The 117,004-nt window shown below is 44.4% G+C and overlaps 4 protein-coding genes across 11 annotated transcripts in view; 2 read left to right on the forward strand and 2 right to left on the reverse strand.

Annotated features, from left to right (window-relative positions):
- LOC119452746 (protein sidekick) overlaps positions 1-22,582 on the reverse strand; it is an 83,641-nt gene extending 61,059 nt beyond the window's left edge. For 2 of the 7 annotated variants that reach the window (XM_049667342.1, XM_049667337.1), the window contains exons 1-8: positions 22,454-22,582; positions 21,613-21,833; positions 19,188-19,463; positions 16,627-16,746; positions 14,473-14,628; positions 12,669-12,772; positions 8,445-8,616; positions 5,036-5,176 (exon numbers count right to left, since the gene is read on the reverse strand). In XM_049667342.1, the coding sequence (XP_049523299.1) occupies positions 5,036-5,176; positions 8,445-8,616; positions 12,669-12,772; positions 14,473-14,628; positions 16,627-16,746; positions 19,188-19,463; positions 21,613-21,833; positions 22,454-22,521 (1,258 nt within the window). In that variant the 5' untranslated portion in view covers positions 22,522-22,582. The remainder of the gene's footprint in view (positions 1-5,035; positions 5,177-8,444; positions 8,617-12,668; positions 12,773-14,472; positions 14,629-16,626; positions 16,747-19,187; positions 19,464-21,612; positions 21,834-22,453) is intronic. The other 5 variants (XM_049667343.1, XM_049667338.1, XM_049667341.1 and 2 more) reach the window with 4 other exon arrangements.
- A 13,022-nt stretch (positions 22,583-35,604) lies between these two features.
- Positions 35,605-95,662, reverse strand: LOC119452861 (uncharacterized). 2 transcript variants are annotated; one of them, XM_037714810.2, is made up of 29 exons: positions 95,377-95,662; positions 90,711-90,772; positions 89,381-89,458; positions 88,117-88,224; positions 87,271-87,401; positions 84,290-84,516; positions 82,817-82,914; positions 81,245-81,328; positions 79,224-79,305; positions 79,055-79,156; positions 76,409-76,440; positions 74,981-75,166; positions 72,232-72,312; positions 70,550-70,765; positions 68,676-68,867; positions 66,923-67,012; positions 64,523-64,637; positions 62,440-62,596; positions 60,265-60,329; positions 57,793-57,930; positions 56,270-56,418; positions 55,371-55,483; positions 53,616-53,738; positions 51,199-51,374; positions 50,687-50,772; positions 49,317-49,410; positions 47,345-47,438; positions 45,870-46,020; positions 35,605-43,599 (listed from the first exon to the last, which is right to left on the reverse strand). In XM_037714810.2, exons 2-29 carry the CDS (start codon positions 90,729-90,731, stop codon positions 43,429-43,431), a joined length of 3,360 nt encoding a protein of 1,119 aa, XP_037570738.1. In that variant the 5' UTR covers positions 90,732-90,772; positions 95,377-95,662; the 3' UTR covers positions 35,605-43,428. The 2 variants fall into 2 exon arrangements, with proteins under 2 accessions (XP_037570738.1, XP_049523306.1); XM_049667349.1 differs by lacking the exons at positions 84,290-84,516; positions 90,711-90,772; positions 95,377-95,662.
- Positions 95,663-96,631: 969 nt separating this feature from the next.
- Positions 96,632-99,565, forward strand: LOC119452862 (40S ribosomal protein S2). Its single transcript, XM_037714813.2, has 3 exons — positions 96,632-97,161; positions 98,165-98,324; positions 99,341-99,565. The coding sequence occupies exons 1-3, from the start codon at positions 96,649-96,651 to the stop codon at positions 99,502-99,504; spliced, it is 837 nt and encodes a 278-aa protein (XP_037570741.1). The 5' UTR covers positions 96,632-96,648; the 3' UTR covers positions 99,505-99,565.
- A 629-nt stretch (positions 99,566-100,194) lies between these two features.
- On the forward strand, positions 100,195-114,474 carry LOC119452863 (N-alpha-acetyltransferase 60). Its single transcript, XM_037714815.2, has 5 exons — positions 100,195-100,369; positions 104,407-104,597; positions 106,340-106,496; positions 109,201-109,475; positions 110,971-114,474. Exons 2-5 carry the CDS (start codon positions 104,446-104,448, stop codon positions 111,098-111,100), a joined length of 714 nt encoding a protein of 237 aa, XP_037570743.1. The 5' UTR covers positions 100,195-100,369; positions 104,407-104,445; the 3' UTR covers positions 111,101-114,474.
- The last annotated feature ends 2,530 nt before the right edge of the window (positions 114,475-117,004 follow it).

Raw genomic sequence — 117,004 nt, forward strand, 5'->3', positions numbered from 1 at the left:
CCTGTGCCAGCCCAAGTGGCCTAGTGAACAGAGCTCATGATGAGGTTCTCTTTATGAAGGGTGGTATGATAGGTATTATTACTAGATATCGTGGCATTACGATAACAGAGTCGGCGCGCGATGTGCTAAGTCGCGGGTCGATCCGAGGTGCCGATGTGCGAAATGCCTGGTCGCGGGTCCGCGGAATAGACGCTCGACGAGCTTAGTCGCGCAGTCCGAGGTGCCGATGCGCGAAATTCCTGGTCGCGGGTCCAAACGCTCGGTAAGCTCAATCGGTCAGTCCGAGGTGCCGACGCGCGAAATGCCTAGCCGCGGGTCCGAGGAATAGACGCTCGAGGTGTCGACACTCCATGAGCGATGTGCCGACACGCGAAATGCCTAGCCGCGGGCTCGAGGAGTCGACGCTCGAGGTGCCGACGCGCGAAGTGCCTAGTCGCGGGTCCGAGTCGACACTCGATGAGCGATGTGCCGACGCGCGAAATGCCTAGCCGCGGGCTCGAGGAGTCGATCCTCGATTAGCTTAGTCGCACAGTCCGAGGTGCCGACGCGCGAAATGCCTAGCCGCGGCCTCGAGGAGTCGACGCTCGCGGTGCCGACGCGCGAAGTGCGTAGCCGCGGGTCCGAGAAGTCGACACTTGTTGAGCGATGTGCCGACGCGCGAAATGCGTAGCCGCGGGCTCGAGAAGTCGACGCTCGATTTCCTTAGTAGCGCAGTCGGAGGCGCCAACGCACGAAATGCTTAGGCAAGGATCCGAGAAGTCCGCGCGCGATGTGCTTCATCGCCGAGTCGGAGACGCCTACGCGCGAGAGGCTTAGCCGCGTGTCCGAGCATTCCGTGCCCGAAGCTCGGTCGCGAACTTCGCGTCACCGATGCTCGGAATGCTTAGCCGCGGGTCTGAGACGTCCACAAAAAGCGGGATCGGCCACACTACTGCTATTTCCACGTAGCGCCCGCTTTAACACTCGTCGAAATTAAGGAAACTGTCCGGAGCTCGCGAGGACACCGCAACAAGCGGAGCAGACGACGCCATCACGGAGCGAGCACCGAACCAATGGCGAACCGCGCTGGAGTCACGTGGCGGGCGCGGCCAATCGGTGGCTCCGGCACGACCTTCAATCATTTGCTTTTTGTGTGCTTGTTTCTGTATGGAGGAGATAGCTGAAGCGGCAGATTTGAAGACGGAGAAATGCGCTTTCCAACGAGACCAAGATGGCGGCGCTCGGCTGCGCCGTTCCGAAGATATCGTGGCTTGAAAAACGCCGTTTTTTCGCGATTTCCGCGGAATTTTTCGACACCTTGGCTGATACAACAATTTTTTTAGAGCACTTCTACTTGGTTTTCAGTGATGATATTTCGGAATCAGATAGAATAAGAGTTACAGAAACTGAAAATGTGATTTTCAAAAAATCGATTTTTTTGCCATTTTTCGCGATGCGAAAGCCGCGTCCCCCCTTAACCCTCTCAATGTACTTGGTGTCCATGTCAGCATGCGTGCCCGCATTTCCATACTACGAATCTCTACCAACTTGCTCAACTTTCAGTTGTTCTATGAAACTAATGACATGGAGTGCAAAATTCCTGGACCATCGTCGTGAGAAGTCTTAGTGCAAACTGCCAGCGGAGCTGCTACTGCGGCACCAAATGAGGACCTGGTTAGATTGCATCACACTGATCAAGCCGACTAGCGAGGATACCCATAACAAGAGTTGTCAGCAAATCTGGACATAAAACTCCCAGTGACAGTGACAAGAACATTTATTGGTCCTGAGAAACTGGCCAGGGGGAGCCGAAGGCTCCCTCAGGTCAAGTCAGTTGCTCCGCCCACGATGGCACCGGGAGGCGAAATCCCGTTGCGATGTCGTGGGCCCTCTGGACTGCCTGGAGTTGGATGTGGTGGTGGTCGCTTCTTAGGAATTCCTCCCACTGGTCCTTTGTGGCAAGTATAAAGTTTTCTATGGCTGGGCACAGCCAGAGCATGTGATCGAAAGAGCATGAGTCGGCTCCACATTTGGGGCACGACTGCGGAAAGTGCCAGTAAAACTCCCAGTAACAAGTTTTTTTTACCAGGAACAGTGCAGGATCGGCTGAGGCCTAAACTGGCCAAGGAATTGCATGAAACCACGACTAAGTATTATGGTGAGATAACCCACCTACAGAATCAACTGACACTGACAGTGGAATGCCAAGTCATTGCTTCAGATCACTGCCCCAAACCAAGTACCAAAGAATCCATTTTTCTAGCAGTGTGCAAACATTAGATTCGATTCGAGGTACATTTGTACTATTCGGAATAGTCGAGCCCCGAAAAATTGATGTCAGTTCTTCCAAGTCAGCTTCATCGCAGTACCGCGGTGTTATGCTGCGAAGCATACAGACTTTATTGCGGTGAAGCTTATTTATCCGTGCAGTGAAGCATGTCAAAACTAAAGAGGAGGCATTGCCACAGGGCACGTTTTGGCGCTTATGGTTACCACAACACTGCCATCTCAATGTAGCCAGACTGTGCTGCCTCTTCATACATCTGGACAACAGTTGCCAGGTGGAAACTTGCATGTCTGCTACTAATCTGGCTACGTGCCTAAAAATACGGCTTCGAAACGACACATTTGACCAAGTAACAAGCTTGGCAATGTTTTTATACCCTCATTCTCAAGTAGTCGAGTACCACCAGGATGCTTCAATCGCAAACTGGATCAAAAACCTGGCTTTGGAAGAAGCAAGGAAAATTTAAACACCAAGGAACCCAGATATGTCCTCAACAACGAAATCTTCAGGAGAGGCTCCTTCATGTCAACACTGTAGAAAGACTTAAATACGTTCATCAACCAGCAGCAATTTTCCCTGCCACCAGTAGAGGTTTAAAGATATGTGCATGATGAAATTTTGGGCCAAGAAGAATATCCATGTAAATGGTGGTGTAGCATGGTGCCCACTGTTGGCTTGGCTTGTGGAGAGATTCCTGCCGATACCAGACACTAGTGTGTCCAATGAGTAGCTCTTTTCACTATCTGACGGAATGGAGACATGCAGGATGCTGTTGCTGCTCCTGAACATGTTCAGCAGCTATCCTTCCTTCATGGCAACATTGGTTATGATAATGTGGTTATGATAATTTCAAGCAAAAGTGTTGTACTAGAGAATTTTGCTGACCACAAAGCATAACTTTCCTGTAGGTTACTTGCTGTGCAACAAATTTTTGCAATACCAATAGTATTCGTATGCGAAAAGTGTCACAGTTTCGCCTAAAAGGGAAAGCATCGACTGCGATAGAAAATTAGTAGAGAGCTATACGAAATAAGGATACTAGTTTTATCAGCCGTATAAACTTGTAACTAAATTAACAAGCACGGTGTCACGTGCGCACAGGTAAACATTAACACACCTCGCTCGATGACCGCGGAAACTCGCTGTCAAAATGCTGGAGTAAGAAGGCGCGGCAGCAGCAGCGAGCAAATTGACCTACATGCTCTCTCTCGCTTCCACGCGAACTAAACGTCGAAAGCACAACGCATACGAAGCTACCAGCACTGGTTGCACTTTGTCCACATGGCAGAACGCTTTAAAGATACGGCACCCGCGGGCCATGCCATAAGCAGCAGCCACCAGGGTAGAACGCTCTCATCGGGGTAGAATGCGAGTGCTCTCATCAAAGATGACAGTCCCAGCATCATTCGACCTCAATTGTGTGGTAGTACAGAAGACTTCCATTAATTCAACTCCGGTTAACTTGATTTTTCGGCTAATTCAATCTCGACCAAAGGTCCGAGTCGGTGCTCATGCATTTCTATGGGCCCAAACGTTCACTATTTCGATCCTAAAATTGGCCTTCATTGAATAATTAAACTTGACCAGTCAGCGTGCACATGCCTGACCCCTATGGTGGTGACCCCAATAGTGACGCCTTTAGTGTCAGAGTATGCCTCAGCAGAGCTTAGGGAGCAGTGAATGTATTGGACACATGTCAAAAAAAAAATTTTTTTTTGATCTCCCCTTGAAAACAGTTATTTTTTGGATGCCCTAGGAGGATTTTCAAGCAATAACAGTAGCTCACAATGTCCGATTACAGTATTTACCCGATCTTAAAACACTGTTATCTTTTTTTTCATGGAAAATGGGCTGGAAATTAGCTGCGTGGAGCGAACACGAAACAAAAATTCCCTTCATGAAGTTCAGTAAGCTTCACCACATAACCCGAATGTATAGCAGCGAAGCTGACTTAGGAAACCGACTACTATTGGCAACTTATGTTAGACACTTGCCCATTTTTCTTGCTAAAATTGGGTGCACGTTAGATTTCTACTCTGTTTAGGTGCTTTAATGTCATTACTGCGTTAGTTTTCTACTTCAGACACATAGAATGTGGGCGTGCGCTTGGTTCAGGGGCATGCTATAATAGGGCAAATGGTTCCAAATGAATCAGCTGTGTTCTGGCGTTTTTTTTTTTTTCTGCATCTTTTTAAATTCAACCCACCTGATAATTCGATAAATTTCGCTGGTCCCATCAGGGTCGAATTAACGGAAGTATACTGTAGTAACTACCACTTTAAAATGCTTCCACATCTGCACAGATGTGTTTCAGATCACGTGTTTCTCATTCAAAATACATGGCAACATTGGTCAGGAAGGATATTTCTCTTTGCCATGTAGAGAGGAGTGTCTCCCAATCCCCTCCGAAAGGGCAAGGTACCTTCGCTGCAGCATTCCAAGTGGGAAGGATCCCAGGAGTGGCACACTGCACACAACCGTCATTTTGGTTTGTGCTTCATCACTTGACAATCACATGGAGCCTCATTGGGATTCACACACAGTCCTACGCAGCATACAACTCAATCTGACATTTCTCGGCTCTCACATCCCTTGCTGTGAACAGTAATGAGTGCACCGAAATGCTACAGAATAACAACAGAAATTCTACAGTGCAACTGAATGAGTAGTGCATGATGTTCCTAACTGCGAACAATGCTTGATGGTCACCATAATTGGAAGGCTGTGGCATTACTACATCTCCCAGTGGGCAAATACAACTGTACTGACCAGTAGGCAGGGCACGCATTTGCAGCACGTAGTGGGTGATGGGGCTGTGGCCATCGAAGGCAGGTGACCAGGTCACGTTCACCGTCTTGGGCATAGTGTCCGTCACTGACGCCTTCACATGGCCTGGCGGGTGAGGCAGCTCTGCGAGACATCACACAGTAGTCACAACACTCACAATTTACTGGCACATGCAGCAAATGATTCACAGCAAAGTACAGCCTTTCTCTTTTTGTACGGCGGCAGCGCTACTGACACAAAGGATAGATAGAAGCATAAACAGGACTTGCACTGTCCTGTTTTTACTTCCTTCTGTTTTCTGCTGCCTTCCGTACAATGAATGTTCATTAATTCACCGTTTTATATTCTGATGCTTTCTCCCTCGCTTATGCCTTTGTTTTATAACAGATCAGCATTGGTAACTCTATGTTTCTTTTTTTTTTTTTTTTTGACCGAAATGCTACAGAATAACAACTGTACCAGCCCACAGCGCTATAAAATAAAACCTCGTTAATTCGGAAAAACAAATAATTCAGACTCGTCCTCTGGTCCCGGCAGGCTTATGCAACATTTAGTGGCCTCAAACGCTTGCTAATTAGAACTTATGTGGCCACACACCTGTTAATTCGGACAAACCTCGGAGCACAGCAAGCGCGTAGCACTGCAAAGGTGCAACGTTAAAGAGCAACAGCTGCAGTAGCGTTGAATCGAAACGAAGAAGTGGGGCCCGCATCAACATTCATTAGCAGAAAGCAACAAGAACGCCGGAACACCTCATGTTTTGTTTGTCTTTATTGCACTCATTCTTGTGTCTTCCGCTACGCATGACACTGCGTTGCGCGCGTGCCATGAGAACTGCATAGTCGCCCTCCACGATCGTGTCGATAGCAACCACGGCTCCGTCTGCAGTAGTTGCGCCTAATCGGTAGTTTCATTCTGACTGGGTGCGTGCGCTGGCCGCGTGCCATTCAAAACCGCGTAGTCACCATCCGTGATTGTACTGATCGCGACCGTGGTTTCGTCTGCAGCGGTTGCAGCAAGCAGTAGTTTCGTTATGGTTGGCAGTGCGCCTTCAGAATTGCGTGGTCGTCGTCCATCCATGACTGCATCGACATCTACCACTGTTTCATTCGCAGAAGTTGCAGTAAGCAATAGTTTCGTTTTGACTCAGTGCAATGTGTAGGCAATGCCGCACGCTGCCATCAAATTCACCGGCTACATCACGACAGACGGACAATCTGCTGCCAACCAGGTCTTTGGCGAAAAAAATTTTCCCTCGCCTTCCCGGCCCTGTGAAAGTGGATGTCTACTGAAGCTGTGGAAAAACCATTACAGCTGCTGATGGGTGTATGAAATCTTTTACTAATTTAGAGTAATGGTAATGATAATCACTTCGTGGTCGCTGTGGTTCCTCGGGAGCCCTAACGTTGCATGGCCTACCCATAGCAGTGCAGAAAATGGAAGCTGCAATCGCAACAGTTCAGCCAGCATGCGAATTATGGGAAGTACACGGATTTGCCTAAACCTTGTCCTTCTGGTTTCAAACGGCTTCGTGACTTTGTAAACTCATCATTTTCAACAAAGTACTGCGTAATAAATAAATAACCATTATTAAAAATGTTCGCCGGGAGGATTCGAACACAAGACCTCAAGTACAGAAGCCCGATATGAAACCATCACGCCACAGACGCACGCATCAAGAAGCAGCATGGAACACCCCTACGAATTTCTCGCAAGCATGTGGTTCGGGTGCTTGTTTTGTGCTCGTTTTTTTATTGAACGGAATGCTGTTCTGTATGTTGCATGCGTGATTCCAAAGAATGGATGCACTCTGTGTTTCACTTTCCTGAGTGCTTGAAGCCTGCTTCACCTCCGCTGCGGGTCGGCCCGGCATTGCACTACCTCCGGGATCGCCCCACATTTTTGGAAACGGATGCGGACACAAAAAATGACGACCAACTTTAGGCTAATAGCTTCGCTGTAAAATAATTGAGATGTGCGCGTGGTAGCGAAGAGCATGTCGCGGATGAAGACACGGGTTATTCGCCACAGTCACAATGCAAAAGAAGCCGCAAGGCCTTCGCCGTGTCGACTGCTAATTAGTCACGAGATGACGAGAACTGTAGCTTCCGAACTGCTTTATGCAAAGTAAAAACAAAATTTGCTGATACATTCGGTAAATAAAATTGTGTTGACGTATTATGCATTTGTTTATTGTTCTCTTGGTACTCTCAATAATTCGACATTCAGTTAATTCGGACATTTTTTTTTTTTCGGTCCCGTGAAATCTGAATGAGATTTTATTGTATTCAGCGAAAAGTGGCTAAGTGATGATGATGATAACCTGCTCAGAATTTTGTCTCTTTTTTAGTTTAATTGTCTGTAGATGTCTTTATTATTTTTCAACTACAGCCTTGAATTACATCCTGTAGTGGCAAGTCAACGGTCAGAATGTGGAATGGGAACACAATCCGATTTGCTAAAATGAAATTGATCCCAAGATTGTGCTTTGCTTAGAAAAACAGCTTTGATGCACCCAGATGGCTCATTAATAAACTAAAGTATCAAAAAAAGTAGGGGGATATACCCTCTTTGGGATAAAACAGGGGCAAGGCATTAACCTCAACTAAAGTCCCTTGAGGAATTTTATCATGAAAACTGACTGGCTATTAAATTAATGTCACTATAAAAAAAAAGGAAACTCCATAGTACTTTGGAAAGGCAAAATTGTCATTAGGGAGACTAAATACTCTTTAAATTTAGCAGCTTTCTCGCTAAGCTACCATCACTGACACAAATTAGTAAAGGTTTGGCAACCCCCCCCCCCCCGCAGAGTACTATCGACCAGAAAAGTTTACGGACCGCGGATCTCAGAAAACGCTAAATATCCGAGCAGCCTTTAAAAGTACCCAGTAAAACCGTACATCACAATGGTGTTCACATATACCAATAGAGGCTGGAAATGGGAATACCAGGCTGCATTTTCTGGCTGCGGAGATATTCAGCTTTTTGTCAGATCTCTTGGTCCGTGAACTTTTTTGGTCGATAGTACATGTCCACCTCTCGTACAAGCAGGAGCGGTTTAATGGAAGGGGTGAAGAATGACTTGATAGATCCTCCCTTGCAACTTACGTTTATTGGAAAGTTGTTCACGAAAGCAGTGATTCGTGCATCTGCAGTCAAACACATCACAAGGTGTAGTCCTGCCAAGTCTTTCTTCATCCCTGCCGTTAAAACTCTCAACCTTTAATGATTATGTGACAACTGGCCCAGCAGACTACTATTATGTACATGTCCACAAAGCACAATGCCTGATTGCACATGACCTACATCGCAGAACAGCAACCACCACAAACAAGCGGTCTGGGTGGACACTTTAATGAGGTCACAGATGACTTTGCCAATGACTCACCGATGACCTCGAGCTTTGCCGAGCGGGTATCATTTCCACCGGGTGATGTGACAACGCAGGTGTAGGTGCCAATGTCAGTGTTGCGCGCCTGGTCGATCTTCAAGGTGCCATCCGGTGCCAGATGAGTTCTACTTGAGGACGTCAATGGTTTCTCCTCAAAAAACCACGTCACCTGCAAAAACCGCTTGCTCAATCCCAGGTTGCGAGCAGTGTGCAAAACCGAGGTTAATTTTACCACAGGTGGCAATCACTAGTTAATCAGAAACCCGGCCATGCCTTGCCAAGACCTAAATGAGCATGCATGGCAACTTTGGGGAGAGTCAGAAAACTTTGTTGTAATGGGTGTGCAAATGTACTGAACATTTCGAGTACAAACTGAACATCTTCTTTTGAGTGACAATGACCCCGTCTGAAAAAGCGGTCCCTTTCATCCTTTTTCATTCTGCGCTTCTCCACATTCAGTCTGGTCCTCTGCTGTCACTTCTCTGAACACGCACTTTCACCTTCTCTCTCGTCTCATCCCAATAGCCTCTGGATTCAATGGCACATGATGTCGCTGGTGCAAACTGCAGCGGGGTGTAGTACCACCCCGGTTTCCTTCAACATAGTCAGCCTACTGCATCACATCTGAAGTATTGCCCCACGCACATGTTTTCAACTTATTGCATTAAATGGACAATAAAAAAGATAAGTTGAGCTGTATTAGTAAATTGCGCTTATACAGTAGCAAAAAAAGAACCATCTTACCATGGAGGAAGCTTAAGGGGGGACGTGGCTTTGAAAATCAACTTCCTGATTTCTTCATGGATTTTGATGAAAATTGGCACAAATGTTTAGAATGTCTCCCTGATACTTCCATAAAAGTTTCAGAGTGATACCTTGAGAACATTTTATTGAGCAGAATTTTTCTCTCTTGAACTTTCTGGAGGGCCTAGGGAGCTTAAAAAACATGATGGAAGGCTCGTTGAGTATTGACTGTATAGCTCAATGCGTGCTGAAGGTCGTGACAGTCTTACTTTTTTTTTTTTTGCAACACAAATTTTTTAGATAGTCATTTTTCAAGTTACCTTCGCACCAAGCACACTTTCGGGGTGAACGAATAGCCATGCCATAAATTTATGAAAAGTCAAGATAAAAATGCGAGACTGTCTCGACCTGCACTGTAGTCCAAGGAACGTGACAAAAAAAACAGAATCAAAATAGGCTAAACGGTAACGAAGAAATCAGCTCCAGAAACTGAGCAGAAAGGCGAAAAAACAGTTTTGAGAAAACGGCTCTCAAAGTTTCACCTTCTCTTCAGTTCTCTAAAACGCACCAAAGTTGTAATCTTTGATGTGTTTTGTGACGTGGGGCTTCTTGGACATGTGGCCTCTGGTCTGCTGAGCCTTTGTTCTGCCTTTTTCATATTTGTATGGCATTCTTTACTGCTGCTCTAAAAAGAGCATGGTGCCTGGGTTTCAAACCAAGTGAGGTGCAGAACTATGTGGGCATAAATATACAGTAGTTCTAGCGTTGTATCTGCAGACTGCCTCATTGATAGCAGCCTCTAGTGCAGTCAGTGAGGCATTGTTTTCTTTTGGTAGAATCGACCATGTTACTGAATGAAGGCTCTCAGCAGGCTTCTGAATCATCTTCCATTGACAATGGCTATGGAGGTTAGGAGAGCCACTGATAGATAGGCAGCAATGCAGCTGCTAGGTGCTTTCCAGCCTGTACTTTTGTATCATGCCTCACTTCTGCAGCCAGGTGTCTGTGCCAGCCCAAGTGGCCTAGTGAATAGAGCTCATGATGAGGTTCTCTTTATGAATTAAAAGGGTGGTATGATAGGTATTGTTACGAGATATCGTGGCATTACGATAATAGAGTCGGCGCGCGATATGCCAAGTCGCGGGTCCGAGGTGCCGATGTGCGAAATGCCTCGTCGCGGGTCCGCGGAATAGACGCTCGACGAGCTTAGTCGCGCAGTCCGAGGTGCCGATGCGCGAAATGCCTGGTCGCGGGTCCAAACGTTCGGTAAGCTCAATCGCACAGTCCGAGGTGCCGACGCGCGAAATGCCTAGCCGCGGGTCCGAGGAATAGACGCTCGAGGCGTCGACACTCGATGAGCGATGTACCGACACGCGAATTGCCTAGCCGCGGGCTCGAGGAGTCGACGCTCGAGGTGCCGACGCGCGAAGTGCCTAGCCGCGGGTCCGAGGAGTCGACACTCGATGAGCGATGTGCCGACGCGCGAAATGCCTAGCCGCAGGCTCGACGAGTCGATGCTCGATTAGCTTAGTCACACAGTCCGAGGTGCCGACGCGCGAAATGCTTAGGCAAGGATCCGATAAGTCCGCGCGCGATGTGCTTCATCGCCGAGTCGGAGACGCCTACGCGCGAAAGGCTTAGCCGCGTGTCCGAGCATTCCGTGCCCGAAGCTCGGTCGCGAAGTCCGCGTCACGGATGCTCGGAATGCTTAGCCGCGGGTCTGAGCCGTCCACAAAAAGCGGAATCGGCCACGCTACTGCGATGTCCGCGTAGCGCCCGCTTTAACACTCGTCGAGATTATGGAAACTGTCCGGAGCTCGCGAGGAGACCGCAACAAGCGGAGCAGACGACGCCATCACGGAGCGAGCACCGGACCAATGGCGAACCGCGCTGGAGTCACGTGGCGGGCGCGGCCAATCGGTGGCTCCGGCACGACCTTCAATCATTTGCTTTTTGTGTGCTTGTTTCTGTATGGAGGAGATAGCTGAAGCGGCAGATTTGAAGACGGAGAAATGCGCTTTCCAACGAGACCAAGATGGCGGCGCTCGGCTGCGCCGTTCCGGAGATATCGTGGCTTGAAAAACGCCGTTTTTTTCGCGATTTCCGCGCAATTTTTCGGCACCTTGGCTGATATAACAATTTTTTTAGAGCACTTCTACTTGGTTTTCAGTGATGATATTTCGGAACCAGATAGAATAAGAGTTACAGAAACTGAAAATGTGATTTTCAAAAAATCGATTTTTTTGCCATTTTTCGCGATGCGAAAGCCGCGTCCCCCCTTAATAAGCCAGAAAAGGCACAAAAACAAAAACAGCGGTGACGCTGTACTAAAGTTGCCACACCAGCTTGCTCGGATACCATGGATTTTGACAGCATCTACTTAGGTCCAGTTATTTTTTAATCAGTAAATATAAACAACATTTGACAAATTTCTTCAAGGCACAAAAGAAACACAGCACCTGTCCTCTGTTTGACCTTTCTTTTGTGCTGCGTCTTTTTTGTGCCTTGAAAAAATTTGTCAAGTATGTACGAACTAGGCCCACAGAAAGTTCTTATAAACAAAATTGCATTCTAAATGAATACAAGACAGAACTTGGCAAGTTTCAAGAACTCTTGCTTAATCACGACTTAAATGGTAGACTACAGTGGAATCTCGTTGATACGGTCTCCACGGGAACGAGAAAATAAAGCATATCATCCAAAAATCATATCAATTAACGTATTATCCAACCAAATTGTATTATCGGGGAAAAAAAAAACATATTCCAAAAAACGTATTATGCAGAATCGTATCAACGAGGTTCCACTGTATACTGAAATATAGCCGTAGCACTGACGTAATGGCTTTGGGCTTTCAGCACATAATTATAAAAGAGACGTTTCGCCTTTATTTTCTGTTTCAGTAATAAACTTCTTACCAATACATTAACGAAAATATATTTTTGAAGGAATACTTCATCAATTAACTGATTTAGTGTCCCTCATTAATGTCCCTTTAAGAGGTGACATAAATAATAATTTGTTGCACTCTTGTAACTTGCGTGCATGCTCAGTCATGAAGTATATTATATGATAAGCGAAAAAAAAGTGTCAGTAGTTATTTACTCCGAATTATTTTTAACCACCCGGTGATCCTTAATGCACACCTAAATCTAAGTACACGAGTTTATTTGCATTTGGCATGGCCGCCGTGCCGGTATCGAGCTCACGACCTAGAGCTCAGCAAAGCAACACCGTAGCCACTAAGTTATCACAGCGGGTATTGAAACTCTGTGTATTGAATGCATTCAATGCATTCAATGTATTTTATTCTATAGCAATCTCAAATTCCAGTCACTTCAAGAAATTTAGTTGGATCAGGAAACATGCACCAGATACTCATGTGGTCATAACATCAAATGAAACACTTCACATCCGTGTAGTTTACATAGGTCCCCATAAAATGCCAAGGATGACTTCGTGAGTTCCTAAGCTCACCTGGTAAGGAACGCTCAGGTCGTGCGAGATCCGACACTGCAGTTCAGCCGTCGACCCTAGGATGACCCGTGTGTCAACTGGGGGCTTCACGATCTGGGTGCGAACTGCACAGTGAGGTGACAAACTCTGTTTTCAGTTGATTGTGGTTGAAGGATAAACTGTAGCAGTTAGAAGAGTAAGTTCACATACAAGTTTCGAGGTGATGTTCCCCCAACAAAAAATTAGATATGCCAATTCATTACCACGCCAAATCACATGTGATGAATCAGTGAATGCCGACCCATAAATACAGCAAATGAAGCCCCACCTATGCATCTGGTGGTCATAAGACATATTGGGCTCAACAGCTTCCACCTTGCTTGCAAAAAGTGAGACATTTATATGTAGATTTGATACAAAAAGGAGACTCTCATCAAGCACTCTCCCACTAGCAGTTTTGCTGAAGGTGCACGAAATGTTGCTCACCCATGGTTCAACGGAGGTCACAATAAACACCATCAGTTGCAAAAACTTGGGCCTATTCGCTTTGGCCTACTGTAGTCATGACCGAACACGAACAACAAGTCAGACATCAGAGCTCTCACTTGTGGGGCTGCTGCGAATGCGCTAACATGTGACTGCTGCTCCGCTGACATTGTGTAGTACAGAGAAGGGACCAATAGCATACACAGGATAAGGCCAGAAGTGAGCAGGATAATTTTTAGGGCACACATGAGCAACCACCATTATACCCAATTGTACTGAAGCAACCAAACCTTCAAAATGATGCCCAAGTTCCACTTCTAGCAAACCTTGTTATCTGCCTTAGTATGGCACCCTAGCATGTAACAAGTGATGCTGGCTTAGTAATGAACATAATATTTTCTTAAATGCGTAAGCATTTCTATGCCTACCCAATGGGGAAACCTGTCCGTCCCTCATGTAAGACAAATGCAATGGCTCATACCCCACTAAACAATGGCTCATATCCCCATAAGCCCCCAGTAAGCAAGCAAAAAAGGCAATGGCTCATACCCACTTAGGGCAGAGAATACAAGCGCTCAGCAAAGTGAATCGAACAGTGCATACATTCATTGAAATCCCCCATATAACACACTGAACAGCATATGTTTCAATAAAGAACAAGCTCAAAACGAGCATCCGTACCATCAATAAAGCATTTCATACCCCGCTCAGCAATTGTAATGGCGGTTTAGCAACAGCTTCCCTGGACATCCAGGTTGATAAGGACCGATAAGAGTTGATAAGGGTCGGATCATGTTCGAAAAGGTTGATAATGACCGATGAGGGTTGATAAGGGTTTATACTGGTCGGCTCAAGTTTCATAACATTGGTAATGACACCAAGCTGCCTGGAGATGAGCAAGTGGCACAATGCTTACGCATACTTAGAGGACTCCCAAAGGAGTTTCTGTGTGATCTTTTTTTTTTGACACACAATGCAAATCAAAAAATTTGCTGATAATTTATTCGGCAGTCCTTCACCAAGTTTGGCCATGACAAACAGACAAATGCAGTCCATAGTTCATGGAGTTCAAGCTGTTCAGGGTCCATTTGAGAATCACTAGCATAACCATTTACTGTTAAAAAGAGTAAACGGAATATTGCCACCCACTGCACGCAATAATACTCATTATGCCCACATGGAGCAACGGCAGCGAAACAGTATGGCTTTTCCGACATCCACAGTTGGGAGCAGTAGTTGTTGCTCAATTAGTCCGATTTTTTTTTTTTCTCTACAGTCACTGCATCCAACACCCGATTCCAGCTCGCTTATTAAGAGTGTTGCCCCAGGGAAAACATACCGAGCACTGTAAGGTAGGCCTCTGCACTGGCTGAACCAGCAGAGTTGGCCCGGGTGCAAGTGTACTTCCCGCTGTCGGCCAGCACCACCGAGGCGATCACCAGCGTGCCACTCTCGAGGATCTGCATGCGGCCCTCGCTGTGCACCGGCACCACATCTGGATGGACAAATAGGAAGCATGTTCAATGCAGTGACCCCACGTCATAAGAGGGCCAGCCAACATAGTCACCAGTGAACGTCCTTTTCATAAGTTTGGCAAAACGGTTCTGCAAAAGCCCACAAGGTGGAGGAAGGCTCATGAGAAGGAGAAATTGTCATTCACCCGATAGTAGCCCGAAGCTACAGAGAAAACTTACACGTTTTTGTTTGTTTTTTTTTCAGAAAGAAAGCCACCTTGTTGAAGAAAAGTTCATCCTGGTCCGGGATTTGAACTCGGGACCAACTCCTTTCAGGATGGCTGCTTTATCATCTAGGCTAACCAGGAGGCTAGCAGATCACAGCACGAGAACGCGATAATAAACAACTTGAAGCACTGTACACAAGTTTCTTTTATAGCTTTGTGCTACAGTTGGGTAGATGACTACTTCTCCCTTTCATTTCTTAATTTTTAGTCATTATTTAGCAACAATTCACTTGAACATTTAGCCAAAAGGTCGCAATGTTCTCCCCAACAAAAGTAAAGGATAAATTGCTCTTCCTGGTGGTGAAGTAACAGCAATGAGGAGCGCGTGAAAAACCTTCCTACTATTTGTGGGGGAAAAAAAAAACAGTGACTGTCAACAGAATTATTACTCTGAGAGAGCGGCCATGATCATTTGAAACACGCTCACATATCTGCCAAACTGTGAATTTTAAAATTCATAAAAAACCTGCAGACACAGCACCGAGGGAGGAAAAAGAGGGAATAGCATGCATTTTTTTATTAAAGCTCGTCTTTCCTTGTCCCTGATGCTATTTCACCACGCTCTGTCAGCATATTAAGTGAGAGTGGGCCACACACTCTGAAGAGCATAGGGCTTTACCACAGTCACCCTGTTCATTGCAAGCGATATTTACTGCAAAAGAATGTGCACTACTTTCTGTAGCACCCTGTGAGGAGGAATGTCCATTAGCGGACCTCTATGTAGTTAGGGGGGACCACCGAGAGATGGCGCAAGTGTTGTGCGAGAGCCAGTAATGTGGACTACCCGCTGCAGTGGCTTAGCGGCAATGGCGTTGCGCTACTAAGCCCAAGGGCGCGGGATTAAATTCCGGCCACGGCAGCTGCCTTTCGATGGGGGAAAAATGCAAAAACGCCCATGTCCCATGCATTGGGGGCACGTTAAAGATCCCCTGGTGGTCAAAATTAATCAGCAGTCCCCCAACTACGGCATGCCTCATAATCAAATCATGGTTTTGGAACGTAATACACCAGAATCCAATCCAGGCATGTAGACTGTAGTTGCTGCATGAAGCATGAGGTGGTGGGACTCGGACTGGCATTTGGGAGGTGTGTTGTACAGTGGGGACAGAGTGTGTGTCTCAAAACGATGCACAAGCATCGAGCTCATTAATAAAGTGAGCAGTAAAGACGATTGTAGGTTCACCCATCAATCCTAAGAAACTTTATCTGCAAATAAGTCTGCTCTGACATAAAGAAACGCTGCAAGGTTTGCCTTTCATTGAGTCAGTGAAAGTTATCTGAGTAACTAATTGTAAACTTTGTTCCCACTTAAGGGCATATTTGTGAAGTTTTCTACACTTTCTGCTGCCCAATGCAAACTAAGCCACATTCTTCAAAATACTGGTACAGCAAAATACAAAAAGTTCAAAAAAAATTATGCGGCTTTACGTGCCAAATTTGGAATCTGATTATGAGGCATGCAGTAGTAATAATTTGGACCACCTGGGGTTCTTTGCCCTAAATTTAAGTACACGGATGTTTTCACATTTCTCCCCATCGAAATGAAGCCGCCGTGGCCGGCATTTGATCTCGCGGCCTCATGCTTAGCAGACCAACACCATAGCCACTAAGCAACCACGGCGGGTATACGAAAAGTTTAAACAGATATGAAGCCAACCATTCTGAAATATGGGCAACAAAATTTTTAGTCAGAAAAAGCCCATGCGCAAATCTGGACTCGCTAGACAAACTAGATGCAAAAAGAAGACGTACCACTGTATGCCCAGCTCGTGTTGGGCAGTGGAGCCCCCACAACCGAGCATGACAGTTGCGCGTCCATTCCATCCAGGACGGTCACATTCTCAGGGGCTCGCAGGAAGGCCGGTGGAGAAACTGCACGTGATCAAAGAGTGCATTGCAATGCTAGCGTACAATCCTCTAAATGACAGAGCTACCACAGCACTCAAGTGAAAAAAAAAAAGGAAAAGCATGTTGAGGGCAAAGGAGAATGCAGCCTTCCACAGCTCCATCCTCTGCCTTGTCCTTCATCCAGAAATTGCACCAGGAGGCATTATCCATTAAGATATTTATTTATTAGAGTATCTACAGCAGCCTTAGGGAATTATTGTAAGTGGGAAGAAAATGACAACATGACATCTTTCTAACGGCATATAAAGCAATGCAGACAAGCACTTCACTTAATTTTCCGCTCAGTGATAATTGAAAAAAACATAAGGAAGCCACAAAAAGCAAGAAAATGTCAATTGGACACACCCAGTGAATACATCCAAAAGATCATCTACTATAAAAGGAAGTCCTGCAGTTCGGTGAGAGAAGAGGAGAAAGGCACGAGAACATTGTGCGGCAGGGTCTTGCATGATGCATAGAAAGAAGTGCATGCTTTAAGAATGCTGACTCAGGAAGTACATTCATGCGCTTTTAAGGGATGATCTGTGCAACGGTACATATAACTTGGTTCTATATTATGTACTTTTCTTTCCATATTTCAGTTTCCGAGCGATACACCTTGTGAAGTGAAGAAAGACATAAATAATTTCATCTGATAGCAAGGGGAGGGGGGGCAATATAATCTTCATAAATCTTTTTTGAAAAATCATAATCATCATAGGTGTATCGTGCTCATTTCAGCTGTATCAGCTCAAGCTTGTCAGTATAGCAGACTTCTGTTAATTCAATTTGTCGGTTGATTCGTTCCCAACCGAACATTTCTATGGGCCCAAACTTCCGTTATTTCAATCTCAACGTTGGCCTTCGCCGAATAATTTGCACTTGACTGGTCAGATTCACCGCAATACAGCCATGTTATGTGGTGAAGCATATGCAATTTATTGCGGTGAAGCATACTAAGAACAGAAAGAGGCCACTGTCATGGGACACAGTACTCATTTTGTTAATTATACAGGCGCGCACACAGCGTCACCAGTCCCAGTACAAGCACCTAAATGCCTAATTAGCATACTGGCAGCTATTCAGAGCTGTTTCTGACATTGCTGTGGTGATTTGAGCCCTCGTTCCACCCGCCATGCGTGTCTCGTATATGAGACCATTAACGGGGCCTAGTACACGTTTCTTAATTATGCGCGCTCAAGCACTGTGCACCGAAAAGCAAAGAAAAATCATCTGCATTTTGGGAAAGCTAGCGAAAAGGAAGGTGGTAAGATGAAAAAACTTTGAAAACTTCACCAACAAAATAGCGAGGGTCTATCTAAAACTCTGAAAGCCTGCCGGTAAACATATTAGGTGTCTCAGTGCTCGTACTGCGACCGGAGACGGTGCATGTGTGCATGTAAATTAAGGAATATGTGCCAAGTTCCATAGGAACCTGTCCTCGCTAGGTATGCTTCACCGCGTAACATCACTGTATTGCAGCAAAGCAAACTTTAAAGGTAAATACTGTTAAGTGAATTAACAGCGCGTTTTGGCATTTTTTCTGTCTTTTGTTTGATTCAACCAGTTTCGTTGGTCCTGTCAGGCTCAAATTAACAGAAGTCGACTGTACTAGACTTGGTGAAAGGGTCCTAAGTACCATATGCATACTCTAATGTGCATACTCTCCATTGCAGTTTGATTACACCCCCCTCAACCCCCAAAAAAAGCGCCAAACATTGTCAGTTTCATGTAAGGCTCACATAGCGGAGTGCCTGCTGGTCTGCATGCACAAGTGGAACACCTTGTAATTATTGCAATGTAGCACACAGCAACTCCCAACTTCGTGCCCGCAACCTTGCCCATGTAATATGCAAAAAAAAAAAAGAAAGAAACAAGCCATTTTAGACATAGCAGGCAACACTACGAAGGCTAGAGAGAGAGAAGAGAGAAACATGCTTTAATGAGATGCTGGAGATGTTGGCTAGAGAGAGTTTCCTCACTATTTGTATTTGAAATAAATTGAAACAAAGGTGTGCATACACATCATGTAATTAAATGTAACATAAAGTCTCATACTTTTTTGTCACAAAATGACATATTTATTATGTGGAAGGTGTCGCAGATCTGAACCTATTTACCATCAAACAAGCGGAGTGGCATGTTTCTTAGACCAGAAGCCACAGTGCTAAGGTCAAAATGTAGTATGTCACGTACTGGAAGCACAAAGGCGCACAAATACTAGGTCATTTGACATAACTTCATGTCCCCAAGTTGCAGTTGTAATAAATGAAGCAGTTATTCTACAGAAAGCATTGTAAACCAAAACAAACTGCGGAGTGACACTTCAAGGACTACACTACTTGAGTAGCTACCTCGGCGCTGCCTGCATAAGTATAAAATGGACTATAGAGAGTCCCAACAGGTAAAAAAAAGGAGGCTCTCACTTTTGACGTGCAGCCAGGTGGCGGCCCGCGCCTCGCCCAGCTGGTTCTCGGCCACGCACTGGTAGACGCCTGCGTCCTCCATGGCCAGTGCCCTGATCTCCAGGGTGCCTCCTTCGTGCAGGTGGAAGCGGCCACTGGTCAGGTCCAGCGGCTGGGCGTCCAGCAGCCAGTGCACCTCGGGCAGCGGGTGGCCCTCGGCCGCGCAGGGCAGCTGCACCTGCTGGCCCAGCTCCACTGCAGTCTCCTCGTCCACCTTGCGGCTCAACGAGGGCGGCACTACAGTCGCAGCAACGAAACCATGTGAACGACCGTCCCCTTATGTCCACAGAGTGAGTTAGGTCAGACAGATGCACACTTGTAGCACACACATAACATTTATTACTTGGCCTTATGGAGATAATAGCATATGCAATTCACCATACAAATAACAAATGAGGCATGCACTAAGAGTCACCAGGTGATTTGGTTAACCCCTTACGTGCCTTGGACGAGATGGGTGTCCATGGGTTACTGGTAAAAACGGTCAAGGAGGAGCTCATCTCATCAGTGGTACTTCGCATTTTCTAGCAATTCCATGGATGAGCCGTTGCTTAGTTGTGCTTTTGGTAGATGGCAGCACACCATTTATGGACCGGCACAAGCAGAAGCAAATTAATTCGTTCTGAGGAGGTAAAACCTGTTTACAACCAGATTTTTTTTTAATAATTTGTCCACTTTTGGGCAGAATTCGGGATACGGCGTGGCACGAAAGGGGTTAAGAATTTAAGTTCAACCTGCTATGTCTTAAAATGCACACCGCTGTTTAGCTAAACAAGAGAGTAAATTTATACTTGAGAACAGTTGGGAGTCGTCGGGACATTTCAGCTGGGGCCTTCGAAGCATGGACAAAGGAATGACTTGTCACAGTGTGTGCAGTATGGCCAGGGAGTGTTGTGCCAAAGAGGGAAGTCCTTACTGCGTTCTCCCCATACCACTGCGAATGCCGTTCTCTATCCAAACTTTCCCATCGTTTCTCAGCCGCCACATCGACGACATGCCATCCCCCCGTCAGCTCGCCAAGCACAGTGCGCAGTATATCTTCGTGTGCCAGTGAGGGCACGTTACTTTGTCAGCCCCAAACCACTCGGGCTGTTCGACGGTCATGTCTGCTCTTTTTGACAAACACTTTTGGGCTCAAGACACCGCCCCTTTCTGCTACACATGCACCCGATTCACATACCACACTTGTCTCTCGAGACACTGTGCAGCCCCGGCTTCATAGTTCTTTGGCGGTGGCATACACCACTCAAATGCGACACCACCAGTGTGCTAATTTAATTAAGCCAGTTGGTACATACTTGAGTGAAGAAACAGCACAGTTGAATGGGACAAGAGAAGATGACATACACACGCACTGACAAGCAACAGTAATGTTTAATTGTAGTGAAAGGTCACTACATTCAATATCCGATCTTTTGGACTCCTCAGGAGCAGAAGAACATTAAAAAATTGGGTAATTCGAAAAATTCAATGCATGCCTTTTGCTGCCCCAGGGGGCTCAAATCGCCACAGGCACGTCCGGAAGGCCTGCGGCGATTTATCAAGGCCTGCCAGTACACTTATTAAGTGTACTGATGCTCACACTGTGACAGTAGATGGCGTATACACAGGTTTACAGTTAATGAATGCATACTGTGTCCCATGACAGTGGCCCGCCCCATTCCACTCTCTTGGTATGCTTCCATGCAATACATTGTGTATGCTTGAGCACATAACACCACTGTATTGCAGTGCAGCTGACTTTGGGAACTAGCATGATGCAATGAATGTCCCTCGCTGTGCTTTTCGCGCTTTGAAGAAATTGGAGAGGATGACAAAGGCAGAGCCGGCACCACTGCTGACAGTGCCCCCCCCCCCTCTGTGTTTTCAGCAAGCGACCCCAACATCAACAGAAAAGATCATTAGTGCCACCAAGGCACCCGATTTGAATGCCATGCTAAACGCCACGCACAGTGCTCTGCACAAGTCAGAACCTGCCAGACCTGCCATTGGTCCCAAGAAGTTTGACCAACGAGCACCAACAAGCTTAGAGTTGACCCCCACACAATGATGTCCCACTGCCCTGAGAGAATGAAGCAAGTCCTCCCCATGCACAAGTTATCCACACCATCAGATGGCACAAGTACTGGAATACTTGAGCCATCTGTTGCCATAGCTGCAAAAATTTTAAACCAACTTCGACCTTTTTGAGTGTGTGTGTTAAGCAGAAAAACTGAATGTTGGGATTCGCGGACGTCATGTGCAAAGACAAACACCACAAGAGGGTCAGGAGGTGGCCCCACACCTAGTACAAGCCATCATAGCAAAATGGAGTTTTTACAACATTGAATATGCCTGTGAGTACTCCCTAAAATGAAAACATGCCATAATACAAAAGGACACACACCTGACACAGTGACATTGGCATGGGCGACAATTGGGGTCGCTGACTCTGCGACAGAGCCATCAGAGTGTCGAAGCAGGCTAGCCTGGCAGGTGTAGCGGCCCGCATGTTGGGGTCCCAAGTGCAAAAGGGTCAGGGTGCGGTTCCAGTGGGTCAGCACATGAGGCAGCTCACCCAAAGGACGCTCATCCTTGAGCCACACTATTTGCACCTGTTCCAGGGGGCTGTGCAAAAAAGAAAAGAAACATCATCACCACAACAGCAGGCATGAATAGCATACTCGCCAACCTAGGAACATTAAATTTTGTAAAACCCAGCAAACATGACACCAAGTAAAGGAGAAGTGGGGGAGTGTAATAGCAAGAATTTTTTTTTAACTTTGCCCTGAGCACCTGCCTTTCGAGGGACACATGTGAACTTTATAACAATTACCTTCAGTATGCAGCATACAAGCAACAGTACACTTCGAAAAGCAGACTGACAAGATTGGCGGACTTTTCGGCAATCCTCGTCGAGTCCAAATTACTGGTCGGCAACTGCATACAGTGGAACCTCGTTGATACGATTCTGCATAATAAGTTTTTCGGGATGATACAGTTTTTTTTTTCCTTTTCCCGATAATACCAAGTGGTTGGATAATACATCGGATAATACGATTTTCCAGATGATAACCTTTATTTTCCGGTTCCCGTGAAGATCGCATCAACGGGGTTCCACCGCATATTAATTAAAGTGAGGGTATATTAATTACAGTCAACATTAACATTGAAAGTAATTAATATGCCTCCTCTCTTTAAGCTGTGAAGTCAGTGCTTTTTTTAAACATGTGCCCCAAGGTTCTTACCTGCCAGCAGCAACGCACTCAAGATAGCTGTCATAACCATTTTCCAGATTGTTGAACTCTCGGTCCATTGGTGGCACAACAATAGAAAGTTCTGCCTTGTATTCTCCATCTGGAAGCAAGAAAACGAAAATGAACGCACATGCACACAGTTGCTTACTAATTTATCATAGCGGCTCGATTATTTGGACATCCCAGCGGCAGTGTCCATATAATTAATAAAAATGTCACACAGAGTGTTAACAGGGATACATCTGCTTTCTACACTGACTGCTTCATTGAAAGGTCATTATGTTCTTGCTGAAAGATTAGCAGAAATAATTCACAAAGCTTCTGGCCTGTTTACATGCACACAAAAAATATGGCGGCTACTGTGACAAAATCCCTCTTTGCATGACTACAGGATGAACTTTGGTGTTGTGTCACCATAATATGAAAGAAAGGGAGAGCGAGGATTTTGGAAAGCACACAGGTGAAGTCAGCTCCTTTCACTTACCGCTATCAGTCAACACTGAGCTCTACCGGTGGCCCAAAAATGGTGTCGCCAGTGTGAGGATTTGTCAGCTCCACCTGATACCGACCTCCAAGCTCTGGAGTTGCTTCCAGGATGACCAGACGGTTGTCCTGGCAAGGAGGACATCAGCTTAATTACACGATAAACTGCCTCCTCCCGTTCACTATATTGCACAATTGTGCTACACGGAACGCACATCACCAGATTAGACTCATCTCGCTGGTTACATACAAGTTCGTATACCGCAGATGCATACTTCCACAGTTATGTCTCCACATCATGCCCTTAATCACGGAGCAAGAATGTTTCAGGAAGTGAAACAGCACTTTACCGCACATCTCAATAAAGACACGGCACAGGCCACAGTGCTGAGTGGGGCACGAGAACCGCACGCCACTCTTGAGCAAGGTGCGGTGCTTTCTTAATACGAAACGCAAAACAGCAAAAGGCCTGATTTCTTTTTTTTATTGTGAACCATAGTATTGGTCAAAGCACATTTAACTTTCTTATTTTCCCAGAAATATCTTACAGCTGAAGAAAGCTAATATGTTTGGCACCTTTCACGACTTTTTGCAGACACTATGCATGGTTGGGCAAGACAATATCTTGTTCCCTAACAAACTTATCTAACAAGTCCATGTGGAGTGATGAATCAAACGTCCATGGCCCAATTTGTGCATGTTTGTTCACGACAGCAGTGTTACTGGTGCCATAGCGTCTCACATTATGGTCTGAAACATCACAGGTAGCGGCACTTGCACTAGAACAGTTCAAAGCAATGATAAAAGGACTACTGTTCGCGAACTTTAAGCAAATGTCAAAGTCTACAGGAGGCACTGTTAAATCTTTACACATCTTTCCGGCTTGCATCGGCTACAAGCTCGCCATTCTACCATTTCCTCTGTACGTCGCTCTCTATAAAGTGATTCTTATTCTTACAAACATAGCCATGAGATGTGAGCTCCCGATGGGATCACGTCAACGAGGTTCTGTTGGAATTAATGTTGCTGGCTTTTTGATGTCTCAGGTTAATCTTGACTTTTCTTATTTTCTGTGTTGGATATTCATGCAAAGCATTATGATTTTTCGAGAAATCATCGGGCCAGAAAAGTTTCCAGTTTAGGCCACATATTGCAATTTCAAAACTGAAGACAATAAGTAGTGAAGTCACGTTTGCTTAACAGAAATCCTAGGACTAGCACTGCTTACAAGAAATTTGACATTAAAATCAGCTAAAAAGAGCAATGACTTTGCATCTGATATACAGTCGATCCCAGGTATGTCAAACTCAAATATGTAGAATTATTTTCTTATAGAACAGTTGTAAAATCCCCTTAAAAATCTCATGCGAAAGTATAGCGATGTACTACGCCTACATTGAGTTCCCATTCACCACCCCATTCGATTTATCGAATGCTGCGCCCCTGCAAGTACGCTTCTTTTGACACGCAATCACCTATCTCTTTGGAAGAAATAGTTAATGCCGACAAATTTAAAATGGCACTGTTTTGGCAAGTACTGTGAAACAAGAGATTGAATCTGAAGGGCAGTACATGCCACGGAGTAAAAATGAGCAGGGCCCCTGTCGCTTAAAAAGGGCAGCGTAACTTAATTTTTATTTTACAAACAACTTATTTTACAAACAACTCTTACCAAATGCAAATTTGCAGAAAAATTCAACTGCAAGTTCATACCTGTGTAGTTGCAAACTGTCTGCTGTCCAAAGACACACTACCAAAGGCCCATGTCGCAGTGGCTGGTGGAACGCTGTCAACCACTGGTGGCTCCAGAATGACATGACCACCCTTGCGCACAGACACTTGCACCGTCTCAGAAATCTCCTCAGTCGGTGTCAAGTCTGCACAAGAAATCACAACAGCATCACAATGCTGTCGCTACTTAAAAGTCCATGGGTGAAAAGTCCTTCAGCCCACGAGCAGGCATGAAAATCCCAATCCCAAGCAAAGTGGGGAAGCCTCCATGCCTGCTTTGAGAAAGTCTCGGAAGCTGGCACCCACGCAGGGTTCAATCAGCTGCCTCCTGCCAGTCATGTAGGTACCTTGAATGTTGCAATTCTCACCCAATCAACCACCCTCTTCTGGTGGTGGGGAACACAATCTGCATGTGTTGACCCAAAGTAAACAGCGTTACCGCAAGGTAACACAGTACTCACCCCTGCAGAACAGGTACTATATTGCAACGTTGTAGTGACACTGAAGAACCAGGGCTGGGATAAAGTCAAACTATTCCAATCTGATGTTATTCCAAATCTGCTATTAGCCCTCTGTGATAGGTCAAAACATCTGGGGCCACGCCTATGCTATTAGCCCTCTGTGATAGGTCAAAACATCTGGGGCCACGCCTATATAGGCACAGCCCAAGCCATTTTTACCTATCACGGAGGGCTAATGGCGGATTTGAAATAAAAACATATTGGAATAGTTTGATGTCATGCCGACCCGGATGGTGCCAGAACTTGTCGTAAATGCACCGTATTTACTCGATTGTAACGGGAGGGGTGACTTTTCATCGCGTCAATCAAGAAAAAATAAAACCGCAAAAGTAACGCCAGGGGTGACTTTTTGTTGCGTCCAGCAAAAAAAAATGAAGAAGAAAACCGCTGAAGTAACGCTAGACCACCGGATGCGTGAAAAAGTCGCAGTTTCACCTGAAAGGCGAAGCATCAATTGTAATGATAGCAAATTAGTAGAGAGCTATACGGAGTAAGGATAGTAGTTTTATCGGCTCCATAAAGTTGGGAATATTCGCTTACTAACTGAATTAACAAGCATGGTGTCAGCGCGCACAAGCAAACATGAATAGACCACACTCGATGAGCGCAGACGACTATCAGAACGCTGGTTGTGAGCAAGCACGGAAACAGCAGCGAGCGAAGGTTCGTGCGGTCTATCGCTTCAACGGAAACTGAGCGGCGAAAGCACAGCGCATACAAAGGTCAAAGCCCATGGGGAGATAGTTTTCAAGGTACGGTGCGCGCGACAGCCTGCAGACGCGCAAAGTACGCAGAGTACAAGCCGCACCCCCTCTTTCCCGCGCTGCCTTCCTGCTTTCTTCCTTTCGCGTGGGAGATTGAGTAGCCAGTTCCCCTTGCAACCTGGTCGCAAGATACGCATTTGGTGCCGCAGCTTAACTTTGCCTCCACTCCCTCCCTCCCATTCCCCCATGGCCTTTCGCGCGATGGAGACGTCGTGCTTGCTCTCCGCCGTGCGTTCGCTCTCCGTGAAAGCGCGTCCCTCACGCGCTTTCACTCACACATTTCACTTGTTTATTAGAATTGGGTACATCATTGCACTTTTTAGAAAACTTGAATTTCGGTATTCGATTGTAATGCGAGGATCGACTTCAGGTAGCAAAAATCTGGAAAAGAACTCGCGTTACAATCGAGTAAATACGGTAACTCTTTATTGGGCAGACTTGTGCCCAGAAATACAAGTAACACTCAAAGCACAACGACGGCAACAAGCACAGTCGTTGGTTGTCAAAATCTGATCTATAAGTCGAGTGCATCGGCTTGTTATACATGACTCATCATACATTCCAGCACAATCGCTAGTACTCGCGTGCATTCCAGAATGTACACCACTATTGCAGCGCGCACGCCGATCTGACCTAGACAAGATTCTTTCGCTAGAGAAACGGCGACATCTGAGAAAGTTCTCACACATTTAGGTGCTGTCTTGCGCCGAGCGATAACATTGTTACGGTGTTTAGGCAGTGAAAAACGATCACCAGAAAAAGATGAACAATAAACGCGTGTAAGCGGCAGTATAACCAAACAAGAAATGTATGAATATGAAGCACAACGCAATTTTCAATGGGCACAACATAGACAAAAGCCAAGGCAAAGCATACGTCCAAGAAGAGTGTTTTCTTAAGTTATGTATATAACTGCCAAAGTGAAAACTGTGAAGTTGCCTTAATTCACACTGCTAAAAAAGTCAGCTTCAGTATTCGCTCTACCTTTTATATATTGCAGACCACCACATATAAGGCTTCTTGAATATTTTGGCCCGCACTTGTCATACTCAGGGTCCCTGATCATGACCATATCAAGCCAGCACGAAATGAAGCCAAGGAAAGCATAGGGGTAATTAGCTGTGGTTGTAACTCAAATGTAGAAAATAATGAAGAAAAGGAGAAATGAAAGTGGACGGAAAGATAACTTGTTCCTGGTGGGGACTGAGCCCACAACCGTCGCATTACGCATGCGATGCACTGCCAACTACGCTACAGCAACAGCCATCAATTCGTCCACTCGGCACGGCAAGACTAACTTAGGTATTTATGTGTACTAGATCTAGCCCTGGATGTGTTAGCCAGCACCATTCAGAGCCATGGTTTTTCTATTGGACTTTTATTGCTAGGGTTATTATTCAGCTGGAATTAAACTTATCAAGAAGAGCATAGAAAAATTATGCTTAAGAAACACATTGACAAAGTCCTGTGCCCCCCCCCCCCCCCCCTGCACTTTATCTTCAACACAGCAAGCACTGTGTCACGCTGAAGCAGGTTAATAGTGCTTTTATCTGTGGTACAAACAGTTCTTAGGCAAACTAGATCAAAAAGGGCAACATCATATAGAACACAGATGCAAAATGAGACAGAAAGACTGTTTCTGTAATTCTATACATCCACACAGTATCATACCTATTCTGAAGAGATTGCACAGAGCACAGCAGTCGACGATATGTTACATTAAATTATGTCTAGCCCCATGTAAGGCTTCTCACAAGATAATGGTATCTGCTGTAACACACGTTTGATGTCAAAATAGCAAAGCTTTCACATATGGTGTATCATGATTGTGTGCCTAGTACCGCAGTAAGCAGTTTGATTAATAGCCTGATGTAGCACTTCAACTTCCAACATAAGCACATAAAACAGGCCAGTTTCTCATGCATGCATAGCAGTGAGGTGCTCATACATTATTATTAGTAGTAGCAGTAGTAGTATCACCACCAGCAAATGCTGCATGGTTTAATGGCCACAAAAGAGCTACAAGCAGAAATGTCTCTTGACCATCGTTGACAGGTTCTGAAATGGTGAGCTCTGCCCTTAAGTGAGGCAATGATGCAGCCAAAGCATGTGCCAGTTTAGTACACTACATTATTATTATTATTAATGCAAATAGCATTCTTAGCCTACTTCAGCCACTTTGGGTCCATCTATCTATCTAGCCTCGTTACACGGCTCTTCAATGAAAAAAATACTTAAAAACTTATCCGGTGCTGGGCGGAAATGAACCCACGTCACACAGATTCCTCAAGCAGAGCAGCGCAACGCTTTAGCACTGCACCACGAATGCCCACAGGCAGCGAGGAATTAATTCTCAGTGTAAGCACACACTGTCGCACCACAAATCCCTGAGACCACTCAAAAAGAGGGGGAATTGGTGGACGCGCCACAAGATGATGCAGCGTGTCCAGAGGGAAGGAAGTGCAAGAGCTGTACACAGCTCATAAGCACTGGCACGCCACCGGCGCAATCTCAGAGGCCATGCTAAAGGAGGGGGACGGCCAGACTGTGGTACAAGGCTCGCCGCTGGCACATTTCGCCGCTGGCAACATCGTTTGTCACTACATTGCTTGACTGCTAATCACATCGATGTCAACAGACATTGTGCAATGGGTTCTGCCAGAATTTTTACTATTCGGTATGAAAGCACATATGCATGCATACACCCAAGAGGAGAGGGCACAGCACTCACGTGCAACCTGCAGCTTGGCCTTGGCACTGAGCACTGCCCCAGCAGCATTCTTGGCCAAGCACTGGTAGGCGCCAGCTTGAGACAGGCCAATGCTGCTCAGCACATGCACCAGGCGCAGGGAAGTCCAGTTGGTCAGGGGATGGTCATCCTTCAGCAGCTGCAAACGAGGTGCGGGTGCCCCGACTGCCTCGCACCGCAGCGCTCGCCTCTCGCCCAGCCCCACGTACCCGCCCGAGGGCTGGGTCAGGAAGCGTGGGGACAGCAGCTGCTGGTGATCTGCAAACATGCAACAATGGCTAAGAAAACGTATGCACCACAGTCTATGCTTAATTTTCTTGGTACCTGCTTTAAAATTAACAATTACAACAGAGAAAGCTTGCCAAGAAGCTCGCAAGTAAGCCGACGGGCCTTCTTGCTCCCTACAGGCTACCCAGCAAGGCAGTCATTTTTCTCAAGTAGCTCCAGAGGCTCACCCAAAGTGTGCGCTTTTGACATGCATTCTTTTTTTTTTTTTTTTAGGATTGGACGACTTCGAGCCTCCCCGTAGACTCCAAGACCCGATAGGACATTTTTTACTGGAACGACCTCATGGAATAGGCCACTATTCAATTCGTTGTTCGAAAGTTTTGAATATTTGTACACCCCTGCTGGTGATTCTGGTAATCAGGTATTTGGTTTCCTTTCATCTTTCTCAAACTTCTTGCTTAAGAAATTTTCATAGTTTCCAAACTAGAATATTCCAGTGTTGTACTTTATCCTTGCCAAGCTAATCCAGCTAACACTCTAGGATCAATATGAATGTGTGCCGCTGGATTCATTCTAAGCAACTACTCTCATAAAACAAGCATTTTGACCATAAAGACACCACTTCAACTTCCTATTTCTGCCTCGCACTACAGGATTGCACATATCTTCCTTTACATTTTCACACCTCCACTGCTCGCAACCCCATTCATCCAGTTCATTGCATTTTGCACCATTGCCATACCCCTCAACAAGCTCAAAACACAATTTATGCGCTGTGCCTTTCTACAAGCAATGATTGCAATAGTCTTCCCCCTCCTGTTGCCCTGATGACTTACTTCAAAGCCTCCATCACTTTAGACCATCCTTCATGCCCCATAACCCCTAGCACCATTCTACACTCCCACCGCCCGTGTAATACCCTATCGCCCCCCCCCCCCCCCCCCATGGGGTATATATTAAATAAATAAATTTCAAATTCTCTAGTGCTGAGTAGCAGGCTCCGGCCGCACTAGTGGTCCAACTTCTTCCTAAATAGTTATCCCTCTTGTGCCTCTCTCAAGGCAATATACTGCGCTTTGGTTTAGCGCACGTGTCTTCGTTCGCTCGCACATGACCTTACACTCGTACAGTGGAACTCGACGGAATTTATTAACGCTCATCTCTACAACTCGGATCCGAACCTACAGCTACCTACATCTTCCGTCCGGAATATCTAAAGCTGAGGAGACTCTTCTGTGCCGCTCGTGGCTTGATGTGGCCTTCACAAATGCTTACTCATTTCGGATCGGAATGGCCAACAGCCCTACATGCGATAACTGTAGCTGCGAAAAAACAATCGCCCACCTTCTCTGTGAGTGCCCAGCTTCAGTGCGCCCAGGAAAGAACTTTCTAGAGTGTTAGGTAGACTTGACAAACGCCCTTTGTCGGAGGAAAGGGTCCTGGGACACTGGCCGAGATCATCCTCAGCACATAAGGCTTTGAAAGCGCTGTTGCGCTTCTTGCGGAGAACTGGTCTTAGAGACAGACTTTTAGCAGTGCTGTATTCTCTTCCCTTTTTTTTTTGTAACATCTCTTTTCTGTTATCTTTTATTCCCCTTACCCCAGCACAGGCTGGCCAACCAGTCTGAGAACTCACTAACCTTCCTGTCTTTCCGTCTATTCCTGCTTCTTTCCTTCCTTCCTACACACGATTATCACGAATATGAATGTTTTACCTACGTGTAGTAGGTCGGCAGTCCAGGGAACCAGTTTTCACCTGCCTTTGTCGGTAGTAATTGCGATTCTTATTTTGCAGACAGTGTATCCACTATTTAGTTTCGCCTATTATGTTTTACCGCACATGTCTCACAAGAAATCAGTCCCCCATGTACTGCAGCGACTTACTCAAGTGCACTATGCATAGATAAACAATGCGTTCCCAACGAAGATTAAACAATCATAACAAGAGTCACGAAACAAGTAAGCGCAAAATTGGGAAGCTCTTTACCATTTTCTGCGATGCCAATTCCCAACGCGCACAGCAACGTGCAAAGGAAAAGGCAGAGACCGCGGCAAATCATTGTCGACGTTCCGTTGCCGTTACGGCGTGATTCACTCCGGGTTTTCACAATACAGTGCAAGCGTGGTGCGTCCTCCGACATGCGCGCACTTTTCAGCACAATCACACACACGTAGTACAGGCCGATGTACGGCAACTCGCGCGCGGAACATCACAGAGGTCCTGTGGACGAGTGCTCGACGATTGGCCTCCAGTAGTCACACCGACGTTTCGCGTACCTGGCCGTCGTTCAGCGAGCGACGGTTTCCATTCCTCCGAGAACTACAATGTCCACGAGAAGAGCCGTACGTCGGGTGTATCATTGTTGTTACAGGACAGAGCGTCGCCATATTGCAAAACTCTTCCCAAACTTCGTAAACTCGATAAAGTTGCCCATCCCACTCACGGCTGCCATTGCGGTCGCAAGACGCATACGCAAGCTGCAGATCCAGATAGCGTCTGTAAGTTTAGGGCTGTCGTACGTTCTCTCCTTAGCATTGTGGTCCTATACTTTATGCCTTGACAACGGTCGTAGCGTAGACAACAAAACTGTCGCCGCCGTCGGGCCGTAGCGCTCGGATCACGTGACCCTAACAACTCGCTCCGATTCGCATTCCGTGCGTGAACGCCATCGTCGCGAAAAACTTTTATGACGTCACGCCCGTAGCGTTTCGGGACGGCTATGGCACGCGTCCAGCAAAAGTCGCACAGCCGAAACGCCTAAATCGAACGCACCACGTATGCAGTCACGTCCGACCGGAGCGCCGACCAACAACCTGTAGCGCCAGTAGCAGACGGAAACGGGAGACCGGCCTAAACATTAGAAGATAACAAAAGGAGAGGCCCCTTTAAATTCCAGCTCGGCTAACCAGTCGGGCTGCGCGAAGGTTCAATCGGACAGCGTGTATCGCGACCGGAACACGCTCTTTTTTGGGACACGGTCGCCAGTTTACGCGCTTCCACAAAGAGGACGGTCGCACGCGTCTTTAACGCACCGATGGCTTCGGGCGATGCCGTAATCTCGCTTGCACGCGTGGACTCCCGGACATTTGTATGCGTGGCCGCATCGAACAGTCGATGACGCTGATAAATAAAACGTGCAGGTACATCGTACGCTGCCATGGGCTCACCGGAGTGAATTAACTAAATATATACGAATAAGTAAGCATGGATCAAAACATTAAAGATATAATAAAAAAAAGAACATGCTGCAATGGAAAGGAATTCCTCTCTGTACGTGCGTGACACGTATACAAAATGCATTTTTTTTTTAATTGGCGCCTAAGTTCCCAAATTGACTATAATATGACAGCTATGGGAACGTGTGCCGTCAACAACATCCCTGTGAACTTCAGCAAAATGACTCTACTGTCAGACTCTATTGTCTTTAAAACCAGTGCGGTGAAGCTGACTTTAGGAAACAGGCCGCCAATGTACAAACATATTAGACCCTTGGTCCCTTGCCCATTTTTCTTGCTAAAAGATGGGGTGAGCGTTAGATTTCTACTTTTAGAAGCTTTATTATCGTTTCTACGTTCTACTTCGAACACATAGAAAGTGGGCGCGCGTTTGACTCGGGGACGTGCTGGAATTTGGCAAATACTGCCAATTGAATTACCGGTGTGTTATGTCGTTTTTTCTGCGTCTTGTTTATTTCGACCCGCCAGATAATTCAATCAATTTCATTGGTCCTGTCTGGGTCGGATTAACGGAAGTCGACTGGATATAGGTATCTCTAAAGCACACACCTCTTCGTGGAATACTGCACGATATTAAACAGCTTCTTTAATTTCCTTAAATTTCTCACATGACTATATTTGGGCTACCTCGTTCTAGGTATGTGCCCACATTCTTGGCTAATGTTGCAGAATGGTATATGTGCCAATGTGGCACGAGAGGTACAGAATCCTTAAGTGTAATTACTTACGTGTTATGCTCTGTGCATACATCTCTCATTTCATAATCTGAGGTTCTACGAAAACTCGTCTGGTGAGGGTTGAACATTGTCGCAATAAAAAAAATGGGCACTCGCCCAAGTACAAGGAAAGAAAAAGGTTAAGTTTCTTATTTCTCGATGCCGCTATGGACCACTTGTTCACAGTGAGGAGCAGGGCTCTTAGGTGAACTATATCACCTCTTCTTCATTCTTTCCTCATCAAGCATCGCACATCCCTTGTCCTCGTTACATTGCTGTGTCGACGCCTAACAGTATGCATCCACCTGATTTGGTGTCTGGATTCTGCCACACAACTTGTGAACAATGTAGTGCGTAAACATAAACATTACATATGAGATTAAAATTGGGACATGTTCAGTGCATATACTCCAAAACACTGCAAGAGTTTACACATTGCATTTAGAGTTTCAATTCACATAGATTCCAAGATGTGCGTTGGATCCGCATTTCTTAAATTAATACCAGCTCTGCAGCTCAACCATTCACAATATCTTGCGTGACTATTTTCAGTCGACGTCACAAACTTTGATCTAGAAAGTATGTATTGCCTATTCCTAAAACTTCAACTATTCAAGAAAAAGAAGATGTATAGTTGCAGTTCTTACAATTAGGACGTACAGTCAACAAAAAAGTTAACGGACCACTTTATCTCAGAAAACGTCCAATATCCGAGCAGCCTCACCAACGCAGCCTAGTATTCGCATTTACAGCTTCTACCAGTATATGTGAACAGCATTGGGATGTTTGGTTTTACCGACTACTATTGCAGGCTGCTTGGAAATTGGACATTTTCTGAGATCCGGTAGTCCGTAATCTTTCTGGGTTGACTGTACATATGCCTAAAGGCATGTATCACAACTAGCATAATTCACAGTACATGTACCATGCAAAAAATAGAGAGTTTTAGCTTGTCCGCCAACGTATTACCCTCTATGGAATGCCGGGTTACCAGAGCCATGGATGGCAGTAGGAACATCTTGTGACATCTAACCCCAATAGGCTAGAAACGTTCTTGTTGCACGGGCATTCTCGTTGAAGAAAAAGAAAGAAGGACTGCATGGTTATGTCACTGTCGATACTTTAAAAAAGCGGCTAAGTAGGTATGGTTGTGCAACCCCCAATACCAGCTCTGTATCCTCTCTGGTTAAGCTCTGCGCCAGAAGTAGGTGGCACCAACACGTTCACTCAATAGGTTTACGGACGCACTAAAACTCCCTATGTTTAGTGCATGCTCACATTAGAACTGAATGCCTGTCAAAGTGGAATGTCTATGAACAATCCTTTTCTTTAAGTGATAACTTTTTTCAGACAATGATACTTTAATGCATGGTCAGTCATGTGTCAGTCTATCAACAATCCTTTTCTTTAAGTGTTCATTTTTGCGACAATGATACTTTGATGGTTCTAACTGTAGAGCTGAAGAGGGTGCATGCAGTGTGAAGGAGTATGAAAGGAGAATGTAGTCAGTGGCTTGCGAAGAAATGTTAGAGTGAATGTGGTAGAATTCTTTTTTCCTTACAAGCTGTTGGTCAGATTGAACCAATCCCGGAATTTATGTTGGATGATGCTTGGCATAATGTTGGCCAGTGGTTGGCACGACATAGTAGCCAGCTGAAATCAATCCCCAAGCTAAGCCCAAGCTATTTTGCCATCTTGGCCCAGTTTATGTTTGGTTGGCCGCCATACATCTGGCCAAGGTTGGGCTATAGAAGGGTTATTGGACAGGACACTCTCGGGCACCACTAACCTACAGTATGAGGAGGGGAGCCAAATGCATGAAAGAAGGAGTTTATTTCCTTCTTTCAATCATGCCCTCATAATACCACCTGCAAACATTCGCACGGTGATTGCCTGAAGCAAGCGACGATGGCTCTCGTTCCCAATCAAATTTCGGCCAGGTCAGAGTCCGGAAACAGCGGCTCCATTCAAAGGTCAATGGCGGCATGGGTCAAATACCTCAGCTCCATTCTTGTCTGCCCTGCTCTTGCCTGCATTAGCCGCTATTAAGATCCTAAACTATGCCACAGGCCAGAACAGTTTTTGGAAAGAGACAATAAGTTATGCTCATTTTGTATATCCTTGGGGGGGGGGGGGTGTATCATGGTCTGCACCCGCAATTGCCTTATGGACAATTTATGTTTGATCACATTGCACATTTCAAATGAAGGTGCAATGTTGAATATCACTTTGTTTTCTTGTTTCAGGCTCACACAGATTGACCATCACCTGTTTACCCCTCCCTTACCAACCATTCCCACGCCTGAAGTCCACTAGCCCCCCCAAGATAGGCCAAAGCGTCAGCCTTTCCAATAAGATGTCATTCATTCATTCTTGCTTAAGTTGTTCTGTACCGCACCTGCTCCTGCAATGTCCACATGCATTATGTGTATATAAGTGAATAAATATGTGTATTGGTGCCCATGTGCTAGTACCACCTTCAATCGAATCGCTAGAGAAAGTGTGATCGTGCATAGTAGTTGGTACTAAGCTGAATATCATGCAGTATTTTTTTTTTTACTTTTGTTCTACCCATTTCACTTGCTCAAAAGTCATGTCAGTTACCGTCAAAGTCTGCATGCGTGCACTTGCTAACTGCAGCAGACTACCAACTCACCCAAACATTCATTCATTAGTGCGGTCTCTATCAACATGAAACTGTCACATGGGCACATACTAGCAAATATGTTGTTTATTCAAAATTTTATGTACACACACATAAGCACTGTCACAAAGCCATATATGTACACACACAGTGTCATTCATGTGCAATGGTACAGCAACTCCCACCCTGTATGCTGAGAGCGCTTGCACCAGTATTGCTTGTAAAAACCTGGCGTGATGTACATACCGCCACTTCCCAAGACAACTGTGCACAATGTACTCGTTTGATCAAGTTCATTACGCCACTAGCTAAGCACTGTACATTTCTAACGTGCAATGGAAAAATTAAATAAAATATGAAACAAAAAGCAGCACCCGTTTTGATGTGTTACACTGAATGCTGATCAAAAGCAGCTATAGGTTCAGTTCTGTTTTTCACGGACACACATACACGCACAAACACACAGACAAAATGGCATAGCCAACAGGTCTTGTGCAGCACAGTCTGATATGGCAGAGAACATTCAATCGATAATTGGTTCCAAACATCACTCGTTGACTCACAATGCAATTTTCTTGATGCGGAATTAGCAAAATGTGGCTTTTTTGAATTTGGTACATGTCTGGTTACCCCAACTCATGAATAAAGACAATGTTTCCTGCCATATATGACAGCACTGCACCATATTGCACAACAGAAAAATTCCAGGTTTTTCAATTCAAAGAATTCAATTCAAGAATTCAATTCAAAGGTTACTGGGATGCAGTATGGCCACAGCTCGTGTTCCAATTACTTGTGTCCGCACCTGTACGGCCATGTCACCTTCAAATGCCAAAGTGCAGAGCAATGCAAACGCTGCGGACATACTCAAGTCCTCCAAAAGCAGGAACACAATGCAAAAAATGGGAACATATCAGTGATCCTGGCTGTTTTAGGTCACAAAGTAAACCTTTATGTATAACCTTTAATAAAGTAATGTTATAGAGGTTATAAAGGTTAAAATAATTCTAATGGTCCCTATATAATTCCATAGTAAGACATAAAAAATAAGGAAGGTTAGTCATATTGGAGAAACTGTAAAAATGAGCCTCAGTTACACAAAAATGGTCTGCAGCAGTTAAAAGAAGGAAAGTTTGTGCAACAAGGTGTAACAATGGGCTGGTCGGCAGTCAAATAAAGGAAGTGTGAGACCTAAAAGACACATAGAACCAGCTGCCTGTCTCTTCAGTCTTCTATTTCTTGTTTTTTGTTTTGTTTAGTTTTTTATTGTGTGCTAAATAAATTGAAAATCCTTCTGCAGGCAAAAGAGACTGCACCAAGCTTTAAGGGAACAATTTACAGCAAATGCATTACCCTAAACATGGGGGAATGATAAAGTAGTAAGCTCACATAAGACCTGGAACATTTCAATGAGGAAGTTCATTATAGTGATGTACAGTAGCAATACTTTTATTTTGTCCCCTTTTAGTTTATTAGAGTTTGTCAAAAATCAAGACATTTCATGTTAATGTAGTTGCGTGATAAGAAGGTCCTCCACATTTTTTCATATAAACAGAGGCAAGAACTTACGCAAAACTATACCTGATACAGCACATGGAGGGACAAAATATCTGTCTCACGAACACCATAGGAAATTTTCAAATGTTCACACATTTTATTACGCCTGTTCCACTCTGAAAACATCAACAGACATTTTAACAGGTCTTTCTCAACTCTCAAGATATGGGCAGAGGTCCCTTTGCCATGATTGAAACAAGCTTTAAGGAGATTTTGATCTCGTGAATCCTGTGATCAAGCTTTTCTCAAACTGTGGTCCCAAATCCAGTGCCTAGTTTCACAAAATCTCGCGAATGTGAAGCCATCTCCGAAACTGATCGCCCAAGAATACTGCCCCATGGCGGATAGTGGACTTCACTTGGGAGTAACACAACCACATGTAACGGAGATTGTAGTCTATGTGCAACATAATGGCAGATCGATATGTGTGGCTGTTTTCATGACTGCAGTGGGACAACTGCGCATATACTTTTCTATTTCAAAATTTGGCACACTGCAGTCAATAATGGCTCCAGGTATACATGACTTTTTCCGTTAAACCAATGACCAATCTTCGCTCAAATTTTGCACAGAGGTACCATTTTGCATAAAATTTTGGTTAATACCACATTTGCAGGCATTGCTTATCAGTTCCATAACAATAAATCTGATGTTCGCGTTGTTTGAAAAGACGCCACTGTTAATGATGCTGCAACGAAATGGTGGCACCATCTGTCATCGCTTCGGCGAAACACAGTACACGCAACGCGCCGCTGGATGGGTAGAGGCAGGGAAGAAGAGTTTTTTATTGAGATAAAACTATATGCAAAGAAAACATTTTAAAAGCATCCACACAATAAATTATCCTTCCTCAATCCCATCCAGTGGCATATCATGTGTGCGTTTTGCCATAGCGGTGATAGATGGAGCCACTGTTACATTGCAGCAAAATCACCATGTTTTGAGTGGCGTTGTTTCAGACAATATGAGCATCAAATTTCCTGTGGACAAAACTGGCATGTAATGCCCATAAATGTGGTATCAAACTAGACTTCATACAAAATGGAACTTCTGTATGAAATTCGAGTGGCGATCAGCCAGCTATTGAGCCGAAACAGTCATGCATATCTGGCGCTGTTACTGATGCAATAGTCTATATATATGCCAGGACATATGGTGGTCCCTTCCCTTCTGCAATTTAACATCTTTTCCCATCTGTTTTGTGCTGCCCGTAGCCCTGCACTGCAAAATTATAATTAAAAAAAAGAGCAGTGGTATACAACAGCCAATTTTAAAATATATTTCGAAGCAAATAATGCAGGGGGTTGGCTGATGAGAGCTCTTATTTCTCTGTGCATTTGGATGAGAGATTTGTCCACAGTAAATAAAGCATCCTTTTAAGTGAGGGCCAGAAAATGCTTTCTTGAAACAAATGAACAGCTCTCAAGAATGTTTAAGAATGTTTAGCATCACCAAAGGCCAGCATCTGTGTATTAAGTGCTGCAAGTCTCTTTCTCCTTCTGCACGATTAATCATTTTTAAAGTATAATGTCTTTTCCTTATAAAAAAGAGCAAAACAAAAAACTTACAGAAGAGCGTTTAATACTGAGTTAACTGTTGATGGTCCAACAAACAATTTTGCCACAGGATGTGAGGAATGACGAGAAGATAGCAATTTATGTCATATTTGAAGGTGGAATCACATTACTTCAGCAAAGGCAAAATCACGTAACCAACAGTGCAAAATATTCCTGGTCTGCAGCAGGGTCTAGCTTTATTCCTGCCTGACCACACGAAGATGGGTGGCTGAGACATAGGCACAAGAAACACTTCCCAGGGACAAATCCAATTGCCAAATAAATGCTGTAAAGCAGCTTCAAAGCTCCAAACAAGAAGCAGAAGACGCTTTTCCAGTGCCATGTACTTTCATTTCAGGTCCAACACTACCAGGTAAGCCACCACTTCCAGACCTTCTAATTGCAGACAAATTCATGCACATGGACATGAAAGTGCCACTTCTCAGAACTATCGCAGTTTCCGATCAGTAGGCCCCATCATTGTTTTGCTCTTAATCAATGAACCCAGAATCGCTGCACACGAGAAAAAAAGAGCCCATTCAAAACTCATGCGCCACACGCAAGCATGCACACACACAGCATTCGGGAAATGTCACCAACCTATCCGCTTTTTTCACTGAAGACGCCCAGTAAGCAGCACCCAGCACTTTGCTACAAGCAGTCAGGGTCAAGCTCATGGTAAACAATAGCCCAACTTTGCTTTTAGTGCAAAATGCTGGAAATGGCAGTGACAAGCAGGCCTACCTGGACAGGCAGCACCGAAGATCTGACAAGCACTTCCTTCAACTAGGCACCTGTTCCTTTATCGTACGAACGAAACACATTCAGTTACCAGTCATCCACACATCAATGTTGCTATAATGAGTGCAAAATTACAGTTACGGTTAGTCCACTTCAACAGCACGAAGCACAGCCAGAAACAAACTTCTAGGTGCTAAGCTGGCTTGTGCACATACACATAAAATATACTATGCAGTAAGAACCAAACTACCTCAGTGCAGCATTCGGGAACAGTGTGTCCAGGCAGCTAGAAATAGTTTCACCAGCACAAAAAAAAGTGTTGGACGAGTGATGCTCTCAAACACAAGTGGCAATGGACCTGCACACACCGCTACAACTTCTCAAGTGTACCGCCCCTTCCGCATATCTTGATAATTTTTAGTAATGGCCTCCGAGGATGACTAACTAGACAAACAGTGGCCAAATCTTGTTATTTCCCAGGACAAAAATGTACAATCTTTTTTGGATAGACAAGTTGTCAAGCTGCACAGTATCTAAGAAGGACTCCATTCACTATACTAAAATTAGTGGTCAACTCACTCGGACAAAAATAAAGAGCTCGTGCAGTTCACATTGACGGATAAAGCGAGACCACCTCACAATGTTGTTAATACTGAGAAAAATGGCACAGTGCCTGCTGAAACATGCTTCACCTGCCAAGGTGCGACAGTTTGAGGCAAAAGTTATAAAGCAACAAAGTAGGCATCTGATTCCACAAGAGACTCTGGCTCAATGCAATAAGCATTGCAACAACAAAAAAGTAATCTCGATGCTGGACTTGGACAAGATATGGAAGAAACACATGCGAGTACAAGTGCTTATTTTAACCACAAACGGTGCACCCTCAAACATTGTGCTGTTGGTGCCTGAGATATGCCTAAACGTCCTTATTAAAACTCATGTTGTGTGTTCTTCAGTGTGGAACATTGCAGAGCTTTAACTCTGTGTGATATGCAACATGTTACTGTGATATGTTAGGCCCAGTGCACATGTTTGTCCTAGACCGTGGACAACTATCATGACTAGAACTGAGGTCTAAACAAGCGCGAATAAAACAAGGACACGAGGAAACAAATACTACAGACAAGCACTGACTGCCAACTGGAAGTTTATTTGAAATTCTTCAGCCATTTATACTTTTTACAGCATAGGCATGCGTACACCAGTCACATAAACAAATGGAGACAAATGTGACGAAGGAGACAAATGTGTAAGCTTTACCTCTCTCGCTTCGTCGGAGAAAGAAATAGCTTTTTTGCATGAAAGATTAGGATGTTGCTGATTTTGCTGATATTTATGTGACTGGTGTATGCATGCCTATGCTGGAAAAAGTATAAATGGCTGAAGAACTTCAAATAAACTTCTAGTTGGCAGTCAGCGCTTGTCTGTGGTATTTGTTTCTTCGTGTCCTTGTTTTATTCGCGCTGTTTAAACCTCAGTTCTAAATATGAACCAACTAGCCCTCATTCAAGACCTTACTTATCATGGCTACCACCGATTACTCTGATTGCATAACAACACAGCAGTTCCCAGATAGCTGAGACCACCCACTTCGATCCAAATTTGCCCTTGCTACTTGCTCTCTGTCACGAAAACAAGAAATAAATGGCAAAATCAGCCATTTCTTAGCCTCATGTCACGCTGATGACAAAGCAATGTTTTGGCCGTATTATTGAGATTAGTTCTTTGTTTTCAGAAAGCTAGGAATACGTATAGAGGTTGAATGGAGTCTGGAAAGTCTATTTAGACCTAGCAGGTAGCAGCACAGCATTAGTGTTGCTGATGTGTCACCAATCAGGAAAACGCTAAAAGTGTACTTCTTCACTACATCATTAATTATTATCTGGTCTAGCATGGTACGCAATGACGGTATGCTGGAATATTAATCTCTTGGCTAGTCTACAGTGCTACCATGAAGAGGTGACACATGTGCTGTAGCCCTAATGTATCACGGTAACACATCGCACATTATGCAAAGTTAAAACTCTGTTCTAGCGCCAGCATCCTGTGAACACTGTCTTGATGGCAGAAACTACAACCACTGGTGTCAGGTGGCATGCAATGCATTTCAGACAGACTGTTGGTGCACCCATTTCATCTTGTGAGAAAAAAATAACTGCAGTTACTAATCACATGGACCACATTTTGGCTGGCACTAGGGTGGGGCCATTGCGCATCGTGATTCCAGGTGACACCATGCCAAAAATACACCGGAAGCGCTTTCCCTGCGGTTGTTGCTATACACGGCATGTTTTGTAGCCAGACGGTGCCAGCAACTTCATTTTTATTTGCACTAACTAGAATCTGCATGCACGGCTCATCATGCAGACATAGGCAGAACAAAAATAAGCAGACGGGTATTCTTCAACTACCTACTCACACATGAAGACACATCATTTGAAAGTGTGTGCCGACTGTGATTACAAACTCAAATAAAAGTGTGGGAGAGAAAGAAATGCTTGACTTGGTGCAAGCTGTCTTAACAGCCCAAAGTAGTGAACACCAGCCTGTGTCAACACCATACAGACAGTATGCATCCTTTCGTCTGTTGCATGTTCTTTGCATTTCACAAAGCTCTGTACAACGAGAGCCTGGCCGAACACACCACCAACTTGACAAAGGTGAAAATGTTCTATCACACATTCACTAGTACAAACGCTGCCTCTTAAGTTGACATGGATCTCTTGTTTTGTTTGCCATCATGCAAGAGCACATGTGAAATGAGCTATATTCAGAGGCAATGCCTTCAGACTATTTACCTGTTGCCACATGCAGTACAGTGAACTTCAAATGTGACGAGACATGAAAAATTGGTTTGGATTATCGTACGAACCGATGTTAAAATTGAAAGCACGTAAAGAACATGGTTTCCTCCTGAGACATTAGTACAGGGTGAAATTAAAATGCAGATCAGATTAACTGATCTTGAATTAAAGGAAACAACTGTATCAGCAGCAATACGTGCCCCCTTCAACAAGGCAGCATACCCAGCCGTGCTTTCATCCACATATATGACACAGTTACTTATTTCAGTGCATACTGTGATGATGGTGAGATTCAGGTCTTGCTTTACATGCGCCACACCATGCAGCTTCAGCCAGCACATGCGCTGACATGAATCTGGAATGGCTCATCACTTTAGCTTTACTATTTCGTGGATCGCTGATTTCAGAAGCAGAACAGTCTGATGTGCGTGCTGATATTAAGTCCAGCACAGCTCCACAAGAAGGGGCACATTCTTGAGAAAACATACTGGTCTGCGTATGCACTCGATGCAGTGCACTTCGTGTCACATTTGGAAGCTTTCGACATTCTATCTGGTAGCTGTCGAGAGACCAATTCTGGAGGGATTCAAACAATGCTCTCACTCGGCAATTACTGCTTTTCATGAAGAGCTGTTTTCATTGCAATGATTCACAAACCTACTTTTAAAAGGACAATGCCCCACTTTTGTACATGTTGTAAATAAACATGATCCTCTAGCGATCAACAGTCGTTGAACACAGGACGTTTCTGGAGCCAATGCTTCTGACAGGTGGACTTGTCTTCATCAGGACTACAGCTTGTACAAGCTGTTACCCTGACGAAGTTCACTTGCTGTGACACTGACTCCAGCAACAACCCTTGTTCAAGCACTGTTGATCACTTCTTCAATTCTATATCTTCCTTCTATCCTCTGTCTTGGCATGACCTGCTAGGGACATGTTCACAACACATTATACCTTAACTAGCTGCTAATGCTAGCTGCTTGTGGAACTTGTTCAACGCTAAAATTAGCTGTCAATTTGGTGTTCAGGCAGGTAAGTGCCATTCCTGTGGTTGCCCAAGTGGCTGCAGAAGAATCCCACTGGGCCTTCTAAGCGGACTGGGCGAAAGCCGTTTCAAGTACGCGTAACTCGCCACAGCTCGTATGCATGCAAAGATGCAGGTCGCAACAGCGTCATGCAGCTGGAGATGACAAACCGCGTCATGCCCGACCAAAGTCGCCAGGGGCTGCCTGTCATACGCAAGTGCTGTTGTGCGGGCCCCCGTGGGTGTACGTCGCCCTCTGCCCCTGCGGCTCGAGGCTGACGTCTTCGGCCGACGGCGTCATCTGGATGCTAGGCGTGCCGCTGCTGCTGGCTCCACTGCTCCCCACGGGCTGTGCAGTGCTGCTTCCACTGTAGACAGCCTGGATACGCAAGAAGCATGTACCTCAGCACAAATGCAGGCACTACTTTAAAAAATTGCACCACTAGTCCATCTGTGCGGACCAGGCAAACTGTACTCAAGCAAGCATTAATTTGCTGCACTAACTACCGTATTCAGCAGACGAAAACTATTATCTCACGTGGCACCCTGTCTAACACTGCGCCAAAGATGGAAGTTACAAGCTGACTGTATATTAAATACCTTGGAATAGTCATTGGTAATTATTGCACCTCAAGCCCACACATTAGAAACACAACTTCACCCCAGTGGCATTCCTCGTTCGACCACTGCTTATCACTTCAAGTCTTCTCAAAAACTTCTGTCTTGAACGGTAGGCAAGGAAACAAAAACAGTACTTTGCAATAATTCAGGATTCCCAACACTACAGTCCCGCTGTAAGTTGCCACTACTAAAAATGCTACACAACATAAAACAATAAACTTTAGTGCTGGCATGACAATTAACAGTGCACGGCCAACTTGAGAAGAACATGACAGACCCACATCAGCACCTTTCAGTAGAAAAGAAGCCTATAAAGATTTTTTTTCCAAGGTCGATCTCAGACTAGAATAACCTCCTTAGTGGCGCTGCGTGCTTATCGTAAATGAAATCTCCTGTAGTCGCTGCAGTGCCATCACTTTAACGCACCGACATTGTTGCTTTATAATGCGCACTGCACTTACCCTTACATATAACCTTTCCTGGTGTTAGTGTAGCATTTTTATTCTCTCCCCCCTTACCTGACATTTTCGCCCACATGTCTGTCTTTCTGTCTTGCGTTTGAGGAGTGTACAAGATGGATACAAGTGGCATATAAGATTGTTGCCCAGTGACTTTTATCGTTTTCTTTGTGCGTGTTATATTTAGTCCCTTCTTTTTGTAGTGCATAAGATAGAGGCTAAATGCAAGATGAATTGTCTCAAAATAGCTCGTGGGGACACTCGACTCTCTCACATCCCTTGACGCTCATTTTCTCTGCATGACTCTCACACCCCTTGACAACTGTCTTTCCCACACGACTCTCGCATCTGGGATTCAGCTTCCCTGCATGACATGTGACAATAGGGAGTAGGGATCGGTAGTTCCCAGCTGCGAAGAGATATGGCATGAATGTTTGCTACATGGGTGTCACCTGACGGTGTGAACATTCCAGTGAGAGGAACTCGTTTAATTCTTTCCCTTCTTTCTCTTCTATGTGCTTGATGGTGCATTTTGCAGGATTTTTTGACGGCTGCCATGGGCGAACGCAATCACTCGAATGCAACTCCATTCGCAGGACTACACTCATGAGCATCAGTGTCCGGCAAGGGCAAACAGCATTCGCTTAGTATCCTTGTGTGATGAGTTGAACGTCTTAGATTCTGAATGTATTTTGAATGGATGTCAGCATGGAACAAAAAGGGACAAGACACATTAACTGTACTTCCAACTGATCTTTTGTACACATGACGGCACAATTGATACAAAGATTTGTGAAAAAGAAAAAAAGATAAAAAATTACCTTACCCGAAATTTTACCAAGAACCCCAACATAGAAAACTCACACGGGTAACAGGAGATCACCAGGTGCCATATGCACAAACGATCAAGTCAAACAAGCTACCAGTAAGTGTGAAAAATCAAAAGTAGAAATGCAACATCACACAATCGCCTTAAGGACAACGTTGCTTTATGCTAGCAAGATAGGAATGCTCCTTCTCAGACAAAAGTAGTGATGGCTTTCCAGTTTTACGCTGACTAACATTCAAAATGCAGTACCAGATTGCCCCAATTACCACCTCGCTGCTCCTAGATTCCTCAGTGTGTTCCGTCAGCATGTTCCATTCGTGGCATTTTGCTAGCTGGCTTATTGCATGGAAGGTGCAATAAATATCTTTTCTTTTTTCGCTTCTTTCGGCTGTGTCCTCTGTTGACACGAGCAAGTCAGACACCACAAGCACTCTTTTTTGTCGATTGCCTTGTGTGCAGCTTAAGAATGGGAAGCAAGTTCCTCTCACACACAAGTTAACCATGCTGCAAATTGACAGCACTCATGCCGTCTCTCAATGCAGCTGCGTCATTACGATACCAAGTCTCCATCATCGCATGTGTGATGCAGGAAAGCTAAGTGCCAGGCATATGCAAGAGCCTTGCGGGGAAGACAAACATCAGGACACATGAGAGAGTTGAGTGTCCTCAAAAGGTTTCAAGCCTGCCCACACAGTTCCAGCTGGCTTTGGCCCAGACACCCTTGGTTCAGATAAGACCCACCTTGAGGACCTGCTGGCAGGCATCCGAGTCCAATGGTATCGGGTCTTCGTTCTCACGGTTGAAGATGATCAGCGCAATCTTGGCTGGGTGGGGAACAGCCGGGGGAAGACTTGGCCGCTCGCTGCCGCCTTCCTGCCGCTTCCATGGGGCCCTGCCACCAAAGGATTGTCCTTCGTTTCAATGGCACCCTGCCACTATGCATTTCCTGCCAACTGTGAACTCCGTATTCATATTTGTAAAAATCTCACAGACACAACAATGCAGGGCAGGGGCAAAGGAGACAATAGCACGCATTACCATCAAACAACAGTAAACTTGGAACAGCAGAGATATTGTTTTTAGAGCATAGCAACTTGTTCAGCGACATTGCTGTTGTTGATCTTGCCTGCTTGGGGAACCTGTTTGAATAAGCTTTCTCGGAGCAAGAACCCTCTTAACGTCCTTTCAATGACTTCCAAAAGTATGGTCGGAGAACCGACGAGCAAAACTTTCACGTGAACAGAATTTATTTTTCGTAAAGTCTGACATAACATTCATGAAATCGTAGAGCAAGCCCAACTTCATAAGCTTCACAGAAAATTCAGAAGAGTTGGCAGGTATGCATTTCAAACAATAATACTACCCACATGACCACAGGGACAGCAGCTTAAATAACCAGACCTGCCAGCCTTAAAATTTGAAAAATGCTACAGTTAGGCCCAAGAAATACAAAATTTTAGGGGAAAACACGAAAAATTATTTCATTAAGTACTTGAGATGCTGACTATTCATTAAACTTTCAAGTACTTTGTTGCGTACGGGCACTCTGAAGAGCCACTGAGCTCTGATTTCATGGCAGGAATATTCAGTGCTACAAAAACAGAAATGTTCATATGTTTATCTAATATACCCGTACCAGTGGCCAAACTTTCAATTGCCATTATACAACAATTCTATGAGAATTCTACGAGTTGGTGGCGCTGCTGCGTGCAGGTCCAAATAACAGAGCAAATTTAAAATACAACATTCTGAACTTTCGGGTATTTTTATTGTTTTGAAATTAGTTGTGGTACAGACTGAATGCAAATGAAAATCCTAAGATTATTGATGTCAGTATGACTATCATAAAGCAACTTGAATACATTGGCAGGTATGCATGGCCTAAAACTATAAACAGATACCACTTATGCAACATAAAAGCAGTTTTTCTAACTGTATTACAGCGGAAGATCGTTGATACGATTCTGCATAATACGTATTTCGGATTAATACAGTGGTTTTCTTATATAACATTTCCTTCTCTTATATACGATTAATCTCGGATAATACGATTTTCGGATGATACGTTTTATTTTCCGGTTCCCGTGAAGATCGTATCAACGAGATTCTACTGTATACAATTGTGTATGTCATAACTACTTCTTTAAGTAACATGAACAAAGAAGGTAAGAAACAAATTTTCACAATAAATTCACCATCCAACTAACAGTTGTCACCTTTTTGTTTTGGATGTGGTTGTGTGGGAAGCTGTCGATGACTGTGGGTTGAATGCAGATGGATCCAGGTAAGGAGTGTGTATGTGGATTTTTCCTGCGCAACAAGAATTGGCAGTACAACTGCTATAGTACTGCAGCACATAAAACGCCATGAACTAGAAAAAATAGAGAGCAGATAATGGCCCAAATATGAAATTGGATGTTCATAAGACATGCCCACAGTGGCAGTACAGGCATAAACAAAGCCGCACTGCAAAAAAAAAAAAGTGTCGGGATAAAAAATACTGTTATCTTCACGGAAGAACAACATTCTTTCACAGCAAATACTTGGGCGCAGACATCTGATGCTTGCCCACAGTCCACTGTACTTTACATTTTAAGCACAGACACAATGCGCATGACAAGCAGGTTAAGTCAGTTTACGGAATTCTGCTAATTGGCATTCTAGTATTACACATACTGCTGACACTCTTCTACTCTGCAGAGAAGCACTTTAAATTTTTAATAGTTTTTTAACCACTGGTCTGAATTGGGGTGGGTTGACATTTCTAAAAGATTTCATCAGAACATCTTCTTGTTTTACTGTTGGAACTACATGAATTCAACCTGAGCTGCACATCACTTCAGTCTGTCGAACAGGCTAGAGCATGCTCACTTTTGCATAATGGCTGAATTTTCTGCGTCACTTGTTCACCAGTTCAAGGTGGATCAACAAAACCAGTAGCAACACTGTAATGACTCTATATACCTTGTTAGAAATGAAAACAAAGTCGGAAGGGGTATTTTCAGAATTAGCTGAATGTCACTGCAAGCACGAAATGTGCGTTGAACAATGGCATGTAAAAAAGCAGATTTCATGTGCCGTTTACAGCCACGTTCCTGCTCACTGAGAAGGTGACGGGATTCATTAGCGAACACAGCATTATGGTTACACAAAGTCATGCAGCTGAACTCATTGATATCCCTCCCCAAGGACATGGTCTTTTCCACTCTCCGTGTTTACATAGTTTACAGTAGAACAACGCTGATACGTTTTTTACGGGACCGTAAAAAAAACAAAAACATAAGAGCCGGGAAACGCAAGAGCCAAGAAACAGGAAAAATTGAGAAATGAGAGTAGTGGTGAACTGCACACAATTTAATTTTAATTCTTACGTTTGAAAAAAAAAGTTGCAGTTTCACCCGAAATTCGCAGCATTGATTGCGATAGCAAATTAGTAGACAGCTATACAAAGTAAGGATAGTAGTTTTATCATCCACATAAACTTGCAAACATTCGCTTATTAACTATATTAACAAGCATGGCGTCAGCGTGCACAGGCAAACATGAACACATCATACTCAATCGCGCGCACACTCGCTGTCATAAAATGCTGGCGTGAGCAAGTCAGGTGCACCGATTGAATAAGCAGCTATTCGAACAATCGTGCAAACTATTGAGCAGCCGTTGTCACATAACATGCTTGAACCGTTTTGCGCTGAACTGGCAACCACCATTATTTTTTTCTGTTTAGATTCGGCTCAGGTTCAGGGATGTTCCAAAAATATTGGTTCGAGTTCAGGTTCTGTTTCGCAACTTTCGCCCAAAACTGCAGTCACCCCAAAAGTTACCCCTAAAGAGAGAGTTCAAATGAAATAGATTTTTGTTCATAATGCCACACTACAATGTGACAAGGGTTGCTTGTGGCATTGTTGTATTGATATTCATGGCAGCTGAAATGGCAGTGTTGCATCTCACTCGTCGGTATGACAACTCGGAAGCCTGAAAGTGCCCCAAACCATGTTTTCCAGATTTTTTCAGCTGTTTTCCCATGTTCTTTAAGACCACTTTCTTTCACGTTGCCGTAACAATCAGAGATCACAAGTAAATAGGTAACTAGTGCAATACAAGTCGTGGCTGACAGAGCACAAAGCACGAGTTTTGCAAGGAAGCTCTGCAGAGCAAGCCGTGATATTGGTGCAGAAGACTGACCTTTGGGAAGGTGGACGACCCTGGAGGTGTCTAGGTCCACAGCTCCGTGTGTCTGTGCGAGCTCTCTGTACTTTGTCAGATCCACATCCACCACCTGTTCGGACAAAGGAGATACATAGTCGGGCACTCTAACATGCATGTACGCAAGGCTGCCGTTTATGGTCACATGGAACATTCGGAACTGAAACAAAGTACAAGGCACGCAACACCAGACCAGCCGAACTTATTATTTTTGTAAAGAACTACAGTTGAAGCCAAGAAATATAACTGAATGAAAAATAGTAAAATCATTTTAATACTCAAGATGCTGACTGTTTACTTAAAAAAATCACACACTTTATTTAAAAACTCTGATTGGCACTGGCTCTATAGTCGCAGCTAGAACAATCAGCTTCGTACCGACCCTCGTTAAATCATAAAATCGGATAATTCAGACTCGTTCTCTAGTCCTGGCAGGCCGTATGCAAAATTAAATGGCATCAAACTCACATTAATAAGGATGCATTTGGCCGCACGCCGGTTAATTTGGACAAATGACGGAGTGCAGAGTGGTGCAAATGCACGTTGTAAAAGATCAAAAGAGGCACTGGTGTTCAACCAAAATAAAGCAGCGGAGTTCGCATTGCCATTCATCAGCGAAAAATGACAGGAACACCAGAACACTCCATGTTTATTTGTCATTATGACCCTTATTCTTGCATTTGATGCTGTTCATGCCACTGCATTGGGCAGTGCCTTTAGAATGACGTAGTCGCCTTCAGTGATTACGTCAATAGTGACCATGGTTTTGACCACAGCTGTTGCGCCTAACAACAGTTTTGTTCTCGGTGCGCGCGCTGGCTGCATGCCTTTCAGAACCACGTAGTCAACATCCGTGATCGCGCCGACAGCGACCCTGTTTCTTCTGCAGTGCAAGTCAGACACTCGCTGAAGCTTGCTCTGTCCTCTGCTATGCTGCTACATTGAGCTGTGCAATGACGTTCAAAGACGACTGAGTAATAAATAGTGTCTTGCATGCAGCGCCACTCCCCCCCCCCCCCTCTCAAGACGTTAACGGTTCTTCAGCTTACCTTGTCCCAGTGTTGTGGGCGAAGGCAAAACATTATCTGCGATCTTTCATATGAGCCCTTTGCACTATTCAGAGTCTACCACCATTTAGCTTCAAGAAAAGCAGCCTAATGACACATGCATTGCAGTCTGGGTTACAATAAACAAAGCAACTTGGTGTTAATATACTTTGAAGCAATTTATGCGTATTAATATTTGACGAAACGGGTTAAAGAACACTTTCTATGGTTGCACTGCTTTTGTTTAATGCCGGACTGTCTTGCATGGGGTTGCTACAGATGATAGCCAGTCAAATGACAAACCTGAAGTGCAAATGCCACATCATCCTCCAGCAGGGGCACCAAGAACTCAGGCGAGAATGTTTCAGAGTAGAGCTGGGCTGCCAGGCCTGCAATAAAAGCAGTCCCCTTCTTCAGAACATAAAACACCCAGACCATCTGATAGCATCCCCAACTGAAGCACCAAATGAGCCCAGCATCTAGTACAAAGACTACCAACATTTCGATATTGTGTGGTGCCCGAGAAAGTTCGCAAAAGGCACCAATGGAGAGCAAGATGCATCATGCAACATGTTCAGCTGCTCTGCTGTCTTATGTTTTACCTTCTGCTTTTAGCATGTCCGGTGCCACATGGCAACAGCTCTGCTCCCTCAACAGCAAATCCCCTGACATTTAGAAATGCAGAGGGCAGAACTGCGCTGCACAAGGACCACCAATGAACTACGGTGCCGCAATCCAGATCCTGAGTGGGGCATTAACAACTGCTTGCTGCGAACTGCCCCTCAGAGAGTCTAACATGCAAGGAGGTCACTGACCAAGCCAGTCCTTCTCCTCGAGGCCCCGGTCCTGCCAGTGGGCTGAGGGTAGCTGGGGCAGCAGATGTTGGGCCAAACTGGACCCTGCGACCAGCGCAGAGTGCAGGCCCGCAGCCGTCATGCGTGTCCGCTGGCGGCAGCCCACGCCCAGGCCCAGTTGCAGTTCACGCTTGCGCCTGCGTCACCCGAGCAACCACAGCTTTTTATAGTAGGCGTGTGCGAATAGTCCAAAGTTTAGAATTACAAATCGAATGGTCACTATTCGTAAATATGAACATTCTCCTAATATTTTTTTAATATTTCAAAATGTCACCTCTGCTCAATGAAACATAAAATTGGAGCAAAAGTACAATAAATGTAATCTCTGTGGGCACAGCGTAGGCATAAAACATAAGAACTCGTGTAGTGGAGCAGGCTACGTCGCTCAGGGAGCTAAACTTGACTGGCTTTACAGCGATTATTCAAACTATCTGAGGAGCCCTGTGTATGTGAACAAACTGCTTATTTGCTCCTGATGTTCCATTTGTGCTATTTAATAAACAACACTTCATAACGTGCAATATAATGACAGAAACTTGCTAACATTATGAAATATTAGGATGTGAACATCTTTTAATATCAGTTGTAAATATGGCTGCTCGTTATAGAAAGTTATTTCAAGGGTATTCAATATTAAATTCAATTCACTTCTTGCACTATTCACTTCGTATTTGATTTGATCTCAAATATTGCAATTCATGCACACCTACAGTTTAAGCCTCACTCCGTGTTACTTGTTTTCTGTTGCATTGCAGCAGTGGCACCATTCCACAATTTACAAAACAGCATTCGGCAAAAAAACAATGTTTTCACTAAAACAACAAACTGTACGTGCCATCTATACAGAAGTTGGCTCAATTAAAATTGTATGGTAGGTTTAGTTTTTATACGACAGATAGTGTGACACAGTCACTCACGTCTCTTGGTTTTCCACATGACAGACCAACGCAAGAAGCCCAAGCATATTTTTTTTTTTTTCAATAATGCAGAAATTCACGAAAATATTATTATGAACTCTGATTCAGAGGACTTCAGTGTTGATTACAAGATGTCTTAAAGTGGCAATGACAGTGACGAAGAGGACATGTCGTCTTATAATGCTAATTACCTTAATTAAAATTGTTCGTTAGCACTAGTTCCATAAAAAAATAATTCAGATTAAAATCTTTGCAAAAAGCTCAGTAACGCTTTCTAAATGATTGGCACTTGAATATAAAGCCTGCTAATCAGCTGCTTGGACAAATTGAATTACATTCTGGAAAAACCTTCAGCACAGAGTGGGCAAAAGCGCCTGAAACACCCAGTACCTTAAAGGTAAATGAAATGAGTGTCTTAGATTACACCTGGACCAGAAAGTTTTGTACCCTATTTGCTCCTGAGTAACAGCTCTGACAACACGGGCAGTTCATTGTACCCAAGTGTGCAAGAAATATGGCGAATACGAGATCCCTCCAGTATATATCAATTACAGCAGAGTCTCGTTGATACAATCCCATTTCTTATGATTTCTTGGCGATAATGGTCACGATCGAGAATACAAAAAATAACCTAATACAGTTACGCTTCTTTTTTACCGAATACGTTCCTGGAAAACACAATCTTTCGGCACCAACATTCAGTACATCGCCAAACTGCGATTGTATGATACGTTTTCCGGCAACTAGATCCCAAATGAACAAGAAAAGGCGTGAAGCACACGCTATCGAGAGCAGTAGCCGCCCACCACAGCAGCTCCCCCGCTGTACTCGCTTGCCTGTGTGACATGAAAGTGCCTCAGATATTGCCACCAACCCTATTGTGATAAGCATCTTCACCTATTTGTTTCACAGCGCGTGTGGTGTAGTGCCTTTAGAAGAGTACTGCACACTTTTAATAGCTGATAACCCAAATGCACTGCCGTTCCATGCTGCAGGCAGCACGCAGTAAGTGAGCGTCATTTTCGCTCTGGTGGCATCGTATTCTGTCATCGTCCACCAGCTCAATTTTGTTTCGGTTTCACCCGCGAGCTTCACCCCGAGCCACCTATGGCTTCGTGTGGAACTTGTACAGACCATTCTCGTCAGATGTGAAACAGATGTGCACATTGCATTTGCTCTGCATAAGTTGTCTGATATCACTGCAGCCAGAGATCTTGCATTGGTCTTCCTCCTCTGACCATGCTTTCAAAAGAAAGCGAGTCACGCTCCAAGCTTCGTCCTTAAACACTGCTCCGGCTCTAACTCGGCAAATGACGCTTGCTGCCTGTCATTCAGTGTTGGCTGAAGCCATTAGCCAGAAACATTGTACATACAACATCACACTCGGCAAGAAAAAAATATTTTCCTGGCGTGTCGCCTGTAGGCAAGACTCGTCCATAAAGGGTTAAAAAAGACGCTCACTTGTCCACTTCTGCCTTGAGCGCTGACACCATGTTGTTCAGCTCGGCCTCTAGGTCCCGGTAGGGACTCTTGTCTCGTGCTAGGGTGGACGCAAAGGGACTGAAGCACTGCTCCACAAAGTGGCTGCCAAGAAAAAGAGACAAGGTTTAATTCTACCAAGCGCTCAGCACATTCAAGATCACATGCATATCAGATGAACAAAACACAGGGTTTGTTATCCATGTCAGGGCTTTGTGTCAACCTACAGTAAGTATTTCACACTGCGCTAAAATAAACCAATACTAATTTGCTCAACATTCCATTTCTTCTGCAGCATTTGTCAAATTTTGCCGTACCCTTAGCTTAGCTTTCTACGGGTGTGTTATTTTAGACCATACAGAATTTCTAAAAATAGGCACAATTATAGTCCTTCAGCTGGACTACTTGATGAGAAATCCTTGCATCAGAAATCAAAATGAGTAAATGACTAAACAACTAAATTTTACTACCGTATTTTCCGGTCTATAAGTCGCACCTTTGTATATAAGATGCACCCCTCTCAAACCGGCAGCTTTTCCGAAAAAAAAAAAAATGTATATAAGTCGCACCGGTGTATAAGACACACCTCTTCATTCGGTAAGCGATTTTAAAAATCGTGACGTTTCTTTCCGTGAACGCAGGTCACGCGCAAGCGTATGGGTGCCATCTATTTCCGCTCCAGGCGCATTTCTGCTGTCGTGGTTGCCACGATGTTCCGTTTAAAGTCCAAGGGCGATAACATCGTCCCCGCGCGCCATACGCTGTATGTGCGAGTGAAAGCGTCCGACGGTGAGCCGAATCGCGCACGAGGGAGGAAAGCGGGAAGGCAGCGCGGGAGGGAGGGGGGGGGGGGGTGGTAGAAACTGCCTAGTTTGTGCAGCAGCACACGCCGTATCTTGACAGCGATCTGCAGATGTGACGAATTCGGGGTCGGCGGAATCACGGTCGGCCTGCCGCCGCTTGTGTTGCTGCTCCGTCCTTCTCGCACGGCGCTCGGGTACTCGATCACGAGAAGAACCCGGCACCTCGATAGCGCGCACAGAACACATAGCAATTACATCAACCAGCGCGCTTCGCGTGGCCATAACATCGAATTTTACTGAAGTTTCTAACAAATTACTTTACAGCACATATTGCAATTTAAGAATTGCAGCTGGTGAGTTTGCATGATGTGTGCACTTGAATCTCCAGGATGCCAACAGTTTAGAGCGTTTCATTCCCAAAGTGTGCAACGAAATACACTGGCGTTCCAGTTACATTTGGGCTTTGATGCATAAAACAGTGCTTTGTTAAAAATTAAGTTGAACAACAGTTCATTTTAACTGCAAGTTTGATGGCTGTTAGTGCATATCTTGAAACCAGCGCCATCTTCAGAATTCATTTCAACTAGATATGCCTCATAAACTCACTGGCTGCAATTTGTAAATCACAATATGTGCCATAGAGTAATTAGTTAAACTTTATATTAAAATTCTGTAAATTATATCGCTATGCACTTTGATTCTCGTGCTAGTAATGTCCGCCTCTTCAAGAAATCTAGCTCGGGGACTAGAATTGTGCTATTTGCCACAGGTGATTTTTAAAACTTATGTATGGTCAAAAAAAAAAAAAAAGAGAGAGACAAATGGTATAGCTTTTTGCAGTTACAGCAGGCAAATGAGGACTCGTAACTGTAACAAAATCCAACTAAAAAAAATTAAAAAAAGAGCACAATACATCATCACCAGCATAACTCACTCATAGGCCTTGAGAGGCTCCAATATTTGCTGTTCTGTCTGTTGCCCGTAGATGGAGAGCTGTTCCAATTCAACTTTGGCCAAGAACGCTGCTAGGGCTTGATCTGGGCTTATCTGCATGAATGTACGAGGGAGTCAGTTGACGCAAGCATAACCTATCAAACGGCTGCATCTCAAATCCACGCTGACATACCGGTAAGTGCAAAGGTGCCAGGAATATTCTCAATGCTATGATTTCACGTGCGTGCAAAACTGGGCAACAAATAACCTCCATAATTATGACAAGCTTTTCATAGCCACATAAGGTGCAGAAGATCAGAGTAGTAAGCTACCAGTGCAAGCAATATAGGGTGCATTTCATATGGCAACAGATGCACAAGACAGACCCCCAAGTCTTAAAAACATTTAAATACTACAATCAAATGCAAAAAAAAATATTAAAATTTCGTAAAACATACTAAAAAGTGTTTCATTACTTATATGTTGACAGTTAATTAAAAAAAAAGGTCACAGATTTTGTTCTGCATGGAAGATGTGAACAGGCACTTTTTTCTGCAGCAAGAATGAATAAGCTGCACCACAGGCAACCAGAAATGTTCATCATGAAGTTTTATTCACTGAGCATCCAAATAATGGTGACCAAAGTTTCGGCTACCGTTGCACATTTATTGTGAATGAGTGGCACTGCTGCTGCTAGGTCCGAGCAATTGAGCAGCTCCGAAAAATCAGGTTCTGAAAGTCGGCCAGGTACTTAATTTGTATTCTTATCAAATCAGATTTGCCCTAATCTAGACGTAAAACAAAAATAATAAAATTATTGGTGCTGATACAATACTCTTAAAGAAGGTTGGCCATTAAAAAAAAAAAAGTTGCGAAGGTTGGCAGCTATGAAAAGGGCACCTGGTAAAGGTGGTCCTGTGAAAGTCCAGGTCCTGCCACACGGGTCACCATCCAGCTGTCACCCACAGGCACGCGCGCTCGGCGCTTGATCACACCATGAAACAGCAGCGCATCCCAACATCGCACCGCTCCCCATCGAAGCACCGCAACTGCACCGCAGCACCCACAACAACCTAGTTGTACAGCAAAGCACTCGCAGCTGTCATTCAGGGACACCGAGTACCAAAATACGCAAAGACAAAACACCAACTGAGTGCTAAATTTGACTTATTTCTCTGCTTTTCTTTTTAGCATATGAGTGAATAAGAAGCTGTCCCACATGGAAGCTAGATTCAGTATCTGTTCTCAGAAATCGAAAGCGCTTTGCCGGACTGCTTGGTGCCCTACCACGCACGCAGAATCCTAAGCTCCTGTGTAGCTTTACCTTCACTGCCCCAGCCTGCGAGTATAGAAAAGATATAATTATGATGACAAATTGACTAAGCCTGGGACACTGAAACCTGGTTGAAACCTGAGATAACAAAAAAAAAGGGTAAAGCAGTACAAGTGCTACTCACTGATAAAATATCACAGCTACAGCCTCTTGCATACGCATGTTTGATTCATACAGTGGCTAGGCTTTACCTATGGGCACCTTTTAGCATGCTGTTTGTTTCAAAATTGGTGTTGTCTAACACGAGAGCGAAAATGCAACTTACTGTCACTGTGGTACATATATAGCCACCACTCATCTTTTCTGCATGCTATATGTGCAAGTCACATTCACCTCCAATGACATGCTGGGAGACTGTCACATAATGCAACTCTGCATCGCTAAAAATTGTTATTCTCAGTTACTCTATTGACACAGCTTATTCGTACCCTCTATGACCAATATTTGAAACTGATAGGGCAAGCTTTATTTGTCTGAAACACGAAAAAGTAGCCATAATCATAGTGAACAAGCGGTGAAATTGACAGTTTGACAATATCTCAGCTTGTCATGGCAAATAATGGTAAAAAAAAAAAATAGCAACGCTTAACACACAAAAGGCAACAAAAACGGACACTTCAGCTCCCCTATCAAAGCCTTGTTCATTGACAATAGAGAGCTTTAGCTTGCCCATAAAGTAGTACTTGTTACAAAATACCGGGTTGCGGGCCATGGATAGCAGAAGCAATGCTGGTAGTGACATGTTGCGATACTCTGTCCAACTACACAATGCGCTTGAAACGTTTGTGTTACATGTCAGTGTCCTCGTGAAACAAAATTTTTAAAAGAATGAATGTAATCGATTACGTCACTATCGAATGCTTTACAACAGCAACTAAGCAGCATATGGAAGGTCACTGCAATATTAGCTCCGTGTCGTCCATAAATAAAGACTGCACCACAAAATGTCACCGCCGATAAGGCTGCCTGCGTAAATGTCTCCGGTGACCTGGTATTCTGTAAAGCGTATACGCACAAGCTAAAGCTCTGTCACGTTTGAGGAGAGGATGACATGAAGCACAACAGAGTCGCAACATGTAACGGGGCTCACCCAAAAGAATGAAGCCAGCTGCTATGGGACACAGCACCAGGGCTATGACGGCCGCTGCGATTGGCTGAAGGAGACCCAGCACCAGCCCTTGCCAGAGGATGGCCTCACCCAGCACACAGATGCGGTTGCGCTCAGGGCCTGCACCATCACCAATGGTGAGTTGCTCTCTTACTGCATTCAGTGGGTGCAGTTCATTGCACTGAGGCACACACACTGAGGCAAGCCCAAAGGTGATAACATCTCGTGCTTTACGTGGCAGTCAAGTTCGGGGGGCCTCACAGGCAGCACATTGTGGGCTGTGCGTCTGAGACCTCTGCTCTATGTGTATGTCAGTACAGCATTGCAATCAGTGTGAGCAGCTAAAACAGCATTGCTCAACCAATAATAAGAGTTTGCACAAATATCAAGATGGAATTTCCCTTTTGTTTTACAAACCAGATACGAAGTGCACTGTACACAAAATTTTTATGCGTTTATTTGTTAAGGTCACTATAGGTGCCCAGAGGGCATTATTGGAATAGAGGTACATTACAAGATAAACTAAAAATACAACGAAAACTATACAAACTAAAATTGAACGGCGGTGCCAGTAACAATCACACAAGTCAGTCAACGTAGTATGGCGCAAGATAAGAGGTGTACTAGACAAAACATTTACCCACAAAAATGTAAATGCTATTTCAGGTGACAGAAGGAGGCAATTGCTGGAAGTCAGTGTGCACACCTTCATCGAGGGGCAGAAAGAAAAACCTGAGCTTTTTATGGAATTCACGGTGCTTGAATGGTAATTCTGTGAACCCGTGAACACTGTACTGAAGTGGCCCAAAATGTGTGCAGGTGTTTGCTTTGAGACACGGCTACTGCTGTATGGCAGTTGGCTCCTCATGGACGTTCATATATGGGGTCCTTCAAAAAAATGTGTTCAGAATTTCCCCCAAAAAATAAAATAAATAAAAATTTGCAATAATTAAACAATTTCCTTGGTGCTTTTACCATAGAGGCATACATTTTAAAACGACTCAAGGTAGTAATTAGACAAGTAATTATTCAAGTTCAATTTGCAATGTTCTGTATTTTTTTCAATTATGCATAGGCAAACTTTTTAACCGAGAGAGCCAGACGATTTATCCCGATACAAGGCTTGAAGCTCATCATCCAGTTCATAAATGTTCCCGGATATTCAAAAAGTTCACACTGCCAATTTCTATAACTGAACAAATCAGCAGCAATCAACTGAGCAGCTGAAGAGTACAACTGCCATGCCCTAAGCAAATGCCCCTAAGTAGCGAGACTGTTTCTGCCTCACCATCAGGCAAGCATGAATTAGGCATCCTTATCAAGCCACTTTCTTGCCTTAAACACTTGCATCACTCATAGGCATGTGCTAAGTGTTTGACAGTTGTGCTGTTGAACAGTTAAGTTGAAGTTTTTTTAGTGAAATCGGCAGGACTTCATTAAGCTACAGAAATACGTTCACACGTGTGACTCAACCTGAGAAATGAGTAAAAAGAAATGGTTTTGCCATATCCACTATGTTGCCACCATGGTGACGAATTATGTGGCATGGTGAATGGTCATCAACATGCCCAAGGGATGAAAGAAAGCACCGTGGACACAAACTGCTTCGGTAAGAGCATTGTTGAGCTTATGCCGAGACTAAAATGCCTAAACGTAGTAAAAAGAAGTAACTTACTATAGTGAGGGATCCTTTCACTATAGTCATCCCACTATATTGACGGGTAATAGCAGCCGATCAAGAACCTGTGTAATAGCACATCTCTGTCTGGTTTTATGATGCCGCAGAAAAGTGTCAGGCTCGGGATTCTGGGGTGCTGGGGTCGAATCGCATTGCGGAAATTTTTTTTTTAAGTTACTGCATTATGTTTTTTCTCGTTTGACTTCCGCTGTACTTGTTCTTTTGTCCCATACTTCATGAACAGACCTGACATGGAAGGCTCTTGCCAAGATAGCGAAGCGAGCCGTTGCGTAGCCCAGGGGAAAGGGGGGTGGGGCCTTAGGTAGATGCTGCTTCAGCTGCTGCAGACCAATGAATAATGATGCGTTGTTACTGTCCCAGTCAGACGAGCACCCCCTGGGATCCGCTAACTAGCAACACTTTGCACATAACATGCGACAGAAAAAAAAAGGGGCCCCCCTCACCGTAAAATTTCACTATTGTATGGTGAGGGGGGACCGTCGAAATAGTGTATACGCTATTATGACAGGCCCCCTCACATAGTGAGTGTCAAAAAAAAAAAAACTACATTCTATCACAAAAAGCTACAGCAAGTACGACGTAGACAAAGCTTATCAATCTCTCTCCGGCAAGCACAAGTTGCATCATCCTTATGCATGTTATGTCATCCACATCCCCACACCACACGGCAGATCACCTTGTAAAGACATTTTGCCAAATGACCAGTTAAACAACTGGCACAAAGAAAGTCTTTAAACGTAGCTGGGAGAACGCACTTGGTGAGTCGAAGTCATAGGCAAGCACCATCAGCAGGTGGAAGGCGAGCATGACACACGGCATCCTGCAGATAGAGAACATAACGACCTAGCTCAGGTAAGGTGGCATCACTGCAGCATGACAGCATCTGGCTAGTACAGTTTTGAAGCCCCTGTTCATCAGATATGGTGTTGCCACCGGAATAAAAATACAGGCAGCTTCCGTCAATTCGATCCTGACCGGAACGACAAAACTGGTTGAATTATCCGGTGGGTAGAATTAAACAAAATACAGAAGAAATGCCGAAACACACTGTTCACTCACTCGGCAATATCTGCCTTTAAAGTTAGCTTCGCCGTAATATAGCCGTGTTACGCGGCGAAACATGCTACGCGGGGGAACGGTGCAAATGTTGCGAGACATAGCACATGTTCCTTAATTTACACACGTACAAGCGCCATCTCCAGTTACAGTACAAGCACTGAGACGCCTAATAAACTTAAGTTAAATTAAATTATGGGGTTTTATGTGCCAAAACCACGATCTGATTATGAGGCAAGGCGTAGTGAGGGACTCCGGATGAATTTTGACCACCTTGGGTTCTTTAATGTGCACCTAAATCTAAGTACACGGACGTGCCTAGTACGTTGAATGGCAGGCTTTCAGAGTTTTACACAGGCCCCTGTTCTTTTGTTTACTTTAAACGTCCCGTTGACTTTCTGAGTTTTTTCCAACTTACCACATTCCTTTTCACTAGCTTTCCCAAAACACAGATGCTTTTAAATGAGTAAATATTTCTAGGCCTACCAAACCTGTCCGTGCATCACGTAAGACGAATCACTATAAAGAAATGAATGTATAAAACAAAATAAATTCGAAAGAAAACACGTTGGCAGTGGTAAGCTTCAAACCTACGACCCCACGCTCAGAAGCCGAGTGTCTTACCCACTAGGCTAAACACCTACGCTTGCAGAAGGTGATTATATCTGAACCATATGAACACTTTGTACCAGCGGTACAAAATAAATGTCAAAGGACGAACAGTTTCTATGAAGGCTTCACTGAAAGATTTGGCGATGGTGGAATAAAAGCTATCTCTAGGACCACATGTAGAGCTGACTTGGAGCATCATAGACATCAAGAAAATTCCAACTTTGCGAAAACTTAATGGCAAACACACCACATCCTAGATGCATTTCGGTGATCGCAGGATGCGCCTTCCATTAGGGTGTTCCTTCACAGACCGAAATGCCACCTATCTCTGAGGGCTCAAGCACTTCATGTCACACAACACTGACAGATAAGCAACCATTAATAAGGATAAGGAGTGATGAAGGGTTATATGGGTCTCGGTTGATAATGGTTAGATCCGGAATGGATAAGGTGCTAAAGAGTGATAAGTGCTTATAATGATTGAAGCAATTCTGATAAGATCAATAAGAACCGATCAGGGTTGATAAGAGTAGTGTAATAAGGTTGATAAGGACAGATAAATGTTGATAAGGATTGGACGATTGCGATAAGGTTGATAACAACCAATAAGGGTTGATACGGGTTGGATCTAGTCCAATAAGGTTGACAATGACTGATAAGGGTTTATAAGTGTTTATACTGGTTGGATCAAGTTTGATAAGATTGATAATGAGACCAGGCTGCATGGAGATGAGTAAGTGGCACAATGCTTACACATACTTAAACAACTCCGTGGAGTTTCTGCATGGATTTTTTGCTCCACTTTGCAATGTAAAGAGAGAGCGCGCGCGTATAATTAAGGAATGCGTACCCAGCCCCATTAAGGGTCCCATATACGAGACACACATGGCGGGTGAAACAAGGGCTCAAATCGCCACAGCAACATCACAGAAGCTCTGAATGGGTGCCAGTATGCGTCTTTGACGTCTAGGTGCTCGTACTGTGACCGGATACAGCGCGTGCGCGCCGCGTACTGTGTCCCGTGACAATGGCCCCTTTCCATTCTTGGTATGCTTCACGGCATCGCACGGCTGTATTGCGGCAAAGCTGACCAGTTATGTCCAAATTATTCAGTGAAGGCCAATTTTGAGATCGAAATAATGGACGTTTGGGCCACAGAATGTATAGGTACCAGCCAGGACCTTCGGTTAGGATTGAATAACTCGAAAAATTGAATTAACCGGAGTCGAATTAACGGAAGTCTACTGTACAGCGCTGCTCACCAGAGGGGTGCCAGAAGTGCCGCCACGAGTGATGTCAAGCAGACGACCAAGGAGAGCACGGGGAATACCAGCACCAGCAGGACCGTGCCCACCAGTCCCTTGACAAGGTAGTTCCAGGCACGGTTCACTTGCCGGCTCAGCCCTTTGCCCACAAAGCCTGCAGAGAAGGTGCCACTGACACTGCTGCTCTTGGGGTACAGACTACTGCGACACTTCACCACAGCAATAGCACACCTCTTTAATGGGACACACATCTTTCTGTTATTTAACCTAGCATTATGCAGCAATAAACAAGTTGCGAGAGGATTTCATTGGTTGTGTCCAGAACTGTCAGCCGCTTGTATGTAGCATTCATGCTTTTCGTGTTTTGTGGTCTGCAGCGATGAAATATCGCATTCTGATGCGCATTTTCTGTACTACAAAATCGTAATCAGAATTGTGAGCAGAATTGTGACTGCAAAGTATAAAAAGCACACACAAGTTGCACATAAATGTTTTGAATTAAGAGAGACAGCACAGACAGTTCAAATATGTTATGTTCATTATAAATACCATATACATTCACGAATTGTGCGATAGATGGGACACAACAAGAAAAAGAATAGGTGAGTGATCAATACTGCCAAGAAATACAAGGTGTGTGGAGGGGAAGAGGTACAAACAAACAAAAAAAGAAAAAAGAAACATGACTTACGCCCTTTCAATCGAGATAGGTGTACTCTTTGTCTGAAAGGGTTTATGAGGGGTGGCTAGTGCAGTCTTTACTTCTCCGGATATGAAAAGTTTCAACAATCCTACACATCTCTGTTGTGTCATTAAGTGAATGTCATCAGGTGCCATTAAGCACAATGCTAAGACCCGTCTGCTTATACCATATGCCTATGTCATGTATCCATTTATCTTGACAATGTACCTAAGCAAAGCCAGAAATGAAGCTTAGAAACTTCCAGTCCACATATTGCCGCAGCCGGTACATACTTGGCTGAGCTGAGCAGGTCACCCTGCCGTTGTCGTCCCCACTCAACAAGACCATACCGTGGTGATGAGAGTGGGACAGCCACCATGCTCACGTATGAAGTTTTCCCTCCACCACATGGTACCGACGTGGCCCGACATGGCAAGAAACTAAGCCTTTATTGCTACTGTGTTTCTGCTTGTTTACTGCTGCAGCACCATCTCAGCTTGCTTCTTACATTTTTTTAGTTTTGTTGCACTGTGTGAATTCCACTGCCACTTCATCAGGTTTGCTCACTCCAGCCATGCCAGCTTATAAAGCTGTTACTCTGCCACCCCTCATATCTCGCTACACCTGGCCCTCAGCCAATCCCTTGGGACATATGGAAGTCTGTTTTTCTGACATACATGTAGGTACCCAATGGAAAGATGTCGCCGCTGAAGAGGCACAAGGCCGTGCTCTTTCAAGTGGCCTTTACGTAAAGGGTCAGCGGTTGTACTTCAACCACGAGCAAGTGGAACACGCAAAACAACGCAACAGCTCTCAGGCAAATCCATGTCAAAATTTCTGCAAGGTTTTGCCAGCCAGCGTCAACGTGCCAATTTGAAACGAAGGAAACGACAATGAAATCCATGACCAACTTCTTCGGGGTACTTCTGTAATGCAAATGTGCAAGCAACTGCTTCGTGAAGGGTCTGAATTTACAAAATGTGGAAAAAATAGTGGAAGGCATTGAATGAGTGCTAAATCAGATGAAAGTCGGTAAACAATACACAGAAGAAGGCAGGAGAGCACTTTCAACTCTCGCAGTGACACAACACTTATGGGCCCTTTCTATTTAGTCATTGAATTGGCAGCTGTGAGGAATGGGAAGGCAAATTGTCATGTTCCCTTAATTAATGCACCTCCCACTTCCCTCTATATATGAATTTCACAAAGTTCAGCACATATATCATTAAGACTTTTCTAATGGGGAGGGAGGCAAGGACTATGTCAGCCTCCTTTTCAAAAACACGTTCAGACAAATGAAAACACCCAGTAATGTTCCACGTGCAATCGAAAGGTCAAAACTTTGCTACTCTCCTTCCTTTCTCTTTTTGATTTGCATGGCACTACACAATCCCTCACCAGAGTCTGGTTGAGATTCAAAGTCTGTTCTTGACTTGGAGATGTGCCTCCAAAGGGACAGTAGTCGGGAGCAAAGTGTCTGCGTAGAAGACGACTTGCGCGGCTGAAGTCTCCCCTGCAGAGCAGCGGGGCATTCGTGTTAGCCTGTGCCAGTAGCAGCCGGCCTCAAGCGACTGAGACTTTCATGAAGTCACTTCCCGATTACCAGCGCACGAGAATGCGCTCAAGTAAAGACAAGCAGCATTACTTTTTCTTTTAACTGAACACAAATTAGATGCGAGCGGAATATTTTCTAAGTTGTTTCACACTCTATGCATGCACTGAAAATTCAATACTTCTCTAATTATAATGCACGGACTTACATCACACTGTCACGATGTTAAGAAAGACAAGATCCCCTGTAGTAATTGTTCTAATAGAAGAGCAGCTGGAGTGCATTTCTGATGCTGACACACAGCTACAGCTACTGAATCAGTTTGTAGTCCGGTCACCAAAAAAAAGTTAAATGTCTTCGTGTACGCAACACAAAACAAATCAGGAATAACACTGATAAAATGGTTGTAGACTGATTCACTGAAACTTATAAATCATACAGAACTCTGACAAAGGTTTTTTAAGCATGCATGTAATCTGCTACAGCAGTAAAATTTGCAATGAGGCTTTATATGAAGTGCAACCTCCTTGGGACATACACACACAACACTGAGTAATGCACGAACCTAGAAGTTCTGAGCAAAGCAGCAAGACAGCCTGACTGATTTCTTTGATTTCACAGATCAGGCTCAACATTTCGAAGCAACATGTGGGCCCCGAATGACTCCCTAGTAAAGGGCTCTGAATTGATTCTAACCTAAGTGCTAAGTAACCTGAAGTTACTTAGCACTTACAAATAATGACGCAAAGAAAGACGCACGATGCAAGAAGCATCTTGTGTCCTGCAACCTTTCTTGTGTCCCTGTCTAGCTAAAAAGCTATCCAATATGATTCACTAACTTTCACAGACATCTACCTTAATTATGAACAGCTGTGGTTCCTTAAAATGTATACAAGAAAAGAATGCTACTTGAGAAGTCTGCGTGTGCAAAAGTGCACATGAAAATTCTTGAACTTGTGGTCAAGCGCTCAACACAACTGTGCAAATGGGTAAGGCCCTTCCCATTTCCTTCCTTAAGTCCAAGGGTAAGGCGGCTTGAAAAGCCACTTGCGGTGAAATTTCACAATGTTGAGAATCGTGGGTAAACAAACTTTGTTAAATTGAGGTTTAAAATGCAATGCCATTCTATGGAGATGAAGTCATGAAAAGTAAAACGGTTAATTACATTGAGAATTTTGTTTGAAGTTGGTTACATCGATGTGGGGGCACTGGACTGAAATTCTGGTGTTTTACGTGCCAGAATCATGATCTGATTATGAGGTACAGCATAACGGGGGACTCCGCATTAATTTTGACCACCTAGTGTTCTTTAACTTGCACCTAAATCTAACTACACAAGCGTTTTTCAATTTTACCACTATTTAAGAGCGGCTGCTATGGCCGAGATCGATCTTGCGACCTCGAGCTCAGTAGCACAACACCAATCAACCACGGCAGGCAATACTGGACTGCCTTGTGTCCCCTCGATGATTGTTTTCCCCACACGGCTCTTTTATCTTTGAACATTTGGCTTCCCTACACGACACACGTGATAATGGGAATTGGTGTTACGCCGCTGCGATGAGAGATAGCGTGAGTGTAGTAATGCGAGTGGGGTGCCTTTGCGCACCCTAGATGCGAGCACCACATTACGGTGTGAGAGGAACTTCCTGACCACACCCACGAATGTTAGGTGCCAGTGTCAGGCATGGGTTAACATTTGCTTGGTATCTTTGCTTAGCGAGTCAAACTTTGTTTCTTATTGAAAAACTGTTCCTTGAATATATTTTAGCTAGATGGCATTCTTGCAAAAAAGGAGCAATGAACACCTGTTCTGTGTTTGCTCTATGATGTAGTCGTTGCCTTTGTTACCAAGTGCATTTGAGACCCCATAATGCTCAACTCTATCCACTTCTTGAAACTTCTTGCTTCGTCAAAACGAGACCGTATGCATGGGTCTCAATATGAATTTCAAAGGGAATCGCTTCATTATATCGATCACTTTGTTATAGCCTATTTCATTATAACGAGGTATGACTGCAGATATTTCCAGTATATGGAGGCAAAGGAATGCTTTTCTACCGACTGACTGCTGCACGTGAGTATGAAAGGGACATGTTGCTGCTCTGTTTCATGCTTTTCAGCAGTTGCTCGCATGGTCCCACAGATGTCCAGCAGTGATCACTCGAGAGCTCTCATTGGAAAAGTCTATTGGTACTGACCACCAGCCAGGATTCACTTCAGCACCAAAGAATGTAAAAACTCACGTCTTCCTGGTTGACCTCGAAATCTGACATGAACGGACGGGGAAGCACCAGGCTGCGCAAGCTCAGGGGACTGCACCACGGTATCAGGATCTACAGGAAAAGCGATGTATTGCACGCCGCTCAGAAGTATATCACTTATTCATGAGCAGCACTTTTGCAAAACCCTCGCAAACATTGCAACACTTTCAGGTAAGCCGTAAATTCACGACATCTCACTTGTCCACTTGAGATGCTCTAACACATGCAGTTTACAGAACTGCAATATCTGTTTTTCGCGCAGAGTTACGGAAGTGTAAACTTCGTGCTTCTATTTTTACTGATATTTAGATTATTTGATATGATTATTTAGATTACTGATACTGGGCAGTTTTTGTAAAAATTCCAAGGTCTTCAATAAAAACTGCTTTTTAGAGTTGCTAGAACTTAATTTTCTCTCCCAAATTCAACAGATCTCATTTAAATCGGTCCAGCAGTTGTCTCATAAAAGCATATTGGCGTTTTACATGTATTTTAATAGGAGGAGGAGTGGGCCCAGGCTAAAGCTCCCTGCGACGATCGTAAATGACCTATAAAAATTAGACATTTTATGATAAAATTGCAAAAGCTGGCAAGTACAGTGAAGCCCTGATTTATGACTTTCTCGAGACCGCGGAAAAATGGCGTATAATCCAACGAACAAAAATTGTGTCTGTAACAATGTACGAAAGAGCGGCAAGGAGCTCCAATTTAACCTACAGGCTGATACTTTGCATGACTCTGAAACCAAAACTGCCAAAAAAGTAAATGCACAAAGAATACTGCATTGCAGGTGCAAATCACGCTTTATAGGAGAGATTTAGGATACCGTGTACCACGATCTGTGCCTGCCAGCATGCGACGACATTCTTTTTTTATTTACAGACTTTGAAAAAAGTTGGTCAATTTCTTCTAAACTTTCTTTGAGCCAGGCAGCAAGAGCTGTCTCTCGAGTGTCGCCTGCCCAGACAAATCTCCAAATGTTGACGATCCTACGCAGCTCATCCGTGAATGTAGGCAGAAGCCTGGCAGCGCCTGTGGCATTGTCCTCGACCAAGGTGGCAGCCAGCAATGCCGGCATGATACAATGACCCGCGCGAAACCGGAAACCCAATGACACACACATGAAAGGATGTGCATAAACAAAGCTCCAATTTGCGTGTGTCAACATGCGTAACCAATACAATTCGCATGCTTTCCGGTGGCTAATCAGCTTGAACTTCGCAGATGCTTTTGCACTTTCCATACTCGCCAGGGTGGTATTCTCCAGTCATCACTTTCGGAAAGTTTCACTTTCGCGACACTCATCAATCAATGTGTCTAACAGCATTCTTGGCACTGAACGAAGACAGCGAGCTTGGAAGGGCACCAAAAATGCTGTCGGCCGTATACACTGTGGGGAGCACACGCGTCCATCTTATCCCGCATACTCATAGCGTCGCGTTCCCACATTGCGGATGCATCGGGAGCAGGGGTAGACACGAGAGAGGGCACTACGCCCTCTCCCAGTTCTCCTTCGCCTCTCGCAACGCGCGTACCCTCCGCCCTAATCTGTCATAAAACCCGGGATGTCGCAAAATCGGGGCACATATAACCGGGGTTCCACCATACACGCACAAGGGGTAAGTAAATGGCTTTTGCTGTTTATTGCTGTCAGTACACAGTTAAAGAAATGTGCGAAGCAAATGAATTTAAAAAAAAAAACTGGCAAATCAAATGAGCAGAGGAAGGCACATACCCCGAGTAGGAACATGGCATTGCAGGTGTGCGCCCAAACCCGGTGGCAGAAGTTGCCCCAGCGCCACAGGGGCAGCCGTGTCGAGGTGAGCCGGGTGTTCTGCTTCTCAGCCACGTATGTGGGACGCTCACCCAGCAACAGGGTGTCCCCTGTTGTTGGCTCCGGGCCCGAGGGGCCACCCACACGCCGCACCTGCAGTTGTGCCTCAGAATGAAATATGGGTGCCGCACAAAATTCGGGGTACTTTTCAATAACCTGCCTCACTGTGGGTACAGTTAAATAACAAATCTGAAACAAGTTTTATTTAACAGCAAATGTGAAACATGGGCAGGCAAAAAACATGGGCAAATAATGCGGCATGACACTGGCCCACATACGAAGACGCTTATGGTGCAAAACTACCGTATTTATTCGAATATATGGCGACTAATTTACCCATAATTTTTAGCCTCGAAGCCTTATATGTCAACTTGCCTTTAGGTGTGGCTTCACAGCAGCGCAAATTTCACCTTACAGTGTGGCTTTACGGCAGCGCGCACCGTGGTGCCGTGAAGCCACATTATAAGGAGAAATTCGTTCTGCCGCAAAGCCACACCTAAAGGCAAAATTAGCATATAACCCGCACTTTGTATGTTGAAGCTCCCTTCCCCTCTATTTCCCGGTCGCCATGTTGCATTTTGGAAGTGTTAGTAATTCAGTATTTCAGGCGATCCCCGCCGAGTCTCAATCCATCAGCTGTATCGTCTCATATTCGTGTGCATACTCAAGATTTTTTTTCTTGAGTCGCCCCAATTGCACCCTCACCTTATAATCATGACCACCTTATAATCGAATAAATACGATAATACTGATATCACATTGGGGCACTTGGGAATTTTCAATCGTAATCGTATCTCTTGCGCAAGCTGCAGAATCCGACTCCACTTTGTGAGTCTGGAGTTTGAATCTTGGTGGCCAGGCAGTGCAATTTTTTTCTTTGTCTCTTTTACAGTCGAACCTGATAACAGAGTATCAACCGACACAAAATACCTTTCTTATATCCAAAATTCATTATAAGCATGGATTCATTAAATGCTACTATTAGCAAGAAATATTTTACATAATTTACTTCACTGTATCCAATAATGTTATATTTGTGTTCACTATATCGAGGTTTGACTGTATAATTCTGGCAATACATTCTGGAATTTCAGTGACGGAGATCAGCAGACATCAAAATGACAAGGAGGGATGAGCCTATATAGTGTCCTGGCCACTTCGCGTTTCCTTCAGCATGTGTTCCAACGTTGACAAACAGCCAAGTCCCTCATTATTACTACATGTGCTTCCTTCAGCAAGCAGAGATTAGGAACACTGAGGGTGAGTTCTAATTCTGGCCAGCGTTAAGAGACAGTCTACGTTGACAGTCAACAAGACAGCTTCAAGCCCAAGTGGTGGAACGCATATAGAACCGTCTGGAAGATGTCTCTGCGATGTGCGGCCACCTCACGTTGAAAAGAAAAAGCTAAGAAAAGTACACATCACTGTATTTTAACACTTTGCGCGTGTGTGAACCTATGAAAAACACAACGAAGCTCACATTAAGCACATAAGAAGGCGTGATTATGTTTTCTGGTGAGTAGACGAACTTCTCGTCGAGTTTCCAAGCCTTCTGCTCAGCTGCCATCTTGTTGAGGCAGTGAAGTAACCGGCATCATTTTTGACTTCCATCTTGTCTTCAAGAAGCTCTCTCTTATTCTGCCGTTTTCGACAGCATGGGAACGATAGTTAAAATGGCCACTGTTTGCTTAGCCGTCTATTTAGCCATCTACGACAAGTATTGGAGCACAGCCTACCAGCAGTTAAACAAGCAAAGCTAAGGCAGAGCAACCAACCTGCCACTGGGAGGGCCTCCACACATGTGTCTGCCAGGTGAACGTCCGGGTGGGAGCACGCAGCCGCGCCAGCTCGGCAGCCAGTGCAGGGGCCTGTTCCCGCAGGAAGGACAGGTCGCGTGCCACAAAGTAAGCTGCCTGGGCAAGGCCCCGCTCCCGGCACAGTGCCAGCGCCGTCTCGTGGGCCTCCAGGCAGTGCTCGCGTTCCAGGTGGCACTGCAGTCATCGAGACGCAGCACTCGAGGATCGGGCAAGTCATTGTGTCGGTGAAAGCACTGATCGGACATACTGTACAAATCCTGTCGACTCAAACTTAAAGAAAGAGATGCTTGAAAACAATGACAAGGAGGACATCCAACGTGAGTGGCCAGCATGGTGCAGCCACCTGGTGGCGCAGAGCTCAGTCAGACAAACACAGAGCTAATATTGCAGTAACCTAGTGCATTATACTTCGCTGCTGGTGTAAATTTTTTGCAGTGGCGTAATTGTGTTGCTGCCGAAAATTTACACCAGGAGCAAAGTGAAATACACTTGGTTACCGCAATATTAGCTGTGTTTCTGTGACTGAGCTCTGCACCACCGGGTGGCTGCATCATGCAGGCCACTCACGTTTACACCTCCGCCCCTCCGGCAAAACACCCAGTCCACCTGAGTTTACCCGAATACCGGAAATGATAAAACTCTATTTTCGAGAAAATGAATGCATCGAAAATAAACTTTTGTCCTCTTGAAACATTAAGGGCTATCTGATTTCCGGACGAAACCAGGTGCACCCACAAGCTTGAGCACACAAGTTTATGAGGACCATTAGAATTAATTTATGTCCCCCCAGTGCCAATTTTACCGCAACTGTGGAGGAAAGAAAATTTAGGAGGAAGCATGACATCAGGCATCCAGCCTTTGCAAGGCAACCTCCCCCTGATGCTCTTCTCTCCCTTTCTCCCAGCTTTCACTTGCCAAATGCGCATATCATGCTTTGAATCCTGGGAAAAGCATGCTGTAGGTGGCTTGGCTTATGGTAGATTTGAGTGCCGCTGGCTGCTGTAGTTGCCACTGCTTTCTCCAGCCTGGGTTATTCACTTTCCGCTCAACACATTTGATGCTTTTAGTTCTTGTCCTTATTACCTAGAAACATTGTTGCCCTTTCGACAGCAGCACTAGCTTCAAAGCTTAACATTACAACTTGCGAGCAGCGCAGCAAACAACCCCGCACAGCGACTAGAAACGACCGCTTGCTATCATGCACTTGGGTGCTGCTTCCATAATTAATCCTTTTTGTACTTTTGGCTAGGCTTCAAGATTATCATGTGACGATCCCTCCACGCTTTCTTCTTTCTTCCATGACCAGAACCAGCTCAAATTAACAAACTGTTTTACACATGGTCTTGTAGACAGCATAGCAAGATAATAACTGGCTCAAGTCATCTAAAAATATGAATAAATGAGGTTTGAATCGTCTCTGTTGAAGAATTGGCCAACGATGTTGTCACCAACTACTATCAACAAAAATAGCACTGACTGACGACAGGAAGTGTTGCCGTTATGACTAGAGCACTGGAGACACATTGCAAACAAGACTCGTGCAATATGGCAAGCAGTACCAACAGTGGCTAGTTAATATCTCAGTTTACCACGGGTGCCCCCATTAAGCGGGAGTGTGCGAAATGTGCAATGATGCCTACCTGAACTTCATAAAGCTGACTGCGCAGCCATGGTCCAATCAAGGAGAGCACGGGAAACTCTGCTTGTAGCCGCTCCTTCTCCTAAGCAAGCAAGAGGCAGGAATGCGTTAGGAACTTGCAGAGAGGGGGGGGGGGGGGGGGACCCGCACAGCACATGATATTGTTGCACTCTGCAGATGTTCCCCTGAGCTAAGAAGTCTTGCTACCCTGATGACATACTTGCTGCAAAATAACATCGGAAAGCTAATCTTCGCTATCCAGCCAGTCGTTCACTCTAGAGCCCTGAAATAAGTGAAACTGCTTGCTCAGGGAATTCACCAACAGCAGAGCATTTTTGGAAGTGATTTAGCGGGGATCATGAAGCTTGGAAGACATGTTGCAAAAAGCTACATGACATGACGACATCAGCCGTGCATGAGCACTGCAATTTCGGCGGTTTTAGTGGCTGCAAGACCTATCTGGGGGCACTCAAATGTCCTGCACAAAAGGTAGGTCATTTCTGAACCAGTCTCAAAGATCCTGGCTAGCACTCCCCGTGGACATTTCACTTTAATGTGTCAAACAGCTGTGGCACCCCTGCTACTTCTATATAAATGGAGAAGAACCTCCATAAGAATGAGAAATGTTTTGCCCTAAACAGGAGTTTGCTTTAAATGGGGCCAGTGTGGTTTTTAATATATATTAAGTAGGGGTGTGCAAACACCTAAATAATAGATTTCGAATCGAATACAATTTTGGCAAAACAACACGGTGATGCACCTGCTCGGGAGTCTCCCAGCATTGCATGACAAGAATGTAGCAACCTATCAGTAATTTGGGTACATAAATACTAAGATACACAGTACAGTATACTTTTATTAAAGGAAACTTCAAGTTAGTATACCAGCACTGATTACAACTCAGTTCTACTATAAAGGTGTCAAAATACCTTTTTATTGAATACAATGAAGTGATTTTTTACCTCTGAAGCTAAGCAATTAGTGATGTTATGTTGTACTGAAGACCAATCGGGCTCTTAGTTCAACAGTGAACCTGTGTACTATGGCAATCTTTTACTGCATACAAAGTTTTGCTTTCCAGTTTTCCTTCAAAATACAGAAGGGCTTTCCAATCTTAACGGCAGGTAGATTATTGTAAAGCAATCTGCGCAACAGACGAAAGCGCGAACCGCCTATCATGTCACTCAATCACCGCTTCACGTGTAGCTATCAATGGTGCTGAACAGTTCGACCGTGGTCGGTGCTGACATTAGAGCAGGTGCCTTTTCATTGTCATGTTCAGGTTGATTTGCCACCTGTCAAAGATTTTCAAATCGAGAGGGTCACGGGCAGTTCGCGCAATGCCCCCTCCCCCTTTACTCGTCAATCCGCCGTCCACGCACATGAATGCAACCGGGCGGTCACCGAACTAGTGACATCATACTTTCACGCCCACCATGTAAATCAAAAGCTAGTCTTGTGACTGGTTGCTCGAAGCAACAAAAAGTGACCGATGTAGATTTAAGAACGGCGTCGAGTACAAAAGGCTGCCATACCGTGTGTCACAAATATGGCAGCCGTGAGCAACATTGTTGTCATGCTGAACACTCGTTTGCTGATGCGGTTTGTCGGATTTTCGAGTGTTATGCAGCTGCTGCGAATAGACCTGCGTCGATTCGACACCAAACTGCAACTTTAGTCACCGATGCCCAAGATTAGGCCTAATGGCCAAAGCCATGTGGCACGGTGTGGCCGTGATTAAAATTCACAACTGGCCGCTGTGGTAACGGCCCACAAGCCGTCATGGAATGCTTGCCATTAATCTGGTTGTACAGGTCGCTCATCGCACGATCACGCGTATTGCAACACGATCCACATGCCTTCTCGCGGCTAATCGGACCGATTTTCACATGCTGTCGCGCTGTCCGAAATGCGCGCTGCTTTTGTTGTTGGTCCTTCTGTACGTGTCGCGGTACCATTTCGATCGTTCCTATCAACTAGGACGAATTTTGTACCAACAGAAATGGCCCCGGCTGACAAGTTGCCATTCTGCGTTCCATTCCCTCATCGGGCCGACATCGGGGAGCGCATGCAATAAGGCAGAAGCGCGTGCAGAGACAAAATCCATGTACCGGCGGCCCATCTATGGCGCGCTTGGCGCTCCTTTTGCGTGGCATCAAGCCCAAGGGGCTCCGCAGCGCACGTGAAATGCGGCACTGCGAGGGTCTCTGCACCAAATATATCAAATAGTAGATATTCGTTTCACACACCCCTAATTTTAAGTTGACACATGAGGGCAGAAGCAATTCATAAGGTGTGTCTTCACACAAAGCTAAAGTTGTGTCGGCCTCATAATGTGGAGAATGGGTTCCACTGCAGCAAGGCAACCCTCCAGGCCTTCTGGCAAAAATCATTTAGGGATATTTATAAAGGGCAACTATTCACCAGAGCCCCTAGGGGAACATTTTGGTCCCTGGAAAGTGGTTGGCTTCTCTGAAACTTTGTACAGTCAACCACAAAATATTACGGACCATGAAATCTGAGAAAAAGCTGAATATCTCCGCAACCTCACAACGCAGCCTGGTATTTGCATTTCTGGCCTCGACTAGAACATGCTAACAACATTGTCGTATGCAGTTTTGCTGGCTACTGCTACAGGCTGCTCGGGAATTGCTCGGGTTTTCTGAGATCTCGTGGTCTGTAAACTTTTGTGGTTGACTGTACATGGAGGATGCTATGCCTCAAACTCATGCAGCGCCAGCAGGTCCCACCTGAGCTACGTAGTGCGCAGTACGGTTGTGCACAACATCCAGAGCCCGCTGGATGAGCACAGCTGCTTGGGCCTGCTCAGCGAGCAGCTGGCCCAGGCCCGGCGCCAGGCTCTCCAGGGCTGGGTCACGACCCACCGCCTCCGAGACACGCCGCACATACTCGTCCTGCACGGCCACTTTGGCTTGCTGCAAGCAAGACATCAAAACCTGACAAAAAGGCACATCCGGACCTTTGCCATCACAGAGCATAGAGTACAGCGGTATGCATGGGAATACCAGGCCTTAGATTGGCATCTTTCTCGGAGGACACATTAAAGACACATTTGGCAAACAGAGCTTTGTCTGCCCCAGTGATTTTTTCTGCACCAAAATAGGATGTAAAATGCTGCCTTTTTTTTTACCATTAAACTATAATTAGTAATTATAACACAAGTGCTTGCACAAGTGCATCCAGTTGTATTAATTGCAAACAGCACCACCAGCGGGTGACTAAATTTGGAGGAAGAGCAATACAGTTTTCAGTCATTGTGCACCTATTTCAATCATATGGGAATGTTTTCTTTGTTTCATTGAGATAATTTAAGAGAACACACATAAATGCTAGACATGTTAAGGAACAGCTGGGACTTGCTAGGAGTATTCTCTCCAAATGAACTTGAGCTGCAAGGCCATGACCATGTTTCAGGAGAAGCAAGCCAATCCAAACATTCCATGTTCCGGCATTCCAATAGTGTCCCTGCTTGCAACATGAATAAGTGGTGGCACCAGATGTCTTCGTAGGTAGCATTTTAAGAGCTTATGGTCATCCCAGAGGATGTCACAACCAGAAACACTGGACTTTCTTGCGGTGGCAATAACGATGTTAGCTCTGATGGTAGTCAGTTGCCAAATACCAGGAACACATTTTCAGTTCGGTTTGGATCGTGTCTGGTTGTAACATACAAGTAATTTTAGACTAACTTTCTTGGGAAAAAAGGTACATGACACAGACAAATACAGTATTCCCCAGTACCACCTGCCCTACTATGGCCATATAGGCATTTGGTCACCTGAAACAAGTCCCAAGAACCTAACGACATGAGCGTTGTTTCTATGCAATCCCGCTCTGGACGCACAGCGTGGCGTTTGCGCTTTTGCAACAATCACCTGCCCCGCTCCTCCCCCCCGTCGTTAAAGTGCATGCCCCCCCCCCCCCCTTCCTTGAAAAATACTCCTGGTTATGCCACTGCCCATACCACCGAGATACGACAGGTTCAAACCTATTCTGACAAGCTTCACAAGACATGAAAAGACTTTTTCTTTACTACAAAAAGGAGCTACGTGTTAAAAATGTATTTCAATGTACAGATAACTGGTCAGCATCATTCTAACAACGTACTACAATTACAAGGCACTAATGATTCCATCTGTGCTGCAAAAAGAACTCACCTTCTCTATGTCGCTGTCAGAAAGTTTCTTTGCTGTGAAAGAAAAGTATGAAAAAATAATAAGAGCACGAACCCACACACACACGTTACAACTCCAAAATCATGCTTGCAACTATGGCAACACGTTTGCAATGTGAAGTGTAAACATAACTGCAGTGCTACTGCAAGGAAGAAGCCTACTTTCATGCATGGAAAAGCTCCTTCCTCAAAGTGGGCCACCACATTTCAAGTATGGCAAGTATACCACACTGTGTTGCTAGCCAGATATATTATTCATTTGCATGCAGCAGGGAATATCACTTGGCTTTTCTCCATTTGTACATAACCTTCACAGCTACTTGAGTGTCAGCTTTGCATTACATTTTCAACGTATGCTTGCGATATGTGCATTTGTTTTTAGTAATGCAAGTACTTAAAAAAATAAAATAAATATCTTTCGCTAAACAATGCACAATCGCCCATTTGAGGGCTGTACGCATGCTCCAGACAAAAATCACTGCCTCTGTCCCTTAGCTTTTTAAATTTCCTATCCAGGAGCAATTTTTTTTTTCCTTGTCACTGCAATTTGGAAACTGCAGTCCTCTTGATATTTCTGAGTACCAAGGATACCTGACATAAAACGACATGCAAAACACCCACCTTCAAATGCCAGCAACAATAAATTATACACCCATCACAAGGACAGCTGTATTTTCACAGACTCGACCTGGATTCAGGTTAGATGTTCTAATGAAATGAAATAAAACTTTCTAATTCACTGAAATTTTCTGATGAAATGCAAACAAGAAGTAAAGTAAACCCTGCTTAAATTAATCATGTTATAACAAAGTCCTGATTAAATGCTCGTTTGCAGTTTAGTCTTACAGCATTCGCCTTGCATTCAGCATAAACAAATCATTGCGGCCAGGAAGGGCAATCCTCAACCATGCTAGGGGGGCATTACATTCTGTGTTTTGACAACACGGCAGTTTGGATAATTTAATATCTGTCACAATTTCTGTAGGTCAGTCACACACAGTACTTTCTTTTGGCTTCTATTAGGCATGAAAATTATTTCGTCACAGAAGTTTTGGTCTCCGTGATGTGCTTTCATGCATCATGTGCAGGTTGTAAGTTTGGCTCCCACCAATTTATTAGACTTCTAATTTATATTTTCCTTTATTACTAATACAAACTTTGTTGTAAATCTAATTGCCATACACAGTAAGCCCTACAGCTCAATAAAATATTCCTTTTTAAGTTCATTAATTTCACCAATGCTTTCCTTAGTCTCATAATCTGATAGCTCCGTAACATTGTTACATAAAAATCAAGTCTGTCGGCTTCCCTAGCTCTTCATCCTCATTGCCTACTGAGGGTCCTGACTTTGGCAGCGTTAAGTTATCATATGAGGATGTATTGGGTAATATCCTGCCCCTAAGATCGCACAATACTTAATGCCCAGTTTATAGGTTCTTCTACAACCACTGCTGTGGCCATAGGTGGCACTGGCTGAACACTTCAAAGCAAAGTTTAATACAGGTACACAAATACTTTCAGAAGTTTATGGAGGGAAAGCAGCAGAAGTAGCTCAATCTATAGAGCATAGCATGCACCAAATGCCAGGTTGTGGGTTCACTTACAGTTAAGCCTCAATATAAAGAAGTCGGTAAAAACAGCAATTTGCTTCATTATATCAAAATTTTGTTATAGTGAAATTCGACCTTTTGTGCAAATAAGCACAGTGACTGATCGATTTTTATTACATGGAAGGAGCCGCTAAATATTGCAAATTATCGGGCAATCGGAAAAAGCAAGTCTGAATGAGAAAAAAATTATTTTGCTGAATTTGAGAGCCGGCGAACAAAAGATACGGTTTCATGATGTGTCGACGACATTTTCCGAATGGTGGTACGAAGCGAACCCAGCCATGCCTTTGCGTCCACTTTGCCCCTGTGGCTGATAGCGTCGCCCACAGCAGGACGACGCTAGCCCGAAAAGCACTGACAGCGGGTAGTGAACGTTTCATCTGCCTCTTGCTTGGATGCGTCTTCGAAACTCAAGATTATGGAACCTTCAGTACTAAATGCGTGGGAAGACAAGGCACATGATATCAGGCCATTTCAACATGCCCACTCTTTGCACACATGGCAGATTACTTCTAAACAGGGCGCGCGGGCTGCGGCAGTGAAATTGCGTTATAATGAATTTGTGCATAAACACACTTTGTTATATTGAGGCTTTATATACATGGTGTCCTATGGGCAAGAATTTACAAAAAGTTAAATACTTCATTATATTGAAGTTCATTATAATGAGATTTAACTGTTTTAATAAGGCAGGTGGACATTTTTAATGTGGTCATTCCTAACAAAAATATAGGGTCGACTTACTACCCTGGGGAATTTTCTTTTGCCCTACACCAGATAGAAATGAAGGCACTCAAATCTTCCCGGCAGGAGGCTCCAAAAACAGGCTATGTTCAACTTCTCAGCTGTTTTTGCATTGACCCTGCAATGAACTTCCAGCATGCTCACACTACAAGTTCCATGTCATGGAGGCGTGAAATTCTACGACACAGAATTCCACGACGTCGTTACAATCAAAACACACACAAGACTACAGTAGTGCACCATAACTGCATTGTGCCAACTCAAAAGCAGCCCACCTCTAAGCTTGGCCACCAGGGCTTCCCGGAAAGCAGGGAACCAGCCGCGCAGCTCCCTCTCCAAGATGTGCACCAGAAAAGGCATGGCACTTCGCAGCAGCTCTGTCGCAACAAGAACCACAGGTCAGATTTGATGCACAAAGCATGACAAAAAGAGGTTCGCTCATACCAGCATTGTAGAGACGCAAGTCGATCATCTGGCCCTTGGGTGTCTTGTAGACGTAAGGCACAGTTGGTAGCCTCTCCTCCCCCTGGTGAACGAGCAAGCCAAATGGTCATGGGGTGGGCCAGATGCTCATTCGTCTAAACTTTGACGAGCAGCACAAGAAACATGGACAAAAAAGACACAAGTACACAGGACGGGCGCACGTCCTGTGTACTTGTGTCTTCTTTGTCCGTGTTTTTTGCGCGCACGTCCTGTGTACTCGTGTCTTCTTTGTCCATGTTTTCTGCGTGCACGTCCTGTGTACTTGTGTGTTCTTTGTCCATGTTTATTGCGCTGCCCGTCAAGGTTTTCAGCAATGAACCAACTGGTCCAAACAAAAGATTATTGCTCATTCGTCAGAGTTCAAAGCAAAAAAACACACATAAGCTTTATCCTGACAGGTGCGTGGGTGTCTGTGGCAATGCTTTAAACGCACAAATGCTCAATGCAGCATGCTCAGGCTAGCCTCACTGTGTGACCACTCAACTTAAGTTCTGATTCCACTGCAATAAAATATTTAATAAATTAATAATTAACTGTTTAATTAATAATGTCATTTCTAATTGAAATTTTTAGCAGGGTGAAGAAATTCAAGGTAGGTACAGGGTGTTGCAAGAAAGGCAAATAAAGAACATGTCCATCTACAAGTTCTGGCTATGAACGTAAAGCAAGACGAATACAGAACAGTAAAAACAATACGACATAAACAAAATGATGCAATTTCGCACAGTGCAAGCACGAAAAGAACGAAGCGCACTGGATAACTGTACAATAGAAATAAACAAACATGAGACAAGAGCAGAAAACAAACAATAAAAGAAACTTTGTATAGCAGTCATGAAAGCCAACTCGAAGTAAACAATGTCAAAGGTGGTTGCAAAGCATGATTATTTTTTAACAAATTCAGATCACTGTCTGTTCTTGGAAAAAATAGAAAAATAATATTTTGGACTGCTACTGTGCGCTTGAAGAAGTCTTATTGTTACATCAGGTTACTGCCAAGCATAACAGTTGGAATAAAAAGAAAAGAGGTCATTAAGATTGCTAATTCAATTTCAGTTAATTAGTATATGTTAATTGGTAATTTCATTTAATTGGTAATTGAATTCAGTTAACTGGTATAAGAACTTCATGATAGAAGAGCAATTGCTTTAATCTTTAGAGCTTGAAGGTTAGCCCTAGCTGATACGTCTGTTGTGGAATTGAGAAGACAAATGAAAAAAAATGTTGAAGGATCCATGTGTAAAAAAACATTGCGAATTTGAACTACTAGTACATGAAAAGTTTTCTTTACTAAAGTATGCCAATGCTGACTGCTTCATTTTCCTTGGCATCGGCGTTGTGATGTGGTGTTTGCATTTAGCGAGCATTTGATGGGTAGAGGAGTCATGACTTGCACAAAGTACCTTATCCTGCCAAGTACTTCAGCTGCTGCTGGTATTTGCCTGCAGAAGTCTGTACTGCGATTACAACACAAAACAATGTGCACCGCCTCAATGAATCACCCATTACACCATGCTAAACATTCTAACTGGATTGCGACACACAGCCCTGAGGAACCAGATATGCAGCTGCCATCGCACGAACATGACTATGTGTGCATGCATGGCTGTAATGGATTGAGTCTTTGCAGTGATCTGCGCCATCACCCTTCTTTTCATATTTCACTTTCGTTTTGTTACCACAGGTGTCACTTCGTATTACAAGTGTCGATCAGTGCAAGTAAGTGGTGACAGGAAGGGAAGTGTAGCAGAATGACGGAAATGGCAAAGTTGAATGACCATTGGGGGGGGGAAAAAAATGCAAATATAATCCTTCAAGTAGGCCTGGCTCAATTAAGGCAAGATTTTCAATCCCATAACACAGAAACATAGTCTGCCCGCATAGTCTGCCCGCCCCACGTAAGGAACTGGTCTGCGTCAGCTACACTGGAAGCATACACGGTACACAGTTCGGAGAATTGGTTAATAGAGGTCACTGCTCACAATGTGGCACTTCTCAAATGTCTGCTTCTTGATCTGGTAACGCACAAACAGGCACAGCTGCTCCAGCTGGTTCTCTGCATCCGCCTGCACAAAAGAGCAGTTGGGCCCTGTTCACACAAGCAGCTTTTGTCCCGGATTCATCTCATCATCTCTGCTACTCAGTCCCCGGTAAACTTCACAACACACGATTTGCAAACACAAATGCTACAGCACATGATAAAGCTACCCCCACATAAGAAGCAAAGGTGCTCATGGCCCTGAATATTTTCGGAAACCAGCATGAGAAATAGTGCCACAAAAGGAATTGATTGGTATCCCTTGTCCCGTTCACAGATTCTGGTGAGGCTACACTGCGTCGCATAGCTACATACGCATATGCACAAACATGTGCGAAAAGGAAATTGCCAAAAAGTAGTTGAAAAAGTAAAATTGTGCAGATCAAGTGAAAGTCGGAAGAAAAGATGAATGAAGTTGTCACCAATCAAAGAAGTCACGTGAAGCAGCACGAAAGGAGAGGAAGAAAGACTGGGCCACTGAGTTGGCATTGTCAATGTTTCTTCAGAGTGGTGTGGATGCATCATCTCCAGTTGTGCTCTCGGGTCATCAACAGGAAGCGGTGGGGACAAATGGAACGAAATCTGTTCCATATATTGTGAACTTGAAGGCACAGTAAAAGAGCAAACACAGGCTAGGCTGGATCCTTAGAACACACTTCTAGAATACCAGTGCTCTATGACATCACTGTCATGCAAGTTTTATCCGTTTTCGATGCACCTGTTCTGTTATCTGTTCTATCTATTGTGAACTTGAAGGCACAGTAAAAGAGTAAACACAGGCTAGGCTAGATCCTTAGAACACACTTCTAGAATACCAGTGCTCTATGACATCACTGTCATGCAAGTTTTATCCGTTTTCGATGCACGACTTTGTCCCGTCTCTGTTGCACGATAAACATGTTGGACGACGGAATTACCACAGAAGGTATAAATCTTGAATGCCGTCATTCTTTCCAGAAAGACAAGCCGGTTACATCCACTTTCAAGTTTTTAGGGACGCTCATGGATGATCATGGCACATTGCAGAATTTACTTGGTTGCCAAAAACGAGTTCTCAAAGTGTTACTGCGCGTAATAAATAGCGGACATGCGAAAGCGGTGGCATTTGATACGACCATCAACCATCATGCTTGCTATTCTTGTTTATTCTTCACATTGTTTGGGGGCAATCAACTGCTGACAGTTTTTAGAACCGCTTGCCTTCTTCACTACCTGCCTGCACACCATCACAGCAACTTGATATTTCTGCAGTGCCTAGTTAATTAACCAAACACTCTCCCCGGACAAAAACAGCCCAAAGATGCAAAAATACTGTGGTATCCCACTGCCATCGAAACTCAAAAGCGAAAGCTTCCCCTTCATATTCTCAACTGACAACATTGTGAAAGAAATGAAAACAGTGTTTTTGAAACAACCAGTGTAACAGTAAACTGATTTATTGTTTATTTTTTTCCTGTGCTTTTAATGACGCCCGAGCTCATAACACCAAAGTGCACTTAATAAGGAGGACTCCCACCTCGATGGTGAGCTCAGCAACAAGGTGCTTGACCCGTTCCTCTTGTAGTCTGGACACCAGCAGAGTGGCTGACACCGAGGGCAGTCCTACCAGGGCATCTGCAGGACAACGCCTCATATGTAGTACATGAAACATGAAGCTTGTCGTAGCAGAAGCTTTCACTGTGAGCTCCTCGAGGAGCCAAAGAAAAGGGACTAGATCGTGTGAGAATCAGACTCGGTATGTGAATGTAGGAGCTATGGGCGATGAGCCTTTTGTGGGTCCATAAAGGCGAGCACATCATAAATTAAAATGTTCAAAGCTCCCAACATGAACCTGCCCATTAACAGTTCCTACACCCCACATCTAACAAACACAAACACCACGAGAGTTTCTGAACAAGGTAACCAGCTCCTTACCGAGAGTAAACACTAATTAAAGAAAACATAACGCCATATTCATTCGGAACTCACAACTATCATGAAATCATGGGATCATCTAACATCAATTTTCAGACCTGCCAATCTTAGCAGTTGAAGAATACTGTAACCGAAGCCAAAAAATTCAAATATTTGTCAAGAAATATTAAAAATTGTTTTATTACTCAAGATGTCAACTGTTTACTTAAAAACTTTGAAAGTCTGTTCTGCACAGATACTGCTAGACACACTGCTATATAGTTGCGGCACAAAAGGTTTGCACCAAAAACAAACAAAAATGTGCATGATGTTTATTTATGGTGCATTCATGTAACAGCGGCTGATATTTTGGCTCCCATTATACAGGGTGTTTCAGCGAACACTTTCAAAAATCCTTAAAGGTTGCCTGTGGCAGATAGCACAATTCTAGTTCATGAGCTGGTCTACTCGAAGAGGCGGACGTTGCTTGCACAAGAAATTGAAATGCATAATCAATTAATTATCAAAAATTCACTAATTAAGTTTTAAACTAATTAACCTGATGGCCCATATTGCAATGTACAAATTGTAGCCGTGGAGTTCGCAAGGCGGATCCACTTGGAACGAATTCTTGGGATGACAGCAGTTTCGAGATATTAATTCCCGAACTTTGCAGAGAAATGCATTGGCATTCCAGTTAATTTCTTAACAAAACGTCGCTTTATGCATTGAAACACAAAATTAACTGGAACGGCAATGCATTTCTCCGCAAAGTTCGTGAATTTAGATGTTGTGAAGATTATGATGAAGACCTCTCCCAGCTATCTCCAATTTCCACTGGCTTGCGCTAGCAGATTCCAAGCTAGGCCTGCAAATTTCCCAAAATTCATCACACCACGTAACTCTCTGCTGTCCTCTCCCTTCCCTTGGCAACCATTCTGCAACTCTAATATACCAGCAGTTATCTGCCTCATGCATTCCATGGCCTGCCCAGCTTCATCTTTACCCCTTAATGTAACCTGACATTTATCAATAAACCTGAAATATGAATTCAAATGTGCGGCGACCGTAGCACGAGGCTTCATTGCACCCTCACCTAGAAGCAAGAAAGAGGCTCGCGCGAGGGCGACTCCTGCAGCCCAGAGGCTGAGGAAGTGCGGGTGGCTGAGGCGGTTGCGAGCAGTGACCAGCAGCAGGCGCAGGGCCAGTGCCACATCCCGCAGCAGCACCTGCCATGTGCCTGTCCGGCCACTCTGGACTGCCCGGCTCAGCCGCCAGCGGTGGGTGCATCCCGGGAAAACACGACTGCCAACCTCAAACTCCCTGCAAGGGACGGAAACACAGCGCACCCGCTCTGTACACACTGTTACACAACATATCCGAGTAAGTTGCATTGATAAGAATTGATGCATTCTGTTATGAGGTCTCCGAAGCAGTTCTAAAGAGTATCTGCATTACGAGAGCTACTACAAAGGGAGTTGAAACTGAAGTTTACTTGGTCAGAAAAGACTAGCTACAGTCAAACCTCGTTATTATGTACCCGTTTAATGTGTAATTGCGCTTTAAATATAGTCGCGAAGATTCCCCCACCCAGCGCCCCTTGAACCCCATGTATTGGCTGACCGCTTATGCCGTAGTCGCTCATTGCCCACCAAACGGTTAGCGCGTACTATTTTTCTTTCTTGTTCTACACGCACAGGCACAAAATCGGCAAAATCTCATGTGTGCAGACGTTCGATTCTCGAGTTGCGACGTACGGACGACAGTCGCCAGTGACAGTGAAATGAAAGCGTGGCCACCATGATGTATTTCCTGCTCACACAGCTGTTACTGATTCCCGCACACAAAAGCATGGCCTTCGAGATTAGCTCCTGGTAAGGCGAAGAAGCTGCCGGTAGGGAGTGCGAATTCGCTGTCGCCGTCGAATCCAATTCAAGTACTGACCGTGCAGAAGCACATTTTATTGCGAAGCGCATTTCTGCCATCACCGTAGATGTCACTTTGAGGTTCCGTTTAAAGTCCAAACACGGCAACATCGTCGCCACATGCTGTACGGTGTATGTGCGAGTAAAAGCTTGCGAGGGTCAGCCGACTCAATCTCGCACACGCGAGGGAGAAATGCGGGACGTAAGTGCACTTCTGTGACGTGCGAGGCCCGGTGAGGGAGGCGAGAAAGGGAGGAACTTACTTCGACGGTAGCCGTACAGGCGCCTATCTTGAAAGCGATCTGCGAAGTGGCAAAAGTGCGCGCCTGCGTGGGCCTTATTTTCAAAGCGATCTGCAGAAAAAGTGCAACTAGTGCCGGTAGCTTCGTATGCACTGTGCTTTCAACGTCGAATTTGCATTGAAGTGAGAGACGGCATGCTCACTGCCATGCCTCCTCACTCACCGTTCTGACAGCAAGTTTCCGCGGTCATCGAGCGAGATGGGTTCATGTTTACCTGTGCATGCATTACACCGTGCTTGTTAATTTAGTTAGTAAGCGGGGCCTCATGAAGAAACTGGCTCGCTGCCTTCCCGAGTTCGAAGATGCCATCGTCGCGGCAAGTGAAGATCACCAATTTTTTTACTGCCTACCCACAAATAAAGCCTGTCTGAGTGCGTGTTCTTTTCCGGCCGGTAAGTAGCCGCTAAACTGGCAATGGCGGTTAATTCGTACATCAGTTCAGTGCGTACCTAAACATCGTTCCCATCCTACTACGTATTAACGAGGTTTGACTGTATCAGCCTTGCAACAACTGCTTCTCAAGAAAGCTTTTAAGCTCCCACATATACTCCGTTTCACACATAGTAGTGAATGCTATGAAGGCTAGAAAGATGAATTACACTGCTTGTTTTTGCAAACGAAAATAGTGCATTACATATAAAAGAAGAAAGACGTGGGCATGCGTCATATAATTCAATGTAAAATTAAACCTCATGCCTTATGTTACAAAATGTGATGTGATCATTACAGGGAAAGTATCAAAAATGTGAAACTATTAACTACCAAACAAGTGAGTAACATGTTTTCACAACCAGCGGTCACACCGTACAGCTTGCAGTCACGACAAAAATGTAGTATGTTCCATACTTGAAGCACAAAAGTATGCAAATAATATGTGATTTGGCCTAATCTGAAGTCCACAATTTGTAGTTGTAATAAATTATTTATACCACTGAAAGCGTGGCAATAAAGAGAAGCTGCACTGCAAACTGAATAGAGTGAGACTTCGAAGACTACACTAGTACTTGCATAGCTTCCACAGTGTTTTCTGGTGTGGGGATGCGCAACTCTCACACGTCCCCTGATGTTGTATTCCCCGCGTGGCTCCCGTCTCCTGTAATCCGGCTTGCCTGCGTAGCTGGGCGACGCCGGCGGTCGGTGTGGTTGCAGATTAGTACAAGAGATGGTGCAAATGCTGTGTTGCTAACGCCACCTAACGGCGGGGTTATCCGGGCACAAAAGGGAGTGGGCTGTGTCTCCTCGGAGAGGGGTCGGCGAGTGGCGCAGACATTTCGCACATGCATCGGACACGCTCTCTGCGAGACCGTCTCGCGAGGCTTTGGAGCGGGGCAGTGGAATGGACGAACACGATCGTTAAAATGCGCCACTGTTCGCTTGACCGTACATGCCAACGACTAGGCATTGGTTGTCCGGCATGGGGCGAACACATTCGCTCGCTATCCTGTCGCGGTGAGTCGGACTTCCTCGATTTGTCGCGCAGCCAATCGGCATGTTCTGCGGGTAGTAATTCGGCTAGGCAGGCATTAGTATACGAAAGGTGCAATAAATGCCCTTTCGATTGTTTGCTCTACTGTGTTGTCGTTCCCTTGTCCCAAGAGCATGTGAGTGACCCCACATTGGTAAGCATGAAAAACAGTATACAGTCAAACCTCGATATAACTAACACAGATATAGCAAATTATCGGATATAACGAAGTAAATATAAAAACTTTCTCACCGATATCAATGGGTACATGTGTGCCAAATGTATGCTTATAACGAATATCGGATATAACGAAGGTATTTTCATGTCAGATATGATTTCAATATAACGAGGTTAAATTGTAATTGAGCATGAGTGTGTGCCCTACCCATGGTCCTGGATGGAGCGCAGCTGTGTCTGGTCCAGCTTAGGTGGCCGACCCTTGGCGTCCCGCACCACGGCATCGGCCTCATCAAAGTTTGGTGCTGTGAACACGTCCCGCAGGCTGGTCGTGCGAGTCTGTACAGGGAAGAACGCGAACACTTTTAAGGGGCAGCACTCCCAGGACCCACCCATCGTGCCTGACAAAAACACGCCGCACTATGCTGAAACAGGAGATCTCTTCACCCAGACCCCTTCCTCTAAAACTTTATCCTTACAAGCCAACTGACCCATTCAGAAGTCGAGCATGTCTCTTTCATATCAGGGCCCATATTCACAAAAACCTCTTGCGCTTGAATTATTCATAAGAGAAATTCCTAGCCAATCCTGATGCTGCATATATTAGCGAAGGCAGACAACCAATATCTCGATATCTCTTTCTTTACATAATAGAGGGCTTTGAAAGCTGACTTCAAGCTGGAGCTTCAAGAAGTGAAGACATTTACATCTGAAGCTGACAAAGGGTTACATTTCACTTCTCATTAGCAGTGTACAATCAAAAAGAAATAGAACAGGGTACCCACACTGCATTCAGTTGAACACCACCACGACTTCGCTCTTGGCAGTGTTTAGATATGACACAGCCTCATTTTAGAGCAACTCATTTTCCTCTCCAAGGTTTCATCTATGGTCAACCATGTTGTCATCAATGTGTTTGGCACCCATATGACACCCATTTTTTATAACGTAATGGGTAACCAGTTAAAGCATGAGTTCGTTTGCAGCAACTAAACTATGAGAGCACGCTCTCAAGGTCCTGGAATGCAAGTGACTACCTAGACTGTGCACCAACCTTGCGGCCATCTCCATCGGAGCTGAGCAAGGCAGGCGGAAGATCAAAGACAGGCGCTGGCAGGCGCAGGGGAAACTTCTTCCACCGAAACAGGACACTTTCGGCCGCCTGCAAATTTTTACAGGAAAACAGCCGTCTCAGTATTCCTCCTTCGAGCAGACCATAGTACCAAGAGGGTTTCTGCCAATGGGTAATGTGAAAGCAAAAGCTGCAAGACCATTTTTTGACATCAGCATTAAGATCAGATATTTTCATTTTCAACATACAACAGGCCCTGCAAGTAGGCCCAAGCAATAATTACATAGTCAGCACAGCACAGAACTGACATAGTAATTATTTTTTTGACTGTGATAAGACTTCAGTATCTATTGCTGCAGTATCCCACTGCATGCTTTATGCCCAACTGTGATGGCCAGAACAGAATACAGATAATTTATACAGAATACACCAGATAATTGATACTTTAAAGGGCAGTGCATGATTGTAAACAGCAGAAAATATAGTGATAAAGTGCAACAAATAAGAATTCAATCAGTTGTTTAGATTTGGTCCTACATAATGATACCAACTGTACTTTGTTCTGGATTATTTATTATTGTGTAAGGGAAAAATGAATAGTTAGAAATGTTAATGACAATACCGAGAGTGACCAATGCACTTATGTTAATGTTCTATCAGTAGATACAGCGAATACAATGTTGTACTTAATTTTCTACTGAATATAAATCCAGACTTCCTACATCTCATTTTGTGCATTTTATTGTATTTAAACCTCTCACTGCGCCAATTTTCGTGCCCAAGAAAAATGAAAAACTTAACATTAAATATTTAACATAACTTGGTGCTCTAGAGCGAAATAACGTGGCTTTGAGATTATGTGAGAAATTTGTGCTATCGACTTTAAGGTGCTATTATCATTGTTAATAACATGAATGATGGGAGTAGGCACGCCTGTTTGTCTGCACCTGCATGTACATCATCATTCATTAATGTGGTAGTTGTAGCTCACGCCATTCATGTGCTGAAACTGAAAATTAGAAGATTCTCAAGGCACCTTCGCGATCTCAATTAACGTCTTCTAGGCAAAAAGGAGTAGCAGAAGAAAAATCTTCATAACCGATGTAACCACTACTTTTAGTTTTGAGCACTGCAGAAAAACGTATTCCTCCGGCACAGTTTAGAAAGTATCGTGCGGAATGGCCCATACGAGACGGCAGTACAGACCAATCATATCCAGTACAGAGCAGTCATATTCAAGCAGTACCTGTTTTATTGCTTGGACAGCACCTGCCAACTCTTGTGGCACTTCACCAGGGTCAATGTAGAACTGCAGGCACTCCCTCTGCACAGCAAGCAATGCAGACAATGGCAAGTCTGCAAGGGTTCACTTTACAAGATGCACTTTCAATCGTGATCATGCTCGATCGGGATCGAATTTCTCGACCGTGATTGTCCGCGAGATGTGCAGGGGAGCCAATTGCAGTCAAGAAATCTGACCCCAATTAGGATTGATCACCACCGAAAGTGCACCTTGTGACACCCATATAAGGCAAGGACAAAGGATGAGAGTGTTGTCCTTTTTTGGCAACACAAGGCTACCCTGCCACCCACTACACAGCATTCACAAAGCTAGGAGAATGAGTTACATAGTGTGAAAATTACAAAACATTGAGACACATGAATAACATGGACACACAGGATGACATACAACTTCAAACTGCGGTTTTATTAAAACAGCAACTGCGGTTTGGTGCAGCTTCTGAAGCAAACTTGCGAGAGAGGCTCATAATAAACTGCAGCGGAAAATACTAGAAGCTTACTTTATCAATCAGGCGCGTGCGTAATGTTTAGCTGATGATTTAGCCAAGTGATGGTTATGATTAAATTTACAAAACTGCATTAAAGTTGAAGACTGAGCTAGTTCGTAAGCGTCCATCTTTATGTACACGCAGCACTCACAAAAACAAGGACTAAGGTTTTTGTGAGCGCCTTGTTTTTGTGAGTGCTGCGTGTACAGAAAGGAGAAAATAAAACTGCAGTTGCTTTTTCAACAAAACTACAGTTAAAGGTGGTCCATCATCCAGTGTGTTCGAGTTATTTTGTGTGCCTCTGCGTTTCATCGTTTAGATAGAATTTACAAGTAGTGGCACACATGTAGAATAACACTTGGTAGTGCAATTGTTAAAGTTTATATTTCTGTTGTTGCTTTATACGCACAGTGAACACTTTGCCTAGTATAGAAAACGGTCACGAGCTTCGAAATAAACTGTTGTATATTAGCGCAAGGTGTGTCCTGTCACTACTCCTCTTGTCTTTGTCAGCAACGTGCTATGTCTACTGCTTGTACTAAACCAGCAAGCCCAAACTGCCACGTCTGTGTTGGCAAGTGTTCAGGAGAACATGTTCAATATTTGCTCCATTGCCGCTGCATCTATGGCTACCTATGGCTATGTAAAACAGACTTGACATTACGCTGTGTGCATTGAATTCCTTGTTGAATTGATGGCTGCATTTTAACAACGGATAGAGGTGGTTACAGTAGCTAAACATCGGAATGCTTATCAACTATCAACAAATGGTTGTGCTCCACTCACTTCAGGTTCAACAAGATCCATGGCTTTGTTTCAAAGTGGCTTGGACGACAATCCATGGCAACCTGAGAAATACAGGAAAAGCTATCATGTTCCAGCAGCCTACGCTAAAGCAGCTGTAGTGAAAAGTTCAACTAAATTCCTCCTGGTAACAGCACTAAGATGATTTGCAATGTCACTTTTGACTGCATCATGTCCAAAAACACTTCCTTCATTACAGCAGCAAGCATTAAAAAAATAATTCCGTGTGCTCGGGATAGATGAAAAAAAAAACTCTTGAGGGGTCTGCACCAACCAACCTTTAGCATTTTCAGTATGAATATTTTCGTTTTTTTACATAACATAAGTGGCTTCCAGAAATCCGTTGAAGACTAATTGGTACAACATGACAAGTACAGCACTGCATCAATACCAGGACAAAGAATACGGAAGAGATGGTAAAGAATGCTGACTTTCAATTGAGGCACCTCTCCTATTTCTCAAACCACACCCACACAATGTCCAGCATGGATGATTCATTTTTTAAACAATTTTCGATCACCAAGAGAAGAGGAGCGGTGGAGCTGGCTCCTTTTCCTTGTTCATGACCACTTTTGACAGATATTTTGGTGTCCAACCGATGTGGCCTTTACACATCTAGCCACAAAAGTGAACTTTTGAACTGCTTCCTCGTATACCCTTCGCGTAATTCTAACACTAAATTTCCTGCGAGGAAGTTGGCCAAGCTAAGAGTGGTGTACTAATTTTTACAATAAGTGCCTATGAGCACAGTTTGCTGGTCTTGTCATATTGTACGTAGTGCTGATTTGTTGTTATGACATCTAAAACGTAGCCGTAGCTCTCTTTATGAAACCATGCGAAGACACAAGCTCCAGCACGCACAGCTAGCACGTCATCTTCGTTTGAACCAAAAAAAAAAAAACAGTGCTGCCATTAGTTTTGCAAATGTGCAATGCAGAGAACTGCACTTGCGATTTAGCAGTAGAGTCTTGTATATAATGAAAGTTGGAGGGCGTGTTTAGAGCAATAATCTCAGGCTCCGTGCCAAATTTTATTATCATAGAATAAGAACTATGACTTTTGAAATGGTCAGACTAAGTTAAGTCTGCTGTTCCAAAATTAATAGTTCCGCATTCTTGTGAATTAAATAATAGCACCAGCAAGGCTTAATAAGCTAAAGTAAGGTGGAGCCACTTTTACTGTGACAGCAGTGAAGAGCTCAAAACCATGTTTTCTTTTTTTCTTTGTCCATTTTTTACTCTTTGCTGTTCTGCTGACAACGATGACAGCCCTCGTCGAGTTGTTGTCATTATCATGTTATTGTCAGGCTACATTCTCATCCTGAGCTTCACCTTCACGATAAATTGAAAACGTAATTTTTTTTTTTTTATTGCACCCACTTTGGATTATTGTGGACAAAAGTGGGGGGGTAAGTAATGCCCACAAACGTGGTATTAAAGCAAAATTAATGCAAAACGGTACCTTTGTGTGAAGTTAGAGTGGCAATCAGTTAACTGTATAGCAGGAAGAGTTATGTACACCCGTGAGCAAAAGTATATAGACTACAGGGTCGCCGAAAAAAGTGAATTTCTTGGTAATTAACAAGCATAAAGTGGAATTGGCGAGTACACAAGTTCACAATGCCAAGTTTGGACTGCAATCCTCAATTTCAAGTTGCGTTCACAGGCACAGGAAAAAATCGGCTTTATCGCGCAACCTCTGGTCTGTATACTTTTGCTCACGGGTGTACACCTGACACTCCTATTTATACAACACTCAGTGTATAGCTGGATCATAGGCATCTCTAAAGCACATAGACCTGGTAATAGGAGAGTGCATGATATTCAAGTTTGATATAGAGGTGTAACAGCTAAGTTGTAACATGTGGATTTCATGTTACATACTCCCACAAGTGACGCATACCTTGCCACAGGCCTGGCTGCGCACCACTCAAGCTTTTTTCTGTTTCCACATTCTGAAACTTTTCCAGGCAAGTGTACTTGACATTATGCAGCTAAATATCACTTGTGAGGCAAAATGAGCCGAGCAGATATCATCTAAAAAGATCAAGTAAAAGCTTGCATGGTGTCCAAAATTCCCAGCACTCAGGCTCTACAGGGCATGTGACAGAGCTGTGATAAAGGGACTGTGGGCGCACAGCGGTGCGCCATGTTAGCACCACCAACAATTAGGCCAGTGTTGTTTTGCATGCCGTTCACTGTCTTCATTAGTGGCACATTTTACTGTGCCACTTGGTGACTTTTGGCACAGGCCCTAAGCCACAGGCCCTCATGGCACAGGCCCTAAGCTTCGAAAATGGTTATAATGAATAAAACTGGGCAAATGAAACTGTTACATGCTTCTCGGAACACGCTTCTTTGTTATTTACCAACTTCTGCTTTCTGCCATTTTTTTGAGGAGCTTCACAGCACTTCTCCCAAGCAATGAACTTATTTTTCCTGTCCACTCTCTCATTTAGGTGCCACTCAGAGACACACATTTACCAGCCAAAAGCATGTACACAAGGAAACAATGCCCAATTTGAGTGCAACTTTGCCCCAGAGCAAGCAGGCAAACAACGTTTAGCGACGGTGCCTATAACAGCAGTGCCGCTGCAGCAGGAATCCGCCTCCGGGTGAGCTCGAAGAAGCCGTGTTTTTCACAACTCAAACTTCTAGCCACCCTACCTATTTTACACGGATAAAGAACATAAACAATCTAACTACGAACCTGAGGTTACATGAAGAATAGTCAATCTCTTACGCAACCAATGCAAACACACAAAAACAAATTGTAGAGCAATGATGTGACAAAAGATGGCCACCAAAGAAAAAAACTTGGCTCCAGAAAAGCACTAAAGAAGTATGCTGCATTGAAAATCAAAAACCTAGAATGTAGAACAATATTTACAGGCTGCTTTGAGGGAAAGGACAATTACATACAACAAGGCTGCTTACACAAACACACTCTGCATCAGAACAGAGTTCACAAGAAGGCTCAACTGAATTTTTTATTAATGGTGCTGCCATTATTTCCTTGTCTCTAGTCTACTTTATTGAAATTGATTAGCAGTGTCCTATCGTCCATTGTTGAAAAAGAGCCTGGAGGTGGCACATGGCCAATTTCTCACTGCTATGAGCATATTCCCCATGGTGCCTGCAGTTCATAGATGTCTCACATCAGCCACATGACCCTTAGACTATATACAAGTGGCAGATAAATAATGGGCAAAGCGAGAGACAGAGACGCTCTACCTGATGGCAGGGTGTTTTTTTTTTCTCCTCTTAATCACAAATATGAGGATAACGATAAGTATTGCCCTACTTTGTAATTCTCGAACTAGAATTTTTCCTCCCTGTGCTTCATGTGGCTTTACATAATTGTTACATGGCTATGATCAAGTGCCTAAGTTAACCTGATAAAATGCTGTAAGGAAGCATTTTTTTTGTTTTTTTTCATTGGCAATGTGACGCTTCAAGGCAGCACTATACAAATAAGGTCACAACGCATACATATTTCTGCGGACTATCAGGACCCTCTAATTATTGTGAGAAAAGTCGACGCACTACGACAAACTAATCGTCGCAGAAAATATCATCAAATTGGATCTATTTCTTGGCACTCCCAGTCCACTTTTACATGGCACCTTCTCGCACCCGAAGCACTCATTTTCATCAACGACTTGCAATGTAGAAATGTATGAATCCACTAAAGTTTGCGAGGCTATGCAGTACCTAAATATAGATACAGTGTAAACACTTCATTTTAGCACCGGAATGTCATTTTTCCCGCCCAATGAAACTCCCATTAGGTTATGGCAATCTAAATGACAGCGTTAACCATTCTCTTCAATTAAGCTCGGGTAATCTACGCTATTACCAAAGAATATGGCTATATGAGAGCTCAGCAGTCAAATATGGGGCCACATGAGCGCTCTTGCTCTTCAAAAACAGAACACTCTAATAAAGCGGAGGACGGAAGGTTCAAGATAAGTATGCACATTGCATAAACACGCCAACTGCACGTGCAATTTGATGCGCCGCAAGGACATCAGACGGCCGATGAATGGGAACTACCTGAGCTCGTATTGAAACGTCGTACGAGAGGTGGCACTGGAAAGAGGTTACCAGGTACAACAAACGATCAACTTCTGCGGCTGCGAGGTCCCGTGGAGCACAGACGCGTTCTCCACAAAAGCAAACGCTCTACAAACATTCTTGTTTATCATACTTCGAGTTCTTAATTTGCCTTTCGACGTTTGTTTACGCGTTGAGCGGAATGTTTGGCCGTGAGCCCAGGAAAGCACGGCTGGGAATATTTGCGGTTTTGAAGGGCTCCCCGGGACCGAAGGCTTTTGTGAGCGCTCAGCAACAGCGTATCTCGTGAAAATTCCGATTTCAATGCCACTTGGTAGCGGGTTTGAGGTGTGGAGTATAGAACATGGGGAACTGAACTACAGCAACGCTTTCGGGCAATTTTATGGCCACATCGGAGGGTGCTCTTATTACGTGGAAAACGATGGCACCCGAATCTACGAAGAAGCACGGCGACCGGCCCAACCCACGCGGAACACGTTTCTCATTTTGCGAATTTTTGCTTGGATCGCTTCTAGCGATGAGCGGACGACGAACGAAGCTCCGTCCGCTCGTAAGCGAGAACCGGAACTCACCGCTGTCAGGAAGCGTTGTGAACATAACTGTCGCGGGATGTCACTACGCCGCGGCGACAAACTGTGCACCATTCGAGAGAGAACTTGGCATTACGCCGCGATGGAGGTTTTCAGTCAGCACTCGTCCCCGTGGGGAAGCGAAGCGCGAAAATGCAAACGCAAAGTGGGCTCGAGCTCACTCGCGATGCTCGCGACAACCGACATAACACCAATAACACCTGGGTTGCTGGACAGCTGCGCGCGAGTTCCGTCAACTCCAAACCGATGTGTACTCGCGCGCATGCGCGGCCGCGCGCGAGCACTGCCAGTGTGCGCGCTCGTTTGTGAGATAAGAGAAGTGTTCTGTGAGATAAGATGATAAAGCCCCATGACACCATGCCAATAATTTCCATGCTTTAGAACACCGCCTATTTATTTCCAAATATTTCCAAAAAACAGCAAGTTCATATCAAGCAAGGCCACCGCGCCAGCCAAAGTGTCCAGAAGACGGCCTTTTTTTACAGAGACGTGGGTTATTCCCATCCACGGTGTTCCCATCACATCATAAAAAAAGAAAAAAAAAACAATTCCGCATATAACGCTGCACTGTGTTTATTTCTTAAATTTTGCAGCACGCTCGAATTTTGTGGTACCGATTGCTTGCTACAGCTGTTACAGCAGTTACTTGCTTTCCGAGAGGCTGCGAATGCGATGTGGGCATGAATGACGATGCGCGCAGACGAAGGCAAATTCACATTTTGCCCCCTTTTTGTGATTGTTTTATTTTTAATTATTTTGTGTTTGTGTGTGTTTTTGTTCTCAGAGCACTCCAACTCTTTGGTGTCCCGAACTAAAGCGAATAGCTTGATGAACATCGACATCATCTAATCTCGCGGTTTCACGTGTGGACGCGATCATCGGCTCTTTCTACTGAACGAACGTAAGTGTGCGGACGCGCTGTTTGTGCGCTCCCTAATCCTTTATAATCGTGCCTGTCATTTTTTAATCTGTTCGTGGTATATTTAGGTGAGGTTTCTGGAATCTTTATTGTGCACTTGGAATCTATATTTATTGGGTAGAGGCGGTGAACGAATAGGTATTAAGTTATAAAACTCAGTGCCTTGTGTGTGCCGGTCGCTTGCACCAGGCCAGTGCCCGTCTGTTTTAATTGTTTGGTTGCACGTCTTTTGTATGAGCTAGCAACGAAAGTGTAGTACATCTTGTTGAAAATTAACGCCAGCTGCTTATGTGGCAATGATAGTCTCTGAAGTGTGTTGACTGGTGTTCTCTTAAATGCGCAGCATGGCGGACGCAGCTCCAGCCGGAGGACGAGGTGGTTTCCGTGGCGGCTTTGGCCGGGGCGGCCGTGGTGGTCGGGGCCGCGGTCGCGGCCGTGGTCGCGGTCGGGGACGCGGCAAGGAAGGCGAGAAGGAGTGGGTGCCTGTCACCAAGCTTGGGCGCCTGGTAAAGGACGGAAAGATCAAGTCCCTCGAGGACATCTATCCCTTTTCGTACCCCATCAAAGAGTACGAGATCATCGATCACTTCCTGGGCAGCTCGCTTAAGGACGAAGTGCTCAAGATCATGCCGGTGCAGAAGCAGACGCGTGCCGGTCAGCGCACGCGCTTCAAGGCGTTCGTGGCCATTGGCGACTTCAACGGCCATGTGGGCCTGGGCGTCAAGTGCTCGAAAGAGGTGGCCACTGCCATCCGCGGCGCCATTATCCTCGCCAAGCTGTCTGTCATCCCAGTGCGCCGGGGTTACTGGGGCAACAAGATCGGCAAGCCCCACACCGTGCCCTGCAAGGTGGGACAGCGTTTAAACCTTTCGTCTCGTACGCATTGCAGAAAGAAAATGTTGCTGATAGCAATCAGTTATCGCTTAAGAATGGTACTTGGAAAAGCCGGCAGCAAGGTGCATTTTGCGTCGTACACAAGAACAAGCCATGTGCAGACAGTAATTTGGCGATTACTAGAAGAAATTGTTACTTTTATTAGTGTGTCAGAATTTCTCAAATGCTTGTGCAAAAGATGCTGGTACCAAACTATGGACACGGTTGAGCAAACACTCAGAGACACTTAAAGGTTTCACTGAGTGAACTCCAACATTTCAAAAAGCCTAGTTTATGATAGTGTATATATAAAGGAGCCTCCGTGCAAAATTTGGCATTTCAAATGCTAGCGGAAGTATAAAAAGCTCGCAAACAAATGGGCGTTTTAATAACTGAAATAAAAAATATGGTGCCATTACCTCTGGCCGGAAGTGAAGCATGGCCTAGAACACGTTGCCCCTCGGAAAAGACTCGGGGCGTGTTCCAATTCTGGCCAGCATCGGAGACTGTCTACGTAGACAGCTAAGGAGACAGCCGAGACAGCTTCGAGGCCATGTAATGGAACGCGTTTCGAGTCAAGGATGTGCCTGCGGAGCGCTGGCAACACTTGGGAGTGGTGTGCCGAGACTTGGCGACAACCACCAGGTCCATTCGTTATCTGCTTACGTGCTGTTTAAAGGCTTCTATCAAGAAAACTGTAGAATTACCAGCCCTGTGTCTTTGCCAAGATTGCCTTAGTAGGTATACGCTACTCGCTTGTGACACTTAGTTGAGGTGAAATTTTGTTGCAGCTGACCTTGAGTAAAAATTTGTATTGCTATGGGGGGGGGGGGGGTGCAGACTCCACCGACATTGCTCTGTGGTTGGTAGGATCAGCTGGTTTTGCAAGATTAGATATGTTCTGACCTGCGTTATGGGATGAGCCTCTTGTAACACATGATAGCTCTGTCCTTAGTAGTGCTGGCATGGAATATGCAGGTGACTGGCAAGTGCGGCAGTGTTCTGGTGCGCCTCATCCCGGCCCCCCGTGGAACAGGCATTGTGTCTGCGCCTGTGCCCAAAAAACTGCTGCACATGGCTGGCATTGAGGACTGCTACACCTCTGCTCGGGGCTCCACCGCCACTTTGGGCAACTTTGGTAAGTGCTTGCCTAATAGGGTTACCACTTTTTGTGGGCAGCCCAGAAATCGGAAATGTTGGGTGTGCAGGCTAAGTGTTTGCTGGGTTGGCTAACAGTTTTCTGTGTGCTATGCAAGCTTGGAAGCCATATGGTGGCGAAATGATTAGATGGTTTGCATAGATGTCATTGTTACCATTTTGAAGTACTAGCACATTGAGAAGCTGCGTAAACAAGAAACGTGACAGCACAACATGTCTTGCACCGAGCAATGAATTGATAAGTGGTAATCGGGTGAAAAATGATCTCTCTCAAAAAGGAAGACAATGTACAGAGGTAAGCAGCCTTGTCTAGAATGTGGGAACGCGGTGCCCGAGACTCTCGGGACGCCACTGTTCCCGTGTTCTAGAAAAGGGTACCTATGACATGTTGCACTGACGAAATCATGGTCACCATGTTGGTATACTCGCATGGTGAGAACTCTGAAACTGTGTCCATGATGTCCAGTAAAGTGTGTGCAGTTTGTTTTGCACGCAGCTTTAGCGCATGCAGTGAAAATGCCTGCAAATGTCTTGCTTCATTGCCCTTTCATGGTAGCACACGCTTGCATAGGAAATTGGCTACAGTTGTTGGGGTAGTTTGTGCATGCTATTCTGTGCGTTGTCAAATTGCACCATATAGTCAGATGTGTCATCTTGTCTGTTTATTAGCATACAGGACTGCTTGACCAGTCCCTGGGGTGCTTGACAAGCACCCCAGGTTTGGCCACCATAGCTGTAACATTTTGCTTAAAGGGGGTTGTTTCGGTTGACTTAGCATAGTAATAGTGGGAGAGCAAAATGAGGGAGTTAAGCGAAAGTTTGACTTGGCAGTGGTCTTTGTTTTGTTTGTTTTTACTTTTCAACCCCTGTGTGACCATTCATTTTAAGAGTTGCTTGGTGGGTGAGCTGCTACAACCAGCTGCTCTGTTTCTATTTGCTGATTTCAAATGTCCCCACCAGATTGCAAACAGTTGAGTGTTTTCTTGTGCCATGCAGCCAAGGCGACATACCTGGCCATACAGCAGACATACAGCTACCTGACTCCTGACCTTTGGAAGGAGCGTGAGCTGCAGAAGTCGCCCTACCAGGAGTTCACAGACTACCTGATGCATGCTCACCGACCTGTCGGTACTGCCCGCACCGTTGAGCCGCCCCACTAAAGTGGCCACTGGACACTGCCCTCGGCCTCTTTAGAATAAAGCAAAAAGCTTTTTACAAGCATCCAATGTGTGCCTGTGTCATTTCATGTGTGTGGATGAATGCTTTTTCTTGGTGTGCTAAGCTTGCAGCAGTTAGTGCTGTGTGCGGAGATTCTTATTTCTCCTATGCTATACCGGGTGTTTCAGCGAACACTCAAAAAATTCTTCATAGGCTTTTCAAGAAAAATAAAAGACCGTTTCAGAAGGAAACTCTTGGCTGCACTGGGCGTTTTTAATTTTTGGCAGTGTTGCTGAAACACCCGGTATTTACAAAAACTGTGGTGACGTGCAAATTTAATAGTTTGAGCGTAAAATTGCCGTTAGTGCACTCTGCGAAGTACCGTAAGTACACAGGCACGGTGTACCTCATGTACCAAGCAACGTTAGCTGATCTCAACGTTGGTTTTTGAGTTATGCTGGAAACTTGCGTCGCAAGTGCGCATGCGCGCTCTTAAAACTGACTGCGCTGTCCGTTGGGAAAGCGAAACCGAAACAACACCAGTGGTCGTCGGCCTGATAGGTTTCACAAATATTGCTTGATCGATTGTTCGCGTGTTGTGAAAATCGTGAAAGGTCGCGGCGAGGGGAATCCAATCTGAAACCATGGCGCGCATCGACTATTTTGTCGGTATTCTAGCAACCAGCAGATCTCTCTGCCTAGGTGTCGGTAGCGTCGCTATCGGCCAGGTGAAATTTTGGAATGGTCTCAATGTTGGGTTGTCGTTTTAGGATGTCCGCATTAATCGAGCTCCCGGGATATCTGCCTATCTGCGCGCACAGCCGTGCCTTATGATCCGAAGCCAGCCGGTCGACTTCCGCTGCGACCGTAAGTACAAACACGGCGTTCGTGCCAAGTGCACAATCACTCGCTTGTCGTGTACGATCATTGCGCAATGCATCCCCAGCTGTAACTTTTCTCGAGGTGCCGTTCCTGTATCAGATGCTTGAAGCCACTTATCGGTCTGATCAGTGCATTAAACTATCATCCATATCTTCAGCATTCAGAACGGTCCGCGAATAACATTCTATCGCGCTCCTCTGAGGGAGTGCTTTGGGTATTCCGTACGCAGTTGTCTTTCACTAGTCGCAGGTTCTAATATTCGCCGTGGTGAGCGTTTGAAAACTGTGCTGCAGCATGAGCTGTGCGTTTTGTTTACACTGTTTGCATACGTCGCTCACGTGTTCAAAATAGCGCCATGCGTCGGTCGTGTTCGTAGCAAAAGCCGTCTTGTTTACGAATCAACACAGATCGATCTCAAGCTCGACACATTTTCATGTTCATTACCTGACGTGCTCAGGGGGGTATTATCGGGATGGGCGTTTTTTATGGGCCCTCCCTTGTATCCAGCCTGCGCTGTGTGTCTTTTGTTTTCGAATATCAGTTGTTTATTCATTTTATCTCGGTCTGCCAGTGACGGCCGCACAGAACTCTGCGGGGTGCAATGAATGAATTGCACAGCCCATACGGAAAACAAAAGGTATATATCTCATTACGATTTAACCTGTTTGTGTCCTAAAACAAAATGTAATACCGGTGTCGCACGACCACTTTTGATCGCGATCAAGCACGATCCGGGTCGAAATTCTCGATTGCGATTGGCTCTCTCGCGCAGCTTGCGCAAAGGAGCCAATCAGAACCGAGAAATTCGATCCTGATCGGTCTTGATCGCGATCAGAAGTGCGCGTGCGACAGCCGTATAAGGAAATTGCTACCAGTTCAAACAAATAGTCCCAGTTGTGCTCGTCAACACAAACCAGTTTAACCCGATGAGGATTTTCGATTGGAAGTATAAAAGAAAAAAATAGACATATTAGCACATCACTCATGTGCAAGCAAAGCACAGTTAATTGGTGTAGCCCTGTGTGCACCAGCCAGCTTTCAGACACACATACAGTCCAGGTTGCACAAGCGCAGTTGAATAAGCGGGGGCCAAATATCAGTTTTCTCACCTCACAATGCAATGTTTTTATGTTTGGCCCGTACAAAGAGCATGACGATATTGTGGTGGCAAAATATACCATTGACTTCGTCCTCTTTTGCCTAGAGCTCGTCATGCATCCATGCAGTGATGCATATGCTATTGTTTAAGACAGCTTTGCAATAGCTAATGTTCTTGAGTGTGATGTATGACACTGCATCAGTTTTTATACCATCCCGGTACCTAAGGACAGCTCGAGGACACAGTCGCTTTTCAAGTCGCTTCTTGTCACAGGTGTGTGCGAGCATTCTAAATTTTCTAATAATGAATCGAATAGTGTTTTATTCGATTCTGTCTGAAATCGAGATTTCACTAATATTTTTGTAGTAGTTTTCAGATATGTCGAAACATTGACTATGTGCTATCAAACATAAAATTGCAGCAAATATGATAAATTTCATTCTTGAAGGCATAATTAGGTATAAAACATGTGAATTTACATAGTAGAGCAGCCTGTGCCACACGTGGAGTCAGACTTTTCCAGCTACACAGCGATCCGTTGCACTCTCCAAAGAGTTCGTAGTATGCAAACAAGGTGCTTATTCATTCCTGATGTTCCATTTGTGCTTTTAATAAACTGTTTCATAACGGGCAGTGTAATGACACAAACTTGCCAACGGTATGAATACTGTTGGCAAGTTTCTGTCATTACACTGGTGTGAACACTGTTATATAATACTTGTGAAAATGGCAGTTCATTATACAAGAACTATTAAAAAGTATTCAATAGTTGATTTCATTTGCTTCTGGCGCTGTGCGATTCATATTCAATTTGGTTTCAAAGATTGCTATTCATGCACCCGTAGTTCTTTTTTCTGTTTAAATACATGCAATGTTGATATAGAAAAAGCAACATCTCCCTTTACATTGACAAAGTAACTGTCTGCTCATGTTTGCTATGGTTAAAACTGCTGGAAAAAAAGAAATGGTACAATGGGGGACCAACGTGAGCAACAGCATGTCATATTGGAAGCTATCATGCAACAGTAATTTTTGTGACACTGTTAGCAGATAAAGTCAGTTAAGGAAAAATTGTTTTTTAAATGTCACATTTAGGGCATTAGTTTATATGTGCAATAGTCATGCAGCATGTTCAGAAAAAACAAATAGTGGAGTGCTTCTGTAAAGATAATATTACATATATGATGTGTATTGGTTGTGGAGAACAATACACATAACAATATATTTCCCCCTGCAGTAATGCCCTTGTGGTGCTACAGGTACTTGTATAATTACATAAATAAAGAAACACCACATGAGTTTAAAGTACTGACATTACATTCCTGACCATTTGTGTTTTGCATTTATGATGGTTCAAGACCTTAAAAACCATAGAAAAAATGCTGGCAAGCTTGCGAGACCCCTAAATAATTTACTATAATGGCTTTCTGACTGGCCACTTTCAGTTTTGTTTCATAGGAGGTGTATGTGTCATGATGCAGAAGATGGTCGTGTGGGAGCGAAACATTGTAACATTTTGGCACTTGCTCCAGTGTGCTTTGTTGTCTGCTGTGCTGCTACACCGGTCCACGCAATAAGAGGTCTGCTCAATTTGCCTGCACCACCTGAACCAGTTCATGAGGTGTTGCGCCCTGCCATTAATTTCAAAGGTGCAGCAATGGCGCCTTCTGAATCACACCATTTGTTTCAGAAGGTGCAGGGCTGGTTGACAATGTTTGTGCACCCTCCCTAATGAGAGTGCCAACTTGGTGCAAACGTGCAGGTCCGAAGCAGCAACGCAGCACACAAGTGTAAGCGCCGTTGAAACCCTGCTTCTGCACGCCTACTGTGTCTACACAACATGGGGGCATGTTTTATTTGAGAAACCAACCATACCTGCGATTCAGGGACCTCTCAAACTTAAGCAGACTGTGCTAGACAAAATATGCGGGCCTGCACTGTGTCAGCACTTCATCATTCGTTTCGAGTGTCGCATTGTGCCTGCACCGCTGAAGTCGAGCTGTGCAATTTATGAACTTCTTGTGCTCTGCTGGAATTGGTTCACAATGGTACAGGCCAATTGAACGGACCTAAGAATCGACATAGCAAATGACCGAGTGAGCCGAAGCGAAGTGTCAAAATGATGCACTTCCACATGGCTACTGTCTGCGTCATCACGCACACCTTCTGGGAAATGAAACCGAAACTGGTTTGTAGGGAAGCAGTTACAGTACAACCCAGAAATGTCAAACCCACAAATAACGAATTATTGTGTATAACGAAAAGCAGTAAAATCTCCATGAAAATTTTTGTATAAATTTTTTTCTGTTATATATCGAACTTTTTTGTGATCCCCTTCAGATTCGATATATATCCGGGTTTGACTGTACCGTATATATGACTATTTAGAGTGCTCTCAGGCTTGCCAGTATTTTTTTCTAGGGTTTCAAGCTCCAGGACCTTCATTTAAGGCAGAAGAATAATGAAAAGTTGGAAATGTAATGTCAGTACTCCTTTAGGCATTCCTTTAATCTGTCTGCTAGATACCAACTTCCCTCCTTCATTTTTCTCTCCAATAAAAAAAAAAAAGGCGACCTGCCCTGGCATCTAGTGTAAGCCATATATGGGATGAAGCATGCACAACAGACATTATGTTCCCTGTACATTTAACCTGAAGAATATCTTGAGGCTGAATAAATTTGGCAGCATTTCCTGCCTGCTTGAACTAGTTATGAAAAAGGCTCACTAAAAATCCTTGCTTACATAAAGCAAAGTAAACAACATGAATTGCTGCACTCTGGTAGGAGGTGGTGTGTGTAGTCCCTAATATGGTTGAAAACAGTGCCTCCTTTGGCGCTGTTATAGCCAGTGCCAGTTGGAGACGTAGTAGTTGACTTTCACAGAGGATCGTAAAAGCAGTGCTCTGGCCGCACGTGTTTTGCAGTGTGTGTGACAAGCAGGCGAGCTGTGGGGCACAGCCTGCATGCTGGGAGCCGTGCCCCTGGCGAGTGACAGCAACGTGCAGCTCCGGTTCCTGGCACCTGACGATGCCCCCGAGGTGCGCCGACTCTGCACCGACTGGTTCCCCATTGAGTACCCGGACTCCTGGTACCATGACATCACCTCCAATCCCAGGTACGCTTGCTTTGAGCATGTGGATGGCACAATTTGAGGCACTGCAGTGCAACAGCCTGAGCAAGCATCAATCTATAGCATACTGTAGGGCTGGCTTGTTGTTGGCCCAGTTGGTGAGGGTTCGTCTTAGAGGAAATGCCACAAATGAAGATGACATTTAAGACTGGACGACAGGACAGGTGCCTCCTGTCGTCTGGCCTAGAATACAGGCTTACCAAAGTTCATGCGGCTGTCAGTAGACATCATAGGTATTTGCACAAATTGATAAGCTGCCAGAACCAAGCAGCGGCAGCTTCAGCAAGAATATCAAATGGGCCAGGTGCTTTTGTCAGTTTGACATTATTTAACAGGGTACATCTCAAAGAGAAGGCAACTTCAAGCACTTCAATTACTTCCTGTAGGACAGAAATGTATAATGTGTGTCTAAGAGGGCACTAATTGTAAATAGTGGTTAGCCCCACTAAGGTCATAATGAATTATGCCATTATATATTTGAGGAGTGAACAAAATTATTTTCTATACCACAGCCCCTAATGCTCCACCAAAATTGCTTAGAATTGGCCGTCAGCCTCCTCTCAAGATTACAAACATAATTACTTTTACCCAGTTTAGACTAACATTGAAAGACCATTTTAAAATGTTTGAACTTGATTAATTTCTCAATCATCTTAGTTCTTTGTTTTTTATTGTACTTTCAGCAGACATTTTACTCCTGCAAACTAAAGTTAAAATACTTTGTTTAACCAGGGTCCGTTGCACTCTTTTATTCATGAGAAAATTCAGGTTGTGTGATGCAATCAACAGTGGTCACACAGTGACACTGACTAGACAAGTACACTTGTTGAAACATTGGCTCCAGTGACATCCCTGGTTCGACCAACAATGTTCACTTCCTCTCCATCTTCCTGTGTTTGCTCTGTCTTGTTTAGATTGGCATTAAGTGTTATACGTCAAGCATTCTAACATTGAGTATGGTCCACGACTCATTCATGCCTTGTTCATCTGCTGATGTCAATGATAAGATGGAAAGAATGATTTGAAAGCCACATTCATTGTTTTGCAATTACTTCTAGACTACAAGTACATTTTCCTTGCACCTTTTTTTGTGTGTTCTTGATTACAAAGAGTGATAGCAAGCAGGAAAGTGTGTTCAGGAAAGGAAGAGCTTGGGTGTTTGATAGAATATTAGCAGTGACCCGTCACGGTAGCTTTAGTGTAGCACTTCTGAGCTCAAGGTTGTGGGCGGAATCCCTGTTGTGGTGGCCACGTTCTTATGGGAGCGGAATGCAAGGACGCTCATTTACTGTACATTGGGTGCACATTGAAGAACTACAGGTGGTCAAAATTAATCCACAGTCTCCCACTACGGCGTGCCTCATAACCAGATTGTTTTTCTTGCCCGTAAAATCCCGGAATTTAATTTGTAAGAATACTTGCAGGTGTTGCAGGTCGTAAATCTAGCCAGTTCCATTACTATGCGACGTCTGATGAACAAGTTACTGGAAAGCATATCTGTTCATTAAAAGTATTAAAAGTAATGAAAGGCAAGTTTCATTGATCATGCCTCAAAGGTTGGATATATCAAGAATATTAGTCACCCCTAGTGAAGAAATGCGCTCCATGGTTCTGAAGACATAAGAAGTGTGGTGAAACTGTGAATTGGCGCCTGAAGGCGATACTGAATACCGGACATGGCTGCTTATACCCATTAATATCACGGACTGCGGACGTGTTGTGTGCAGGTTTTTTGCCTTGGCAGCAATGTATGGGGGCCGCATCATTGGTCTCATTGTTGCCGAAAGCAAGGCGCAGTCCCAGTGCAACCGAGAAGATACAGGACTCCTGGCCACAAACTTCCCGCCCGCTGCACAGGTTGCCTACATTCTCACCCTGGGGGTGGTGAGTCCGCGCATGCTGTTTTGGTTATCTGCTGGCCAGCAGTATGTGCTTCTCAGCAGCACTGATCTGAGGAGTTTTACGAACATTATTGTTCACAGGTTGGCGGGTATGCACTTGTCTCTGGCATAATTGTCATGAGAGACTGACATGTGACGTAGGATAGTGTTTGCATAAATCAGTTATGTCATAACACAAGGTAGTGATCAAGTCTCGTACTTTTCCCCAACTCAATGAAGACACCAGTGCTTAAGTGACCACCTTCAGAGAAGCCATGCCGAAACTGCCTTTCAATAAGACAGCTTCCTGTTGGGACAGAAAAAGGTCATTCATAAAAGCATTGCATTACAAACTGTGTCCCGTGCCAATGCATTGGAACCACTTTTGAAACATATTCTAGTAAACGAACACTTTGCTTCATATCCAGAACTGGGCTGTGAATATAGCGTTAGTTTTCTTTTATATCCACTAGGGCATGAGCTGGGGAAGAAAGCCAAACCAGATCTTAATACAATGTAGCAGAAATATTCGTAATGCAATGACTGCCACTTAAATAAGGAAAAACTGTGTAAAACTGTGTATAGAATGAGTCACTCTGTGGCAAGTACTTGTGTGCTTGTATTCACGCAACTTATTTATGGGGCTCTTCATATTTTAGTGTTCCTGTGTCTTTTTCCGATGTTGAGGTATAAACATGTAGCATACTGTACTTTTCTGACCAGGTTTTCAAGGAGAAATCTGGCTTTCTGTAGAAACAATGAAGTGTTGAGTTTTAAGAATAAAACAGCTCCACCCATTATTAGCAATATAGAAGGAAATCCTACAGTCAAATAAAACTCGTTAAAATTACAACAAAACTAAACATCAATGTTCATTGCTCATATACAGCACGAACTAACCGGGACAAAAAGAACACCATCCAGGGTAGGAGACCCAAACAGATGCAAACAAGTGCAAATATCTGGTTTGTTATCAGATCATGCCGCATATTTGACTTTGAACATACCAGTACATTGCGACTGTGTGAGCACATGGTTGGGAAATTAATGAACAGAGCCTCTCAGATCAAATAGTTGCCTCACAGTTCGAAATATACCCTCACAGTTTATCAAATCTTTCACATGTACGTGTGTCCCATGTGAACCTAATTTCGGCATGCAGCCCGAATAAAGGCTTACAGTCATATCTTTTCACAGTGCACAGATAAGTATAAGCATGGCTCATCCTTGAAATTGTCTGAATGATCATGCAGGTTTAGACGCGGCCAGATTTCCCATAATCCACATGAGAAAGGAACATTGTGTACCTGGAAGTTCAGTTCTTTATTAGATTGTAGTACTAAAACGGTTGTTGAGCTAACACACTGTTTGCCTAACCCGTTAATCACTTCAGCATTGTCATCATTTTGGCATGTCAGCCACTTTCGATGAAGCAGAAATAATCAGCATATGTGTGTGTACTAATAGAAGCCAAAATGTTTCATAGCTTTAGGCGGGCAGTGAATTGTGTACCTGCTTTCATACTGACAGAAGCTGACTGCTAGGGGTGTGCAATTACTAATCTTTGAGACTGAATCGAATCCGAATCAAATATTGCCAGAAGCATATCGAATGGCGAATACTTTTCGAATAATGAACAGCCATTTTCCCAATTAACCCTTTATTGATGGGTGTTGCCTACAGGCAACATACCAGAAAAAAAAGCTTTTTTTTTCTTGCAAAGTTTCAGCATTGAGTACGAAGTTTCTGGCTTAATATCTTCGGCCTACACTGAATGACAGGCAGCAAGTTTCATTTGTAGGTTTAGAGCAGGAAAACGGATGAGGAAGAAGTTTGGCAAGTGACTCACTGTCTTTTGAAAGCAAGGTCAGAGGAGACAAGCCGATGCAAGATATACAACTGTGGTGATGTCACATGTGATGTAAAGCAAATGAAATGTATACCTATGGTTTACATATGATAAAAGCTGCCTATAGAAACTAAAAACGAAGCCTTAGGTGGCTTGGGGTGAAGCCTACTTCCAGTTTCCTGCTTGGGGTTTTCCGCCTATTGCTGGAAAAATTTCTTGCAAATATTTTTTTTTCTTTTTGTTTATTATGTTTATTCTTTATGTGTTTTGCAGATTTACATAGAAAATTAAAATTTCTTTTGGGTTTTTATATCTCTCGTCATTAAAGGGTTAATATAAAACGATGCTCACATCCTAGTATTCATAATGTTAGCAAGTTCATGTCAATACATTGCACATTATGAAGCATTGTTTATTAAAAACACAAATGGAACCTTAGGGAAAAAATAAGCAATTTGTTTGCATACTCGGGACTCTTCGTAGAGTGTAAATGATCGCCGTAAAGCCAGATAAGTCTTCTGAGGGATGTAGCTTGCTCCACTAAAGGAGTTCTCATGTTTTATGCCCCTAGTATGCCCACAGGGATGACATTTATCGTACCTTTGCTTTAATTTTATGCTTGATGGCGCACATGTGGCATTTTGAAATATTTTAGAACTACTTGTAGTTGAGTGTTCGTATTTACGAATAGTGGCTATTCGATTCGTTATTCGAGCGTTTCAAATATTTGCACACCCTTGCTGACTGCCGTTGACAGAAAAGTATCTGAAATGGCAGGTAGCGCTCAGAAGTGTGCTGTCAAGCATCGGCGGTGTCTACTGCAGTACTTACAAGCCGCGTCGCCCACCGTATCGTGCAGGTGCGCGAGTGCCGGCGCAATGGCATAGCAACACTCCTGCTGGACAGCCTGCTCGCGCACCTGTCCCAGCAGCAGCCACAACCCGGTTGCGGTGCCTGCAAGGCGGTCTACCTGCACGTGCTGGCATCCAACACGTGCGCCATCCAGTTCTACGAGCGCCGCCGCTTCCGGCCGCACGCCTTCCTGCCCCTGTACTATTCGGTCCGGGGTACACCCCGTGATGGATACTCATACGTGCTCTACATCAATGGCGGGCACCCGCCCTGGACGCTTCTATATCCTTTTCCGACTATGACATTACAAGGGCACTTACCGTATTCATTCGATTACAAAGCGGTCACAATTATAAGGCGAGGGTGCAGTTTGGGGACCCAAGGAAAAAAAATTAAGTATGCATGCTAACATAACGTGATATAGAGTAGCCAAAGGTCGGAATAAGACTTGGCAAGGATTGCCCGAAATACCGAATTGCTAACACAGCCAAAACACAAGATGGCGATCATTAAAAGAGGGAAAAGGAGCTTCAACACACAGAGTGTGGGTTATATATGCGAATTTCACCTTTAGGTGTGGCGTCACGGCTGCACAAACCTTGCCTTATAGTGTGGCTTCACGGCATGGTGGTGCGCACTGCCGTGAAGCCACACCTAAAGGCGAAATTCGCGTATAAGGTGAGGGGTGACTTCAAGGCTAAGAATTCCCGGGAAAAAAAGAAAACTTGCCTTTTCGAATAAATACAGTATGGGCCTGCTATATGGTCCAGCCAAAGTATATTAAACATACTTTTTTGTGCCTTAAGAGCCAAAGCAGACAAGCAGTGGGTCCATTCGATTCACCCTGCACTTTGTGAACTAGTTCTCACTGCACTACCTTTCTGATCAATGCAGGGAATGCCACGAACTCGTTCTGCACAAAGCCTGCACCGAGTGAAACAAATGGTGACGTGCAGATGCCACCATGTTGAACTGGTGCAACAAGTAGCAAAATACACCATTTTGTGAATTGGTTTGGGAAGTGCAGGTGAATCGAATGGACCTAATAATACGACAAACTGTGCAGGATTTAGAATAATTAGCGTGAGCTGGGCAAGCATGAAAAGCACTTGTGTGTTCTTGCCTTACGCCCGTATTCACGAATGCACCATAATTTAAAGCCACTCTTTGACTTCCAGCTCATGAGTGGCTTGATGGGAACGGGCCTGAGATTCTCATTGCGTTTTCTTGGGGACATTCACGTCAGGCATTATTTGGAGCCGGACTTGACCAATTGAAGTCGTGGCTTCAAGTTCAGGCGCATCTCTAATATGGAAATTAGTGGCACTGTTCTTCGCCCTTTCCACAGAAATTACTCAAAATCAAATAGCTGCTCATTGGCTTCAATGAGCAGTTTAAGTAGCTGACATGCATTGGCCCTTTTCTATGACCAGCAGGTTGCAGTAGTCATAGCAACCTCTTATATTTGGCCAAAACTGAATAGTATCAAAATCTAGAAACATAATTTTCACATTCTAAATTTGTAGCATCCACACACCCATAGTGAATGTGCCAATTAGCACATTAATTCTGCACATGTAGAGGCAAAGACGGGCTGCACCATTTGGAAAAATGGTGGTAGATCGAGAAAATTGGTCCATTCCTTTAGTATAGCAACCAGCAGTTGCAGAGTTAGACCCATCGATGCTCAAGTGACGTTCATTTAGCAGGAGTCCGGAAACTAATTTTGCAACTGCCGTGGCCCACTTGAGTTTGCCTTGACTTGTGCCCCCCGCACGGACTACATCAAGCACTGGAGCCAGAAGGTGTCCCGGCTGGAAGTGTGTGCACTGCCCAAGCAACTGTTGCGCATGGTGGGAAAGCTCTTCTCCAGGCTGTTCTCAAGGGTGTTTGTGTCACACAAGTAGCACAACCGTGCCTTGCCGCCCCATCCCGAAAGACTGCAGCCCAGCATTTGGGCACAAGACTGTTGAATTCATCTTAGTGCTCTGCCTCTCTTTTCACTAAGTTGAAGAGAAAAAAAAAAAAAGTGAATGCTCATTTCAATGCAGTGCCGACACTGAGCAAAGCGTTGTTTTTTTTTTACTCCTGCGACACCCTCTTTCCTCAATTGTGCACGAAAGGACGTGTGTGGGTGCTGTGCTGGGCCCTACGCTGTGCCTTGGGTTCTCCAGTGAAGTGCAGCTGTCGTGTATAGACTTTTTCTTTTTACGTGCCTTAGCGGTGTTGCTAAGGCTAGTACGGCAGCATTTTTGCTTTGCATGTGTCTCGATTGTGCAAAAATAAGTGATTGGGACAAAGGGTGCTGGAAGGTGCTTGTGCAGACGCTGATGAGCTACTGAACATTATGCTAGCATTAGACTCAACAAATATGATCACCACACCTTGTCTAAAGGTAGATTTTGCATGTACCCATTTGGAGAGATGCTGTGACTGAACACTGCTTTGCATTGCCTCACTTTAATATGACATCAGCTTCTGTGCCCAAGTTTTACACCTAAAGGGGCCCCGCAGAACTTTTAGCACACTCGTCGTCTGAGCAAAATAGTATACCTCCACGCACAGCACACCTTGCACACCCTATTGCAAGAAACAAAAAGGAGCAAAGGCCAGCTGGACTTTTAGCTTCCTTTTTGCAGTAGGGTGTACTCTGTGAGCAAGAGCACTATGAACCACAAATTCAGGGCCTGGGAGCTGGCAGCGAATTCAGGTTTATTGTGAAAACTGCTGCGTAGGTGAAAGTGTGACATTCCTCCACAAATGAGCGGACATGTGGAGAAAGCCAGCAACAGAATAAAAAAAATCGCAGTGTTGCGCATGCAAAAGCTGGCTTTAGCTCTTGAGAGCGCAGGCAGAAAGCCACGATTATGCATTTTGGCGAAATCTTTGCAGCAAAAGCCAAATATTTGCAGCAGGGCCTTTCCACAACTACGAGAAGTGTTGCCCTTGCTGCTGGTTCCTTATTAGCATTTTCCTCTGCAGTGCAAGAATAGGCAACACGTGCTGCCAGCTGTGGCCAAAAAGTGAGATGTGACAATGCTGCCAACACAGCTATGATGGATAGCTGCTTCAGTGTGACACTTTTCATCCACATTTGTGATGCTTGACATCTCAACATTGGATCTGTGCAATAGAGATTGAGCATTTTGTTTTTCGTTACTAAATCTGTGTCTCTGCTGTTTAAGCATTGTGTTATTTTTTTCACTCGAGCAGATGTGTAATGGCATTAGTCACACACTGAGCTTCGACAACTCACTTGGTTGTCAAATGTATAACAAAATTGTTATGGCTATTTGTCCAAAGATATATTTTTCATGTGCCAGTAATAGAGTATCGGCTGCAGGTGCCATTTTGCTTCAAGTATATTGAAACAAGGCACCGTTTAAAAAAAAAAAGACCTTGAAAAATGCCTCTTCAGACTTTCAAGCAATGAATAAGGTTTTATTTTCTAATTAGAATTCCAAACTTGCAGCTTTAGCTACATGCATTTTCATCATAGCATTTAATATTAGACGTGCATGTGTGGTTATAGCTTTTTAAAAAAACTTGGCCTAGGCTATTGTTATAGTAACTATGCCACAGAGGCCAGGTCTGTCACTATACTACTACGCTCGTGGCACATAATGCTTCATCTGTCATTGCCTTTGTTTTAGGTTGTTTTACTATGAGGTTTTAGCATCACTTGCATACACACACATTTGGCTGCAAAATGTGAGGAGATAAATATAAAAATAAAGATAAAATAAAGATAACACTTCTGATTGGACCTGCACTGCAAGTTTGAATGATGTGTGTAAAGTGTTTTAGTAAACCGAGTTGGAAAAAAAAAAAAGATGGCTGGGTGTTCTCGGTGTCAGTATGTCTTCATGTAGCGGGTTCACTTTTTTCACAATCTCTTACACATCCAGCATACATTTCAAGTGCCTGGATAGGTGCTTTTCAATTACGCTAGACATGAAGTTCTCATATCTGACATTCCTGTAGAGAATTCTCGCATGAAGTCCAGATTTTGTAAACTTGACAAAAAGAATAGAAAGTTTGTAATCTATTCTGCAGCTGTATGTTTTTCATGATCCTGGAGACACAAGTAATGCAATGGATGCCTGAAGGGAATCTAACTAGGTGCGTGGGTGCCCATAGGACCTGACTCCATGGCTCTCGGAGCAAGTTATCTGTTGAAGCATTTGTGACTTAGCAGATCATTAAAGAAATCAGCATGAAGGACTTGCAGTAGAATGGATACCTGAGACAGCAGCACGTCTGCTACCACAGGTTTAGTGGATGAACCTATGGTTCAGTCCCAGTTGTACTCTTTTGGCGCCAAGGCTGTCCCGTGTGCTGCTGTAACAGCCTGTCATGATAAAGCCAAAGTGTGGTATCTCTGTTACACGGTTGTATCACTCCCAATGGAATGTTGGCTTAAAAAAGCAAGTTTGAAATACTGCAGGCATTGAGTCTGGCAACAGAGCAGCATCACCATTATTTTCAGTACAGTGCATTGTCTGGAATGCGGCTTGCCCAGGCAGTTGACACGTGATCCAGTAATAAGTTGGCAAGGTATTTCTGCAGTGCGTGTTGAGAAACAAGGCTGAGGTTTGTCCAAATGTATTCGAACTTATAACAAAGTCGCATTTGACACGAAGATACCTTTGTTATTTTGACATTCGTTATTAGCATACATGCTAATATCGGTGAAAAATATCCACAAATTTTGGATTTATTTCGTTATGTCCGGTAATTTGTTATACTATGCTTCGACTGTACCAACAACCGTGCCTTGCAGTTTCATACCATGTTCAAGTAACCTGACCCCCATGCAGGTAATAGACCGAGACTTCATTTGAATGCATTCTACATGCTCCATTACCAGAGGCATGAAAGAGAACACTCCAATCAAGTAGGGGCTTAACTTTGGCCTGTTTATCCGGCATGGTTGTGCATCTGGTAGAACAGGATCGTAACTCTTCTACACATTCCTGTCGCGTACATTATTGTGGATGAAGTGCAATATGTGTTGCAGCGCGTTATTTATTGACCAGTGTATTGTGGTGAAAGCATACGAACAAGCTCTCGCGATGCGAGGGAAGGGTGCATGTTTCTTTTTTTTTTTTTTAGATATATATTTCTCACAAACTGTTGTTTTACCCTTCCCCTCCGGTGAGTTGTGTGGTATGCTAGTTGTTTGCAGTGTGAATGATGTCATATCGACTGACGAGGCACACTGCTGTTTTAGGCAACAGATGCAGATGTTTAAGCAAATAAAAGCTTGTGAAAGTTCTCATTCTTGACTCGGTGCCTGCTTTCTGAGCTGCAATAGAAAACTTGCATGAGCTGAGCCTAGAATTACAGTTACTTCTTTAACCCTGTAATGTCAAATGTATCATGTATGCTAGGCTGTTTTGATACCTCAAAATTCTGAAGCACGGCAAACCTAATGCATAGACTATTGTAGCATTTATTATGTGCTGCAGGGAGCTTTCAGTTGTGGATATTTAAGAATATTCAATATGGCCAGCAGAAAGGGGAGCTGCTCCACTTCTGCAGCGACAAGGAGCACATACCACATACATGAACTGTCCATTGCCAACGCCGAGGACGAAGAAGACTGCAAATATTCTCCTGTCCAAAGCTCGCCAACATTTACCGGCAGACACACTGTGAAAGGAATAGCCTGGTTGATACATCTACAAACATGGTTATCACTCGCGCCTGACAAATAAAATGCCTCACCAGAAGAGTGAAGAGTGTTGCAACAAACAAAAGTTTGAACAAGGCAAAGTTGAGGAACATGGTTACAAAGCAGCAAGGGGGACATAGGGCAACATCCTGGTACAAGTGTAACGCGCTACTACGTGCCACAGTGATCCAACCCTTGGTCAGCACTTGCCGAGTTTCCGGGCGTCTTTCGACCATCCTCCTTTCACTCCTCAATCGCTCACAACATGACACGTCATATCAGCACGACTGGCCCTCCCATGTTTGCCCGGGCTCGTCGCCTCGCGCTGGATCATCTATAGCTGTTGCCAAAAAGGAGTTTGAACACATGCTTGATTGACCTTGGCTTCATTCGTCCCTCCTCGAGTCTTTGGGCCTCGCCACTCCATATGGTGCCCAAGAAGACCGGTGCCTGGCGCCCGTGCAGCGATTACTGTGCCCTTAACAAGGCCACTGTCCTGGACTGGTACCCGATTCCCTACATCCAGGATTTTACGTCGCCACTGCATGGCTGCACCATCTTCAGCAAGGTCGACTTGGTGAAAGCCCATCACCAGATTCCTGTGGAACCCTTAGATATTCCTAAGACCGCCATTATAACATCCTTTGACCCATACATTTCTATGGGCCCAAACTTATCTGTTATGATCTCAAAATTGGCCTTCGTCGGATAATTTAAACTTGACTGGTCAGCTTCGCCGCAATACGTCTGTGCTATGCGGTGAAGCGTAGACAATTTATTACGGTGATGCATACCAAGAATGGAAAAGGGCCACTGTCACGGGGCCTAGCGTTCCTTAATTTATGCGCGCGCGCGCGCGCGCCGTGCACCGAGAAGCGAAGAAAAACCGTCTGTGTTTTGGTAACGCTAGCGAAAAGGAAGGCGGTAAGATGAAAAAGAACTCCAGAAGTCGAGGGGACGTCAACAGAAGAGCGGGCGTCTATGTAAAACTCTGAAGGCCTGCCAGTAAACTTATTAGGCGTCTCGGTTCTCATATTGTGGCGGGAGACGTTGCATGCGCACTTTAAGGAACACGTGCTATGTCCCGCAACAGTAACATTTTTCCCCGCTAGGTATGCTTCACCGCGTAACACGGCTGACTGCGGCGAAGCTACCTTTAAAGGCAAATACTGCCAAATAAATCAATGGCGTTTGGCGTTTTTTTTTTTTTTCTGCCTTTTGCTTAATACGACCCGCCGCATAATTCGACCAGTTTCGTCGGTCCCGTCAGGATCGAATTAACGGAAGTCGACTGTATCAGGAAATAAATCCCTTCACTGATTCAAGTGCTGGAATCAAATCAAATTATGGTGTTCCCGTGTGCGCCCGCTGAGCGGCGGCTGTGCTGCAGTCGAAACTCGAGCTTTTGTTTGCGAAAATAATTATTGCTAAATGTGGGGCTGTATATTATTATCAGTGACCGCATTCGCAGTGGCATTTTCTGCGTATTCATTTTTCTAGTTATTTTCATGTGTGTGCAAAATAGTTGCCACTTCTAAATCTATTTGCAATGCATATCCATAACGTACAAACTTAGGAGTGAATACGTTGTCAATGTCAGCTTAGTTTTGTTCTTTTGTACCTTAAATACTTCCAAGGACCATTCAAATTTTCCCTTTTTCCCTGATCATTTATGAAAAGTAACTGTTCCTGCTGATAAGGAATAGTAATTATATTTTGCTATAAGCATTGTGTGTATTGTGCAGGGCTCAGAGTCTGCAGTGTCCAGCGGCACATTTTCTAGGTGTCAAACTACCATCATATTGCATGTTTTTTTTTATAAGAGAAACAAATGTCGAATTTTTGAATAGGAAAGTTGCCCTTTGAAATTATTTGTCATTCACTATGCAAAAATGTGCGCTAAGAAATAGGAAGGAGTAGCCAGAAAAAGAGAAAACGGGGGGGGGGGGCTTTGACATGTCACAACAATGGCCCTGGGTGCTGGGAGGCCGAGTGACGCCACTGCAGTTCACAAGTACCGGTTTGTTTCCTGCAGTCTATACGTTTGTGAGATAGACTGCAAAAGGAATGCATGCCACCTCACATTTTTGTGCACATCTTTTGACCGCTCCTTCTCTTTCAATTTCCTTTCCCT

The sequence above is a fragment of the Dermacentor silvarum genome, chromosome 5 (genome assembly GCF_013339745.2).
Source record: "Dermacentor silvarum isolate Dsil-2018 chromosome 5, BIME_Dsil_1.4, whole genome shotgun sequence".
Lineage (NCBI taxonomy): Eukaryota > Metazoa > Arthropoda > Arachnida > Ixodida > Ixodidae > Dermacentor > Dermacentor silvarum.

Excerpts from the sequence above, each read along its gene's own strand:
- LOC119452861 (XM_037714810.2), bottom strand. The coding sequence starts at position 90,731 with ATGGATCTTGTTGAACCTGAA. Across the intron at positions 87,402-88,116 it reads CCGATGGAGATGGCCGCAAG|ACTCGCACGACCAGCCTGCG; the intron begins GTTGGTGCACAG and ends TTCCCTGTACAG. Across the intron at positions 64,638-66,922 it reads TCGAGGTCAACCAGGAAGAC|GGGAGACTTCAGCCGCGCAA; the intron begins GTGAGTTTTTAC and ends GCTGCTCTGCAG.
- LOC119452862 (XM_037714813.2), top strand. The coding sequence starts at position 96,649 with ATGCGCAGCATGGCGGACGCAGCTCCAGCCGGAGGACGAGGTGGTTTC. Across the intron at positions 97,162-98,164 it reads CCCACACCGTGCCCTGCAAG|GTGACTGGCAAGTGCGGCAG; the intron begins GTGGGACAGCGT and ends TGGAATATGCAG. Across the intron at positions 98,325-99,340 it reads CGCCACTTTGGGCAACTTTG|CCAAGGCGACATACCTGGCC; the intron begins GTAAGTGCTTGC and ends TGTGCCATGCAG.
- LOC119452863 (XM_037714815.2), top strand. The coding sequence starts at position 104,446 with ATGCTGGGAGCCGTGCCCCTGGCGAGTGACAGCAACGTGCAGCTCCGG. Across the intron at positions 104,598-106,339 it reads GACATCACCTCCAATCCCAG|GTTTTTTGCCTTGGCAGCAA; the intron begins GTACGCTTGCTT and ends TGTTGTGTGCAG. Across the intron at positions 106,497-109,200 it reads ACATTCTCACCCTGGGGGTG|GTGCGCGAGTGCCGGCGCAA; the intron begins GTGAGTCCGCGC and ends CGTATCGTGCAG.